The 137,967-nt window shown below is 51.8% G+C and overlaps 6 protein-coding genes, 2 long non-coding RNA genes and 1 pseudogene across 16 annotated transcripts; 5 read left to right on the plus strand and 4 right to left on the minus strand.

Moving 5' to 3' along the window:
- Positions 1-6,738: 6,738 nt before the first annotated feature.
- On the minus strand, positions 6,739-7,729 carry LOC147376673 (protein lin-28 homolog A pseudogene; annotated as a pseudogene).
- A 6,680-nt stretch (positions 7,730-14,409) lies between these two features.
- UBQLN4 (ubiquilin 4) lies at positions 14,410-30,017 on the minus strand. 3 transcript variants are annotated; one of them, XM_086393283.1, is made up of 12 exons: positions 29,873-30,017; positions 28,638-28,748; positions 28,195-28,346; positions 27,576-27,793; positions 26,741-27,003; positions 24,428-24,586; positions 20,375-20,600; positions 19,158-19,297; positions 18,580-18,663; positions 18,304-18,419; positions 17,920-18,106; positions 14,410-16,416 (listed from the first exon to the last, which is right to left on the minus strand). In XM_086393283.1, the coding sequence occupies exons 5-12, from the start codon at positions 26,945-26,947 to the stop codon at positions 16,264-16,266; spliced, it is 1,272 nt and encodes a 423-aa protein (XP_086249409.1). In that variant the 5' UTR covers positions 26,948-27,003; positions 27,576-27,793; positions 28,195-28,346; positions 28,638-28,748; positions 29,873-30,017; the 3' UTR covers positions 14,410-16,263. The 3 variants fall into 3 exon arrangements, 2 of the variants coding, with proteins under 2 accessions (XP_086249409.1, XP_086249408.1); XM_086393282.1 differs by lacking the exon at positions 28,638-28,748; XR_015161131.1 differs by lacking the exons at positions 20,375-20,600; positions 28,638-28,748.
- Positions 30,018-31,020: 1,003 nt separating this feature from the next.
- On the plus strand, positions 31,021-34,147 carry LAMTOR2 (late endosomal/lysosomal adaptor, MAPK and MTOR activator 2). 2 transcript variants are annotated; one of them, XM_086393286.1, is made up of 4 exons: positions 31,021-31,189; positions 31,471-31,633; positions 33,619-33,708; positions 33,944-34,147. In XM_086393286.1, exons 1-4 carry the CDS (start codon positions 31,122-31,124, stop codon positions 33,998-34,000), a joined length of 378 nt encoding a protein of 125 aa, XP_086249412.1. In that variant the 5' UTR covers positions 31,021-31,121; the 3' UTR covers positions 34,001-34,147. The 2 variants fall into 2 exon arrangements, with proteins under 2 accessions (XP_086249412.1, XP_086249413.1); XM_086393287.1 differs by lacking the exon at positions 33,619-33,708.
- Positions 34,148-35,268: 1,121 nt separating this feature from the next.
- Positions 35,269-41,784, plus strand: RAB25 (RAB25, member RAS oncogene family). The gene is made up of 5 exons (XM_086393285.1): positions 35,269-35,563; positions 38,784-38,979; positions 40,154-40,347; positions 40,982-41,062; positions 41,440-41,784. Exons 1-5 carry the CDS (start codon positions 35,521-35,523, stop codon positions 41,565-41,567), a joined length of 642 nt encoding a protein of 213 aa, XP_086249411.1. The 5' UTR covers positions 35,269-35,520; the 3' UTR covers positions 41,568-41,784.
- Positions 41,785-44,904: 3,120 nt separating this feature from the next.
- On the minus strand, positions 44,905-65,851 carry MEX3A (mex-3 RNA binding family member A). Of its 2 annotated transcripts, none has more exons than XM_086393280.1 (2): positions 65,718-65,851; positions 44,905-48,146 (listed from the first exon to the last, which is right to left on the minus strand). In XM_086393280.1, exon 2 carries the CDS (start codon positions 48,067-48,069, stop codon positions 47,038-47,040), a length of 1,032 nt encoding a protein of 343 aa, XP_086249406.1. In that variant the 5' UTR covers positions 48,070-48,146; positions 65,718-65,851; the 3' UTR covers positions 44,905-47,037. The 2 variants fall into 2 exon arrangements, with proteins under 2 accessions (XP_086249406.1, XP_086249405.1); XM_086393279.1 differs by lacking the exon at positions 65,718-65,851 and adding an exon at positions 51,733-53,151.
- Positions 53,017-75,405, plus strand: LOC147376678 (uncharacterized). Of its 3 annotated transcripts, XR_015161133.1 has the most exons (6): positions 53,032-53,367; positions 53,836-53,964; positions 72,114-72,327; positions 72,853-72,978; positions 74,358-74,519; positions 75,063-75,405. It is a non-coding gene; the product is annotated as an uncharacterized LOC147376678 (long non-coding RNA). The 3 variants fall into 3 exon arrangements; XR_015161132.1 differs by lacking the exon at positions 53,836-53,964 and having other exon boundaries at positions 53,017-53,367; XR_015161134.1 differs by lacking the exon at positions 72,853-72,978 and having other exon boundaries at positions 53,049-53,367.
- Positions 75,406-81,488: 6,083 nt separating this feature from the next.
- LMNA (lamin A/C) lies at positions 81,489-100,719 on the plus strand. The gene is made up of 12 exons (XM_086393281.1): positions 81,489-82,053; positions 93,532-93,688; positions 95,005-95,130; positions 95,414-95,584; positions 95,787-95,912; positions 96,706-96,926; positions 97,020-97,242; positions 97,635-97,742; positions 97,849-97,968; positions 98,358-98,447; positions 99,228-99,500; positions 99,786-100,719. Exons 1-12 carry the CDS (start codon positions 81,698-81,700, stop codon positions 99,810-99,812), a joined length of 1,998 nt encoding a protein of 665 aa, XP_086249407.1. The 5' UTR covers positions 81,489-81,697; the 3' UTR covers positions 99,813-100,719.
- LOC147376680 (uncharacterized) lies at positions 91,144-91,925 on the minus strand. Its single transcript, XR_015161135.1, has 2 exons — positions 91,628-91,925; positions 91,144-91,517 (listed from the first exon to the last, which is right to left on the minus strand). It is a non-coding gene; the product is annotated as an uncharacterized LOC147376680 (long non-coding RNA).
- Positions 100,720-115,788: 15,069 nt separating the features above from the next.
- SEMA4A (semaphorin 4A) lies at positions 115,789-135,619 on the plus strand. Of its 3 annotated transcripts, none has more exons than XM_086393288.1 (15): positions 115,789-115,959; positions 116,735-116,905; positions 118,649-118,809; positions 120,068-120,130; positions 120,410-120,508; positions 120,732-120,837; positions 121,666-121,782; positions 122,498-122,622; positions 122,788-122,960; positions 124,023-124,173; positions 130,205-130,385; positions 131,845-131,963; positions 132,073-132,230; positions 133,841-133,941; positions 134,316-135,619. In XM_086393288.1, the coding sequence occupies exons 2-15, from the start codon at positions 116,764-116,766 to the stop codon at positions 134,906-134,908; spliced, it is 2,289 nt and encodes a 762-aa protein (XP_086249414.1). In that variant the 5' UTR covers positions 115,789-115,959; positions 116,735-116,763; the 3' UTR covers positions 134,909-135,619. The 3 variants fall into 3 exon arrangements, with proteins under 3 accessions (XP_086249414.1, XP_086249415.1, XP_086249417.1); XM_086393289.1 differs by having other exon boundaries at positions 116,824-116,905; XM_086393291.1 differs by lacking the exons at positions 115,789-115,959; positions 116,735-116,905; positions 118,649-118,809; ... (5 more) ...; positions 122,788-122,960; positions 124,023-124,173 and adding an exon at positions 129,389-129,581.
- The last annotated feature ends 2,348 nt before the right edge of the window (positions 135,620-137,967 follow it).

Genomic DNA, 137,967 nt, shown 5'->3' on the forward strand with positions numbered 1-137,967 from the left:
CACACACGGAAATCACAGAGTCAGACACGACTGAAGTGACTTAGCATGCACACACGCATGCAAGATACTAACAATAAGAGAAGCTGGGTGAAGAATATTTGTACTATTTTTGTAATTTTTCTGTAAGTCTTTCTCCTTACAGAAGAACTGTAAAGAGAAATAGTTCAGTTCAGTTCAGTCACCCAGTCGTGTCTGACTCTTTGCAACCCCATGAACCACAGCACGCCAGGCCTCCCTGTCCATCACCAACTCCCAGAGTCCACCCAAATCCATGTCCATTGAGTCAGTGATGCCATCCAACCATCTCATTCTCTGTCGTCCCCTTCCCCTCCTGCCCTCAATCCTTCCCAGCATCATGGTCTTTTCAAATGAGTCAGCTCTTTGCATCAGTATTGGAGTTTCAGCCTCAACATCAGTCCTTCCAATGAACACCAGAACTGATCTCCTTTAGGATGGACTGGTTGGACCTCCTTGCAGTCCAAGGGACTTTCAAGAGTCTTCTCCAACACCACAGTTCAAAAACATCAATTCTTCGGCACTCAGCTTTCTTTATAGTCCAACTCTCACATCTATACATGACCACTGGAAAAGCAAGGAGAAATAAGGACAAAATTATTTCAAAACAAAACATAAATAAATGCTCATTCTAAGAAATCATAGCAATCAATCCTCAGTTCAAGGAATAGGACATTATCAGTACCCTAGAGTCGGACACGACTGAAGCAACTTAGCAGCCTCCTTCTTAATCACAGATTCTTATTTCCCATGGAGGTCACCACTGTGGTGAATTTTATGGTAATTACTTCAAGGTCCAATGCTGTAAAGAACAGTGTTGCATAGGAACCTGGAATGTTAAGTCCATGAATCAAGGCAAACTGGAAGTGGTCAAACAGGAGATGGCAAGAGTGAACATTGACATTTTAGGAATCAGCGAACTAAAATGGACTGGAATGGGAGAATTTAACTCAGATGACCATTATATCTACTACTGTGGGCAGGAATCCCTTAGAAGAAATGGAGTAGCCATCATAGTCAACAAGAGTCCGAAATGCAATCTCAAAAAAGACAGAATGATCTCTGTTCATTTCCAAAGCAAACCATTCAGTCTCACAGTAATCCGAATCTCTGCCCCAACCAGTAATGCTGAAGAAGCTGAAGTTGAACAGTTCTATGAAGACCTACAAGACCTTTTAGAACTAACACCCAAAAAAGATGTCCTTTTCATTATCAGGGGACTGGAATGCAAAAATAGGAAGTCAAGAAACACCTGGAGTAACAGGCAAATTCGGCCTTGGAGTACAGCATGAAGCAGGGCAAAGGCTAACAGAGTTTTGCCAAGAGAACGCACTAGTCATAGCAAACATTCTCTTCCAACAACACAAGAGAAGACTCTACACATGGATATCACCAGATGGCCAACACCGAAATCAGGTTGATTATATTCTTTGCAGCCAAAGATGGAGAAGCTCTATACAGTCAGCAAATACAAGACTGGGAGTGGACTGTGGCTCAAATCATGAACTACTTATTGCAAAATTCAGACTTAAATTGAAGAAAGTGGGGAAAATCACTAAACCATTCAGGTATGACCTAAATCAAATCCCTTATGATTATACAGTGGAAGTGAGAAATAGATTTAAGGGACTAGATCTGATAGACAGAGTGCCTGATGAACTATGGATGGAGGTTCATGACATTGTTCAGGAGACAGGGATCAAGACCATCCCCAAGAAAAAGAAATGAAAAAAAGCAAAATGGCTATCTGAGGAGGCTTTACAAATAGCTGTGAAAAGAAGAAAAGCGAAAAGCAAAGGAGAAAAGGAAAGATATAAGCATCTGAATGCAGAGTTCCAAAGAACAGCAAAGAGAGATAAGAAAGCCTTCCTCAGTGATCAGTGCAAAGAATTAGAGGAAAACAATAGAATAGGAAAGACTAGAGATCTCTTCAAGAAAATTAGAGATACCAAGGGAACATTGCATGCAAAGATGAGCTCGATAATGGACAGAAATGGTATGGACCTAACAGAAGCAGAAGATATTAAGAAGAGGTGGCAAGAATACTCAGAAGAACTATACAAAAAAGATCTTCATGACCCAGTTAATCACAATGGTGTGATCACTTACCTAGAGCCAGACATCCTGGAATGTGAAATCAAGTGGGCCTTAGGAAGCATCACTATGAACAAAGCTGGTGGAGGTGATGGAATTCCAGTTGAGCTATTTCAAATCCTGAAAGATGATGCTATGAAAGTGCTGCACTCAGTATGTCAGCAAATTTGGAAAACTCATCAGTGGCCACGGGACTGGAAAAGGTCAGTTTTCATTCCAATCCCAAAGAAAGGAAATGCCAAAGAATGCTCAAACTACCACACAATTGCACTCATCTCACATGCTAGTAAAGTAATGCCAAAATTCTCCAAGCCAGGCTTCAGCAATACCTGAACTGTGAACTTCCAGATATTCAAGCTGGTTTTAGAAAAGGCAGAGGAACCAGAAATCAAATTGCCAACATCCGCTGAATCATCGAAAAAGCAAGAGAGTTCCAGAAAAACATCTATTTTCTGCTTTATTGACTATGCCAAAGTCTTTGACTATGTGGATCACAATAAACTGTGGAAAATTCTGAAAGAGATGGGAATACCAGACCACCTTACCTGCCTCTTGAGAAACCTGTATGCAGGTCAGGAAGCAACAGTTAGAACTGGGCATGGAACAACAGACTGGTTCCAAATAGGAAAAGGAGTACGTCAAGGCTGTATATTGTCACCCTGCTTATTTAACTTCTATGCAGAGTACATCATGAGAAACGCTGGGCTGGAGGAAGCACAAGCTGGTATCAAGATTTCAGGGAGAAATATCAATAACCTCAGATATGCAGATGACACCACCCTTATGGGAGAAAGCAAAGAGTAACCGAAGAGCTTCTTGATGAAAGTGAAGAGGAGAGTGGAAAAGTTGGCTTAAAGCTCAACATTCAGAAAACGAAGATCATGGTATCCGTCCCATCACTTCATGACAAATCGATGGGGAAACAGGGGAAACAGTGATTGACTTTATTTTGGGGGGCTCCAAAATCACTGCAGATGATGATTGCAGCCATGAAATTAAAAGACTTTTACTCCTTGGAAGGAAAGTTATGACTAACATAGACAGCATATTCAAAAGCAGAGACATTAGTTTGTCAATAAAGGCTATGTCAAGGCTATGGTTTTTCCAGTAGTCATGTATGGATGTAAGAGTTGGACAATAAAGAAAGCTGAGCGCCGAAGAATTGATGCTTTTGAACTGTGGTATTGGAGAAGACTCTTGAGAGTCCCTTGGACTGCAAGGAGATCCAACCAGTCCATCCTAAGGGAGATCAGTCTTGGTGTTTATTGGAAGGACTGATATTGAGGCTGAAACTCCAGTACTTTGGCCACCTGATGTGAAGAGCTGACTCATTTGCAAAGACCCTGATGCTGGTAAAGATTGAGGGCAGGAGGAGAAGGGGACAACAGAGGATGAGATGTTTGGATGGCATCACCGACTCAATGGACATGAGTTTGGGTAAGCTCTGGGAATTGGTGATGCACAGGGAGGCCTGGCGTGCTGTGGTTCATGGGGTTGCAAAGAGTCGGACACGACTGAGCGACTGAACTGAGCTGAATGAGTCTTTATTCATTGTATATTCCCAAGGAAAAAAAGGGGAAGGGAAAACAGAATGTGTGTTACAAAATGATAGCAAGTGGGAAAGGAAGTACCCGGCACAACAAAATCAACCATCAAATAAACACTGCCCAGATGGGGTTGCCAAAGCCCAAGAGGGCTATGTTTCCTGTAGTTCGGGAATGAGAGGAAAGGATGAAGGAAAGAACAGATGGGTACATGGTTTTCTACCCCCTTTCCTCATCATAAATTTAAGATTTCACACCTATGGCTTCTAGCAGTAAACATGGAGTTATATTCATCCATCTTCTATTAAACAATCTTGTCGCCTATTGGATATCAATTTCTCACACCTGCATAAAAGTTCCTACGTGACTTGGATATACATTCATCTTTCCTTTTGTGGTCTTCTAACCCCACTTTCTACATGGAAGACCCCCCCATTGCTCCTGTCTACCCTCAGACTTGAGATTAAAATAGGTTTTAATCCATCCAAAGACAGCAGTCTGCTTAGCGTGAATCACATCAAGGAATGGTCATGACTCAGGAGACTGGGAACAAGGGATGAAGAGTTCCTAGCTTCTTCAGGATTTTTGCACAGATCATTTAAACGCAGGCACCCCACAAATTAAATATACAGGTGTATGGGCTATTTTAGGGGACACAAAGGTGGACATAAGAGGGGGTAGGAATCTAGTTTTTAGGACAGACAATCTTGTTCAAAATAGGAAATAGGGGAAGGGGAAGACAAAAGAAAGTGTGGGTCAAGACACCCTACTTCAAGAAGAGGGGCCCCCAGGCTTATGTTTCAGATATTTTTGCCTGGTGCAAAACCTTTTGTCAAAGATGCTCTGGCTATTTTTCTCAAAATGGAAAGAAGTTTGTAAACAATAAAACCCTAAAAGAACATGGAGAAGACCAACACATTATATTTACACAAACTATACCACCCAGCAATCACCAAATCAGCTACTTGTGAGGTCCTACAAAGCCCAGATAAATGTTATAACTAGAGGGGGAGTAGCAGTTGGGGGAGACAAGAACCCAGGCTCAGACCCACATCACCCAATGCGTGCTATTGCATTTGCCCCTTTACAACACTATGAGGTAGGTTTGCAGGGATCTCACAGCATGTAAATGAAACTCCCTTTTTCCCTTTAGCCACCATGATACTAGTCACTTCTGCAGCAGGGCAGGACCGTGGCTCTGGGAACCACGAAGAAGCCATAGCTGATGGTCTCCCTCGAAGACAAGCAGGAAATGCCCAGAATTGTTTAAAGTTAAGGATCTTGTCCTTGCTTCATGTATCCAACCCTGGGCAGCTCAAAATGGGTACAGAGACATTGCTCTTAAAACCTATCTTTACCAACTCACGTTTTTTATTAAAAAAAAAAAAAACACACATACAATATACCCTGCTGTGCCTGGTAAAGTGAAGTGAAGTTGCTCAGTCATATCTGACTCTTTGCAACCCCATGGACTGCAGCCTCCCAGGCTCCTCTGCCCATGGGATTCTCCAGGCAATAGTCCTGGAGTGGATTGCCATTTCCTTCTCCAGGGGATCTTCCCAACCCAGGGCTTGAACCCGGGTCTCCCACACTGTAGACAGACACTTTACTGTCTGAGCCACCAGAGAAGCCCGCTGTGCCTGGTAGGTTTAACCCAATCCAGTGAAGGATGGATCTGATATGTAAAGTGAGTCCTGTGCCCTGGGATTAGAGGTCTAGAATGGGATCCTTTATCACACCTACAGAGGACCTTTGCCTAATCTTAGCTTCCCCTCTCTGCTTTTACCTGGCCCAGCCTTTCCTAACCTCTCTGCACCACCTCTCCCTATTCAAACCAATTTCCAATCTTTCAGTAGAAGACTAAGTCATGCAGCAACCCAGTAAAAACCTAGTCTCTTATGAAACATTGAAGATGGAGGGGTTTCAAGAGGACACCACAGCAGAAAGTGAAAATGAAAGTCACTCAGTTGTGTCTGACTCTTTTCGACCCCATGGACCATACAGTCCATGGAATTATCTAGGCCAGAATACTGGAGTGGGTAGCCATTCCCTTTTCCAGGGGATCTTGCCCACCCAGGAATCGAACCCAGGTCTCCCTCACTGCAGGCGAATTCTTTACCAGCTGAGCTACCAGGGAATCTGGCATAAAAGCCAGCTCTAACTGGCAAAAATGAGGTAGTTCAATAGGCTATACACTTCAAATAGTTGTTCTCTCTGGTGATAGAGCAACAAAAAGCATTCCTATCGTGCAGACCCAGAGCTCCTGCCAACTCACCCCTGAGATTGCTCACATACCTGAGAACACAGTGCAGGTATGGGGTCTTAGATTAAAATATACAAGAATACAAAACCAGAATATTTATATATCATGAAAAAATAGTTAAAATACACAAGATACGTCATTCCCCAAGAACTAGTGTGGTTGGAATCCTGGAGAAAGAAGGACCCAAGGCATAGTCACCAAGGGCAGCAAATAAATAAAATTGTATTGGTCCTGAATGGGGTGGGAGTGAGCTTAGAAGCACCAGGACTGCAGCTGTTTCTTCAGACCATCCCTTTCGCCTGTCATCACAACCCACTGCTTAGGACAGTTCTCAGCACTCCATTCCAAGAGGGGGTTATGAGAAGACAAGATGTGGAAAACCCTGCCTCCCTGCTGACAAATTTCCTCCCACAGAATGCAGTGACTTGTGGGTTGGGTTCATCAATCTGGTCTCATGCTTAATCTTTTCACTCTGGCATGGGAAATATTATTCCATCTCCTTTAAGAGTAAAACAAATTCTCTACCCAGGCCACTTTCAAAAGCTGGAGATTCTGGGGGTGCAGACTCAGATAAAGCATGCAGGGAGGGTTAACCCCCAAAGCCCTCACATGCATTTGGAGAGAGCGTGACTGGAGTTCCTTCGTTTCATGACTTCCTCCCACCAAGAGAGAAGAGGGGGTGATGCTCTGCACCCCGGCCTGAGATACATGGCAGTGCAGCTGCCCCCTATCCACCCTGTCCCCACTTACTCCACTCTGCTGATTGATGCCTGCTTCTCAAAACTTTCTGATCACGAAAGGATAGCTGCTACCTACTGTGGCTCAATTCTGGGCCTCTGGGAACGTGGCAGGGCTACGGTTCTCTTCCTCCTCCCGAAAGTAGGCTTTCTTTCCCTGGGAGCTGGGAGCTTGCTGGGCCTTCAACAGACATGAGGCTACCATATGATTGGTGCTGTAGCAGAAGTGGCATTTGTTGGACTGGGGTGACAGGTTGCATTTCTTGGCATGATGGTCTGCTGCTGCTGCTGCTGCTAAGTTGATTCAGTCGTTTCAGACTCTGTGTGACCCCATAGATGGCAGCCAACCAGGCTCCCCCGTCCCTGGGATTCTCCAGGCAAGAACACTGGAGTGGGTTGCCATTTCCTTCTCCAACGCATGAAAGTGAAAAGTGAAAGGGAAGTCGCTCAGCCGTGTCCAACTCCTAGTGACCCCATGGACTGCAGCCTACCAGGCTCCTCTGTTCATGGGATTCTCCAGGCAAGAGTACTGGAGTGGGGTGCCATTGCCTTCTCCGGCATGATGGTCTAGACCTCCACAGTTGTAGCACATCTCTCCCTTTGACCTGTGTTTCTGCATATTCTTTCCTTTGGGTCGCCTTTCGCTCCCAACACAGAACAGCACACCAGGGCCCATGACTCGGATAGAGGCCAGGCCCTCGGCTGACTTCTTAAAGGTGAACTCCACAGCCTCGCCCTCCTTCAAGCGCCAGAAGCCCTCCAGGTGCAGCTTGCTCTGGTGCACAGAGACATCCACTGCAGGGCTGATCGTGACCCCTACCCGGGTGGGTCATGGACAGGACGCCAAATGCCAAGCACACGCTGAAGCATTCATAGAAGCCAGCACTGTGGAGTACCTGTGGCTCCTTGGGCGCCTCCTCTGGCGCCTTGGTGCAGCCACCTGCAAACCGGTGGCGTGACACAGAGCCCAAGGTCTATGAGCCCGCAGCCCCAGGCCCCTGCTCCCCATTGTATGCATTTATATGCATTTTGTATATCCATTCCTCTACCAGTGGACACTTGGGTTGCTTCCACATCTTAGCTATTGTGAATAATGCTGCTACCAACATAGGTGTTCAAATACCTCTTTAAGACCCTGCTTTCAGTTCTTTGGGGTATATACACAGAAGTGGAATTGCTGGACCATAATGTAATTCTATTTTTAATTTTAAAAAATGACATATGCACACTGCAATACTTGTTTATTTTTGTTTGCACCGAGTCTTCCTTGCTGCACACACGCTACTCTCTGGTTACGATGCTCAGTCTCGCTGCGATAACTTCTCTTTCTGTGGAGCAGGGGCTCTAGGCATGTGGGCTGCGGTGGTTACTGCATGGGGGCTCATTAGTTGCGGCTTGAAGGTCCTAGAGTGTGCAGGCTTTAGTACTTTTGGGGTGTGGGCTCAGTAGCTGCAACTTGCAAGCTCTAAAACGCAGGCTCAATATTTGCAGCTCATGGGTTTAATTGCTCTGAGGCATGTGGGATTTTCCCAGATCAGGGATCAAACTGATGTCTCCTGCATTGGCAGGCAGAATTTTTATTACCACAGAGCCACCAGGAAAGCCCATCCCATCAGTTTTTACAGGTAATTTTTTGTCATTATTTAAATATCGTATAATAATTCACATTGTTATGTCTTTTTGACCGATGGTTTAATTAGTAGTATATTTCATTATTTCCAAAAATCTTGAGTTCTAGAAAACTGTATTAAGATTAGAGATTGTACTTTGTATTATCATTTTATAATTTTTCGGCAGAGCAGCAGTTGGGATCTTAGTTCTCAGACCAGGGATCGAACCCACACACCAGTCACTTCCCTGGACCACCAGGGAAGTCTTGATATTTTGTATTATTTCTATCCTTTAAAATTCATTGAAAATTGCTATATTCCCAGCATATGTTCAGTGTTTGCAGATGTTCCATGTATGCTTGAAAATATGTATATACATGTATATTCTAGTTTATTGGATGTAGTATTATATGGATTGCTTTTCATTGAAAGTAAGATGCACCCAGTATTTTTTTTTGCTAGGGTTGCCTTAAAAAAAGTACCACAAAACAGAGAGCTCTAACAATAGAAATTTATTGTCTCACAGTTCTGGAGGATAGAAGTATGAGACTAAGATGCTGGCAGTATTTGTTCTTTGGAAGGCTGGAGGAAGAACATGTTCCATACCTCTCCCCTAGCATCTGATGGTTTGCTGGTAATTTTTAGTATCAGTATGTGCTGTGCTTAGTCACTCAGTTGTGTCCGACTCTGGCTCCTCCTCCAGGGGATCTTCCTGACCCAGGGACTGAACCCGAGTCTCCTGCATCTCCTGCATTGCAGACTATTCTTTACTGCTGAGCCACTGGGGAAGCCCTACTCCTGGTATGACCTCATCTTAATCAATTTCACCTGCAATGACCCAACCCCCCCTTTCCAAGTACGGTCACATTCTGAGGTACTGAGGGTTACGACTTTAACATATGACTTTTTGAGAGACACAGTCCAACATATAACACACTGTTACTTTACTTACTATCAAAAAGCTTTAAAATGTTATCAGTTTAAAAAAATGCTACCAATTAAACTATAACTCAATACCGGGATACCGACGGATTAAAACAAACAAACAATAAACCAAAAAACCCTATCAGTGGCTCAGAGGTTAAAGCGTCTGCCTCCAATGCAAGAGACCCGGGTTCGATCCCTGGGTCGGGAAGATACCCTGGAGAAAAAAATGGTAACCCACTCCAGTATTCTTGCCTGGAGAATCCTATGGACGGAGAAGCCTGATTGGCTACAGTCCACGGGGTCACAAAGAGTCGGACACGACTGAGCGACTTCACTTTCACTTTCACTTTTAGAGTTAATTAACACTGATACTTTTTCCCTGCCTGTTGTATCAATTATAGAGATAGGTATATTGAAATCTATGATTGGGAGTTTTTCTAATTCTCTTTGTAGTGCTCTCAATTTTTTTCTTTTTATATATTAAGGCCATGTTATTGGATGCATAAATATTAATATTTAAGATGGTTATATATTTTTCCGGTGAATGTTACCTTTCATCTTTATGAGTTAACTCTTAAGTGTTACTTTCTGCCTGAAATTCTAGCTAGTTTATTATCAATATAGCTATCCTAATTTTCTACTGGTTTGTGTTGATACAGTTTATCTTTTTCCAAACTGTTATTTTGAATTTTTCTATTTTCTTATGTTCAATAAATGTCTTATGGTCAGGATACACTTAGATTGTTTCCCTTACCCCCAGCTCCACCCACTGAGGAATTCAGAATGTTTCATTTAAAGGTGAGTGATTGGGCTTCCCTGGTGGCTCAGTGGTAAAGAACCTGCCTACCAATGCAGGAGACACTTGTTCGATTCCTGGTCCTGGAGGATTCCACATACCGCAGAGCAACTAAGCCCAAGCGTGAACCCACATGCTGCAATACTGAAGCCTGTGTTCCACAGGAGAAGTCACCGCACTGAGAAGCCTGCACCTCACAACAAAGAGTAGCCCCCACTCACCAGAACCAGAAAAATGCCTGCACAGCAGCGAAGACCCAGCACAGCCAATAAATAAATAAAATTATTTTAAAAAGAAAGAAAAATAAAGGTGAGTGATTAAAACCAGACCTTTACGAGTCTTCTCTTGGACACCAGCCTCTCTTTGAGGCTGGGCCTTGTCTCTCCTCCCCCATCACTCTGCAAAGAAGGCTATGACTCAGGTGGTGGCAAGGCCTCTGGGATGAAAGGTTGCTCCTCCCCACAAAGCAGCTGGTTTGGGAGCTACCCACCATGGGCTCTGTGAGTGCCCTTGGGGTGTCTTGACCCCTGCTCAGCGTCAGGGCAGGCTCAGTGCCTCCCCTCCCTGCAGAGGAGACCACCAGTGAGCCTGGGGCCTTCTGGACTTGGCCTCCGTGTCCCCAGTAGATGTAGGATAGGATGTAGCTTGGGCTGTCCTGCAGGCTCACATCAGAGCATCCATTCACAAGATCTTCAGGGCCTTGTAGTTAGATTTTTATTTTATTGATCCAACCTGACAGTCTTTGAGTTCTTTTTTTTTTCAGCTGTGCAGACTTAGTTGCTACATAGCATTCAGGATGGTCTTCCCTGTTGGCTGGGTGGTAAAAAATTTGCCTGCTAAGCAGGAGACATGGGTTTGATCTCTGGGTTGGGAAGATCCCCTGGAGAAGGAAATGGCAACCTACTCCAGTATTCTTGCCAGGAAAATCCCATGGACAGAGGAGCCTGGCAGTCTACAGTCCATGGGGTGGCACAACAGTTGGACACAACTTAATGACTAGACAGCAACTAGCATTCAGGATATTAGTTCCTGAACCAGGGATAAACCTGAGTCCCGTGCATTGCAAGGTAGATTCCCAACCACTGAACCACCAGTCCCAAACTTTGACTTTTAATTGAAGCATTTAATACATCTACATTTAATAAAATTACTTATATATTAAAGTTTAAATCTGCCATATTGTGTGGAAGTTCTATTTTGTATATTCTGTCTGGCTTTGTCTTATTTAAACTTTTCAATTTGACTAATTTTAGATTTACAGAATGATTGTAAAGACAGTAAAAGAGTTCCTGTATACCCACACCTGGTTTTCCCTATTATTATCATCTTACATTACTATGGTACATTTTTATAATTAATGAACCACTACTGATACATTATCATTAACTTAAAGTCTATACTTTATTCAGATTTATTTGTTTTACTTAATATCCTTTTACTGTTCCAGGGTCCTGTCCTGGAACATTAGGGCATTACATTTACTCCTTTCTCCTAAGGCTCCTCTTGGTTGTAACAATTTTCCAGCCTTTCCTTGTTTTTGATGACCTTGACAGTTTCCAGGAGTACTGGATAGATATTTCGTAGAATGTCCCCAGTTGGAACATGTTTGTTTTTCTCATGATTGGACTGAGGTTATAAGTTTGGAGGAGGAAGAGAACAGAGGTAAAATGTAGCTTTCCTCACATCATCTCACGAGTACATACTCTCAACATGCTTTATCACTGACCCTGGTCACCTGACTGAGGTAGTGTCCCCCCACTCTAATGCCCCCCACCCCAGCCCTTTCCACACTATACTCTGTTAGGTAGGCGTGTGCAGTGAGGAATGGGTATTCTGTTCCTCTCCTTGAGGGCAGAATATTTACATACGTTGTTTGTAATTTTTCTACACAGGTTTGTGTCTTCTCACTCATTTATTTATTCAATTATTTATTTGTATCAGTACAGATGCAAGAGCATTTATTTTATACTTACTTGTTTTGCTGCTTAAATTGTTCTAGCTTTGGCCATCGGGAGCTCTTTCAGTTGGCTCTTGTATCCCTTTGGCATGCACCCATCATTATATGATTTTTTTTCCTTTTTTTTTTCCTTTTTATTATGACTAAAGATTATTACCCTTTGGAATTTCCCTTAGTGTGAGACTGCTGGTTGTGGGCTGTTTTCGTTTGTCTGAAAATATCTTTGTTTTGTTTTCATTTTTTGAATGATGTTTTCTCTGGGCTCCCACCTTCTTTAAACATAGGGAAGATGGCATTTCACTCTTCTGCCTTCCAGTTTTGCAGTTGAGATATAAGCGGTTGTCTGTTGTTCCTCTGAGGATAAACCATCTTTATTCCCTAGTTTCTTTAGGATGTTTTCTTTTTGCTTTCCCCTTTTTGCAGAGTTTAAGTCACTGGATTTCCTGAATCTGTGAATTGATGGCTTTCATCAGTTGTACATAATTCTGACATTACTTCTTCAGGTTGCTTTTTTCCGTTTCTCTCCTCTCCTTGGACTCCAGGTAAACATAATTTAGCCCAACTTCGTGTCTCTTCTGTATTTTCCATCCTTACTTTTCAAGTTTCATTCTGTTTCTATAATCTACCAATTCTCTCCTCAGCTATGTCTAGTCTGCTATTAAACCCATCTCTTGAGATCTTAATTTCATTTATTTTTCTAGCTAAAATTTTTTTTTTCTTTTTTTTCTAGCTAAAATTTCTATTTGGTCCTTTTCCGATTGTGCTATGTCTGTTTGTGTAAGCGTCAGGTCTCTGCTGAAATTTGCAAGCCTTGCTTTTATCTTGTCATACACTTATTTCTGCATAACTCCGCTACATGGAGTTGTCTATTTGTTGCCTCTCATTTCCTTTTAAGGGTGTCATTTCAGATTTGCTTTCTTCAGTCTCTTGACTAATTCTCATTGTGGTTGATGTCATATTTGAAAAATTATTAATTATAATAATTTTGAGGTCTAGATTGGTGTTAAGTTCCTTGAGATTTCTGCTTGCTTCTCCCAAGCCTCTGGAGATGCTACACATATGGATCAGCTTACTCCAAGTTCAAGACTTGAGAGTTTCTGGACCACCCAGAATGGTGGCACACCAGGAGGCAGAATACAACTGGTTTCCTTCTGATTCATCCTTAGGGGTTCCTAGTCTAGGTGGATCTTTACCAGCATCCCTATATTTAGCTATCCCAGATTCTGATTTTTTTCTTCCTCTAGCTCTCATCCTTCAAGGCCCTCAAAAGCATAGCACAGCCTCTCAGAAGCCTTTTCCCAATTGGAAAAGCCCCCTGAGCAAAGGCAGCCCTGGAGTCTTCTTTTCTCTCTGGATTCCCAGTCAATCTTCGTTAGTCCTTTGATTTTTGATACTTTTCGTATTTAAAATTTCTGAGGGTTGGTCTGAAACATCCAGCCTACCATTATTAGAAGTGGAACTTCCCACTCGCTTTATTGCAGATATCACAGAACTCTAGCCTATAACCTCACTATACAAAAGATAAAACTGTAGACATATGAAGACTTCCTTAGACTCACACTGATTAGTTGTAGGGCAGGGATTTCCAGCTGGTACTAGCAGTAAAGAATCCACCTCCCAAGGCAGGAGACATGGAGATGTGGGTTTGATCCCTGGGTCGAGAAGATCCCCTGGAGGAGGGCATGGCAACTTATTCCGGTATCCTTGCCTGGAGAATGCCCATGGACAGCGGAGCCTGGTGGGCTACCATCCACAGGGTCACAGAGTAAGACACAACTGAAGAGACTTAGCAGCAGCAGCAGTTGTAGAGCTAGATTTTAGCCTCAGAGCTTAAGGCTAATAACTGCTAAACTCCACTTACATAAAATCTGGATGTAAGGGTTTGTTTTGACCTTTTTACCCGGGGTAAGGAGAGGATAGTCTTGCCAAGAGATCAGGGGATGGAAGCAAGGACTTAGCCATATTCCTAGCACTTTTCATACATTCCTCTCCCAGCCCTGACTTATGGGAGTGGTGGGTGGGGTGGGACCTGATAACTTATGGTCTGGCAATGAGGAATGGAAGAGAACAATCCTTTCCATTCCTAAACCACAGATTACAGATAGCTGCATGATCAGTTATCCCTTTACCTTCAATGATTCTGAACACTTTCTTTTAAATATTTTATTTGGTTGTGTTAGGTCTTGGTTGCAGCATACGGGACTTTCCTTGCGTCATGCAGGGATCTTTCACTGTGGCGCTTTGGCTCTAGAACGAGCAGGCTTCAGTAGTTGTGGAGCATGTGGGCTTAGTTGCCTGCAACATGTGGGATCTTAGTTCCCCAACCAGGAATGGAACCCACTTCCTCTGCATTGTAAGGCAGATTCTTAACCACTGGTCTGGATACGGCTTTACAAAAGCCCTCTAAAACCAAGAAGTGTCTTCAGCCAGCCTCCTCTACCCCAGGAAACAAACACCAAGACACCCTCACAACAAAGACCATATCATTTATTTACAAAGGCCAGTGTAGGAGTTGGGGGAGGTGGGGAGGGAAAGCCACACAGACATCCTCTCTGGATTGCTTGGGACCCTTTCCCACTTGGGAGAAAATTCAGTTCCTCTTGCCTCCGTAACGGGTCCTCCAAGCAGCTGGGCTAAGTAGCAGAGAGAGGAGGTGATCTGAGCCTCCCCTATGCTCCACTAGAGTAAAGTCCAATTCCAGATCAAAGGCATCATTGCTGCCCTCTCCTTCCCTTCCTCAAATAGAACTTTCTGGCCTGGAGGGAAACAGTGAAAACTCAAGGGCAGGAGCGGCCAGGGGTTCTAGAAAGACTCCTCCCCCACTATTCCCCAAAAGCAATAAGAGAAGGGGTAATCAAGGGTGCCAGTCACAGCCCTGACAGCTTCAGAAGGGGTCCCCACACTACCCAGGCATCCAGAGGCCTAGGGGACCTAGCTCTCCAGGGTGTATATATTCCTGACCTAGACAGGCCCTTCCGCCTACTTCTGTCTGGTGGGATAAAACTCTAAACCAGAAATCAATAAGGTATCCACCCTCCCACTCAACTCACATGCACATGTGCGCGTGCGTGCATGCACCCACCCACCCACACACACCCTCACTGCTGAGACAGACCCCAGTCCTCTTCATGTCTTCTGAGCGGGGCTTAAATCACTGGTACCTGGAGATGCGGGCAGGTCCTGGGTTCATGGAAATGTGTGTGAATGTACAGAAGCATGTGTGTTTGAGGAAATGGAGCCAATATAATCCCTTGTGAGCCATACTGTTTAGCTTCTCTGAACCCTTTTCTTCAACTCAAATTTCATTACCATCTCTAAATCTCCTTTGCCAGGCCAAAGCCTAGACTCTGTGGACTAAAAGAACTATTAGTGTTTCCATTCCCTGTCAATTCCAACTTCCAAGTCCTCTGCTCACGCTGTTTCTCCCATTCCCTTCCTCCAGAAAGTCTCATTCCCTCATCCCCTTATTGGGCTGGTCCAGGGCTTAGGTTAAAGTGTCTGCCTGCAATGCGGGAGACCCGGGTTTGATCCCTGGGTCGGGAAGATCCCCTGGAAAAGGAAATGGTAACCCGCTCCAGTATTCTTGCCTGGAGAATCCCATGGACAGAGGAGCCTGGCAGGCTACAGTCCATGGGGTCGCAAAGAGTCGGACACGACTGAGCAACTTCACTTCAGGGCTTGTTAACTCCTGCTCCAGGGGGGCCGCGTCTCATGTCTCCCTTCAGACAGGGGGAACAAGCATCTTCCTTCCACTGGGAATCCCAACAGACCCCCTGAAAGTGATCAGAACATGGGGTGAGGAGGAAAATCACAGCCTGCTTCACCTGCCCCTCCTTCAGAGGATGGAAGTCTAGCGCTGGGTAGGCTGGAGGTGGGAGGGGATGAGGGGAAAGAGAGGAGGAAGAGTTACCAAAAGTAATCATAAGACAAGAAAAATCCTAGTGGTAGAGACAGAAGACCCTGTTCTAATAAAGCAGACAGTGGGTTCCTCCTTCAACTCTGCACTGCCACTGAGAAGTGTGAAGGCTGCAAAAGATGGTTGTGGAGTAAGGAGGTGGGGCCGATCAGCAAAAACTGAAAACTGTTTAAATAGCTCTGCTCAAGCAGGCAGGACCAGTAGAGAAGGTTCTACAAGAGGTGAAGTAAAAGTGGAATTCTCAGAGCCGCAGGGCTGGGCCCACCCCTCTAAAGTCACCCTGCTGTCTGGAGAGAACAAAGGAGAAGAGCAGAAGGGATGACAAGCTGCAGAGGGCCAGGCTGACAGAGGAGCCAAACATGGGCATCAAGGGAGGGGAGACACAAGAGGCCCGGGCTGAGGGGTTAGGAGAGCTGAGAGCCCAGGAGCCTCTCGATAGCTGCGTTGATGTCCCCTCCCGTGGCGATGAGAGCCTGCAGGTTGGCCTCATGATTGATGAAGCCCATGGAGTTGAGCTGCTCCAGCTGCTGCTGAAATCTCACTTCTGGCGTCTGCACCTGGAGGGGACAAGCCTTGTGAAGTGGGCTCAGGACCAACCCCAGAGGGCCTAGCTGATTCCGAGGGTTTATGATGGAGAGACGAAGTCCTCCTCAGAATCAACCAATGGGGCAGGGGTCGATGACCAGCAAACAGAGGCCAGGGGAGCCGGCGTCCCAGATCACTAAACAGCTGTACCATCATAAGGAGGGGGGGTGCATCTTTCTTGAAATTTCAAAGTAACAAATAGGTCTAGATCAGCCGATATTCCTAACTGCTTTCCATCAGCACTCTGGAGATGTTAACAGGCAGTCCAAAAGCCAAATGTTCTGTGGTCAGTAAATACCGTCTCCAAACCTGCTCCTGGCAACTGTCACACACACGATCACATTAAAGGTCAGAGAAGGGCCCCCGGAAAACACGAACCTGTTTAATTGTGTTTAACCCATCAACAAACACAGTTATTTACAAAAGAGGAGGCTTTTCATTTTTGACACTCCAAAACACATCTCCTGGAAACGTTTTCCCCCAGGGATGTTCAGGAAGCCATAGCCTAGATCACGAACAGAAGACTCAGGGTTGGAAGGAGCCCAGCAATGAGAGCGCCCAACCCGCAGTACAGGAGCCCTTTGCCACTCTGTGATGTTTTCAGCATGATCCACCCACACTGGGCTCCAGACGCAGCTAGACTGGGCCTTGGATAACCCTTCACCCAGCCCTCTCAGTGCCTCGCACAGAGCTGGGCACACTTCCATTTCTGTTGAAAGGCTTTCCCCAGAGGTCACAGAGGTCGGAAAAAGGTTAAGGGGCTTCCCTGAGGTAATCCCCTGCTCTGCCCCCAAGCCCCAGGCCTAAGACTTTGTAGCCCAGGGCTCTGGTCACCTCTCCTCCCAGAATCCTCCTCTCCAGTCTCACAGACAGAGGCTGCTTTATTCATTTTTATTTTTGTTTTGGCCGCACCACATAGCATGTGGGATCTTAGTTCCCTGACCAGGGATAGAACCCGTGCCCCCTGCAGTGGAAATGTGGAGTCTTAAACCACTGGACTGCCAGGGACGTCCCAGAGGCTGCTTTAATTATCAAGAGTCCTCTGATACAGTAGAAGTAGTAAAACAGTGGTTAAAGTGTAAATTCCGGAGCCAGTATGCCTCGGTTTGAATTTCAGCTTCATTACTTACTCACTCTGTGACTCTGAGAAAGCCACCTAACCTCTCTGGGATTTAGCTTCCCCCCTTTGTAACACAGAAAGAGTAAGAAGAAGGCTGCTGTGAAGAGTAAAGGAAGTGAGCTCAAATATACAAGGCACATAGACCAGTACTCAGCTGACCCAGTAAGTGCTATTACTATCTCCATGTCACAGCTGTGGAAACTAAACTTACGGAAGATCAGTTACTTACCTAAGGCTAGAAAGTAGCAGACCAGGAACTAAAGCCAGGTCTGGCTGACTCCAAAGCCTGCTGTTTCCATTTGACTGCCACCCTTAGCACCGCAGGGTCCTAGCACCAGTCCGCTGCCCTGCGTACCTGTGAACTTCCGCTTCCAGCCAGAAGCTGGATCATCTGTTGCATGAGCTGCTGCTGAGCGCTGGAGGCCCCTGCTGGAGATGACGTGACTGGGAGGGCTGGCGAGGAGGTGGGCGCCTCGGGCGCAGACCCGGCGTTGCTGCCTGCAGAGGATGCTGGGGGCCGGGCCATCCCAAAAGAGCCAAGGCTGCAGGTAGGAGAGACCGAGAAGGGGGAGACGGCCTCTGAGAAAAGGGTGGGAATGTGAGATCCAGCAGGAAAAGCAGTTGGAAGGAACAGGAAAACAGATCCTCAGGGACACAAGGGCTGCTGAGAGCAGCAGGAAAAGGGCTTGAGGGGGAGGAGGAGCCAGATCCCTGTTGCCCACTTGCCCCCGCCCCTCACCTGGGTACCAGCCCTGGGGCTTCGGTCTGCAAGGTCTGCAGTCCCTGCTGGATCTGCAGCAGCGCCTGCATGGCTCGGGGATTGGTGAGAATGGAGAGTGACTCTGGGTTCTGCATCTGGTGGGAAACAACACGGAAAGGAGGTGGCAGGAGACGGGAGGCGGCCTAGACCCTGAGTCCAGAGCTAGGCACGGCCCCTCCCTTAAGCTTCACCCACTGGGCCTCTGGGTCTACCCAGGTGGCCCTCAACCTCCACCCATCTAGGCTCCTCACTTACCTGCTGCAGGAAGACTGGGAGCTGCAGGCGGAGCTGCTCCTGCAGCTGGGGGTTCCCCGCAAAGAGCGGCACGTTCACCATCATCTGCCAGGGTGAAGGTAGCAGCGGGAGGCCTGGGCCTACCCACCCTCACAATGCCCCCACCGCCTCATCTCCCTCAGCACCCCACCACTGTAGGAAACCGGGCCAGCTTTTCCAAGGATCTCAGAGTATCCTGAAGTCCTAGGTGGGACAGTGAGAGGAACTGGAACTATACTCTGGACAAGGACAAGAGTCAGAAGCCAGTCTGATGAGGATGATAATAGCGAACATTTCTGAGTACACAGGGCTTACTCTGTGCCAGGCCATGTGCTAAGCACTTTATGTTATTAACTCACTTAACCCTCACAACTCCAAGGCAGGTACTATTGTTATTACCATTTTACCAATGAGGAAACTGGGAATAAATAACTTGCCTGGCTCATGCAGCTAGGAAGTGGCAGAGCTCAATACAGAAACCCAGGCAGTCTGGCTCTTGAGCATTTGGATCATCACAAGTCACAGCCCCCAGCACACTCCCCCTCATGCCAGTCCCATACCTGAGCAGCAAAGTCGGGGTTCTGGGCAAGCGTTTGCATCATGCTGCGCATGTAGGGGGCTGAGATCACGTTCTGCATCAGCTGGGGGTTCTCAGAGATCTGCTGGAGGAGGGCCTGCATTTCTGGGCTGTTGAACATCCCTAGGATAGGAAGGGAAAAAAAACAAAACAAGAGAAAAGGGGTCCAAATGGAAAACAGATGCCTGATTTCAATCTACCTTACTTCAGGCACTGAGGGGTTGCCAAACTCAGAAAGGCAACAGTAAAGTGGGCACCCACATCCCGGGGAGTGGGTCCAAGTCTCTCTTGACCCTGAGGTCATCTTGCCCTGCTTTGGCCTGGCTCCCTCACCATCTGCTCTGCTATGATCAAGCCGGTTACAAACTGGGTCTGATTCCTATCCCTCTCTTCCTGCCACAGGTCAGATAATGTTAGAGTTGGAAAGGATTTGACTAAAGATGACCCAGATCAATGGTTTTCAAACTTGTCCTAGCAGCAGAGACCCTTTCCTCAAACCAAATCTCACTAGGAAACCAAGTATGTCAACGGTCTGGTTGGAGCTGGGGCAGAAGGCCTGGAGCCTTTCCCATGCGGTCTTCCCCCGTCCTGGCAATGGTCCAGATCCCTCAAGACTCAGAAGTATAATTCTGAAACCATGGGTCAGGTTCAAGTCCCTTATTTATGAAATAAGCATATAGAGGGGAAGGGACTATCCCGACCAAGATATTCCACAGAGTACAGAGAAATCATGGCATCTACCAGACATCCCTAGGGCCATTACAGTCATAGTCTTGATAAATGGGGCATCTCCCAGGGTTGCACAGCGTATAACCTACACTCTGTACAAGGCAGCTCTGTATATCCCTCTCGCCCAGCCTCACATCTACCCGTCCCTCATTCCTCTCACACACCCTCATCCCCAGTCTAACCCATTGACACTGGATAATACCAGCAGAGTTGAAAGAGCTTAGAAAGTGGGGCCTGGTTTATTCACGAGCCTTTACTTAGGTTGCTCTTGGGGACACTGGGAAAGGGCTAGAACCAAGCCTCACCCTCTGAGGGCTGAAGCCACTACTCCAGCCCACAGAGCTCTGTTTGCGGCTCTGATACAGTCTCACCTCTGTCTTCAGTACTCTGGAGCAGTGTGAACCCCCTTCAGGCCTGGGGCAGGGGACTGCCCTGGTGACCCCACTCAGCTCCGCCCACCCCAGGACATACCTGACCCCAGGCTAGCCGCATTGATCCCAAAGGGATTGGAGACCGTTGGGTGCACCCGGCTGGCCCCTGATCCTCCGGCGCCCTCCCCACCGGACCCGGGGGCCTGGGAGGCGGGGGGCGAGGGGCTCCAGGGGTTAGGGAGGGGCTCTCGATTCTCAGTCCGCAGAGGCTGGGAGGATGAGCTGTCGGAGTTCCCGGCCAGGGAAGAGAAGGGGTTGTTGCCAAACTGGGAGGAGGGAAAGGTTTTGGGTTAAGGACTGAAACAGATCAGGGAGAAGGGCTAGGCCCTTTCTTTCTTCTCACCTAATAGCCTCCCGGTCCCCAGGAAAGGGAGAGAGATCTAAAACTGTGGAGGTCCTCATGTCAATTTCTGGCCTCACAACGGCCGACTTCACCCTTACCCTGCAAGGTGGGAGTTGGCTGATGCTAATGACTGGATAAATGAACCCCTCAGGTCACCGGAAACATCCCCATCTCCCCTGGTGGCTCTAAATATTTGGTTTCTAGTCTTCTCTGTGCTCTATAGTACTTGACACACACCTTTCCTACTGTGCCGCGAGATACTGGTTTTCCTTAGCTCTTAAGGGGCAGAGACAATGTCAGATTGACCTTTGCACACCTGGCCCCTGACACTAGTAGGTGCTCAATACGTAACTATTGGCTTGATGGGAGCTGACTACTCCAACCCCTATTTGCCTTCAGCTCTCCCTTTTCCAGCCACCTCAGTCCAAGTCTAACTCCGCTGAACCTTCTTCCTCACCTCCAGATCCCCCATGTGGCATTCTGCCCATCCAGGAACATCACGTGGAGCCCCTCAGAGGGGCACGCCTCTGGCTGAGCACCCTTCCCTAGGTCTTGTCCTCTGTTGCTTCCTCCATGTAATCTCTTCTTTCTCCTCCCCACCCCCATCTTCTTAGACTGGCTGCTTCAGCTAAACAGTACCCCCTAGCATCAGGCCCCCTAGGATGTTACCCAGGATTGTCTCAGGGTCTGCACCCCACTACATGATGGGCTGCCCAAGGGGACACCCGAGCCTGCATCTGAATCTCCTCCCTCTGGACCCGCTGATAGCCAGGAAAGAGCTCTGTCTGAGGCATGTGATGGCTGAGGGAGCCCAGGCCTCTTCCCCTTGCTCAGCCTCCCTCTCCTGTCCCCAGGCAGGCCTTACCCATGCAGGAGGTACCTGAGCAGCCTCAGCCCCACCGCACCAGGGAGTTTCATATCCAGTTACTTTTCCTGTTTATTCAAACAGGGGGCCAGCTCCTGCTCTGAGCTGTGGTTCCTTTGCCCTACCAGATGCCTGTTCAGATAATAGCGTTTGCAGGCCAGGGAACGTGTACCACAGTTTCAGTCTTTGTCATCATTGCAGATTTCCTGTTCTGCTAACTTGCCTAGCACCCAACCCCAGCTAGTTCTGGGTCCTGCTTTGCTCTTCCCAGTACACCCTAAGGCCTGAATCTCTTTGCCAGAACTCCCAAAAGTGATAACAACGGCCATTTATTGAGCACCTACTATGTGCCTGACCCATTCATTCTAATGCTTATAATATCCCTCTAATACACCAGTTCTCAAAGTGTGGTCCTAGGACCTCTGCAAGGTTTAAAAACAATTTTTATAACCCTAAGACATTATTTGCCTTTTTCACTCTCATTCTCTCATAAGTATTCAGGGGTGTTTTCCAAAGGCTACATAACATGTGACAATGCAATGGACTGAATACAGAAGCAGATCTGATCTGAGATCTGCAAAAATGTCAAACAAGGCCATTCTTTCCTCTAAAGTTTTGTTTTGGGAGATAAAGTTATTTTTTAAAAGAGCATGCTGGTTATATTAATGTGCAATGGGTTTATTGTTATTTTTAAATGAGTTCATAAATATTTATTTAAATTCTCAGTTTTAATTTCAGATTCAGTGAATATCAATAGACCTAACCCACAAAAACAAAACCTCCTTGGGGTCCTAACTATATAAAGGGGTCCAGAGTGGAATTCCCTAGTAATCTAGTTTGGTCTCCAGGCTTCCACTGCAAGGGGTGCGGGTTTGATCCTTGGTGAGGGAACTAGATCCCTCCCACATGCTGTGCAGTAAGGCAAAAAAAAAAATTTTTTTTAATAAATAAATAAAGGGATCCAGAGACCAAAATGATTGAGGACAATGCTATAATACATTGTCTCCATTTTGAAAATGAGGCAGCAGAAAACTCAGGGAGGCTGAAGCAACTCGCTTAAAACCACACCACTGAAGAATGGTGGGGCAGGTGTTTGGACGCAGGCTTGCTGTTGCCAAACGCTGTTCTTTTAGCTGAGCCAGTGGTTCCCACACCTTAAAGTGTATCAGAATTAGCTGAGGGCTTGGTCTAAGCCTTGCTCAACTACTTGATTTTTTTTTTTAACCAGGTACATGCATTACTTTGATATACATTTTAAATTAAATACTTTAGTAAAATAAAACTAAAATAAACTAAAAACCCACAGGTAATCTTCAGAAGCACTTTCTTTCAATTTCTATAAGCACTTTCTAAAGTTTGAAAGAGCAATGGCAATAATCATCAAGATGACGGTGAAGAATAAGGTACAGTGGGGAGGGGAGAGTCACCCTACCTGATGCCTAGGCTTAATTAAGACAACGTGGTATCATTATAGGAACCGAGCCAGCAAGGTGCACACTAATCTGCCTGCAGCACAGGAGACCTGGGTTTGATCCCTGGGTCTGGAAGATCCTCTGGAGAAGGGAATGGCAACCCACTCCAGTATTCTTGCCTGGAGAATCCCATGGACAGAGGACCCTGGCAAGTTACAGTCCATGGGGTCACAAAGAGTCAGACACAACTGAGCGAATAACACTACCACTAGCAATGCCATGAACAAGAAATCTGCTGGGATGGCATGGACTGCTCAGGACATGGTGCTTTTTCCTTTCCACAAGGAGAAAGTATTGTGAGGTCCCACTCTCCTACCTGGGTGCTGGTTGTGGGGACAGACTGTTCAGTTTGTGAAAATCCATCAAGCCAAACACTTAGGATATGTGCACCTTTCTGCAACTATATTATTCTTCAAATGAAACATTTCTAGATGTTTTTAAAAAGCAAGTCTAAAATTATACAAACAGCATATCACTTCCATAAGGTTGAAAAAATATGCAAAATGATGCCACAGATTATTTATGGATACATACATAGGTAATAAAAGAATCAAAACGACAAACACCGACTTCAGGGTGGTAGTGACTCCGAGAGGGAAAGAGAGGCATAGGATGGGGGAGGGGCATGTGACGGCTGCAATTCCATGTGTAATATCTTATTTGCCAATGTTAAAGATATCTAGGAAAACACACAAAATACTAAAAATATTCATTAACTCCGGGATAGAAAAGAGAGGGCTGGGAGATGGAAATAGAAGGATCTCTTTTGTATACTTTTATTAAGCTTGGATACCTTTCCACTCTTTTTAAATATCCTTCTGTTTACTTTGTGTAACTTCTGAGTTTTGAAACAGGTAAATGCATAATGTATTTAGTGTAAATTAAACTTTAATATGAGAGAATGCTGTACTTTTTGTATATTTGAAAAAAATTCACAAAGCATTTTTGAAAGCACATATTCCCAACGCTTAATTCCAGAGATTGATTCAATAAGTATCTCAAAGATGGGAACCAGGAATCTCATGATTAACAAGCACCCCAGGTGCTTCTGATGCAGGTGATCTGTGGACCACACTTGAGACACACTGTGGAAGGGTGGGCTCTTTGACCTCAGGCCTGCCCCACAACCTTTGAGCCCGCGCAAGAAGTCTGCCAGAACAATGTCAAAGCCCTTGGATACTGCACTGCCCCCACTTCCTAGGGACCCCTGCTGTCTTCTGCCCCAGGGCTTCAGTCCCATGCCGAGATGGACCATCCCCGGCTGTGCCCTGTGAAAACCACCTTCAAGCCAAGGCCTACCCTCAGGGCACTAGGGAAGGAAAGAGGAGCAGATAGCACCTCAGGCTTGCCTGGGTCTGGGCTGGGTGCTCCTGCGTTCAGACTGCCCTCCCACAGCCCAGCCCCTGGCCCCACCTGCTCCCTGGCAGCACTGAACATGGGCTCCTGGATGTCTGTGTACATGCGGCGGAGGGCATTGTACCCTCCAGGGATGCTCTCCAGGTTGCTTAGAGCTCGGTCCTGGTTCCGCATCATCTCCTGCATCATGGCTGGATTTCGAGCAAGCTCCATTGTCTGGTGGAAAAGGAAAAGAGAGAGAATGACTCTGGAACCAGGGCGTCACCAAGCTTGAAAAAGACTGGGCCTTGAAAAGGGGGACCAGGACTAGGGTCCCGGGCCCAGGAACTGACCCAGAGTGGCTGGGAGGAGGGTGAACTGGATTTCCTTTCTCTATTGTCATCTTGGCTCCAACCCTGCCTCTCTGTGGGTATTCTGGTTGACTTTTGGGGGTATAATGATCCCAGATGGGGTGAGGGCAGCAGCTTTCCTCTCTCAGGTTCAGGGGATCTGCAGAAGTATCAGGGAACACAAGGGAGTTCAATAAGAAAGGACATGAGAGGGGCTTCCCTTGTGGTCCCGTGGCTAAGACTCTGAGCTCCCAGTTCCAGGGGCCCTGGGTTTGATTTCTAGTCAGGGAACTAGATCCCACATGCCACAACTAAAGATCCTGCATGAAGACTCAGCACAGCCAAGTAAGTAAACTAAATAAATATTAAAAAAAGAAAGAAAGTACATGAGAAAAGGGAGAAAGCAAGAGAGAAAATTAACATCTATTGAACAGTTACTACATACAGGCACTGAGCTAAGTAATTTACAGAATTCAAGTCATTTAATCCCCATGATAACTATCCCAAGTATGTTTTTCTGTCCCTATTTAGCAGATAAGAAAATAGGCTCAGAGACTCACTGCCTAGTACCCACAGTCAGTTAGCGGTGGAGACAGGGTTCAAGGCCAGGTTGGTCTGTCTGACCAAGACTAGATTACGGCTTCTGATAAATGACCACAAATTGGTGGGGGGAAAGGATTCAAGCTGGGACGATGCTTCCAACACCTTTTGGATCTCACTACAGGTCTTTGGCCTCACTGAATCTTGAGAAATAGGATGAGGGCTTTCTCTTGGGAGCCAATGTCTCACTCTCAATAACGAGGGGACAGTGAGTACAGCAGCTTCTTGTTCTCATCCATTGGAAAGCTTTCCCTGTCCTTCTTCCTAAATCTGCTCCATACATGCTTCTTCTAAGACACTTTTATGTCTATGATAAGCCTCTGATCTCTTATTCCACAAGTCATTCATTTACTAAGTACTTATTGAGTGGTAACTATACACCAGTGGTAGCTATACACTATGCACTGTTCTAGGCAGTGAACAAAACATTTGCAAAGTCTTGCCCTTCTGGGACTTACCTTCTGGTGAGTCCAGCACTAGCGTCCACAGTTCTGCTAAGATCATCTACCCTCATCCCCTAGTGGGTGGCCACAAGACGGAGCTCCCGAAGACCAACACCAGACCCCCTTGCCTGGGTCTTCCTCACTCACCTAACCCTCCCTTATCCACCTGGCCCTGCCCAGCCACAAAGGTCTCCAATCCTACTTTTCATTCCCAGGCCTTTGTGCTTGCTCTCCCTTAGCCCTGAATACTCTTCTTTTTCCCTCTGGTTCATTCTTCCTCTTTTGGGTCTCTGTTTGGGCAACACTTCCTTTATGGCCCCCTCTGAGCCCCAGGGTAGGGTCAGGAGCCCTTCTGTGTGCTCCTAAGGGATCCTGTGACCATCTCTATGATAGTACTATCCACGCTGTACTATAAATGCCTTCTTACTTGTCCCACTTCCCTTTGAGACCAGAAGTTCCTGGGGGGCTTCCCTGGTGGTCCAGTGGTTAAGAATCCACCTGCCAACGGAGAGGACACAGGTTTGATCCCTGGTCTGGGAATGTCCCACATGCCATGGAGCAACTAAGCCTGTGCACCACTATTACTGAGCCTGAGCTCTAGAGCCCAAGAGCAGCAACTACCAAGCCCACAAGCTACAACTACTGAAGCCCGTGTGCCCTAGAGCCTGTGCTCTGCAACAAGAGAAGCCACCGCAATGAGAAGACCACAACAAAGAGCAGCCCCCACTGGCAGCAACTAGAGAAAGCCCACGCGGCAACAAAGACCCAGCACGGCCAAAAACAAATAAATAAATAAAACAAATCTAAAAATAAAAGAAAAAAGAAGTAGTTCCTAGAGAGCTAGGCCTATGTCTTTTCATCACTGTACCCCCAGTGCCCAAAACGTGGCTGTTGAATGAATGAACATATCAAGGTAGGACAAGGTAGGAAAAGGTAAGACAGGGTACAGCTGGGTGCCCGGGGTCCTCCACGCCCCCCCAACCTTCTCTCAGACCCACCTGCCTCATAAGCTCAGGGTTGTTGAGCATGTGACTGATCTCAGGGTTCCGCTCCATCAGCTGCTGCATCTGGGGGTTGGCCATGATCATGTGGCGCATCAGGTCGGGGTTAGACATCATGTCCTGGACCAGGGGGTTCTCCATGATCTGCGACAGCATCTCAGGATTGGACATCAGCTGCCTCTGCATCTGCTGCTGCAGCTCCATGAAGTTGGCAGAGCCCAAGCCCAGGCTGCCCAAGCCCAGGATGCCCCCAAAGCCAGCTGTGCGGGAGGGGAGCAGGGTCAGTTTGTCCCAAGACTCTTCTACCTGGCCAGAGCCACTGAAATCACCTGAAGGAACCAGGATGGGCCCCCTCTGCTTCTCACATCTCCCTTTCTCAATCATTTCCACAGACCCAGCCCTGATCTGTTGCTGGCAAAGAGATGGGAGCCTACTAGACTGAGACCTCTTTGATGGCCAAGGCTGACAGGCAGGCACGGTACTGAACCCAGAGAGGGCAATCAGTGACGGCATCCTGAATGAGCAAATAAATATTCTCCAACTGGATACTGTTGGGCCCACCTTTTTCCCAAACTCCAATACCCTCGGTTTTCCACATCCCCAGCCCCATTTCTCCCTTCACCCTTAATATTTCACCATGCTCCCCTCTTCTGGGAAGCCCTTGCAGATTGGTTTCCTCCCAACTTGGCTCAAGCACCAGTGTCTGGAACCCTATGTTCAGGGGCCCCAATCCCCATCAGATCAGGAGCAGGGATCAACATTCCCCTCTTCTTGGCCTCTCTCCCACTCTATAGACTATAACAGTGTGGTGCCTTCCTCCCTAAAGGCTTACAGAGTATGGATGCAGTGGCACTGGGAGGTCCCTCCCCAGTCCCTGGGGAGGTACCCCCTCCACTGCCCCTTCGGCTTCCACTGCCTGTATCTGAAGTGGCACTTCCAGAAGTGGAGGGCTGGGCAGACGTGGCAGGTGAAGCAGGGGTGGTGGAGGGGGCTGAGGCTGGGTCTGGGGTGGAAGGGGAAGAAGCAGTGGCAGTAGCTGGATCTTGAACCCTGAGAAAGAAAGAAAAATCCTCATTGAAGTGGACACAAAAGGGAAGACCATGATTTCTACCTGTGCTGCGCAGCTACAGCCCTAGACCAAGCCACCTCTGAGGTAACCCTGAGGCTGGGGCAGGGTGATGCCGGGGGCAGTCAGGAAATTGGGCAGAGGGAGAAAGGAGCCAGTATCCTCTATCTCCAGGTCATTTAAGGCGAGGTAAGTCAAGTTCCCTAGCCCTGCAGGTCCGATCACAAGGCCTTCTGGCAGCCCATCGAAGAGCCACCTTCCTGGGTCTTGGCATTCCACAGACCTTCCACAGACATATGCTTGAACAATGGGTGAGAAAGTGTCAGATGGGGAGAAACAAAGAAAGCCCAATCTGAAGCTGGACCTGCTCCTCTCCTGAACTTACTTCTGAGGGGTCTTGATGACCAGATGAACAGTGAGCCCATCCTTGATCCCATGCTGGTTCAGTGTGTCCCCATCCTTGAGGATCTTGCCTGCGAAGATCAGGACCAGCTGATCCTGCTGTGCCTTAAATCTCCGGGAGATTTCCTCTTTAAACTGTGATCAAGAGGCAAAGGTCACTGTGGAGGCTGCCTGGGCTCCACCAACCAGGGACCCTGCCTCTCCTTCAAAGCTTCTGCATTCCCTTGCTCCCACCTCTAGTCGTGGGAAGTCCTTTCAGCAGTCTTGACTCCATCCCTCCAGCTGAAATTAAGCTGCTCCTTTCTTAACCAAGGGAGCTGGACCAGTGAGAGGCTCCTCTCAGCAATACTCCAGGGTCTCTCACCCTCCCAAGCCCTGCTTCTGTCCACTCCCTCTTCAGTCCCAAGTTCCCCCTGAGGGTACTACCTGGGCAGTTCTCTCATGGAAACTCCTTGGCCCAACCCTGTTTCCCCTCAGCCTTCTCTCTTCAGACTTCAAGTCTCTTTCCTCTCTTTATTCCCAGTTTTCTTGTAACAACTACAACAAATAAGTCCCAGTTATTTATAACAGCACTAACTACACATGTTAATTATTATCTCCATTTCAGAGACCAGAAAATTGAGGATTAGAGCAGTTAGATAACTTGCCCTGGGCAAACTGGAACTCAGGTCTTGACATCAAAGCCCAGGCTCCTCTTAACCAAATGTATGCTGCGGGGTGGCGGGAGCTCTCAATTAGAGCTGATTTCAAATTCAGCTTTGCAGGCAAAAATTATTTAAATTACGGAATGTGGTCATTTTATAAGGTCAGGGGGAGGGGCAATGATGGCAACAAAGGCTGGCTGGGGAGAGTTAGACTCCCCAAACCTATCACACACACCGTCCCCGCCCCCCATCAACCCAAGCAAATCAAACACACACTCTTAAGTAGAGGGTGCACTTGCTAAGCAAAGGCAGCTTCCAGACCCCTCCCTTCCAATCAGACGCCTATCTTAAGCCCCGCCTCTGTGAAATTCTGGAGCAGCCACAGGGAGGTGGTGAACACAGGCAATATTCCCTCATTCACTCATTCAACATATTTTACTAAGCACCTACTGCACACTGTGTAAATCCCAGAGGGGATGAGAATCAAATGTATTCACTCTAATTTGAAAGAGTAGGAAAGATCCAGGCAGAGGGAAATCCTCCCCCCACCAACCAGGCGTCAGAATTCTGGGCGTTCTCTGAGTCGCACAGTAGGCGCCCAGAGTTCCCCCCAACCTGCGCCCCGCCGCCCACTCTCCGGGCTCAGCACCTGGCCCGGCCCCCACTCTGCCTCTGCGCCTCGAATCCCGACCAGTAACCGGGGCGAACACTCCCCTCAAACCTAGGGTCCTCCCCCCTGCCCAGTGCAAGGTGTCCTCTTCCCACTCTCCACCACGCCCCCAGCCCAGGCCACAAGGCAAACCCCGGCCTCCCTTCCCCAGCACGCGCCACGCTCCCCTAAATCGCCCTCGCAGGATGCCCCCTACCCGCCTGCCCTACCCTCCTGCTCCTCCGAGTGCCTGCTGGGCTCCCGCCCTCCACTCCCCGGCCCTCCCGCACGCCCGACAGTCTCAGAGCCACCCGCCTCTTCGCAGACCCCTCCTCCGCGCTCACCCCCACCCCCGCCACCCTTACTACCTCTTTGACCGAGGCTCGGTCGCAGATCACAATTTCCTCCTTGTCCTTGGGGGTCTTGACGGTGACCCGAATGGGGGGCCTCGTCTCGGCCCCGCTCGGCTCCGCCATGCCACCGCCGCCACCCGGCCGCCTGCCAGCCCGCCCCGGCTCCTCCTCCTACTCCCCGCCCGCCCGGCCGGCCGGGCTTGGCTCCGGCGCCTCCAACACTCCCCTGTCCCCTCCCCTCCCCAAGGCTTCACCGGCCCCCTCCGGACCCGCCACGGCCACAGCGCCCCGGGCGGACTGGGGGGGCCACTGCAGTGGGGTCCGCCCAGGGCTGAGCCCGGGGTCCGTCGGCTTGGACCGGGCCTTGCAGGGCTGCAGCCCCCGAGGGGTTCGGGGCGGGGGCGGGGCGTGTCGGTCACTGCGGGGCGGGGGCCGAATTCCCCGCGAGAGACCACAGCCCGACGCAGCCCGCCGGAGCCGAGCCGAGGTGCCCCCTGGGCCCAAAGCTGCCCCCGCCCCTCCGCGGGTAACTCCAGCTTCGGGACAAAGGACTTTCTGTGTCGCCGCTTTATCTCCGTTCCCTGTGATAACTGGCCTTTCTCCGGAAGCCCAAATCCTTTCCAGGCCTGAGACCTATCCCGACTTTGAGGTTGACTTTTCTTACTCCTGGATGTCCACCCAAAACCTCGTTTCTAGGACTGACTTTATTCCCCTGCGAGTAGTGGCTTGCACGAAGTCTACAAAGTACAGTTCCAGAGACCTGAATTTTGCCTGCGCGGCCTTTCTGAACCTTGCTTTCCTCAACAGTATCTCTTGCCTCATCTCACCAAACTGTATAATGTAGAAAACTGCTTTGAAAAGTAACCAAAGGTGTGCCTGACAAATATAGGGATTTTACTTTCTTTTAATTACTGAATCGTTACTTGTCATGCGGATATGACTTTCCTCTGCCCGAGGGGATTAAATGTCCTTCCAATACTGCCACTGTCCTTTCACTCCCGCTCTTTCCCCGCATAACCGCGTGGTCGCACTGGAAAGGCGAACTATAGTTCCCAGGGTGCCTCGCGAAGCCGCGGAGAACTACAATTCCCAGCGTTCACCGCTGTGGGGCAGGGTTGAGTCGGAACCACGAAATCAGGCCCGGAAACTACAACTCCCAGGGCGTTCCGGAGCAGGGCAGCTGGACTACGGAAAGCGACTGGCGGAGGCCAGCAATTAGAAACTCTGGGTTCTGGGTGCAAAAACCGAGTTAGGAGCCTCAGGCATGCTGCGTCCCAAGGCTTTGACCCAGGTGCTAAGCCAGGCCAACACTGGAGGTGTTCAGAGCACCCTGTGAGTGCGGACCGAGAAGCCGGGTGGCGAGCACTGGCGTGGGGCAGCGCGCGACTCTCCGAGGGAGGGCTGGGGAAGGCTCTCTGGGAAGGGAGGAGGTGGCAGAGGGGGCAGCAACTAGGTGAATCTGACGGAGAGCCCCTCTTGAAAAGGAAACCGACGTGCTGGGTGCTCTGGGCACGTCCCAGGACACACTCAGTCCTAGTGGCGGAATTGGAATGGGTACCGAGGAGTTTGACTCCCTCTTGAGCACGTTGATATCCCTCCTGATTCTTCACCAGGCTGCTGAATAACGAAGGATCTCTGTTGGCCTACTCCGGCTATGGGGATACAGACGCCCGGGTCACCGCGGCCATCGCCAGTAACATCTGGGCGGCCTACGACCGGAACGGAAACCAAGCGTTTAATGAAGACAATCTCAAATTCATCCTCATGGACTGCATGGTATGAAGAAGGGATCCATTCCTCTGACCCTAAGGGGATCCCAAAGGGCAACCTGGACCCCATCCTGGATGGTTGGAGGGCCAGGGACAGGATGTCTGGAAGATAGTACTAAGAGTTGGTCTGCAGCAGCATTTATGATAGGCAGGACCCTATGTATTGATGAGAAAGAAGTCCTGGAACCGAGGTCTGGCTGGGGTTCTGGTTTTAGCATTGGTGAAACTTTGGGTAAGTGATTTAACCTCTTTGAGTTTTCTGACCACACCTCCAAGGTGAAAACAATAATCTCCTCCACCACACCATGCACACAGGGTTCTTGTGATCAAAGGAGAGGGTGAATATAAACTGTAGAGCGATATGCAGACACAAAGTGTTGTCATCTGAGATTAACAGACCCAGAAGCGTGGCAGAGTCTCTAGACCCTGCCGTCCATTCACTTTACAGAGAAAGGTCATGAAGTCCAGAAAGGGGAAGTGGCCATTAGACTGTGAACTTCTTGGAAACAGAAACTGGCTCATACATCTTTGTATCTGTCCAGTCAACATATTTTTATGTCCCTGCAGTGTTCTCAGGGCTAGGGGAAAAGTAGGAAACAGGGCAGACAAAAACTGCCACCCTAATGAAGCTTACAGTCTTACGTGTGAACTTATTGTAAAATAAGTTCATGAATATGTTTTGTAACACATCTATGTAAGTTTAAAAAGTAGTGTATAGGTATTGAAAATGCTAGGGGAGGACTTCCCTGGTGATCCCATGGTTGGGACTCGGTGCTTTCACTGCAGGGGCCCCCGGGTTTGACCCCTGGTCAGGGAACAAAGATCCTGCAAGCCATGTGGCGTTACCAAAAAAATAAAATAATGTAAAAATTAGAAGAAAATGCTATCGAGAAAAAGCAAGGAAGTAAGATAGAGAGGATGTGTGTATCTGGGACAACGTCGCTGAAAACGTGATACCTCATCAAAGATCCATCTAAAGGAAGCTGGTAAGCCGTGTGGCTGTCTGGGTTAAGAACATTTCTGATAGAATAGTAAATGCAAATGCCCTGCGGCAGAATAATGCCTGGTCAGGGATAACAAGGTTGAAGTGGCTAGCGTAGCATGAGAATGGGAGAGGTTAGTAGGATGATGCCAGAGAGGCAGAGGGCACAACTCCTGGTTCCAAGCACATGGTGGATACTTAGTGAAAATTTGCTGAACCAAACTGGAAAGGCCCCCCAAGAGTGAATTCTCCTGGAAGGATTTCCACTGCAACTCAGCCACCTACCTCTTCCTCACTCCCTCCTTAATCAGTTCAGTTAAGGAGGGAGTTCAGAACCAGATGCCAGTTCAAATGATGAGTCGTAGGGTCCCTGGCCTAGAGCTGGTGCCATAAGGGCAATAGTTTTCAAATGTCTTGACCACAACCCAGCCATAAGAAATATATTTTCAGTCAGAGTCTAGTAAAACAAAAGTTTCATGAAATAGTACTTCCTTTGCGGTATGCAATACACTTTATTTCTCTTTTAATGCTGATCAACCTTCTTAATTGATCTGGGGCTAGTTAGCCCTGGGGCAAACCTACAGTTTGAAAAATATTATGTTGGGAAACGAGGAGAACTCGTTTGGGTTGGGTTGTGTTCTCCCCTTACAGTGTCATTGGGGGTGAAACCATAATAACATCAACCATCTAGACAGCCCTTTTAGACACCGGACTCCTTCCTGTGTATTAGCAGCCTCACCAACTGGAGTGAGGTAGGGATTATAGAAAGAGAAACAAAGCTTCTAGGAGATGGAGTTTTCTCGGGTAACTTGGTTAGTAGGTGACTGTGCTGAGGCTAGAATGGGCTCAGGACTTCAGGTTCAGGGCTGTGGCTAAAGTCCCCCAGCGGAAGCTCCTGCCCTGCCTGAGGCATGAAAAGAAGATACAGGCCTTCTCAAGAGGAGCCCTTGGGGAAAGAAGGGGCAAAGGGTGCAAGCAGATATCACATCCCCTGATACCACCCCCACCAGGAGGGCCGTGTAGCCATCACGAGAGTGGCCAACCTGCTACTGTGCATGTATGCCAAGGAGACCGTTGGCTTCGGAATGCTCAAGGCCAAGGTGTGTATGTGCCCATTCCTGTATACCCCTGGGCTCAGCCTTCATGCTCCATCACTGTATCCACTCCCATCCCCACCATCTTCCCAGAGTCTTTCTCATGTCACCCAGTCAACATCTGGGGTGGGCTCACAGGCAGCAGCTAGGGGCTGGGGGCTCAGCGGTAGGAGTAGACCTGAATTTAAGATCCCTCAGGTGGCAGGCCTTGTGGGACTGGATTCTCCTCCCTTTCCCACAGGCCCAGGCCTTGGTGCAGTATTTGGAGGAGCCTCTCACCCAAGTAGCAGCATCATAATGGGCGTTGGTGGAACCTGGGATTCAGAAGAGTGAGATGACCATGTGGTGGGGCACGGCTCCCCGGGGAAACCTTCCTGGACTGTTGCAGGAGATTGGAGTGGGGGGACTTTGTTCTTCCCAAGAATAAACTTCAACTGCTGTCTCATGTCTTGGCTGTTTGCTTGGATGGGGGGAATCAGAGGAGAGAGGAAGGAGCAGGGATTGTGCATCATGCTCTTCGCATTCAGCTAGGATGCTTCCCACACCACTGAGACCCCCAACCACCACACGGTTTTTGGCAGAGGTGCCTAGGCTCCCTTGGCTGGTTCGGTGCTGTGACTTCACCAGGCCCCTGCCACTCAGAGAAGAATCTTACCCACCTGCTTGTCAAAACCTTGGGAGTGAGCCAAGAGGAACAAGGGGCTGGTGGGGGTCGTGTTGGATGAAGAGAGAACAGGCTGTGGGAGTTCAGTGTCCTTCAGTTCCAACTTTGGGGGGCCCCTTTTTTACTCTTGGGATTGGGAGTGTGCCCCCTAGTGGCCTACGAGGGCCACCCCTTCCCTCTTCTCTGGGCATTCACAAGCTTACGCAGACCCCTCTCCAGATCAGGAAGTCCTTTGCACACAGGAAGTATCTGCCCTGAAGCTTCAGGTCCTGGGGAAAGAGTAGAAACAATTAAGAAGTCCTGGCCCAACAGTGAGACCCGTCTCTGCACCTGGCTGTTTCTGCCCCAGCTCCCCCTAGTCCAGAGTCCTTAGAGCAAGGCTGGACCTTTCCCAGTGCTGTAGGAAGGGACTCATCCCAGGGAAGCTGGTAGGTTGCAAGTCCCAGCTCCACCCAGGTTGAGAAACTGCCCATCCCAGGTCCTAGGCTGTCAGGGAAGGGTAGAAGTTGCTGCATCCAAGATGCCCCTCCCCGAGCTCTGCCCTGCAGTGGGGTGACCCCAGCCCCTCCCCCCACAGCCCTTCCTCTGGTGCCCCCAGTTACCACCCCTACTCGGTTCCAAGGAATAGCAGAAGGCTGTGTAGTTTCTTGCTCCCTGAAGGACTATTTCTCACTAGTGGGTGGGACTCCCCAGCCACAGGTCCCAGGAGCCTAGCAACGCACATTTAGTCCTCAGCTGGCTCTCCGAAGGTCCTGTCCCTGTCCTAGCTGCCCCCATTGTCATTCCCTTGAGCCTGCTCACCTGCTTGCAAGAGCCCAGGCTGAGAGCAGAAACCCAACCTGTCTAACCTGTCTGACGTCATCATCTCTCCACCCACCTGGGCTCTAGGTCTCCAGCCGCTCACTCTTCCTGTTCTCAGCTTCCTTCCTCTCAGATTCCTTACAGCTCTGCACCTGCCAGAACTGAGCCTCCCTAGGCCCTGGCTAGCCTAAAGTCAGCCCTCGATCCCTCTCACTGCAGAAGTCTCTTTACTCTCAATGAGAGGAAGGACTGATCCAGGTGTCTTGAGAGCTGAGAGTTGAGGGCATTGAGCCAACGCATAGACCCATCACCTCTGCCCTCGAAGATACTTGTGCCCTCCATGCGGAGCCAAGATGGGAAACAGAGCCGAGGAAGATTATAACTTTGTCTTCAAGGGTGAGTCGGGGGTCCATAAAGAAAGAAGAATACCTGAGAGAGACCCAGGAAGAGAACAGCAGAGCCAGAGGGCCCCTTCCTGTTTCTGAATCAATTAGCAGGGCCCCCCTCCCAGGGCTCATCATTCCTTCAGATCAGAAAGAAAGCTTAAGGAGTAGGGGTGGGGGGGGGGGGCGTGGGGGTCTGTTTACAGGAGCAAAAGTCCTGGAGCTGCCAGAATGCTCTGCGGAAGTAAATAATGTTGATCACTCCTTAACGGTGCAAGTCAGGCTCTTCTGCCCCACTCCTAAGGGAAGCCCCAGTCCCTCGGAAGAGTTAGCCACTGCAGCACAAGAGATGGAGGTGAGACTTCAGAGAGGATTCCCTCCTGAGAAGGAGGGACAAGCAGACTTAAGAGGAAGAAAGTCACCTTTCCGGGCAGCTGTACAGCAAAGGAGAGATAGGAAGATCTCTACCATACAGGGCTGGAGGAAGACACAGGGAAGATATGAATCGGGACCAGGGTCTAATAGAATCTGGAGAACTCCCAGCACCATAGGCTCGTTGGTCTGTCCCTTGGCAGACCCCCTGGGCTCAAATACCAGGAACTGGGTTTAACTAGGCTATCCCTGGAAGTTTGCATGTATCTTTCCTGCTCCTTTATCTCGCCCCTGTGTTTAGCCAGTCGTGTGTTCCCTACCCCCACCTCCGCACCTCCTTCAGGGCAGGGTGGACTGGCAGCGCTACGATTCCCTGTCCAGCCACTCCACCCTCCCAGCCTCAGCTCCACCCTCCCTTGAGCTGGGACTCTCAGGAGACCAGGGCTTGGGAAACCTGTACTCCCAGCATTTTTCCCAGGAAGGGAGACAAGGTAAGGGGTCACAGTAGACTGGGGCAATACCGAGTTCAGATCTCAGCCCCGCCACTTAGGAGTTATTGCAATTTAGGGTCACTAGAGGCAGACCCGGAGAAGTTTGGGGTGTGAGATGTTTATTGTGGCTCAACAGCAGTGAAAGGAAGAGGAAGGACACAGGATTGGGCAGAGGGAGAAGTCACACTGCAAGGCAGGAACACAAAGCCTCGACCATGGGCGAGCAGCTCTGGGTTTCCCCTCTCTTTGCGCACTGGGTGTGGCAGCCCAGGGAGAGGCATGAGCCCAGGTGAGGCTGCCTCAATTTCAGAAGCAGATGCTGAAGGAGCAACAGCTGAAGGCTGGGTGCTGCCTGCACTTCCTGTGGCTGAGGGCAAGGCCTCCCTGGAAGGCTCATGTGGGCAGCACAGCTCACGTTTACCACACTGGCTGTGTTATCTTGTGTAAGTCATTGAACACCCACCCCGTGTAAACATGGGGTGATCCTAATAGAGGTACTTGCCTTGTAGCATTGTTGTGAGGATTAAATGAGTTCAGACGTTCAGGAGGGTACCGGGCATACTGGAGGGGGCTCAAAAAACGTTAACTATTAGTATCTCCATTTTTCAGAGGATAAGACACAGAACAAATAGTTTTCAAAAGGTTGCACAGTCAGTACTCAAAGCCCTGGCTCAGAGTCCACCTCGTGGGAGGGATGAGATGGGGATGAGGTTCCCAATAGCAGAGACACACACACACACACACTCATGTTCATAAATCCTCTTACCTACAAACATCCATACAGCTCCCAGCTCTTCCCTATCCTACACAAATAAGGAATTTTTGAAGTTGGAGTGAGCCTTTGTAGATTTAATAAACAGGGAAACTGGGACCCAGAAAAGATGAGCCACTTGTTCAGGGTCATATAGCTAGTCAGAGGGTGAGTGGGGACCAGCGCCCAGATTATGCAGTGCCCAGTCCTGGGGCACCAGCTGGCCTTTCCAGAACCACCCTGGGTAGCTCCGGGCCAGTGGATTATGGGTTATATTTAACATCAGCCCCCACATTTTAATGCCAGCCCCTAGCTCACTCACAGTGGGTAAGGCAGGGCCCTGGATCCTGCCCTTCAACCCAAAGGCTCTTCATGGCCCCTCTGGTGTATCCTTGTCCATGAAAACCTAAAGGTAAAAGCACCAGCCTACCAACAACGAGTTTCCCAGGCGGCTCAGTGGGTAAAGAATCCACCTGCAATGTAGGAGACGCAGGAGACCCAGGTTCGGTTCGATCCCTGGGTCAGGAAGACCCCCTGGAGGAGGGCATGGCTACCCACTCTAGTATTCTTGCCTGGAGAATCCCATGGACAGAGGAGCCTGGCAAGGTACAGTCTCTGGGGTCACAAAGAGTCGAACACGACTGAGTGACTAACACTTTCACTTTTCACCACCAACAATAATGACAGTAACAGTTTTGCACACTCACTATATCCTGGGCAATATCTTGTTTACTTCTTGCAACAACTCACAGATAAAATTGTTATTCCCATTTTTTTCATCAGAAAGAGAATAATAAGTTGCTGAAGCCATGCATAACTGGCCCCACATCCAGTTCCATGGTCTGAAGCATGCAAGACTGCCCCTTCTTGGGGATAACGGGATCCTAATTTCTGCACACATACCCCCATACCTTTCCCCCGCCCACAGAAGTGTCAGCTGCCAACTTTGTCCTCACCCATATTGCTATTCTCCCCTCGCAAACACACACAAACTGCCCACTTCTCCTTCCAGCTTGTATACATAGAAACACGCCCATGTTCTCAGATCCTCTCGCCCAGAAATGTGCACCCCCACACACACAGACCCCCTACCCTCCCTGTTACCTCATAACCCTTGGACGCCACTATCCACAAACAGCCCATAGACATCACCCCCTCACCAAATTCTTGGGCTGATGTGTGCCGCTATGTTGCAACAGGCCAGGCCTAGAACCCTTGAAGCCCCTCAGCCTGTTTCAGACTCTCATCCCTTCTGCCCCAGGGTGGGTACATCATGTAGAGTTGGAGACCCTTGTCTCTGCCAGGCTTCCTGTGGCGCTAGTGGTAAAGAACCCGCCTGCCAATGCAGGAGACTTAAGAGACGCAGGTTAGATCCCTGGATCGGGAAGATCCCCTGGAGGAGGACGCAGCAACCCACTCCAATATTCTTGCCTGGAGAATCCCATGGACAGAGGAGCCTGGCAGTCTACAGCCCATAGGGTGGCAAAGAGTGGGACGCAACTGAGCGTGCGTGCATGGCTCTGCCAGGAGACCTGGCTCCCTCCTCAGTTTTCTGAGCTACTCGTCTTTTCTGATGGGCAGACCCTCTAAGTTCAGTCCTTATCTCTCCACTCCTTCAGTGGTGCTGATCGGCGAGTCAGGAGTGGGGAAGACCAACCTGCTGTCCCGATTCACTCGCAATGAGTTCAGCCACGACAGCCGCACCACCATCGGGGTTGAGTTCTCCACCCGCACTGTCATGCTGGGCACCGCCGCTATCAAGGCTCAGATCTGGGACACGGCTGGCCTGGAGCGGTACCGAGCCATCACGTCGGCGTGAGCCCCGGGCTGGGGGTGTACTGGGGTGCTGGGGTGCTGGGGAAGTCAGGGAGTTGGGGGTTTTGTGGCTTTGTTTATGCATATTCATCACTCTTGGACTGGTTACTTGACTCTTACAAACCTCAGTACAAAGGGAATAATTATATACGAAGGCAATAGCACCCCACTCCAGTACTCTTGCCTGGAAAATCCCATGGACGGAGGAGCCTGGTAGGCTGCAGTCCATGGGGTCGCTAATAGTCAGATACGACTGAGCAACTTCACTTTCACTTTTCACTTTCCTGCATTGGAGAAGGAAATGGCAATCCACTCCAGTGTTCTTGCCTGGAGAATCCCAGGGACGGGGGAGCCTGGTGGGCTCTGTCTATGGGGTCGCACAGAGTCGGACACAACTGAAGTGACTTAGCAGCAGCAGCAACTGTCTGGCTTCCCTTGGTGGCTTAGAGGGTAAAGCGTCTGCCTGTAATGCGGGAGACCCGGGTTCAACCCCTGAGTCGGGAAGATCCCCTGGAGAAGGAAATGGCAACCCACTCTTGCCTGGAAAATCCCATGGATGGAGGAGCCTTGGGAGGCTGCAGGAGGTGCTGATCGGCGAGTCAGGAGTGGGGAAGACCAACCTGCTGGGGTCACTAAGAGTTGAACACAACTGAGTGACTTCACTTTCACTTTCTTTCAGTCTGAAGAAGTGCTATCAAACTTCCAAGAGTGAGACTGGATACTTAGTAAGGGTGCCTCAGATGGTCAGGAAGATTCAGCTAGTTCTAGAAAGATGGCCATGAGAGAAAAGCACTGGGGGTCAAGGAGCTATGTGAGGGAGATTTGGGGTGTTGGGCATCCAAGAAGCTAGTTTGACCAGAGCCCTGGATACATCCGTGGATAGCTGTGGCTAACATCAGAACAAAGACCAGAGGCAGCAGAGGGGTTAGGAGGGAGGAGGGAGCCTGTGGTTTTGGAGAAGGGAGGTGAGTCTTCAGAGACTCCAAGACCAGTATCCTTGGAGGGCGTTCAGCATCAGACACGGGAGCTCTGGACTGCCCTGTGCACTTTGGGTCTCTGGACTGTAATCTTCATATTTTCCTGTCTCTGGTGCTCATCTCTGGCTTTTGGCCTAAGAGGTTAGACTTGATGGCCCTGACCTTGCCTCTGTCCACCCCACTAACCCCCTACCCAGGTACTATCGTGGTGCTGTGGGGGCCCTCCTGGTGTTTGACCTAACTAAGCATCAGACTTATGCCGTGGTGGAGCGCTGGCTCAAGGAGCTCTACGACCACGCCGAGGCCACAATCGTCGTCATGCTCGTCGGTAACAAAAGTGACCTCAGCCAGTCCCGGGAGGTGCCCACTGAGGAAGCCCGCATGTTTGCTGGTGAGAGCCCACCACAACCCAGCCGGACCCCTCCGGCTGCTCTGCCAATGTAATCCCAGCCCTTGGTCCCCCTGTAGGGCTCTGGCCTGGACTTCCTCCCCAGGCTCCCCACTTCCATTCTGCCTGCCTCAGAATCTCCTAGACCTTCCCCTCAGTGACCCTGTGTCCCTCGTTATGTCCCACCCATTTGCCCTGTCTTTATGGGCAATTATTCATAGCTGGTTTTAAGGCAGCCCACATTGCCGTGCTCAGAGATCCTAAGTGTGGCAGATGGGCTTCCCTTGACTGCCTCCTGTCACACTTTCCCCAGGAGCTTTCTGGGGTTTAGAGGCAGCAGGATACAGGGATTAAGGGTGTAGGCTGTGGGGTCCCGTGGCCTAGCCCATGTCTCTTGGTGAGTGACTAGATGTGGGACACAAAGCAAGTTCTTTGTTCGTTCTCTCTGTTTCTGGGCTACAGTTTCCTCTTCTAAAAGAGAGGAATAGTATTTAGACCTACCTTCCAGTTTGTCTGTAGGTTTAAATGAGCCACACATGCCAAGGGTTTAGCGCGTAACGAACGTACATGGTAAAACGTGAAGTGAATATGATTGTCTTGACCCTTCACAACTAACGGTGTGCTTCCTCTCTGTCAGAAAACAATGGGCTGCTCTTCTTGGAGACCTCGGCCCTGGATTCCACCAATGTCGAGCTGGCCTTTGAGACTGTCCTCAAAGGTAGAGCCCCTGCCTCCATTCGACAGGCACCGCCATCCCACCCCTGAGGCTTCTGCGGGCAGGGGGAGGAACGCAGACACCCAGCCCTCGCCCGCCCCAGCCGATTCCTCATCCCCTCTGTGGGCCCCCCAGCCTCCTCAGAGCCTCCCTCATACACCCCCACCCCTGGAGCTTAGGGAAAGAACCAGAAGGCCACACTCCCAGGGAGCTGATTCTTAGTCCCGCTCCACCCACGTAAGTCGACGGGACCCAGGTGCCCAAACTCCTCTTCCTTCCAGCAAAACCCCCAGTGTTCAGAAAGGGGCACGCAGAGTGTGTATGGGGAGGGTGGGCTCCTAATCTTCATCTGCCCTGATCACTGCCCTCTGCCCTCACAGAGATCTTCGCCAAGGTGTCCAAGCAGAGGCAGAACAACGCCCGGACCAATGCCGTCACCCTGGGCAGTGGCCCGGCTGGGCAGGAGCTGGGTCCTGGGGAGAAGAGGGCCTGTTGCATCAGCCTCTGACCTGCCCCCACTGTGTTCCGGTGCCCCCCAGCCCTGCCCAGCTCCAGGAGCTTTCTCTGCCCTGTTGGTCCAGATGTCAGAGGGGCCAGTCCCTGTCCACAACCCTGCAGAGCTCTAAGGTCTTCATGTGCCCCTCCCTGCCCCCAGATCTCTATTATCGGTCCCCCTCTTACAGACTACGGCCCTCCAATAAAGCTGTGTTTTATATCAAGCCTGACCATCCTGCTGCCTCCTCTTCATCTCTGGGCCCTCCTCTGAGTCCTTGTTCCCCTTTCCCTCCCCTCATCCCCACCACCGTATCCACTGCCCCCCAGGGCCAGCTGTCTCTGGAGTCTTGTGGTCTGGGGACAGTGCCAAGGGGGTGGGAGGTGCCCGCCCTTCCCTCTGCCAACCCCCAGGGCAGGTGGAAGAGGGAGCACAGCATGGCAGAGAGGGGGTATCTGGAAGGAGAGACAAAGGAAACCATCAGCGGGTACCATCTGGTGCCCTGGGCCCTGGTGCCAAGAGCTGAGGTCACTCCAATGCCAGGGGTGAGGGGAGGAGGCAGGGGGGATGTTTAAGAAAAGGGGAGTCAGGGCCAGCCCAGGCTGTGTGTGCTGGGGAAGGGATTTTAAGCCTGGGAGGTGGAAGGCCTGTCTTCCATCCAGGTTTCTGCTTGACCCTGAAGAGAAGATGTGGGGTGTAGGGATGGATTGAATCTGGTGCAAATTGATGGGAGGGTCGAGCTCTCAGCTCAGCCCTTTCTCCATCAAGTCCGGAAGCTGGCTTTCCAGGCAAGGTCTAGGTGGCCCTGCCTCGCCTTCCCCTGTTCTGCAAGGCAAGGTCGAATGAGGTCTCATGGTGCCCCAAGGAATAGAAGGAGGTAAATGGAGAGAAAAGAGGGGTTGAGTACTTAGAGACCCAAGTAGGGAGCTGTGGAGAGCAAACAGATAGGAGCCACCCACTTCATGCAAGGTAAGCAAGGTCACCCAGAATGACACCAGAGAAAACCCCACTCACCCTAAGGTGGTTCTGACCAACAAGCCAAGAAAGAAGCCTGAGCCTTAAGTAATAATACTTTTAATAAAATTAAGTTCTTAATAGCACATTTAATACATTAACCCTCCCCCTTCTTGGTTTCTCTGCATTTTGTGCAACATCACTTTGACTTGATTATTCATGGGTCCGTTTTGTTTCCCGCCTTTATTTTGCTTTTGAAATGGTTTTCCTGGTGGATTTGTAACGTGTCTTCACTAGATGCCTCAGATTAAGTCTGACCACAATCCTACTCTACTTTCTACAGTGGAGAGACCATTCCCCTGCCCCAGGGCTGTCTCCCCCCACCCACCCTACCCCACCCGCACCCTCGAGCAGGGAAGAGGAAGCCCTCCCCACCCCAGACGCTACCTTCCCAAACTAGCGGGGTTCCTAGGACAAAAAGAGCAGGGGAAAAGTCTGTCCCTGGGTGGGGTGAGAAGAGTAAATTGGGGAGGAGATATGTTTGGGGTCTAGGGCCAGGGAGGGGCATGACAGAGTCATTAGTGTCATGGAACTTCTTGCCAAGAGTCAAGAGGCCTCTACACCCCCTTGGACAGGAGTGAGGGTGGGGGGACCAACTGATTACAAGCTGGGGTTGGTAGAAGGCAAGTGCACAAGCAAAAGCCAAGCTCCCCAACTTTCTATGGGGAGGGTCAGGGTACAGCAGATGACCTCTACCTGAACTCTTACAGATGGCAGTGAACTAGAACAGATGGTTAGGGTTGAGGGTCACCTAAAGTCCCTGCTGCACCCCCTGACTTTGTACCCTTGGGGGCCAGTTCTCCCAGGCCTTCAAGGACAGCGTCTCCATTCCACCCCAGTGGGTGGCAAGTCCTTGGTATCTAAGAGATAATAAAGCACTTCTGCAAATTTGTAAAGCACAGTGCAGCTTTAAAGGAGACTGATTGTTGAGATCATTCTTTCACCTGCTGCCATGGAGGTCAGAAGCTAAGCAGTAGGGAAAAGAATGGGGGACAGATACCCTCCAGTCCCCTTGAAGCTCTGGGAGAGAAAGAAGCGTGTGCATGTGTGTCTGTTGGTGGAATGACCTACCAGGCTCTTGAATTAATCAGAGGTAGAATGGATTGCAGTTATACTTCAGGAAGGACTTCCTCAGTTAGGCCTGGGAGAAGTTGTCTCTGGAGGGTTGAAGCTGGGCAATCTTCCCCCTCTCAGAGAGCCCCAAGAGGACATGTTTGGAGTAAGGGCTGCCCAAAGACAGGGAGCCAACCATGTTCTCCCACCTCAGCTGTCCCTAACCCAGCCCAGCTCTGGTTGAAATGATCAGTGTTCATGCTTTCAAAGACCCTGGGAACTGAGCCCCTCATCTATTTGTCCTATAATTTAAAAATCCAAGGATTCTTAGAATCAACCCCAGCAGACTGGAAGGAAGCTCCCAACCATAACTAGCAACCTGCTCCACCCTGATATCTGAAGATGGGGGGGGGGGGCTCAGGGTGGACTCAGCCACTTCCCTCCTCTATTTTCCTTTTCATTATGACTTTTATACATTCTACTGGACCCAGGGGCCCTCAATGCTACTAAACTTTAAGCTATCTGAATATCGTCTACTAAGTAACTAGTAATTCTTTCTCTTTGTCTCTAGGATTATATGAAATAAATTTGAATTATTATTATTATTAATTATTATTATTTTGTAGTATTCTTTTCTTTTAAACCCCTCGGTTTTTCTTCTCTCTCTCATTTTTGGTTAAAAAAAAAAAAACAAAAAAAAAACTATTTCTCTTAAATCTCACACCTCTCTGAGGGTTCCCATAGGCCTGCTAGGCCTCAGTTCTGGACTTCCCCACCTTACTTGCCCCTGGGACCGGACAGGGGAAGGGGCAGGGGGGACACCCCAGGATCCTCAGTCCTACTGCTTCTTCCTTTCTCCTTAATCCCTTTCTTTGTTTGGCTCTGCCGGCTCCCCCAAAGGGGAGGGGGAGAGGGAGGGGGAGCCTTGGGGGTGAAATCCAATCTACCTGCAGGGCCCCAGAGGGACCAGGTTCCCCTAGCCCGTCTCCACAAGCCATCCCAGGATGCTCCCCCGGAAAAGCAAACGACATTCCTCCCCAAAAAAATGTGGGGGAAAAAAGGAACGTAAACCAGAACATATATTAAAAACACTTTTTTAAGATTTAACTCTGAATACAAATGTATTTTTTTTTCTTCTTCTCTCCCTACATATATTCTAAACCTTCTAAAGTTTTTTTATTTTTTTAAGGATCACTTTATCATAAAATAAAATATCCTTTTCATATAATAAATTACCTAATAAAAAGTCTTTTTTTTTTCATATTAGCCCAGGTTCTTTGCTACATTTATACGGTAATAAATGCCTTTATTAAAATAGAATATTAAATTATAAAGAACTGCTTTTTTTTTTTCTATTTTTGTTTTCTCTCCTCTGTGTTGGTTGCCTATCTCGCTCCCTCTCATGCTCTCTTTCTCTCCTCTATTTTGTCTCTCACTATGTGTTTTGTGTTGGTTTCTAGGTTTGGCTCAATTAGTAAGAGTGGGATTGAATTTTCTGAGCCCCCTAGTGTAACAGTCTTCCGCCTTTGTGGGTAGAGTGGAGAGGGGGAGGGGATCGACAGACAGACATCCCATCTTCCCACCCCCCTCCCCACCCCCCCTCGGCGCCCGAGGGGTGCCCATTGGTTTGGTTTGGTTTCTATTGTACAGACATCTCAGGATGGCTCACATTGGCGGGAAGGAGGGAAGTTGTCACAGGCCAGTTTTCCTGGCTGTGACCTCCTTCCGCTCCCCTCCCTGGCTGGTGGTCTGGAGGGGAAGGCTGAGGAGAGGTGAGTTAATTCACAACAGGAGGAAGGAGAGGAGGAAATCCCCTCTGTGCCCCCATCCCTGCACCCCCTCTCCATCCAGGAAGAATGGGACTCCCGAGCCTCAAGGCTCAGAGATCACTTAGAACAGTCCCACCCTACTATATACAAGAATCTCCTAGGACCCCCGGGGACTCCCATCCCCCATCCCCTCCTAGCCCGGCCAGCGGAACCAGGAGGGTGGGAGGCTGGTGATTGCCCCAGGTGAGCAGTAGGGAAGCAGCAAAGGGGGTGCAAGGCCTGTAATAATACATGATTCTTAGAACAGGCCCGGCTGCACCCCAATCCTGCTTGGCTCTGGAGTGACCCCTCTCTGAAGACAAGGTCTCTCCTCAACGAGACAGAGACTTCATGATTAATTTGTTAACAGGGGTTCAGGTGAGGTCCAGAGAGGGGCGCAGGGAATGGGGCACTGCAAGGGAGGAGGAACCCTGCCTCCCTCCAGCAGCGTCTCCTACTGCCTCTTTCCTGCTCCCCAAGAGCAGACACACTACCCTGGCTCTCCCCATCCCACCACCAGAAAACCCAGCCCCCAAACTGCTCCCTACATGTAATGCCCAAAGATGATAAGGGTGGAGGTTTGACCCTTTATGTACCCCAGTATTAGTCCTCTCTTCAAATATTCACTGAGAACAGGAATACATTCTATCAAGAATTTGAGGTGTTTCTTTGGAGGAGGAGAAAAGTGGGCCTCCGAATGACAAAGAGGAATTGAGGGGACCATCAAAATGTTTTTTCCCTCTGCCTCTCCCCAGGGGATAGTGTCCCCCAAAGCTGAGCTGGATGGAGCAGAAGGAGAGGCGAGAAGGAAAGAAAAAAAAGACAGGCAGGGCTGGTTGTGACAGCCGGCAAGGGGAAGCAGAGAGAAGAGCTGGAGGACAGAGCTAAGGAGAGAGGAAAACCCAAAGGGAAGGATGACGGGGAGGAGAGTGTGTAGGGAAAGCAGAGGAGCACCCCTCTCCAGATTCCTCTAGCCCAGCTTTGTGGGGAGGGACGAGTTCTGAGCCCTTTTATTGATTGACATACTTCCTCCCCTTCCCCCTCAGAAAATCCATTCAGACTTCTGAAAGGGCCCCAACCCCCTCATACTGCTGGAAGCCCAGAACAAATCCTCAAACAGAATACAAGGTGGTGGAGGGTCTAAAGGGTCGTGGTTGGAGGTCAGAGGTCAGGACCAGAGGCTTGGGGATTGTTGGAGCACCTCTAGATACAGATGGTAACTCTCCCTCTCCCGTTCCCCATCCCCTCCCTAGAGGAAGGGGTAGTGTGAGTTGGGCGGGCAGGGAGTCAGGATGCCTTAGCGGCCACCTCTGGCAAAACAAAAGTTTCTTAGCTGCTTCCGGATTGAAGGGTGTGTTGAGGTATCAGAGTTGTAACTCTAGTAAAATTTCCGGCCTGGCCCCCCTCCCAACCTTTCCAGGATAGGGGGACCAGAGGCTCTGAAAGTGGCCCCGCCCTCCAGCCACCATCGCCTCCCCTCCCCGCCCCCCCAGCAAGCGAGTATCTAAGCACCTTGCCCCTCAAACCACTGATTTGCAAAAGGCCCCAGTGGAAAACAGCTCCAGGAAGGGCCCCTGGGGAGCGGCCCCAGGAGGCCAGGGGCCAGGAGCTTAGGAAAATATTCGGATGGCTTGCGTGGCTGTGATGTGGCAGACGGGACACTCCGGGTCCGTCCTCTCACAGATGCGTACTGCACACTCCATGCAGAACAGGTTGTGTCCGCAGGGCACCAGTGCGGCAGTCACCTCACTCTCGAAGCACACCATGCAATCCCGCCCGCCGCCGGGGCTCCGCAGGCCGCCCCCCCCAAGTTTAGAGAAGCCCTGGAGCGGCTCTCCCGGCGGGCGTCTCGGGAGTCCAGCCAGCTCGGGACCCGCGGAGGCAGCAGGAGAGCGATGCGCTCCCGGGGGCCCAGCGCGGGCCTTGGCGGAAGAGGAGGAGGAGGAAGAGGCGGAAGAGAAGAGCACCGAGGTGGGCGTGGCGTTCTCCTGGCCCGCCCAGAGCGGGGGGCTAGTCTCCGCCACTCCGTAGTACACGTCCTGCTTGCCCACGCCATAGCCAGGAAACAGGTACCCGCCATAGCCAAAGTCCCCTCCCTGCTCGCCGAGGCGCGGGGCCTCAAAGCCAGAGTCCACTCCGCACTCGCCGATGCAGCCCAGGCTGTTCTGCCGGAAGGTGGAGAGGGGCTTGCAGCCGGAAGGGTGCACCCGCCAGGCCTCCGAGTAGCGGCTATCCAGCGCGGCGTCGGGGCTCCCCGCCAGGAAGTCGTTTTCATTGTTGTACTCGAGGATCTTGCCTGTGCGGACCGCGATGTGCGTTTCGATCTCCTCGCGCGCACGCTCCACGTTCCCCGGGGCACCGGTGATCTCGAACACCGGGTCGCGGTCCCGGCTTGGCGTGATAATGTACGTGTTGGTCTGCTGCTGGATGCGTTTGATGGTTGCCCCCTTGGGGCCCACCACCAGTCCCACCACGCGATAGGGCACCCGCACACGAATGGTCACTTGGCCGGGCAGAGCAGGCGCCACTCCAAAGGCGGCGCCCGACTTGTTGCGCGAGGCGCGGATCATGGAGAAGTGCTCGGCCGCTGAGATGATTTCCCGGCGGGCTGTGGCCACGTCCTCCCGCCGCCCAGTCACCATGAACACTGGCTCCTCGCCTCGCACGGGCGTCTTGATGTAGGTGTTGGTCTTGGCCCTCAGAGCCTTAATCTTGCAGCCTGGGATAGGGAAGGGAAGAGAGAAATAAACTCACAAGGCAAGAAGGTTTGTGCTGGAACCAACAAGCTCCTGCTCCTACTCCGATACCCAGCCCACCAGGAACCTCTATCTACCCTTAGGAAACCCTCCCCCCTACTCTAACCAGAACAATTCACTTACTGTATCTTAAATCTATCCAGTGTATCTATCAGCCACAGATTGCAAAATGTTGCAACTTTCCCTTGAATTCCATGTAGGACCTCCAAATTTATGCACCCTTTGAAATCCTGAAATAATCACTGACCTTCCCAGACAAGCTGCTAATCTACTCACTAACTCCTCGACAACCATTAGCTGTTTTCCCCAACTTCTCTACTGATTTCTGGCTACTCACAAACTTCCAAATCGCTCAATCACCCACCCTGCCCTGCAACTGAGATCTCCAGTCTGTCACTGACCCTGATCTTGCCTCAGAAGCCTACAGTCTACTCCTCACTTGATCTCCATGCATTAAAAGTGTCTTCCAGTCTACACTGGGATGACTGACCCGCATCTGCTCCCATGCCTTCCACCCATTAGTGTCTCTCAGCCGGTCCCAAATTCACAGCAAGTTTTCAGCAACTCATGGAGTGTGGGAGGTCGGGAAGGGTCTGAGAATCAGTTTTAGGAAGGAAAGGAGGATAATGACGTGTGAGGGACGCAGTGCCTGACCTCATGGACACTCCTGCCACCCTGTCCCCTGGGGCAGGAGAGCCAAGATGGGCTGCGGGCTGAGTAGGGTGGGGGGAGAAGGTGTTCTCGACCCATACTCCTGCTTTGAAGAAGGAGTGGGTAAAAGCTGAGAGGCTGGGGAGAGAGGCAGGAAGAGAAAGGAGAATGGCCCAGACAAAGAGAGACAAAGAGGGAGAAGGGGAAAGAGAAAAGTGAGGGAAGCTGGGATGGCCAGACTGCAGTCTAAAGGTGGCAGACCTTGACGGCTGACTGGACAAACCTCTCTCCTCCTTTTCCAATTCCCTATCCCTGCCCCTGTCTTCACACAGAACCTCTGAGACTCACATGTTTTCTCAAAGCACACATGCTACATGTGTGTGTGTACATGCATAGACACAGATGTGGACCTAGAAGCCGCTATGCAGCTTGCCTTTATCTAAATGTTATTTCTGGTGCAAGTCTAAAGCACACTTTCACATACCCCTCTCCCCCATACACATGGATTCCCAGTGTTTCATCCTTTCATCCAGCCCACTCTTCTATCCCCATCATTCCCAGGACACATGCAGCACATTCCTATACACCCCTGCCCACAACTTTTGCCCCCATTCACATGTAAACATTCATACCTGTCTCCATATACACACTTACAGTTCCCTTTCTCACTCCCCAACCAATGTCAGTGGTCCTAGTTTTCTGACTCTGCCTAACCCTCCAACCACAGGCCTGAGGTGAGCTCATCTTTTTTTCCCTCTCCTTCCTCCACTCCAGATGGCTTCTTCTCCAAACCTACCAGATTGGCATGTGGGAGGAGAGAGTGGGTTGGGGGCAGCTCTCCTCACCTTCAAGAGACCTTAGGAAGGAGAATTTGCTCCTCCCTTTTTGTCTTCAGACCTCTTGGCAGTTGAGAAGTCCTACCTGTTGTCAAGCCCACATCTTTGCTGCTTTAATGTCAGTAAATGATTGTTCTGTTTGGGAGGCATGGGGGGCGGGGGAAGGAACAGTGAAGAGCCTTCTACAACTTCTAAATGTATGGCATCTGATAGGCACCTGGGTTCTGGCTCTAAGTTTTGGGCCCCTAAACTTACATGAGAGCTGTTATAGGTGTCTTTGGGGACGGGAATTGGGGTGAGGAGAACAGGCCAGGTATAAAAGTAAGGAGAAAAGCTAGAGGCCTATAGATGCAGAACTGGTAGCGGATCTCGTCCTGCGTTTCCCAACCCCGAAGAAACATCTCTTGGAGGGAAGACCCACTTGGCTTCACCTTCCTAGAGGTCAAATAGAGCACCACTGACGCCACAGCAGGAGAAGGGAGGTTAGACAAGAGAAAGGACTTCCATTCCCTTAAGGAGTGAGGGGGAGGCTTGTCTTCTCTGAATAGGAGAAATCCCCCTACTTTTATGAGAGACAGGCCCATCTGATGCGGAGGCAGAAGAGGAAAGAATGACTCCATGAAATTCCGGGGCCTCCCAAGACCACCCCCGCACCCAAGAAAAGATAACAGTGTCCCCACCCAATTCCAGGGCTCTGGGTCCCTAGTTTCTGACAACAAGAGGAAATCCAACTTTTAAAACCAGAAATCTCAAGAGATGGGGTGCCCCAGGGGGATGAGGGCTATGCCGGGGAGTGGCATCTTTCCCTCCTCCATTCTGGATCTCCCAGCAAAATCCCCCAACCCCCCACACTTCGGGTAGACGAGGTGTGATGTGGAGTAGGGGCTCCCCGACTTGCCTCCCCTCTTCCCCAGCCAGCAGCCGGCCTCCTCCTTCACTCCCAGCCGGAATGCAGCTCCTCTATTGTTCCCCACTGTGGGACAGCTCCTCCCCTGCTCCTCCCCCACCCCACACCTCCCCAGTCCAGCCCCCTTGCAATTTCCAAATCCCGCCCCCCCCCACTCCCCTTTGGGAAACTGGGAGAGGGAAGGGTCCCCAGGATCCCGTCTGCTCAATCTGGACCCTTACCAACATTCCCACCCCCACCCGCCCAGGGATGCTGGAGCAGAGGAGGGTGTGGTATCAGACACTCTACATTGGATTAATTCTGTACCCACCCCCCACCCCAACAACACACCCAGACCCATGCCCTCCAGCAAATCTCCAGGTGATGGTTCCTCACCCCTCAGCACGCCCCTTCCCACCCTGTCCTACTCTCTCACTACCAGAGACCCTTCTCCAGGCCTCTGGCCCCTTGCCGTGGCCAGCCCAGAACAAAAGCCTGAGAGGGAGGAGAAGAGGTCCACACCGGGACGTGGCACTTCGTTGGAGGCACCCCTTCCAAAATCCCATAGACCATCCAACTTTAGTGTGCGGGTGACCACAGGACTCCCTCCTCCCAGCAGCCCCCCTTTCCCACCTCACCCCCAGGCTGGGACCCTCCCATGAGCCACACCCCCTTCCATTCCTACACTCAGCCCAACAAAGAGACAGATACTCAGTCTGCCTTCCTGGGCCAGGTCTCCCCCAAAGTCTGTAACTCCAGGTGGCTGGGGGTCCCAGGGGTACCCCCTCCCCAAACCACTAGTAGATGCCGTAGTTGGGGCTCCTGAGTAACTCTTTTGCACATTCGGCCAGTTTTTCTGGCTACGAGTGGACACCCCCTCCGGACAGCCTCCCCGGATTGGAAAACCGATCCCCCTCCCTTTTCCCTCTCTCCGAGAGAGGATATTTCTTTGTCTAAGGGCAGAGCCCTAGGGAAGGAAGGATCTGGAGGACAGTTCCAACTAGGGGGGTAGCAGGGAACTTTGAGGCACTTCGAAATCAGGGTAGGGGGCGGGTCCCCCTTTGTGGGGAAGGGACTGAGCCAGAAGCAGGCAAGGAGGGAGGAAGTGAACTTTCCGTGCTAGGGATGGGGTGCCCCCCAACTCCAGTCCCTCTCCGCGGTCCGGCGCCCGCTTACCTTGCCTGCCCACGATCTCTGCCACGTGCTCGGAGGTGGGCACTGGTACACACTCGGTGGTGTTGCTGCTGCCCTTCAGGCGCAGCTCGGCCTCTTTGTAGAGAGCGCAGAGCTTGGCGTCGCTGGCCCCTTTGGGGGCGGTGGGGGGCTGGGGCGTCTGCGCCGCGGGGGCCGCCGTCGGGGCGGCCGGGGGCGCCGCGGGCGGCGGCGGCGGGGCCGGCTGCGGGGGGGCGGCCGGCTGCGCGGGGGCGCCGCCCCCCCCACCTCCCCCCTCCTCGCCCGCCGTGGGGGCGGGGGGCTCCCCCAAACCCAGGAGGCAGAGTTGATCGAGAGCCAGCTGAAGGGCGCGCTCGTCTTCCAGCAGCCCTCTGTCCTTAGCGCTTCCCCCGAAACATCCTAGTTCTCCAAAGCCCCCATTTCTTTCCATTATTCCAGATACCACTAGACTAGGCATGGCGAAACAAAAGCTGGGGGAGAGAGAGAGAGGGAGAGAGAGAGGTGGTGGAAGGGAAAAGGGGAGAGAGGAGGGGAGGGGAGAGGAGAGGAGGGGGGTGTGTGGGGAGGGGGGAACAAAGAACTGGGGAGGGGGGAAGAAAGCGAGATAGAAAGATAGACCCTCCCTCTAAGCCCCCCTCCCCAAACACCCTGTAACCCGACTCCCCTCGCCCCAGCCCCCGGGGTGGGGGTGGGGGGATAGAGAAGCAAAACCGAGAAAGCAGATCTCCTCTCCTCTCCGGGGGTGACGGGGGGGCGGGGGGCTGCGGGATCTCTGCCCCCACCCCTCCCGCCTCGGTCCCGGGAGTCTCTAGACCCCACCGTCCAGACGCCCCCCTTAGGCTCCCGCACCGAGCCCCAGTCCAGGAGCGGCGCTCAGTGGCCCCCAATAGAGCCCAGCCCCTTCCAGCGCTCAAACTCTTTTGTTTTAAATGAACTGGATGGAGCAGCATGGAACTGACGGGAGGGGGGCGCGTCGGGGGCGCCCGGGGCATGCCGGGAGTTGTAGTTTCCCGCCCTCGGGGGCGCGGGGACGAATTCCTTGACCCGAGGAAGATAGGGATGCGCCTTCGGTCTTTACCCGCTGCTGGGAGGCGAAGCTGGGGGTGGGAAGGCAGTCGAGGTCCCTCATTTTTAAAGAGGAAAGGAGTCAGTGTACAGAAACGGAACGGGTTGAAAACAGGCTAATGGAGTGTGCCCCCCTCCCAAAACGGGCTCCTTCGCGATCCCGGCCAGTCTTAGGTCCCTCTTTCTTATGGTAATGAGGCGGGGGGGAGAGGGCGGGGAGCTGTCCCGGCTGGGTCACTGCGGCTTTCTCTCGCTTTCTCTCCCCTCTTCCCCCTCCCTGCCGCGCTCCCTCTCCGCTCTCCGCTCCCCCCTCCCGTTCTCCCAGAGTCGATCCCGGCTCCGGGCCGCGGGCAGAGGTTCTCCGCAGAGCAGACAAAGCCCGCAGCGGCGATGCGTGGAGAACACGGCTCTGCGCGCTGGGGGGTGGGGGTGGGGGGCCGGGATGGGGTGCCGGGTTGGAGGGTGGGACCCCCTGGCAAAAGACGGGGTCCCCTCTTCCCCAAGCGGCAAGCCATCCCCCTTCCTCCCTTCCCTCCCCCCAGTCTCGGAGATCAGAGAAGCACCGACTGGGAGGTGAGTTAGTTAACATCCTTCTGATCAGTGGAGGGGAGCTGGGAGGGCTGTGGAGAAATGAGGTGAGGAGGATGAAGGGGTGGAGAGAAGTAGGGGACCGAGAGCGGGGAGGCAAGGCAAGTCTTAAAGGCATGATAGGAGTTAACAGTTTCGGGTGAGAGCCACACGAGCTTTGGGTGCGACGGAAGGAGGAAAGAAGGCACCGGGTGGAATGGAGACCCAGACTTCCTCCGCCCGGGCCATCCGTTTAGCTTGGGGGTGTACTGTTCTTTAGCCGTCACCATCATTCCACTTTGCCTCACCCACCTCTCCCCCGTTGAAAACCCACTAATTCAGCTCCTTTGACTCTGGAAATTTGGTGAAAGTGAAAAATCAGTTTTTAAGCCATGAATTGGAGAGCTGAGTATTTTTAGGGGAGTTTGTGGAAGTTGGAGTGTAATGCAATCTTTTCTTCTCCCCTTATCCCAGAGCTTCGGCATTTTTGTCATCCTTTTTATGCCTGGGTCTTTCCCAGTAGGAGAAAGGATGGCACCGCAACCTGAGGGCTTGAGGACGGACTTTTAAGAAGAACTTCCCAAAAGAGTTTGATAAGAATGGGTGGGTGTTCTTTTTTTGGAGTGCCTTGGAAACCAAAAATCTGAGCTAGTTTGTGAGGTAACGTCCTGCTTGGAGGCAGGGGGATGGGGGGACGAAGGAGATGACCTCATAGATGAGGCACTGTGAGGCCGTGAGGGCTGAGCTGCGAAGCCCAGTTCCCTAAATTGATTCTTGGGAAGACCAAATTTGCACACCAAGGGGAGGGTGGGAGACAAGGTGGAGGATCTCAGGAGGGCGTGGGAGTTGGCTTATTGTAGGTCTCTTGCTTTGCCCAGTGGAAGATCCAGGGAAGGGAAGCCATGACAGAGAGAGACCCTGGAAGGCCCCAGAATTGGGAATGAGATGCCCTCTGGATCAAGGAGTTAACAAAGTTAGCAACAAACCTTTTTGTGGGATTGAGTCCTCCCACCTCTAAGCAAGAGTGAGAGAGGAAGAATTGGAGAGATGAGACCTTTTGAGAGTGGCTGTTCCCTGCTCTTGTCTTCTCTCCTACCCCAGGAACCCAGGTTGGGGGACCTGGGAGCCATGGGGGAAGCCTCCTGCTCTGTGGACCAGGCGACTGTTTTTCACATTATCAGAAATCACAGACAGTTGTGTAGGTCTGACCGTGTGCCAGGCATTTTTGTCACCAGCTGGTCCAAGCCTTCCTGTCCCCACCAAAATGAGATTCCCCCTAGACACCCACTCCTGAATTTTCCCTGCTTCCACTTTCCTCCCCACTAAGCTAATTAAAGCAGGAGGTTAATGACCAAAGAAGCCTTGGGGATTTGGCCAGGGAGGAAAACAAAGAACAGAAACAAGTGTGAGTGAGTGGGGAGGGGACAGCTGCTGAATGCAAAGAGGTAGACTAAAGAGGGGGGTAGAGGAAGGGGCAGTCCCTGCTGGACCCCCCTCACTGATCCGGCAAGGACTAATCAGCCCCCCGGGGTGTATTCATGTGCCATGGGTCCATCCTCAGGGTCCCGTTGACTCCAAATATCCAAGGCAAGAGAGGCATTTGGCACCTGGAGGGCAGGCTGTGTGTGAACACACTTAGGTCTGGGGCATGGGTGTACACACAGAGGTGTGTGCCTCCAAATTGTGTGGGGGTACATTCACCTACAGGGGACCTGCCAGAGTGCCCAGCAGCAGAGGGGGTGGAGCATGCACCTTGAGCGGGGAGGGCTTTGTCATTGTTATTGTTTGGCTGAGGGGCTTGTGAGATCTTAGTTCCCTGACCAGGGATCCAACCTGTGCCCTTGACAGTGAAAGCTCAAGTCCTAACCACTGGACTGCCAGGAGGTTCCCTATTCTGAAGTCTTTAAATAACTTATTTGATGAGTCCTTTGAAATGGCAACCCACTCCAGTATTCTTGCCTGGAGAAGTCCATGGACAGAGAAGCCTGGCGCTACAGTCCATGGGGTTGCAAAGAGTTGGACGCAACTGAGCGACTAACACATCCACTTTATTTCCTCACTTCCAGAAGTGGGTGGCCTCCTTTATTCAGGGGACTCCCCTCATCCACTGACATGTTGGCCAAGCTAAGTTTCTGTCCAGCAGCTCCCATTTTCCTCTCCTTCTGCCTACCCAGTCTATTTATCATATTATCATTATTATTTTTAGGTCGGGTGGGGGCTGCACTGGATCTTCATTGCTGCTCATGGGCTCTCTCTGGTTGCGATAAGCGGGGGCTCCTCTTCGTTGCAGTTCCCAAGCTTCTCACTGCCGTGACTTCTCATGTTGGGGAGTGCCAGCGGATTTCGGTAGTTGCAGCACGCAGGCTCGGTATTTATAGTCCTAGAGCAGGAGCTCAGAAGTTGTGGCACACAGCCATAGGTGCTCGGTGGATGTGGAATCTTCCCAGACCAGGGGTCAAACCCGTTTCCCCTGCATTGGCAGGTGGATTCTTACCCACTGTGCCACCAGGGAAGTCCCTGCCTACTCAATCTAGAATTATGACCATGAGGACCGAAGGCCTTACTTAAACAATTTTGCTTGGAAATAGATAGCTGTGCCCACCCCTCCCCACGCTTCACTCTGCCTATGACCAGAAAGGTGGGTAGGTGGCATATCTCCCCTTCAGGACCTTGGAGGACAGGACTGTGTGTCTCACTTTGTCATTGTGTCCCACCCTGGTCCCCCAGTGTCCAGCACACAACCCTCCTCGGAGCAGAAACTCTGTAAGGGTGCGGTGAGTGAAACTGCACATTCCAAGCATCGTGGTGTAAGAGGAAGGAGGTGACCTCTGGAGCCAAGAGCGCTGCTTATTAGTTCTGCTTCTTATTTATTTGTTGGTTTTTGGCTGCACTGGGTGTTCGTTGCTGCACACGGGCTTTCTCTAGTTGCAGTCAGCGGGGGCTACTCTACTTACTTCTCACTGCAGTGGCTTCTCTTGTGGAGCACAGGCTCTAGGTGCACAGGCTTCAGGAACCACAGCACTCAGGCTCCGTAGTTGTGGCTCGAGGGCTTTAGAGCGCGGGCTCAGTAGTCGCAGCACACAGGCTTGTTGCTCCATGGCATGTGGAATCTTTACAGACCAGAGGTCGAACCCATGTCCCCTGCATTGGCAGGTGAATTCTTATGCACTGCATCACCAGGGAAGTCCCTTTTACGCTTCTTGAACAGGCAATTACTGCTGCGCTTCGATTTCCTCATCTTTCAAATGGAAATAATAAGCCAAGTTCCTAGCACAGTGTCTGGCTCATTTTAGATGTTCAATCAATGCTAGTTTTGGGCCCCTGGTTGTTCTCTGCTGGCAATTGACTTTAGCTAGACTGTGGTCTTCATTAATTAATTTTAATGTATTCATTCAGCTAACTACTTCCTATTGAGTTCTTAGGACGTGCCAGGCACTGGAGGAGATCCTGACCCACTGTGAGTCAACTGAAGTCAGTTCTGGATCTAGACTTGCAGAAATAAGATCATCCCAAACAAACAAACAGAGAGATCCAAACATAATTCCTGTTGAGCCCTGGAATGCAGGCGAACTCTATATGTCTCTCACACACACAGCCTCAGGCCTGAGGAACAGAGGCCCCTGTGGAGTTGTTGAGTTGGCCATACGAGCATGTGTGTCTGTGTGCAAGTTGTGTATGTGTGGGTGGGGATGTGTACCCACAGGTCTGGCTGCAAGGCAGGAAAGGTGACCTAGTTGAGAGTGGGGTGGCTCAGAACTCCAGTGGAGGCTGGAGGACAGGACTGAGATGGGTGATCGGGACTATGCTATCTCTGTGCATCTATGTCCCTTTTCTAGCAAAACTGGGCACCTGTTACTGCTGTCCAGGCATCAGGTATCAAGGGATGGGGCACAGACCTGATGCCCGCCCCTCCCTTGTCCTATTCTCAGAGCCCCTGGGGAGGGAGGCAGACACAGGAGGCTACCACCAAGGCTGCCCTTCTAAGCTGGCTGGTCCTTACAGAGGCTGTCTCACCTGTGTGTCCCTGCTGCTCTTGAGAAGCCATCTCCATCAGTCCTACTGAACCTCCTCTACTAAACTTTATGGGGTTTTTGTTTTCTTTTCTTAATACTCTTCCCTTATGGGAAGTCTGCCTTGTGATCTAACATCATCCTTGCTGCTGAGAGTGCAGCCAGTATTCCCTCTTGGGTGTATTGCTCAAATGCACCCAACTCATTAATTTCCATTAGCGAGAATGTATTGGGTAAAATTCTGTTGTAGGACACACAAAGGAAACGACAGACTTGCTCTCTGCCCACAGAAAGACACAGAAACTAGCCTATCTGACCCACGGAACAGGGCCAAACGGGAACAAACGTGAGGGCAAAGCAGTCTTTGGGACTTGGCAGCCTGCAGAGTTTGGGGGAGAGAGGAGGCCTCTCTGGGCCCTCCGCTGTGCATCCAGCCTCCAAGGACTTTGCTGCCCAGCCTGAGCTTTGGACTTGGACACACAAACTCCTCTCTGTTCCTCCTCCAGTACCACTCCGGAACTCCCCCCAGCAGGTCACCCGCCCTCTCTGATTTCCCCAGGGAGAGCAGCTCAGAGGGGCTGGGGCAGAGCTAGGGTCCCCCAGGACAGCTGGCTGATAGAGCCCCACTGGGATTCAGGGCCGGACCCAGGCGTCCCAGGGGCGGGTGATACCGGAGCTGTGACAGTTGGTCCCCAGATTCCTCACCCAGTGGCGCCAGCTCTGGCTTCTCAGGCTGAGGAGGGGGAGGGGCACCTGGTGCCAGGCAGGGCTGGGTGTTCTCTTGGGGCAGGGAAGGGGAGGCAGGAAACATGCTCTTGGTAGATTGTTGGGGAAGGATTTTTTCCAGTGCCCTCTCTGTGTCAGGCACTGGGCTGGAAACTAACAGGTTGATACTGAAGCATAAGACACCATCTGGCACAGGTGAATGAATGGATATAAAAGACATACTCACTGTTTAGAATGTCGTAGGTGGACTAGAAACTGAATGAATGAGTGAGTGAGGGAGCAAATGAACAAATAGATTTAGCAGTTGTCTCATGGCCTTATTTTACAGACAGCAAGAACACCAAGGCCCAGAGAACCCAGGTCCTGTGACTCTTGCGCCTTCTATTTCATCATGCTTCCTTTTTCAGGAAAGGGAAGAGGAAGTTAGAGATGGGTAGGAAGGGACTTTCTATTTCCCGAGCCTATTGCTAGGCTCTCTTCTTTACATTTACAAACTTGATCTCACTTAATCCTCTTCACAACCCTGTGAGACTGGAATTGCCATCTCTGCTTAGCATCAGGGACCTAAGGCTCGGAGAGATTAAGTAACTTGCTCAGGTCACACAGCTGGTAAATGGACACCCCAGTGTTTAAAGCCAGATTTGTCTGACCCCAGAGGCTAAGAACCCAGAGGTAAACAGTGATACCCAGTGAGTAGTCTGGAGGCCGAGGAGAGTGATCACTGACCAGAAGAGGCTTCCTGCATGAAGTGGATCTGGAGTCCCTGAGGATGAGAGAGGTTCATTCAAAGCGAAAGGACTGGAGAGATGGATGAAGACTGATCCCAGAGGTACTCAGGAAGCTTACAAGTTGGACTAGTGGCCCGCTTGCCTGCATTCTGAGCAGCAGGGGACAGGGGGAGGAAAAGCGTCTTTGAACTTTGGCCACGAGGTGGCGCTGCAGACCAGCTACCGGGAGCGGCTCCAGGGTGGGCTTGGACACCAGGGCCCAGAGGTTTCTTCCTGCCCAAGCTAGGGGTCCGCACCCATCCTGCCTCCTCAGGTGTCATCTCCAGCTTCCACTTTGCCCTTTTCTGGCAGGCCATCTAACATACGGGAGATAAGGTTACCAGTCTGATGAAAAAGCCAGGTGGCCACGACCTGGGCATCCACATGGTCTGACCAGCTCCCCAGGTCATCCTGAGCCCTCTCCAGCTGCTTAAGACTGGTTCATGTCCAGTTGACCTTCTGAGTCCCTGGAAGACACTGTTCGGGGCCAGGCTAACCAGACATTTGAGTACCACCGACTTGGATCCGAAGGGGAATAATAATAAAACTGATAAGGAGTTGTAAGTTTTCATCCAGTAAATACATATTGAACGTTTGTCATGTCAGGCACTGTTCCAGGTGCCTGGAGATATCACTGAACCAGACAGACAAGGTCCTTACTCTCATGGAGCGGACATTCTGTGGGAGAGGGGAGATAGAGAATAAACAAGTAAATCATGTAATTTCTGGTAGTGGTAATCACTGTGAAGAAGAACAAAGCAGGATATGGGGGTAGAAAGGTGAGGTGGCTAATTTAGAAAGGATGGGCATGTTGTGAGAATTTAACTGGGCATGTATACCAGCACAGTGCCCGGTACTGACTTAGCAGTGGTTACTGTTACCTTGTTCCCTTTGCTTCCTCTCCTCTCCATGTCCATGTTCCTCTTCCTCTGTCCCACATTCTCCCGGCCTTCTCCCAGCAGTCCCCCCAGGGAAAACAGGTGCTGGCTTGGAATCAGGAGTCCTGAGTTTTTAGTCCTGGCTCTGTGACAACAGTCCAAAGCTGCTCCCCCATCCCCTGCTTCTGGTAAATGACATTACCCTCCACCTGGTGGCTCAAGCCATCTATGATTCCAGTCTTTTCCCTAATTCCTCCCATCTAACCCATCAACAAGTTCTGTCAACTGTGCCTCAAAACATTTCCCAAATCCATCCACTGCTGCTGCTACCCTCCTGATCCAAGCCATCATCCTTTCCTGTCTGCAGTAATCTCTCACTGGTCTCTCTTCTCCACTCTTGTCTCCCCTGCCCCTTCAATCCATTCTCCACAAGGTGGCCAGAGAGATCATTTAAAAAAAAAAAAAAAATCTGATCATGAAACTCTTCTTCTTAAAAGCTTTTATTAGCTCCCTATTGTCATTAGATCCAAGACCAAACTCCTTGGCATGGTTTGTTGCTGTGCTGTGCTCAGTCGTGTCCAACTGTTTGCATCCCCATCAACTGTAGCCCACTAGGTCCCTCTCTGTCCTTGGGATTCTCCAGGCAGGAATACTGGAGTGGGCTGCCATTTCTTTCTACAGGGGATCTTCCCAACCCAGGGATCAAACCAGTATCTCTTGTTCCACAGCATGTGGAATCTTACCGAATTGGGGGTTGGACTCGTGTCTCCTGGATTGGTAGGCAGACTTACCTTAGAACTAAGCCACCAGGGAAGCCCTCAGGTAGTTTACTTAAAAACCTTTTTTTTTTTTTTTGGCTATGCAGCACGTGGGATCGTAGTTTTCTTACCAGGGATTGGAAACACTTGAGATTTAACCTCTGGACCACTAGTTTAGCCACTAGCTCCCTCCTTAGTGTGTTTTAGAGTGTCCTTCACGCTCCTCCCTCTGCCCAGCAGTCCAGCTGCTCCTGCCCTTCCGCCCTCCACCTCAGCCACATGGGCCCTCTTTCAGGGCTTTCAGTACATCTTGTTCTGCCTGTCATTCAGCTTTGGCCTGGGCTGTCCCATCTACTGTTCCCTCACACTTCACCTGGCTCATGCTGGTTCATCTTGTGGGACTCAAGTTACATGTTATTTTCCCCGGGAATCTCCCCTGGTCATTTTTGGGGATGTCTTACCATTCATCACACTATATTGTAACTGTCCATTTACAGTTCTGTCTCCCCAGTACCTGGGAGCCACTTGAAGACAGTGATGGGCTCTAGTCTACTCTTGTATTCCCCACACCTGTGCCTGGCACACAGCAAGTGCTTAACGTTTGTTGCTTAGAAGCTGTGCGTACTCATCCATCCTTTCCTCTTGAACAGCCTCTGGCCCCCACACCCCACCAAATATTCATCTTCTCCCTCTGCTTTTCCATCATACCTCCCACCCTCCACACCCAATGGCATCTCTCCCCTGCTCTCCCCAGCCCCCACCCCGGCCGTCACAGACATTCCTTTTCTGATCCTCTAGGGGGTCATGCTTCAGATACACCCTCACTGGATTCCTCCTCTCCCTAGTGCCTAGTCTGGAACTCACATCCAGCAGGAACTCAGTACTGGTGCTAATTCACTGGTGTGACTTCTGACTGATGGCTCTGAAGGGGTCTAAGCAGTGTACCCTTCTTCTCGGTTGCTGCTGGTAAAAGAAGTCTTGGACCTAGGGTCCTTGAGAGTACGAAGAGGTGCCCACAGGTCATGTGCCCCTGCCAGGCCCTCTCCCTGGCTATACCTTTGCAGATGTTGTTCTCTCTGCCTCCAGCCCTCTTGCCCCCATCGTCTTGTCCGTCTCCCACTCATCCTTCAGAGCTTCACTCAGGAGTCCTGTCCTGTGAGAGGCCTTCCTGGCCGTGCTGATGGACGCTGGCGCTCCTCCCAAGTCTGCCGTGGCTCTGCCACCCATCCCTTTTGTGGTTATCAGCCCTCAGTGCCATCACAGCCGGTGTACATGTTCTGTACGCCAGTCCAGACTTCAGGTGCCCCCAGGACAAGGGACATGTCTCCCCAAAGTCTAGCAGAGGGGAGACTCCATAAAAATTTGTGCTAGCAAATGATAAATGAACAAGCAGAAGAAAATTACTGTATGATACTGAAAAAGTCATACCATCCTTGGGCCTCAGTTTTCTCTTCTGTAAAGTAGGGGCAGGAGAGGTACAACAGAGATGTAGTTGCACATGTTTAATAATAGGTGGGGTGAGGGGAAGCTCTGGTTTGTGGTGGTTGTCAATTTCCAGGGTGTCAATCACCATGGCTGATTTCAATGTGAGCAAGGTCTGTTACCAACAGGTACAAGCCACCTCCCACTCAGGACTACAGGTGGGGTGGCTTGGGCTAAAAGGCCTTCCAGGCATTTTCTTGTTTTAACATCCTTGCATAAGCGCCCCCCCGCCCCCCGCCCCGCACCAGAGCCTGAGGGAGGCCAGGCTGCTCCCCAGTTGTATCCAGTTTGGGACTTGGCTAGTTGTACCTAGGTTGCCAGTTATATCTTTGGCTAAGTCACTTCAGTTGGGTCTCTTTTGCAACCCCATGGACTGAAGCCCACCAGGCTCCTCTGTCCATGCAAGAATACAGGAGTGGGCTGCCATTTCCTCCTCCAGGGGATCTTCCCGACCCAGGGATCGAACCCGTGTGTCTCATATCTCCTGCACTGGCAGGTAGGTTCTTTACTAGTAGCGCAGTGTGGGAAGCCAGTTATACCCTTATTATCACCCTTATTGCCAGTTTTCTTGAGGTACTTCCTTGACCTGCCCGGTGGTAACTCTGCATGCCCCTCCCAGACAGCCTTCCCAGGCTGCTCCAGGCCTGTTGGTTGGCCCAAGCCCTGACGTCAGACCTGTGCAGAGGGATTGCCTGCCCTGCTCTCCAGGCGTTCCCGGCCCCACCTTCCCACACTAACTGGCTCCCTCAGAGCAGGGGCTGAGTCCAGTCCCGTTTTCAATCTTGCTCGAACACTGACCTCTGACCCTGCCGGTCCCGGCTTCCTTCTCCAAATGCGTTATTTTCTCCCTGACTTTTCTCCTACTTGCCTGGTGCTCTTTTTCAGTCTCCTTTGCTCATCTCTCCTCTTCTGTCCCCAGGGCCAGTGGCTCCCAGGCCTGTAGTTTCCTCCACCTGACATGCACTTTGTCCGGCCTTTCTGCCCAGCTATTCAAGCAGGAGCCCATGGAGTGGCTGTCCTCCACACCTGGGCTACAAGCAGGCAGGTGGTACTGCTGCCTACTACCCATGCGCCCTATGCAAATTACTTAATGTCTCTGAACTTGTTTTCCTCATCAATAAAGCGAAGATAATGATAGCAGTTACCTCATGGGTTTGTCGTGTGATTAGTGGGAAGAGGCATGTAAAGTACTGACGTAGTGTCTAGTAGACAGAAAGTGCTTCATGAATGTTGGTGATTGTTACTCAGGACTTAGCTTAGTCACCCCTGCTTAGGGGCCTGGTTCTCTGTCCCTGCCTTCCAGAGCTGCATCTTTGGGGGCACTCGTGCCATTTTAATTGCTTGTTCCATGAGGAAAAGAGCTCTTTGGGGCACACAAATCTGTGAATATCTGTGAATGAAGGAACGAATGATGATGGGGATGACTGCCCTGACAGGACACAGAGCCAGGGCCTTCTGCCACTCAGGACTAGCCTGGGCACGCCCACCTATAGGGAGAAGATGAGGCTGGTCCCCTCGGGGCCAGCAGGTGGCGCCAGTGCCCGTCAGTCTCTGCCCGTGGCCACCTCCCTTGCCCTTGCTGGTTTCACAATCCCGCGCTAAAGGAGTTTGAACTGGGCCCCCGACGTGGAAGGTGGGGGTGCAGCCAGAGCCCGGGCTGACGCTCACTCATCTATTCTGGGCAGACATTTTTCTAGGGGGTGCCCAGCCCAACCTGGCAGAGAAGGGAGGGGAAGCCACTGGGGAAAGGGGCCCTGCTTGAGGGGCTGTGGGCGCAAACCATGAAGCGGGGATGAGGTTGATAGTATCTTGGGGACAGGAATGAGAAGCGATTCAATCAGTGAGTCAAAAGCCGAGATCTAGGAACCAGAGACAGAGTGGGGGACAATGTGGTGAAATCAGTCAGTCAGAGAGGAAGGGGAGGCCTGGTTTCTATGACAATGGTAGTGTTTGTGGTAAGCTGGGGACTCCTGAGTCCCCAGGGTTGGTGAGGAGTGATTCACCACAGGAAAGGGAAAGCTGCTAGAGGGACTGGGTGCCAGGCACCGGATGCCGTGTGGCTCCTTCTTGGTATTCAGCACACGCTCCCCCAACCACAGCTCCTGGACCTGTGCTCTTTCAGATGCTTCGCGGGGAATCGAGCCCTGACAAGGGGCAGGGCCCTTGCTCCTCACTGGACATGCACATCTTGCTTGTTGCTCACAACGGCCCCTGGAATTAGTGTTACCCCATTTTACAGAAGAGGAAAAACTAGAGGAAACTTTCAGGCTGGCCAAGGGTGACTCTAGTAACTCAAGGGTGACTGAAGTAGGGCATGAGTGACTGAGTGAAGAGTGGAATCCAGTCTAGTCTGACTCTAACCACCCTTGTGAAGATCCAGAAAGCGGATCGGGGGCATGGAAGTTACAGTGTGGCTAAGACCCAGGAGGAGACAGGAGGGGACTCCCTCCACCTCCCCCAGCCTCCCTGCCTGCCCTGCCCTCTGTGAATCCGACCCTGATTGAGAGGGAGTTTGGCAAAATGTACAGCCTAATGTGAGCCAGAAACTGCATCTAGCCTGCCTCTCACCATCTTCCAAGTCCAAAGAAGCAGGCCCTAATTCTGGCCATCCAATATCCCCCACAACATTCCGTGTATCCTGGTCCTTGGGGTAGTTGTGTGTGTGTGTGAGAGAGAGAGAGAGAGACAGTGACAGTGAGAAAGGTCATCATGTTTGCCCCTTACTCCCCACTCCCAGCCCCTGCTAGAGCGGGGCAATTCCCAGCATTCTCTGGTGGCTATTAGGACAGTTCATTCTTTTTTATGTTTCCAATGTATACTTTATTATATTTATTTTTTGTTTTTCAATCTTTTGGCCGTGCTGCATGGCATGTGGGGTCTTAGTTCCTCAACCAGGGATGGAACCCATGCCCCCGTATTGGCAGCATGGAATCTTAACCACTGGGCCACCAGGGAAGTCCCAGCACAGTTTCATTCTTGTCTAGCTGTGGGGCCCCCAGAATTTCAGTATGAAAAGGAGTATTCCTGTCCCATCCCGTGGCCCTGATGACATGCAAGAAGGAGCTCTAGCTCTTCATTATCTCTTCCCTTGAAGCAGAAGGGATGGAGGTGAAACTGCCTTGGAAATCTTCCGGCCCAGTCCACCTGTTTTGCAGATGAGAAAACCGAGGCCCATAGGAGGGAAGCAATTTCTCCAAGGTCACAGAATGAATTAGTAGAAGAGAGAACTATATCCCCTGTTCTGTGATCTCAGAAAGAACCTCTTTGAATTTGACGCTGGTTCTTGGAACTGGAGTCAGGCCGAGGAACAGTGGGAGGACAGCAGATTAAGTGGAGAAACCTAATGTAGTATAAATTTGCTGTTGTTAAGTCGCTAAGTTGTGTCCAATTCTTCTGAGACCCCATGGACTGTAGCCTGCCAGGCTCCTCTTGTCTATGGGATTTCCCAGGCAAGAATACTGGAATGGGTTGCCATTCTCTTCTTCAGGGGATCTTCCTGACCCAGGGATCGAACCTGTGTCTCCTGCATTGGTAGGTGGATTCTTTACCACTGAGCCACAAGGGAAGCCCATAGTATAGCACGTGAAAAGAAGGAACACAACTCATGCCCCACCTGTCTGCCATGTTACAGCCGGAATGATAGAGGGGAGATCATCAGAAAGATTTATCACATATGTCAGGGGGTATAGGATCTTTGGTCAAAGTGGATTGTGTGATCTTAGGCAAATCACTTACCCTCTCTGAGCCTCAGTGATGATATGGAGTGCCCTACCTCCAGGCTTCAGGATGATGAATGGGATGATCCTTATGAATTATGGGGTGACATGAATGTTGTCAGATGTCAAGGAAGGCAAATCTTTCGTGGTGGGACTGGAGACAGAGCTGCCCTGGAGTGCAGAGATGGTGGATAAGCCGAGGTGCTTGACCCTGGATCCTTAGGAGAGCAAGGAAGCCAAATGAACTTTTGACACGCTCACTACAAGCAGCAATTCTCTTCCCTGGGGGTGGGGAGAGGTGGGCAGCAGGTTCCTGCAGACCCCAGGGGTGTCCAGAGGCTGTAGGAAGCTGAGCACTAATTAGCTCTCGCTCCCTAATTGGACTTAATTGACTGCTTGTGATCAGCAATTAGGAGGCTCCATCAATGAGCACAGGGTAGGTGCCGGCTCAGCTGGGGCTGGTCAGGGCTCCTCTCCAGGAGGCCAGGGAGGCAGACAGGTGGAAGGGTGGTCCCATGGGGAAGTTGTCTCACTGCCCAGCCGCGCATCACCCATCCCCTTCCCCCTCTGTGAGGGAGGGGCTCCCATTTGTACTGTGGCTTCTCTGCTCTCAGTTTACCCACCCTCACCAGCTTTCTGACTTTTCTGTCTAGAAGAGGTGGCACCTGGCTGGGCCTGGCTCTGCCACTGGCTCCACCACTGGCTCCTTTGCAACTCTGGGGTTGAGAGTGTGCGCTTCCAAGCCAGGTCTCTGGGATCTGAATCCCAGCTCCACCGCTGATTGGTTGTGTGACTCTGGACCCACTGGACTTTGTTTTCTCACTCGTAAAATGGAGCTGATAATAACAGTCCTTCCCATGCAGGGTTACAGTGAGGATCAGGTGAAAAATCCACCCGCTGTATTTAGAGCAGAGCCGGGCATCATCAGCACTCGGTATCAGCTGTCATTGTGATTCCTACTCCAGCCTCAGCTTCTCCATCTGTTAAACGAAAGACTAAAGTAGTGTTTGCCGAAAAATGCCAGAGTTCCACCCTAGACGGGAGAAGGCGATAGCACCCCACTCCAGCACTCTTGCCTGGAAAACCCCATGGACACTGGAGCCTGGTGGGCTGCCGCCTATGGGGCTGCAGAGTCGGACACGACTGAAGCGACTTAGCAGCAGCAGCAGCAGCAGCCACCCTAGACGAATTATTGAATCAAAATATCTAAGACTTTGGGGGCTGGCAGTTTTGAAAGCTCCCTCTCCCAAGCTATTTATTATTATCATTTTTTGGCTATGCTGGGTCTTTGTTGTGGCACGTGGGCTTTCTCTAGTTGTGGCGAGAAGGGGCTTCTTTTGTTTCGGAGCATGGGCTCTAGAACGCTTGGGCTCAGTGGTTGTGGCACTCAGGCTTAGTTGTAGGATCTTAGTTCCCTGACCAGGGATTGAAACTATGTACCCTGGGTTGGAAGGTGGGTTCTTAACCACTGAACCACAGAGGAAGTGTCCCCACCCCGGCCAAGTGATTTTGTTGCCCAGTGAGGGTTGAGACCACTGGGTTTCCTCCAGCCATGACTCCTGAAAACTCTCAAGTAAATTCTTCCCCACCCTCACCCCCGTTCTGGACAGCAGCTCCCTGTCTGTGCCACATGGGACCCTCTGCAAGGCCCGGAGGTGCTGCCACTGAACGGGAGCCCACTACCACCTGTGTGGCCAGAAGCAGGTCTCTCCTCACTCACTTGGACCAAGTCCTCTTCTATAAAGTGAGAATAATGCCCTTGCCCTGCTCACCTTTCAGGGCTGCTCAGAGATAATGTTTCAGTAGTGATGGGACCTGCTTCACAGGTAGGCAATTACATTGTTCATTCCTTCAATAAACATTTATTGAGGGCCTCGCATATAACCCATCTCCTTTACACACAGTGACGACAGAATTATGAACTCCTGGAGAGACTGGTACTGAACCATCGGACAGGTCAGGTTCTTGGGCCAATCTCTTTTTTTAGCTTCTGCCTGGTATTGAATGAGCCAATGAATGGAAAGAACCTAGATCAGGCCCCGACACATAGCAAGCACTCCGTAAACAGTAGCTGTTGTTACTACTGGTATTGAGACTCGGCTCTGGGCATGGAAAAGAAATGCAAAAAAGCAAAATGGCTGTCTGGGGAGGCCTTACAAACAGCTGTGAAAAGAAGAGAAGCAAAAAGCAAAGGAGAAAAGGAAAGATATAAGCATCTGAATGCAGAGTTCCAAAGAATAGCAAGAAGAGATAAGAAAGCCTTCCTCAGCAATCAATGCAAAGAAATAGAGGAAAACCACAGAATGGGAAAGACTAGAGATCTCTTCAAGAAAATTAGAGATACCAAGGGAACATTTCTTGCAAAGATGGGCTCGATAAAGGACAGAAATGGTATGGACCTAACAGAAGCATTAAGAAAATATTAAGAAGAGGTGGCAAGAATACACAGAAGAACTGTACAAAAAAGATCTTCACGACCCAGATAATCACGATGGTGTGATCACTGACCTAGAGCCACACATCCTGGAATGTGAAGTCAAGTGGGCCTTAGAAAGCATCACTACGAACAAAGCTAGTGGAGGTGATGGAATTCCAGCTGAGCTATTTCAAATCCTGAAAGATGATGCTGTGAAAGTGCTGCACTCAATATGCCAGCAAATTTGGAAAACTCATCAGTGGCCACAGGACTGGAAAAGGTCAGTTTTCATTCCAATCCCAAAGAAAGGCAATGAATGCCAAAGAATGCTCAAACTACCGCACAATTGCACTCATCTCACATGCTAGTAAAGTAATGCTCAAAATTCTCCAAGCCAGGCTTCAGCAATACGTGAACCGTGAACTGCCTGATGTTCAAGCTGGTTTTAGAAAAGGCAGAGGAACCAGAGATCAAATTGCCAACATCCGCTGGATCATGGAAAAAGCAAGAGAGTTCCAGAAAAACATCTATTTCTGCTTTATTGACTATGCCAAAGCCTTTGACTGTGTGGATCACAATAAACTGTGGAAAATTCTGAAAGAGATGGGAATACCAGACCACCTGACCTGCCTCTTGAGAAATCTGTATGCAGGTCAGGAAGCAACAGTTAGAACTGGATACGGAACAACAGACTGGTTCCAAATAGGAGAAGGAGTATGTCAAGGCTGTATATTATCACCCTGCTTATTTAACTTATATGCAGAGTACATCATGAGAAATGCTGGACTGGAAGAAACACAAGCTGGAATCAAGATTGCCGGGAGAAATAGCAATAACCTCAGATATGCAGATGATACCACCCTTATGGCAGAAAGTGAAGAGGAACTCAAAAGCCTCTTGATGAAAGTGAAAGTGGAGAGTGAAAAAGTTGGCTTAAAGCTCAACATTCAGAAAACGAAGATCATGGCATCCGGTCCCATCATTTCATGGGAAATAGATGGGGAAACAGTGGAAACAGTGTCAGGCTTTATTTTTTTGGGCTCCAAAATCACTGCAGATGGTGACTGCAGCCATGAAATTAAAAGACGCTTACTCCTTGGAAGGAAAGTTATGACCAACCTAGATAGTATATTGAAAAGCAGAAACATTACTTTGCCAACAAAGGTTCATCTAGTCAAGGCTATGGTTTTTCCTGTGGTCATGTATGGATGTGAGAGTTGGACTGTGAAGAAGGCTGAGCGCCAAAGAATTGACGGTTTTGAACTGTGGTGTTGGAGAAGACTCTTGAGAGTCCCTTGGACTGCAAGGAGATCCAACCAGTCCATTCTGAAGGAGATCAGCCCTGGGATTTCTTTGGAGGGAATGATGCTGAAGCTGAAACTCCAGTACTTTGGCCACCTCATGCAAAGAGTTGACTCATTGGAAAAGACTCTGATGCTGGGAGGGATTGGGGGCAAGAGGAGATAGGGGACGACAGAGGATGAGATGGCTGGATGGCATCACTGACTCGATGGACGTGAGTCTGGGTGAACTCTGGGAGTTGGTGATGGACAGGGAGGCCTGGCGTGCTGCGATTCATGGGGTCACAAAGAGTCAGACTCGACTGAGCGACTGACTGAACTGTGGGCTGGGTGTGGAGAGAGGCCTGGCTGCAGGGCACAGGAAGAGCTCCAATGCAGGGAGGCAGCAAGAGGCACGTGGGAAGCAGGCGGGGCTAGAATTAGGTGGTGAAGAGTGGGATGAGTGGAAAAAGTAGAGGGAGAAATAGAGCTTTGGGAGTACCCATTCAGGAGGGAGATATGTTGAGATGTTTGGCTCACATGTGAAGAGAAACTTCTCTGTCCCTATGTACCATGCTGGGTGTCTCAGAATAAAGGGAAGAGACAAACCCACCAGCTCAGTTGGTAAAGAATCTGCCTGCAATGCAGGAGACCTGGGTTCAATTCCTGGGTTGGGAAGATCCCCCGGAGAAGGGAATAGCAACCCACTCCAGTATTCTTGCCTGGAGAATCCCATGGACAGAGGAGCCTGGCAGGCTACTGTCTGTGGGGTCTCTAGAGTTGGAAACGACTTAGCGACTAAACCACCAGCACCAGATCCACCCACCCTCTACCCTCAAGCAGTTCCCCTGATGTGGGAAGACAGAGGTGAACACTGTGTCAATTTCCCATGACAAGAGATGTTGGGGCTTAGTGGGACACCTAACCCTGACTTAAGGACACTCTTGGCTGAGCCTGGAGAATGAGGAGGAGTTGGTCAGAGGGCAAAGCGTGTGCCACGTCCCAGAAGGTTAGCTCAGAACAAACGAGAGAGACCGGGATTGCTGGAAGAGAGGTCTGGCGTGCTGCGATTCATAGGGTCGCTGGGGTCGCAAAGAGTCCGACACGACTGAGCGACTGAACTGAACTGAACTGAGAGTGAGGCAAGCGGCAAGGCTGAAGATAACAAGCAGAGCCTGGGTCAAGGAGGGCTTTACAGTGCAGCTCAAGGAATTTGGACTTTATCCCGAATACAGTCAGGGAGTCTGAAGTCTTGTGGAAACACGCTGAGGTTTATATTTTGGAAAGATGGCTGTGGTTTAGGGAGGAGAAAGGATCAGAACAGAGGCAAAGGTGGAAGCAGGAAGACTGGCCGGAGGCTCCTGCAGTTCCTCAGGCGAGGGCTGAAGGTGTGATATCAGAACGTCGGAGCTGGGGAACTCCCTGGCGGTCCAGTGGTGAGGACTCCCCGCTCTCACTGTTGAGGGCCCAGCTTGGGGGAACGAAAATCCCACAAGCCACGTGTCATGGCCAAAAAAACAAAACAGAAAGAACCACAGGGGCTGGATGCAGTGGGCAGAACGGAGAGAGATTCTGGATCCAGAGGACTTTGGTGGTGGTAGGGGGGGAGGCGTTGCTCCCCGAGGGAAACAGAAAGGGTGAGGCTGAGGAGGAGGCACAGGGTGGGGCTGGGCTGGTGGTGGGGAGGCCTGAGGAGCTCCATGTGGGACATCCAAGGAGGGATGGCAAGTGTGGGAGCTCAGCAGTCACCCCTGCCCTGGGAATCTTGGACGGCCTCTCCTGAGAGCTGTCTAGAGTGGAAGGGCCCCTCACCTTTGGCCCAGGGCCGGGCTTCCCTTTCCCTGGCCTCTTCTGGATAGGTTGAGACTTCCTGGCCCAGGGATACCCTACGGGGGGGGGGGGGGGGGCGGCCCTCAGGATCCTCCCCAGCCCAGAGGGTGAGAGCCCAGCTCCAGGACACGTTTTGGGGAGGGAGCCGCGGAGGCGATGAGTGCAGGGAGCTCCGCCACCACTCCCACCTCCTTGGGCCTCTGGCCTCAGCTGTGGCCTCCGGAATGGATTCTGAGGAGGAGGCCAGAAGGCCGCTCTCTGGGCCTGAGCTACACGGGGCCACAGGGCGCAGCAGTCACTCTGCAGCAGCTTTGGCTGTGTGTGAATGGATTCTGCTTCCCTCCCTTGAGCATTTCAGTGTTTGGAAGCTTGTCTGAGGTGTTCCCCTGCAGCTAGATTGCCGCTCACTGGTCTGGCCCAGCCCTGGACGCCTCTCCTTCTCTAGACAGCTCCTGCCGTGCCTCTCTGCCTCCTTCAGCCTGCCCTTTGCCCTCCCTCATTAAGTATGGTTTCTATGAGAATGTGACTTGAATTAACTCTTGGGAGAAAAAAAAAATCACAGAAATCAGGAAAGAGGGGCCATGGGGAGGGGGCAGTGAGTCATGTTTCCATGTGTATTTTTCAAACTTTCCGACGGGAGTTTGGAAAGCAACCCTCTTTCCATTGCCAGCTTGGACCTGGCCAGCCAAGGGTCCCTCTGTTTCTACAGGGCTGTGCCCTGGCCCACCCCTCAAGTCTGCCTTGGTTCCTGGGATCTCAAGCCCTTCTCCCTCTTGCTGGCTCACGCTGTGTGAGCTCTGGGCTCCTGGAAGTACCCCCTGGGGAGGTGCCTTGGTCTCTTTTCTGGTGCCATTCCACAGTGAAGGCCCTCCATCTACCTCCATTTCAGGGTGGACCCATGGGGCCTGCAGTCACTCTGGCCGACCCTTCGACCCTCAAGAACCTCCATCAGCGCCAGGGAGCCTGGGCTCGGAACCGCCTCTGCCCCAGCAGCGCCCTCTTTGTGCCCTTCCCTCCCCTTCCTGCGCCCCAATTTCCAGAGGGTCTAAACACACTGACCCCCAAAGAGAAGCCCTGCAGAGCAGAGACCTCACCCTGAGAAGGTGGGTAAAAAGAAGAGAGCCCCTGTCACGTGTCAGGCCGAGAGCTGGGCCCTCGGCACGTCTTCTGTCCTGGGAAGGGATGTCAGGATGTCTCTTCTGCATAAGGAAATCGGGGCTCAGCCAGGGCAATGGTTGGGAGGTCATCTCAACCCCTTCTTGCAGGCTGTGAGCCCTCCCACCCTTCCCCAGAGCTTCCATCTGCTCCCCCGAGGGTCCTGGGCTAGCGGTCCTTCTCCCCTGTCTCCTCCCAGCTTCTGACTAATTCTTTCTGGCGGCAGTTGTATGCCCTGCCCCCTACTGTGCCCATGCCAACGACAGCCCACATCACATGGGCCACATCTGGCTCCATTTGAGCACACCCTCCCCTCCTCTGCCCTCCCCCTCCTCTGCCCAGGGGCCAGGGCAGGAGGGACTCCTGAGAATCCCTCTTCTCTGGGTCCAGCAGCCCCCAGTTGCCTGCCCTTGAACAGCCTCTAATGGAGTCACTCCTTCCCCGCCTTTCCGCCTCCGCATCCTCTCTTGCAGCCTGCACCCCCTGGACATCTTGACTCCATCCTTCAGCATCCTCTCCCTCACTGTATCCTGACTGCTTGGACCACCCTCCTCTCCAGCCCCCACTGAACAACAGATTGGGAAGGGGAATTTCACAAGGTTTGAGCCCGCAGAGCTGTTAGGGTAGGCGGAAGGCCTGGCAGCCCTGGGATGAAGTTGCCCCTAGCCCAGCCCTCTGTCCTCTTACCAGCTTGGGGTTTGGTGGGGGTGGGGGGGGCATTGGTAGGGGTGATTCCAGGATATGTGTGCATGAAGGGATGTGGCCACGCCTGTGTGGTGGGGGTGGAGGGCTGAGGAGAACAGAATGGCTCACCCTCTTCTTTTGTGAGGATGGGAGGAGCCTGGAAAGCCCTCTAGCTACTGGCTTTCCTCCTCCTTCCTCCTTACTTAGCAACTGTTGCCTGGTAAATATTTGCCCCACCAGGATCTGGGGCTGGAGTGCTGGCGTCAGCTTGGGCAGCTAGCTGCCCCTCTCCTCAATTCCTGGGCTCCCCCTCTGCCCAGCTTGCCACTCCTCCTGGTCCCCCCTGGCCTGGGCTCCAGATCTGACCCCCTGCCCCTTGCCTCAAAGCTCAGTTCTTCGTCTCTCACGGTAGACTTCTTCCCTAACCTCCTTCCTTTACTCACTCGTATGTCTCCCTCATCCCCACTTACCCTCTGTGCTCACCTCTCTCTGGTCCATCCTCCACCCATGATCCACTAAGGTGAGGCCCCCACCTCCACCCCACACCCCGAGCCAGACAAGTCCCCTTCCCTTACCCCACTACATCCACTGAGAGTCCAGCCTGGCTAAAGCTTCAGGTACATCATTGGTGCTCACTGAGCCCCAGGACCTCAACTCTCTGCTGCAACAGGAAGTGTGCCCCCACCCCTAAACCCTAGCTGAGCTCCTTGAAGCTCCAGGCAGAGGGAAGAGAGGGGATATGGGATGTTTTGATAGACACCTCAACCATCCTCCATTCCCAGGCCGGGAAGCTCTGCTTTGGGAAGCCAGGACCATTTTCACCTCCTCTGGGGATGAGATTGAGGGAATCCTGGCCAAGAGGAAACAGATGCCCCCTCAGCCCCTCCCTGGGCAGCCTGGGAGCACAGCCTCAGCCCATGCATCCTGTCTCTCCCGACCAGCCCCTGCTGCCTCACCCTGCTCCAGTGGTTTCCCCATTATCTGTTACTCTGATGAAGACCCCCTCAAGGGTCGAGGGCCAAAGTGAGGTGGGCTCTCAGGGTGCCCTGTAAGCTTTGGATTTACTGGACAAAGAGGGCAAACGGGGTGCTACTCTGGGGCAGGCCTGTGGGCAGCATAGGGATGGTGGGACGGGGCAATCTAGGGAGTTTGACCAAGGCGGGTCTAGAAATGAGGGGGCTGGTCTGTGTGGTGCCCTAACTCCTCCCAGCTCCGAAGTTCTGGCTTCTAGGCAATGAATGATGAAGCACTGGCCCAACACAGTCCCTCCCTGACCCATGACTCCTCTCTCCAGGAGCTCTTGATCTTGGCAGAGACGCTGCCGAGCCACCTGCCCCACCTGGCAGCCCAACCACTTCTCCAGAAAGAACCCTTTGCTCGGTCCACCCACCAGGAAATCTGCAGATTAACACCATCCTCCTTGCAAGAGTTCACCTTCCCAGTGGATCCCCCTAGTGTGAGTGCCTGGTGGGAGAGGTGGGTAGCCTTCAAAGCAACCCACGGAGCTCAAGGGCAATGGGGACTGGGGCCTCAGGTGGGTTTCTAGTGAAGGTGATGAAGGGGAAGCTCAGGGACCCTCAGCTGCACAGGCCTTTCCAAGACCCTCAGAGGAGTCTGCCCGTGTTTCCACATCGTCATATATCTGTGTAAAATCTGTAAAAGATATTCTTATATTTTAAAAAGAGACTCCCCGCAAAACTTGGATGAACATGTAGGGAGACCAGCTGTCGGGTTTGCCAGGACCTGTCCTGGTTTGAGCACCACTACTCCCTTGTCTTAGGAAACTCCCCAGTGCTCTGCAAACAGGATAGGCGGCTACTCCAGTTTCAGGGCCCCACTGTTTGGTCACGTTTGGTCAGTACCCTGAGAGCGGAGGGGGACAGGGAATCCTTTTCTGCCTCACCTTCTGGAAATGTATGGGTGTGTAGGGCTCGGGGACCCTGCCCTTCCAGCCCCAGCCCTGGAGTTGTGGAGCTTCTGTTTGTTTCCTTGACAACAGGGAGAGGAAACCCCCATTTAGGAGACCTCGGAGGCCCCAGCAACCACACACACATACAGAGACACACAGACTTACAGGCAGCCGCCCACACGCAGGGGCCTGCGTCAGTACGAGCCGTCAGCACTGCCCGCCTCCGGGAGGGAAGGAGGGAGGAACCACCCAGCCGCAGCCCGAGCCAACCTACCAGCCCCAGCCGATCAGCCCGGGGCCAGCCGGTCCACATGGCTCCACCCACATCTTCGATGCCCCGCCCCTTCCCACGCCCACCCTCCCCCACCCTCACCTGGTGGGAGGGGCCAAATCTGGGGGATGGAGAGCAAGAGAGGGAGCTGTCACTGCGGAATTCCTCTCTGGCCCTAGTCTGGTGTGTATTCTGGTGTGTCCTGTGACAGGTCTGGAAACTAGAGGCTCTCAGGTGGGCGGCTCTCTCGGCCCAGTTGGATGGGGAAGGGGGTTTGAAATGTTGGGCTGGAGCTCCCAGGCAGATCCTCAGATTTTGCAGTTGGATTTCCTGCAGGGTTTGAGCTGACGGGGTGGGATGTTAGGCTGGAGGCGGACACCTGGACTTTGAGGCCTTCTTTTGTCACTGTCTGCTGCGTGGCCTTGAGCAAATCAGTTAACCCGCCCAAGCCTCAATCTCCTCATCTGTGTGATGAGGGTAATGGTGTTTGTGCGTCTCTAAGAGATTTGAGACTGTTATGGTAGTAATCTTAATTGTCCAAGGGTCACGCCTGGGAGACCTGCCCAGCCAGGTGTGAGATGTTAAAGGCTGGTTCTCTGCCCATTATCCAGCGGCCCTTTCTGACCAGGCTGGTTCCCTGAAGGAATAGACATGGTCTCTGGCTCAGCAGGCAGCACCCCCACATCAAGGTGATGTTAATGCCCTCCCTTGAGGGGCCCTGTGCAGGGTGTTATGTCTCCTGTGGTAGCATATGATGGGGTCAGAGCACTATTTCAGGAGTTCTGGGCAGGCCCACCTGTGTGACCTTGGGCAAAATTTTTCTTCTCTGGCCTTAGAAGCCTATTTGTAAAGAAAGGGGCTTATTCCCCAGAGGCCTGAGGGCCCTCTGGGCAAGGGATCACCAAGAAGGGGTCCCAAAATTTCCCTGCTAGAGAGGCTCTGGGGGTGAGATTTCATTCAAATGAAGAGTTCTTTGTCTTTCCAAAGGGCTGTCAAATACACATTCCTTCTAAGGGCCTTCCTGGCTAAACTAAGCTAAGTGAATTGCCCACAGCCTGCATCATTCCATCTAGCTGAGTCTGAGCGGGAAGAAGGCAGTCTAATCAGCTGGGCGGCCTGAGGTCAGTTAGCCAACCTTTCAGAGTCTGGGGGTTTTGGTGCATAAAATGCCAATAATAATACCTCCTTCCTAGGGCTTAGGTGGAGATTAAGTGGGATCAGCCCCACACAGCCCCTCGCCGGGTGCCTTGTACGTGACAACCACTTACAGAACAGGAGAGTCCTTCCACTCTCAAGGTTATAATATTCACCTGTGCACGAGTGACTCAGCAGTTCAACAGGTGTTTTGTGCCAGACCCTGTGATCAAAGAATGAATAAGAAAGGGACCTTCCCTCTGGAACCTACTATAAAGGGATCCTCAAACCATGGCTGTGAGCCAGCTCCCACTTTCCAAATCAGCTTCCACTCCCTAGACCCTCCTCCAGGAGTTCCCCTCTTCCCATCCCTATGGGGGAGTTGTCTCCCCAGTGGCCTAGGATCCATTTGAATGCGTCTCTCCCACTCCTACCTGTCTAGAACTACAGCCTGATAGTAAGTGCTTGGGAGAAGGCAATGGCACCCCACTCCAGTACTTTTGCCTGGAAAATCCCATGGATGGAAGAGGCTGATAGGCTGCAGTCCATGGGGTCGCTAAGAGTCAGACACGACTAAGTGACTTCACTTTCACTTTTCACTTTCATGCATTGGAGAAGGAAATGGCAACCCACTCCAGTGTTCTTGCTTGGAGAATCCTAGGGATGGGGGAGCCTGGTGGGCTGCCATCTATGGGGTCGCACAGAGTCGGATACCACTGAAGTGACTTAGTAGTAGTAGTAGTAAGTGCTTGGTGTTCAAAGTCAAGTCCACCTGTATTAAAATCTCAGTCCTGCTACTCACCATATGACCTTAGGTAAGTGGTTCACAACTGGACATGATTTTGCCCCACAGGGGACACTGGCACTGTCTGAAGATATTTTTGATTGTCATAACTGGGGGCAGAGGTAGATAGAGGGCCAGAGAGGCAGCAAAATATCCCACAGTGCCCAGACCCTTCCCCACCCAATAAAGAATTATCAGGCCCAAAATGTCAGTAGTGCAAACTTTGAGAATCCCTGCCTTAAAGGAATAATTTAATCTCCCTGGGCTTCAGTTTGCTCATCTATAAAACAGGGCTAATAACAGTACTCACCATGTAAAGCTATTGTATAGGTTCAACATAGTAATGCGGATACCTAGTGCCTAATAATAGTAGGTACTCCACAGTCCTCCCCACATGAATCGTTATTACTATGCCCCTCAAAGCCCTCCTCATTTCACCCTTCTGCTGAGCCCACTGTTTAACTTGCTGCCTCTGACTCCTTCCTTGCAGGTCTCAAGGCCTCCCTTCTCTCCTTGAGCCCAGCCTTTTCAAGCAGTCAGATTCCCTCCCGCAGGTCTCCATCCCTGAGCCAGGTGGCTGCCTCCATCTCCCTCTTCTCCAGTCCTGCCTTTGCTCCCACACTTTCCCACCTCACCTCTAGTGTCTCCCTGCTCAGCTGAGCTGTGTACCCTCCTCAGCTCTTTCCCACTTCAGCACCTCTGTACAGAATTCCTCCCAGCACCAGTCCACCCCAACTCCTCCCACACGTCCCATCAAAGTGGCATGAGATAGTGAAGGAATCATGGTCCAGGCCACCTCTTCCATGTTCTGGCCTCGGCCTAGTAATGTCTAGTTTGGGGAAAGTCAGCCTCAGCAGTAAAACAGGGAAATGATCCCCAGCCCATAAGGTGGTTTTGTGGACCAGATTGAGAATGTTTGTGAAAATATACTAAAGAGTGTCAAAGTGTCAGTTACCCAGTTTGTTGAGCAGTATCCTACGTGCGTGCATGCGTGCACGCTAGGTCGCTTCAGTCGTGTCCGACTCTTTGTGACCCTCCAGACTATAGCCCGAAAGGCTCCTCTGTCCATAGGATTCTCCAGGCAAGAATACTGGAGTGGGTTGCCATGCCCTCCTCTAGGGGATCTTCACCAGGATTGAACCTGTATCTCTTGTGACTCTCGCATTGGCAGGCAGATTCTTTAACACTAAGCCACTGGGGAAGCCCCAACAAACTATAATTTTGTCTTTTATTTATGGGCCATCTCCTTCCACTTGGATGTCAGCTACATGAGGGTTGGGATTTTGATCTGTTTTATTCACCGCTGTCTCCCTAGTGTCTAGAGCAGTGCCTGGCACACAGTGGATATTCAATAAATCTTTGTTGGATGAGGGAATTCACTGTGGGCATAAGGCACTTCTGTAAAGCCTGAAATCTACCTCCTCCAAGAAGCCTCCCTTTAAATGCATGTTACTTAAACATGGCAGCATCCCCATGTTATAGACAAGGAAACAGGCTGAAAGAAAAGATACAACTTGCCCAAAGTCAGTCAACTGGGAAGTGGCAGGGCCAGATGCATTTGTTCATTTAAGGAACACTGAGCACCTCCTGAATGCAGGCACTGGGCCAAGTGTTAGGGACACAGATGTCCAGGATGCCATGGGAAAGAGGAGGGTCCCCTCCCCAAGGTCATTGGTCTTCAAGACAAGTGTCTCTTCCACTGCCCAACAATTGTATTCTGATAGTTGGACCTTTGCACTCAACAACTATATTCTAATATCACTTACAGATGTTCCAACTTCCAGGCTTCTGGAACCCATTTGGAATTCATTATCCAGTTCAGGGTTCTATGCTGCTCTTTAACTGCTCATGCTTGGTATCGCCTCTTCCTGTTTTCCCTACTGGTGGACAACTCCCTAGACAGCAAACATGTTAGCTCAACCCTCATTTCTTTGATAGTCACTCTGCCCCTGTTATAGATGAGGAAGCTGAGGCCCGGAGAATTCAGCAGCAGACCTGTCATCACCTGGCCAAGTGAGAGACAGGCTTGGAAACTGGTCTCCACCCAGACACAACTCTTGCCAACCCTTACCTCCAGTAGGCTCCGCTCCTCTGGACCTGGCCTTCCCTGCCTTCTGCTTTTGCTGGGACTGACCATCTACACCCTGGCAGGGGGAGAGCAGATGATGACATCTGGGATTCAGAGTTAGGCTTGAATATTTAGGGTAAAGGCCCACTTTGAAGTTCAGGTTTAGGATTGAGGCCATTGTGGTGGTGGTGAACCCTTTGGAAAGAGAGAAACTTAGGGTGAGAATCCCCTCTCCTTTATCCTGTGTCTTTTCTCAAAGATGGGGAGGTGTGAGAGAGGAAGGGTTAAGTGTGATTTTGCCTCCCCAGCCAGGAGGGGAAGTCAGGCCAGGCCAGGCAGGGACTGGGTGGGGCAGAGGCCGGGGAGCCCTGTGGAGGGGGGCTGAGGCAGTGGGAACAGCCACTGTCCCTCACGTTTCACTGGCTCATTCACCCCCACCTCTGGTTCTGACTTGGGGAACACGAGAGGGAGAAACAAGGAAAGACTTTGTTTTGTCTGGGAAGCTGAAGGTGGGTGCCCCACCCTGAGGGAGGGGGCTGCAGGGAGGGGAACCATATCCCGGGTCCCCCAACTCTGAGTATCCTGGATGCTCACCACCCTGCCCAGTCAACCCCTGGAGATGGGAACCTGCCATCCCTCAGGGAGTGTTTCTCTCCCTGAACACTCAGAGTCCCTGCCTTAATCCTGCCCCAGCTCCAGAACAGAAGACCTGTCCAGCCCTGTTTCTCTTGTGTATCCTGATATCCTGGAGCTGTAGGAGTTAGCAACATAATTTAATTTCCCCAGTTCCTCACCAGAGAATAAGCTATGGGAGGCCCAGGGTCAGGGCAGGAAAGCACGTGGGTTCTGGAGCCTCAGCCTCTGCCACCTCTTAGGATGAGATGGTTGGTGGGGCCAGGACCTGGATGGGAGAGGGGAGTAGGAGGCTGATTAAAGGGGTCTCCCGTGAGTCCTGAGGATGAAGCTCCAGAGCCTGGGGTGGGGAAGCTCAGGGACTTGGATGATCCTGTTTTGTGAGAAGGCCTGGCCCCTCCCCAGAGCCAGTGGCAAAGCAGACCTGGCCAGAGAGGAATGTGGAGATAAGTGCAGTGCTGGCCCAGCAGTCAGCAAGGTTGTGGGTGTCTTTGCTGTCTCGACCCCCATCACCCCCCTTTTCTGGCTGAAACCAGGATAGAGACCCAACATTGGCTGTCCAGCCCCCAGCCCTGCTCCCCCTTTCAGGCCCCTTTGGGAACCACAAAAATTTGGGACCTGGTGTCCTGGCAATGTGATGAATGCATGCACAGTTCTGGTATCTGTTTTAAATTATCCATTAAAATAAGTACAGTCCTGGAAAAAAAAATAAGTACGGTCCTGGGGTTGGTGGGGTGGGCTGGGCTGGGCTGAGGACTAGAAAGGGACCAAAGCTGGGAGGAACCTCAGGCAGGCTCTTTTTCCGACTGCTTGGGTCCAAAGGAAGGGGACGGGGTGGGCAGTACTTGGGTCCTATTCTTGACCTCCTCTGGGGCCTGGGGGTTGTTCTTTGGGTCTAAGATCCAATGGTTGATTTCAAAAGGAGATTAACCTGGGGCAGAAGATAGGAAAAGAATGACCCCAAACTCTGGTCCCCACCCTGAATTTGAGGGTGTATAAGGAACTCAGGATCCAGAACTTTGTGGCAGCCCTCCCTCCAACCACCCCAGGGAACCCAGGCATATTTCCCCACCCCACTCTGGCATACTGAGATGCGGCTTTGAATGGACTGCCCACTCATGGAGGGGGGGCGGTAGGGGTGACTCACTATTACTATGGGGAGGAAAAGGGGGGCCAGTGGTGGAAGAGTGAGTCACCCTCATGGGCACCAGCCTCAGCCTCCCCCCACTTTCCTGGATCTGCCTGCCTGGTGCCCTCCCTTGCTTCGTGCCTACTGCGCCTCTTCCCCCTGCCCTTTGCCCATCCAGCACCACGCCTTGGCTCTGCCCTATACCCACCCAGCCTGACCCCTTGGCTCTGCACTTTACCCCTTCTAAGGCCAGAGGCAGTGGGAGCAAGCTTTCAGCTTGGATCTCTGAGCAGGTAGAGACCTAGAGACGAGCTTCAGGGAAGCCCCAGGCACGTGGGGGTGCCTGAGGGAGGGTGGGGCCCTACCCGGGGCAGTCGTCTCCCCTGCTCACCCCTCCCTCTCCCACCCCTGTGGTTAAGCGACGGCCCCTTTAAGAGAGTGGCCCCTCCTCCCATTCCCTAGACCTATTAGAGCCTTTGCCCAGGAGCCGGTGACTCAGAGTGTTCGCGGGAGCTCCGCATCCACACCGGCCAGCCCAGATCCCGAGGTCTGACAGCGCCCGGCCCAGATCCACAAGCCTGCCAGGAGCCAGCCGAGAGCCAGCCGGCCGGCGCGCTCCTACCCCAGCAGTCTCTGTCCTTCGGCCTGAGCCCCGCGTCCTTCCCGGGACCTCTGCCCCTCGGGCAGTGCTGCCACCCTGCCGGCCATGGAGACCCCGTCCCAGCGGCGCGCCACCCGCAGCGGGGCGCAGGCCAGCTCCTCCCCGCTGTCACCCACCCGCATCACCCGGCTGCAGGAGAAGGAAGACCTACAGGAGCTCAATGACCGCTTGGCTGTCTACATCGACCGTGTGCGCTCGCTGGAAACGGAGAATGCAGGTCTGCGCCTTCGCATCACTGAGTCTGAGGAGGTGGTCAGCCGCGAGGTGTCTGGCATAAAGGCCGCCTACGAGGCCGAGCTGGGGGATGCCCGCAAGACCCTTGACTCGGTGGCCAAGGAGCGCGCCCGCCTGCAGCTGGAGCTGAGCAAAGTGCGAGAGGAGTTCAAGGAGCTCAAGGCACGGTGAGTGCCCCAGGTGGCGGGGTGGGGCCGGGAGGAGCAGCGAGGGCAGACAGACTGCCGCCCCTGCCCGGGCTCCAGGCGTTTGATAACTTTGCCCGTATAGTTTCCTCCCTACCGGAACTGCCCCCAGCGAGTGCCTGGCAGTGCCAAGGGAAATTGTCAAGACAGGACTGAGAAGGGAGAGGTCTCTGGGAGAGGGTGGGGTATATAAGGAATGGTGGGGTTCATCAGGGCCAAGTAGGAGCTGGTGGCAGGCCCACATTCTGTCAGGGTGGGATTTGCCAGTTATTTGGGGCCTGGGAGAGGGCCTTGAGCAAAGCCGAACTGGCCTTGCCAGGTCTAAGACATCTAGGCACCCAAGACACTTAGGAGTGGGTGAAGGGGTCCTGTTGGAACTTTCTTGGCAGCCTTGGCACTGTGCCAACTTTGCCCAGCCTGGCTCTGAGGACATGGCTCCCACTAAAACAGAGCTCCTAGGCTGTTTAGGGAGGTATCCAGTGGTGCCAGAGAGAGGTCACCAAAGCCGGGTGCCCGCCTTTTCCCCCTGCAGGGGCACGGCGATGGTCCCCACTGCCCAACCCTTTCCCGGGTTCCTGTTAAGAGTTTTGAAGTGCTTCTTTACTCCATGCATGTCTGGGACTTCCCCTGGCCTCTGACAGGCCCACCGATCAGCTCCAGGAGAGCCGCTCCCCCGCAGCTCCCACAGCCCTTGGCCTGCTTGGCCCAGGAATGCAAGGGAGGGAGGGAGACCGAGGGCAGAGGCTCCCGGCTCAGGAAGTTGTGTTATGTATGCCCAGGTCTGTGCCTCCCCTTCCCCACCTCCACACCCTCACCCTCTGCCTGGAGTCTTCGGAGGAGGATATGGACTCTGTCCCTCCCTGCCTCCCTTCTTGGGGTGAGCCACTTTCATTTTCCCAGCCAAGCCTAGCAGCTTTTGCCCTGGTCGTCCTCTCAGCCACTGGGACTTTTTTTTTTTGGTTATTGTTCTTTGCCTTATTAAACTACTGGAATACTGTGACATTTTTGAAATCCAGCCGTTGGAAGGCTCAGGCCCCTCCTACCTTACCCATCCCTGCCCCACCCTACCGCACCCTACTAGTCTCCTCCCTCTTTTCTAAAAAGGCCTTTGGAGCTGGGAAGTTTAGGCCCTCTTCAGCTCCCCACGGATTTGTTTTCTGTGAAGACCTCAGCCAGAGAGCACTGAAGGTGCTTGGAGATCCCTGGTTGAGGCTGTAATGGTTTGTCCTCTTCTTCCCCTTTGCGTTGACTTCTCCAGGCTCATGCTCTTCTCAGAAGCGCTGTGTATTGGCCAGTCTTTATACCCCTTCGCTAGCCCCCAGCCCTGGCATGGTGGGTGTGGCAGATATATCATCCCCTAGTGAAGAGTAGGTGGAAATGGTGTGGGCAGGCAGGTGACTCTCCCCCGCACCCACCACCCCCAAGCCCAGGCTTGGTGGGTGTCAGTTCCCCGATCAGACCAGGGATCCAAAGCCAGGAATCCTAACCATTAGGCCACCAGGGAACTCAGAGTGACTATTTCTGTTGAAAGGGATCATTCCTGTCATTGTCCACCGGTGATATGAATAACTTAGTTAACAGGGCAGATAAGAGGCAAGCTAGGGGAGTCCCAGAGAATTAGTGTTCTAAACTAGTTTACCCAGCTACCAAACTACTACCTTGCACGTCCCTGCCAAGGGCATTCTTAGCAGGTCTTTTTCTGGGGAAGGTGTTGATCAGGGAACAGAAAGAGTGGAGTCTACGGTCTCTTGCTAACCCAGCCACGCCAGTCAGTCTCTGCCATTCTGGCGCAGCTGTCCCGGTCTGGGACACCAGGCGGGTGTGTGCACACGTGGGACAGGGCCGGGGGTGGTGTGTGTACTTGTTATATTTAGCTGCCTGCCTCTCCTCTCCCCCACTGATCCTGGCTGGGGGTGCTGGGCTTCCGGAAGAGGTGGGGTGGTTTTGCACACCTGGATCCTAGGCTGATAGGAGGCTGGGTGGAGACCAAGAGGACTCAGATTGGGGTTTCTGTCCCCTTCTATGTCCCCAGTGGGAGGAACAAGGATTTCTTGCTCCCTTTTGTGTCTGCTTTGCTCAGGGTGAGGTGAAGAATGGCACGAAGAATTTGGGAGAGGAAGAAAGGCATTGTCCTAACTCCTCCCACTAAAGCCTAGAGAGAAGGTGTTGTCTGGTTTAATGTTTAATTAGAGCTCAGAGTTCAGGGCCAGGCTTTGGGTTGGGATGCAGAGCTATCTGTAAGATCTTGTGATGACTCCTGGCCCAGCCTGGGTACCTTGACCACACCCAGGGCTTTGGGGCCCCCTCTCATCAGGCTGGGTTACAGGCTCCAAGCAGAAACACTGCTCCTGCCCACAAACACAGACTCACATCCTTTATTTTGGAGCCCAGGGGTTTTGAACACCTACTCGCGGGAAGAAAGAGGAGGTTAAAAGCATCAGGGAAGGCCGGCCTGGGGTCGAGGCTTGGAGCTAGGCCCCATCCCAGTCAGGACAGCTGGGTGGATGACTCAGATACTGCCCCCCTCCCTCCCACCCCAGTGGCTTTGCAAGAGACAGGGTGGAGACAGCAGATGTCTTACAGGGAGGGGTGGGGGCCTGAGTGTCTGCATCCCTGCTCCCCGCTCCCCACTGCATCCTGGGAGCCTTTTCTGCCTCCTTCCTTAGTTGGTGGTCTGGAACCAGGGCTCCTGACAGACCGTGCACACAGGTAGTTCTAGAGCAGAGTCCAGAGTTACAGGCTTGGGCTGCGGGTTGGTGGCAGGGTCTGTGTCTTCCCAAACGGAACTGGTAGAGGAAGGCTGAGTCAGAAGTGGGGAGATCCCAGACCCACAAAGCAGAAGTATCCCTTCCCCCCGAACAAGGCCTTGGGTGCCCGACAACTTCCTGAATTGCCCGCCTTACATGATGGCCTCAGTCAGGACACGCGGGGACCTGCAGCCCCAGGTTCTTCCAAGCTCTCATCAGGATAAGAACAGGGAAAACCAGAGAGGTGCGAAGGCTTGTCCCGTGTCACACAGCCAATGAGTGACAGGCCTGGACTTGAGCACGCGTCTTCTGACTCTCATTTTGAGTGCTCCTACCGTTAAACCTTGGGCTTCCCAAGTGGCGCTAGTGGTAAAGGATTCGCCTGCCAATGTGGGAGACCTAAGAGATGGGAGTTCGATTCCTGGGTTGGGAAGATCCCCTGGAGGAGGGCATGGCAACCCACTCCAGTATTCTTGCTTGGAGAATCCCCATGGACAGAGGAGCCTGGGGGCTACAGTCCATAAGGCTGCACGACAGAAGTGACTTAGCATGCACACACACACACCATTACACCTCACTTCTCTAGCTTCGGGGAGAGGTTGGAGGATGTGGAAGGAGGGTTGGGGTGACTGAAGTGCACCCCTGCACTCTGGAGATTCTGCTCTGAGGCCAGGGTTGCCTTAATGTTCTGCCGTCCTGCAGGGCCTGTTATCACTTGATCAACAGCCTTTGCCACAGCCCATACCTGGAAAGACCCAGGACCCTTCCAGGCCCTGAATCATGAGCTGTGAGAGGCTGGTAACTCCTGTCTTGAGACTGTCTTGGGACTTGTCATGGGAATTGCCTCCCTGGATGTGTAAGAAAGTGTGCCCTTTGGCAGATATATAAGGATAGCGGGGATGCTGGCCTTTGAGGATGCTGCGTGTGCTGCTGTTGTCATTTCTCCACGCTACCCCTCACCCTGAAGTCCACATTCTTATTCAAATGGAAAGAAGAAAGTACAATTAACCCCAGGGGCTGAGCTGTAAGTGCTTGAGGAGACCAAGAGAAACAAGAAAGACTGTAATTCCTGCTAAGGTGCTGACGGCCTTCCCAAGATTGATGCCCCGTCCCTGGCACATCCCCTGGCCTCCAGGGATCTGAGGCTTACTCTTGCATGGAATGTGCCCATTGTCTGCACTCCCAGGCCCATCCCCAGTGATTCAGTAGCTCAGTGTCAGGGCTGAAGGCAGGGACAGCTGGGGGGACAACTGGGAGGAGATGGCTTTACCTACCCACTGTGCCCCCTGCTCCCCTGTGCCCTCCTCCCCCCACCCCCCAGTCTCCCTCCTCCCCAGCCCCTGACCACCTTTAGCAGCTCCAACAGCCAGGACCAGGTCTGGCCCAGAGGTCCAGGGCAGTTCATTCCATTCTTACCTCCCTGGCCTCTCGAACACCGGCTCCTGAACTGAAGATGACATAGGCTAAGCTCTAATATTCTTGGAGATGCCGGGGAAAGAGGTTCTGTGGGGGATGGTGCAGGGTCTCCTGTCATTTAACAAAAGGCAAGGTGATCTACCAACAAACTGACAGGTAGTGTGAGGCAGTGAAAATAGCCCTGGCCTTCGGTGTCCTTAGTTCCAGGCTTAGCCCTGCCTCTGAACTGCTGTGTGACCTTCAAGAATTCACCCTCCACCTCTGGATTTCCCTAGCTGTAAAAGAAAGGGGTTAGGGCGGAAGATCTCCAGAGATGCCTCCAGTTCCGAAGTAGTACCATGACCCACAAAGTGCGAAAACAGTTCTCTAAAATACCAAGCTATGCATATAAAAATCAGGTATAATTAATGTGAAAATAGTTAATAGCCAATGCTATTCTCAATAGAAATATTTCCCACAAGCTGTGGAATTAAAAGTACTAACACCCTCCTCTCTTTTTCCAAGAAAGTTTGTGAAAAACAGGTTATTATTATGACATTACACTCTTGGCTTAGACTTTGTTTTTATTACTAGTAGGAAAGGACACTATATTTTGAGCATACCTCCCTTGAGGCTGTACCATGCAGGAGAGTCCCATGGACCTGTGCTGGAGAAGAAGTGGAGGCTCTGGGGCAGGCAGGACTCTTACCTTAGTGCTGGCCGGGATTAGACAGCATGGCCCGGAATCAGAGGGAGGTGCAGGGTGACCTTGAACTGCCCACTTTCTACTCTTCCTGCCCCATTCTGGCTCCCCCAGCCTGAGGCTGGGCTGTGAGGAGGTCTTGTCCCTTAACACTCAAGGAAGGGGATAGTTTGGGAAGGAGGTGGGGCAGAGTAGGGGGCCACGCTCCCCTGTCCTTTTGTGAGGAAGTCTGAATCCTGCCTGTTGAAACCAGGAATAATTCTGGCCGAAATCCCAGGCCCAGCAGAGGAGCTGAGTCACGGTAGAGGGCAGAGTAGAGAGTGGACGGGAGACCCTGAATTGTCCAGTCAGAGAAAGAAAGACTGAGGGACGGCCTTTTTTGAAAACTACTTTTCTGAGTGGCAGGAAGGAGGAGGAGGATCTGAATCAGATGGGGGACAGATGGAGGGGAACAATACAGGAATCCCTTTCGGGACTGGCTCAGGGAAGTAAGAGACCCTTGATTTCCAGGAGCACAGTCCCTGGCAGTTCAAAGGGGGATGTTTGGGATTGCCAAGGCACCCCCCCTTCCTCCTCCCGAAGCTCTGATGACACTGCCACCCTCTGCTGGCTGGGAGACAGCGTTGCATCTTCCAAGGCTGGAGCTGGAATGCAGTGCGACCAGAACTGCTAGGTCCTCCCCAACTTCCTTTCTCCATCTTGGGGTGCGGCTCCCACTTTCTCCCTGCTGTTGTCAGGGTTAATAACCGTGAGCCACCAGATGGAAGGTTAATACATCCTAAGAAGGGACAACTGAATCGCTTTCTTGTAGGGATCCCCTGCATGTCCCGCCTGTTGGCCAGTGGCCTCCCTCCCTCCCACACCCAGGACCTCCTACCTCTTCCTAGGCCATCCTTCTCCCCTCCAGGCCCCGACTTCTTTTGGTCTGTTCCAGGCCTTGGCCTGCATTTTTATGACAACACAGGAATGATTTCTGGAGAGACAGGCCAGGAAGAAGGAAAGTGGAGTTTGGCAGGAGGGAGCGGTTAGTCAGGAAGCCTGCCGCCTGTTGTCCAGGACCCCAGCGCACCGACCTCGGACTGCAGGCCTCTCCCGCTGCTGCACAATGCCACGTTGATACACCCAGCAGCTGTGACTCAGGGCTGGCCCTGTGCCAGGCCCAGCAACTCTGCTGGAGTTGCGTCTGAACATGTCAACAGGCCTCCTGTCCCCCTTCTCAGCGCCAGCCAGTTCCCCCATCCCAACCCTCCCTTTGCTTGGAATTAAGAGCTGGCTTTGTCTGGGGTGAGGACAGCTGGGAGCCTAGCGGCTCTGGAAGGGGATCCAAGGGCCCTCGGACCCTGAGCATATGTGGTGGGTGTCACGCCCAAGGGAGGCGTGGGGAAGCAGAGCCATGCCTGCTGTGAGTGATGTGCCTGGGCGGGAGGGTCAGGGGTCGGGGGGTCCGTACTGGGATCCTCCCGTGTACTTTCCAGGTGTAAGACATTCAGACCTTGCACAGGGTGGCATCTGGGGAAGGTTCAAGGGGCTTGTCAGTCCCTAGAACACCAGCCCCTCTCAGTTTCTCTCCTTAAGGTCTCCTTTCCAGAGAGGGCTGGTGCCTTGAAAGCCAGAGTGCGGAACCGAATGTCCCAGCCCTTCCACATCCTGCCCATACCTGAGAGCAATGGCAGGCCCACAGACCAGCTGAGAAACCCAACAGTGGTTCCTTTTGGGAGAGGGAACTGCGGAACCTCGTGGCCCCACACACAGCTGTGGTGTAGCTGATGTTTGAGGGCTCTTTCGCTAGGTCTCTGTGTCATCACTTGGGTCCTAGGGCGACTCCTGGCCATTGAGCAGAAGCCCAAGTGTCTCGCGGGCTCTCTTCCTGGGTGTTTCTGCCTACTTTCTGCGCGCCCTGCATGCGTCATGCAATTTTCTGAGCCGGTCTCCATCTGCTCCGAGTGTCCTCAGGTGACCGGGTGGGCAGGGTTTTAGGGTCTGAGCCTACTCTTCTGCAGGCCTCAGTTTCCCCACCTGTAAAAGGGCAGGAATTGTTCTAGAAGGAGGTTCCCCCTTAGAAACCTTGAGCATATGAATCTTCTGGCCTTAGGGCATTTGGGGACAAACAGAAAAAGCCCGGAGACACACTTATAACTGGAAAGAGAATAAACCAGCAGGTAAAACAACAGCTGAGCGGACTTGGAAGAGGAGAGAGAGGTGTGGCTGGGTCTGGAGGCACAGGGCTGAGGCAGGGCTCAAACGAAGGAGGCAGGTGTGGATTTGGACAGGTGGAGGGAGGGAAGAATACGTTGCAGTGGGAGGAGTTGCTGGAACAAAATGAAGAGTGGTAGGAACGAGGGGGCCCGGCGTGGGGTGGCCACAGGAGAGACCCCATCACCTGGCAGGGGGTCAGCCTGGGAAGAGGTCTAGACGTCTGGGAGGAGAGGGGAGGGCTGGGACTCAATGCTGCACACCCAGCCCTGCTTTGCCCTGCCCAGCCACAGGGGGCTCCGTTTTTAGTGAGGCAGGAAATGCCAGGGGCTCGGGATCTCCGTGCTCCTGCCTCCCCTCCCCCCTCTTCTCCGCCCGTCGATGGGGAACTCCGAGGGCTGGTGAGCCTGGGGCGTGGTCAGCGAGGGGACTGGGGCGGGTCTGAGGGAGCCCGGGCGGACTGGCCCGGCTCTTCCACTGCCCCTGTGGCCATCTGCCCCGCCCACTGGTTATTTTTAGCCCCAGCCTGCTGTCTCTGCTCGCCTCGTGTTCCTCAGCCCAGCGGAGGAAATGGGGGCCTTTCCCTCCGGGCCTAGCAAGTTGCTCCCAGCAACCGGGCCCAAACAGGCCTGTGGCCGCCCTGGCTTCCATATCTGGCATCCGAGCTGGGCTGAGGAGGCTGACACAGCCGGCAGGTCAGCGCCTGGCACAGTGCCCACGCAGCCCCTTTACTGCGCCAGGCGCCTTGCTTCCCCCCCACCCCCACCCCCGTCCAAGAAGCCCCTAGAGTCCTGCCCTGCAGTGGCCCTGAAGCCCGGCTCCCCTATCACTCCAGCCTAATAGCGCCCCAGCCTGGGAGCACGCAAGCCCGCGCGTGCGTAGGCCTTAGCCTTTTCCTCTCTGCTCTCCTGCCCAGCCCCACCCAACTTTTCCCGCCTTGTGCGATCGGATTTGCCAACCTGGGAAGAGTTTAGAAACAGGATGCCCAGCCCTTCTTGTCTCAGGAGCCCACTGGGATGAACCCACTCCAGTGCTGGAGGAGCCTGGCGGATGGGAGGGAAAGAGTGGGCTCCCTGTGGCGTGGCACGGAGGCCTGGGCAGGACGTGGGTACAGCCAGGGTCTCCCCTGTGAGTGCTAGAGGATTTCCTGACACCTGCCCGGGTATTGTCTGCTGGAGGATGAGTCACCTGTGGAGCCCCTGGGTCCCACCCTTCCCAGCTCCCCTTGCCTGCCCTACCCTGTTCTTCCTGCCAGCCCACTGTGGGGCAGCATGTGCCCCACTTTCCCATTGCTGGCCCCCAGTGGACTGGGGCACAGGCAGCACAGCCCCTTGGGTTGGACGCCTGGCCGGTGTCTGCTTGGGGTCCCTGTTAGGGCCGGGGACCCCGACTAAGGAAGCAATGTCATTTGGAGCTAGTGGACAGGCAAGACTGAGGAGGAGGCTGGGGAGGCGCTGGCTTCTGTGCCTTCCCCCCGCTGCAGCCGTCTCTTGCGGGGTGCGTGTGGCTCCCTGGCCACAGGGCTCCTGAGGTCTGAGTCATAAGCCCATGGGTGATAGCGGCTGCTTCCCCACAAAGGGGAGCTCCCGGAGCCTGACTGAAAAAACCACAAAGGCTCTTCCTTGCTTCCCTCTCTGCTCAAGTGGCTTCCCTCATCTGCGGGGTGTGTCTGGGTCCTTTCATTGCAACTCTTTTAAGTGCTAATCAGAGTCTCCAGGAGGGGAAGGAAAATCGCCCCCTTAATTTCTTTGCAGGGCGGGCGGGGGTGGTGGGGGGAAAGCCATCCAGCACCCATTCACACCTCTGCTCCCCACTTGCTGCAGGATCCCGGAGGCACCCTGGGCAGAGTTCTCTGAGCCTGTTTCCTCCATCACCTAGGACTAGCACCTGTCTCAGTGGGGAAGCTGTGGCGATTCAGTTAACACAGTCTTTAAGAGCAAAGAATCGGACACCGCTTGGTGGCTGAACAACAACCATAACGGGTACACAGTCAGTTCTGTTTGCTGTCCTTAGATGATTACTAGTATTAGTCTATTAGTATTAATATTAGTTTAATAGTATTAGTATTAGTACCACCCCACCTCTGGGAGCAGCCCTAACTGAAGAGGCTAGATTGAAGGACAAAATCCTGCAGTTGTCAGGCTGTGAGCCCCCGAGGCCAGGGACCACGCAGCTACATTTTCCTGTGTCAGCGTCTGCCTGGCACTCTCACAGCAAAGGTATTTCCAAGGAGAACTTCTGAAGTTTCTCCTCTGGGTCTGAGGAGGCCGTGGAGGCGGGACTAGGGAAGAGACACCCTTGAGATGTCTTCTGAAAGCGTCATGGTGCTCCGTCCTGCTGCTCCCAGCTCGGGCTGGCTGGATCAGGAGTCCTGTCTCCTGCTGGCTCGGTTCTCTCTAGACCTGTGGCTAAGTAGGAGGAAGAGCAGGGGGAGGAGTCCTGATCAGCAGCCAGAATCAACTGTGACTCTGCCTGGGTCCCCGGAGCTGCATGCTTTGTTTGACATGGGGTCACTCACCTTCCTCCTCCGTGCCTCAGTTTCCTCATCTGTAAAAGGAGGGGGTTAAGGCAAACCTATGCGAAGCTCCTCCCAGTTCTCTAAGTTCTGAGAGCCTCCCAGCCGTTAGCCTGCCGGGCAGGGAGGCCTGTTCTGGGAAGTCCCTGCCAGCCTTGGAGTCGGCCCAAGGAGCTCGGAATCTTTGTCTGCCGTGTCGCTTCACTTTACCAGCGGTTTTTCTTCTTCTTTCCTCCCCCTGCAGCTGCCTCTGCTTCGGAAAAGTTCTGAAGTCATGGAAAGTTGGGGCTGTGTTCCCAGCCAGGGGCTGGGCCGGATGGCAGCCAAAACCTGAGCTGGGTTTTGACTTTATTTTTAGCTTTTCTGGCTAAGACGGAGGAGGGGAGAGCTCCTTCAGGTCTGGAAGGGCCTCTTTTCACGGGAGACAGACACACTTGCTCTAAACAGCTTGTTCTGAAATGTGGCCAGAGGCCTGGACAGAGCAAGGCTGGGGGTGCTCCCCCGAGATCTTCACGTCCTTCCCCTGCCTGTCTGGGTGGCATTCTCCTTCTCACAGTGGAGCCCAGTTGGAGGGGAGGTGACTCCTGATTGAAGACTTATGAGCTAGTGGCAGGAACACACTGCCCCAGTCTTGGGCCCTCCGTCCAGGTCCAGAGCTTCTCCTGCTGGGCCTTCTTCATCCTTCTTCACACTGAATTGCTGGGGCTCCTGGAGCCGAGGGCTTGGTGGCAGGAGAAAAATGTTGGCAGGGCCACTTCTCTCCTTGCCAGGATAGATTTCTTTCTCCCCCTGCCCACATTTGCTTTTCTTTTTTTCCATCTGCCCAAGTGGGTTCATGCTTGAAGTCTGATGAGTCGCAGATGGCAGCTGGGACTAGGCCCCTGGGCTCTTTCCTTCCACTCCCTGGGTCTAGTGCTTTCTCTCCCCACACATCGGTGAAGGGATCCTTACAACTGGGAAGTTCTTGCGTTCCCCAGAGGTCTTTAAGAAAATAGGATCCCTCTATCTCTCCAGGTCACTATCCAGCAGAAATAATCAGGGGCCCAGAAAGGGAAGGAAGGTGGCAGAGGCCACCTCCTGTTTGAACTGGTTCTAGTTAAAGCTTTACCCAGTTTGAGGAGTGTGGAGGTTCAAGGCTGGAGCCCAAATGGACCTGGAGGCCTGGGGTCACATCTGGGGCCAGATGCTGGGCTTGTGGTTGATAGGTTCTGATGAGGCCCAGAGAGAGGGAAGGCTGGAACCCTTGTGCTCTGCCCCATCAGGGGACCCAGACTGGGTCTGAGAAAGGGAATGGTCAATACAATGCCTGCTAGTCTTCATTCCAGGTCTCCCTGAGCTTTAACCAAACTTTTCCTCCCAGCAGTCCCTGGTGTGTAAAGGGACTAGGGGAAGTGACTGACACTTCTAGCACTCAACTGATAAGCGTCAGGGACACTCAGACCCCAGGGCTAGGAGTCTGGCTGTCTGGATCCCTGCAGAGGAGGAGGCTGGGCTGAATGGAAGGTGGGTGGAGTCAGGGGGAGAAGGTTAAGGCCCTATGTGGGAAGGGGCAGGAGACAAAGGTGGTTCTGTCTCTTTGGGAAGGAATGGGAGGGGAGAGAGGGAAAAGCATTCATCTCACGGGATCGAGCTTTGCCCTTGGCCCCAGGCACGTTCCTGAGCACTGAGTCATGGGAAGGGTGGAGAAGCAGGAAAGGGGTTTTGGGGGCCTTGGGAGAAGTGGGAATCCAGCCCCAGAGGCGGGCAGCCGCAAACCAGACCCAAGGCTGCCCTCTCCTGGCAGCTTGGGGGATAGCAGAACCAGGTACTGTGGCTGACCTCCCAGGACTTCTCACTCTCCCTGGGGGACCTGACTCTGTCTAGGGATACAGACTTCTCTTAAAGCCACTCTTCTCTGGCTTCTTTAGCAATTCCAAGAAGGAGGGAGACCTGATGGCCGCCCAGGCCCGGCTCAAGGACCTGGAGGCTCTGCTCAACTCCAAGGAGGCCGCGCTGAGCACTGCTCTCAGCGAGAAGCGCACGCTGGAGGGCGAGCTGCATGACCTGCGGGGGCAAGTGGCCAAGGTGAGGCCCACCCGAGACCCAGCTGACACTCGTCCCTGCTCCCCGCCCAAACGCACACTCACTGCTCCCTCCAGGCATTCTCAGGAGTCGCCTGGTCTGTCCTGTCCCACAGCATCAGAGCCATTCCTGTACCCTAGCGTTGCTGCATCCATCCAGAGTACAGTGCTTCCTCCTTTGCTGCCCACGGTGTCTAGCACCATGAATTTAAAAGAATCCACAAGCCATTTCCATCTCACTTTGAGATGAATTGTGCCTGGCCCTGGATCCCTCCCGTGTGGCCTTGCTATAGACAGCCGTGACCTCTCTGGAAGATCAGAGAAGAGTGTAGACTGTCCACAGAGCCCTAGTTGGGAGCTGATGGTTGATCATATATGGACATATGTTTTTAATGTATACGATGGTCTTTACTTTCAAACACTTTGCTCTCCATTCCAGCTTCTAGTCTCATGTTAAAAGCTAGAGAGCAGAATCAAAGAAGCAGGCTTGTTCCCAGTCTCACCGCCACATCTACTCAGAGCAAGGTCAGGACTAGAGTCAGCCACCAAGCCTCTGTCCAGGGCTCTCTTCCCTGCTAGGCCTTGCCACCATAGTACACCCTGGAGAGACCAGAAGCCAGCAGTTTGGCCAGAAAATCAAGGCTGGGCCATTCTTCTCCCAGGCCCTGCCCCCAGCCCTTCCCAGCTGCACTGCCCAGCTTGTGCTTTCTAAGATGAAGATCTAAGAAAGGTGCACCCCTACTCAAGCTTCAGAGGATCTTTTCGTGGCAGTGAGGGTGCGATCCATGGATCCATGGCCCAGCCCCTGCCTTCCAGCCCAGCCACCTCTGCCATCACTCTGCCCCCAGGGCTCCATCCTTCGGCTTCAGCAGTACTGAGCCTTCCGAAGAGCCTGAAGTGCATGTGTGTGCTTTCGTACCTCTGCGCCCTTGCACTTGCTCCTGTCTGCCCACTCACCTGTCCTTCAGATCTCAGACTCCTGAGGGCTTCCTAAAGCCCCCCGCTACCACCCCAGGCACACTTTGGTCCCTTCCCTCGTGTTCCTTCTGTACTCTGGGCATATTTCCGTGGCTATAGCAAAATAACAGCTATAGAGAGAGGAGGCACTATCTATATTTTCATTAGCACAGCAACGATACAAGGTCATTACTGCAAAGGAGTAGATGCGTTATCACCTCTGTGGGCATCCAAGGCTCTTGCTCCCTTAGGCCTATTTCTCCACATATAAAGGGAGGTGCTGGACATGACCCCCTTCTCAGCTTCCTTCCAGCTCTGGTGTCCTATGACCCCTCTCCCTGACCTCTGTCCCCTTCCTCTCAGCTCGAGGCAGCCCTGGGCGAGGCCAAGAAGCAACTTCAGGATGAGATGCTGCGACGAGTGGATGCTGAGAACCGGCTGCAGACCCTGAAGGAGGAGCTGGACTTCCAGAAGAACATCTACAGCGAGGTGGGAACTGTGTCCTGCAGACCGGAGGACTGGGGCTGGGTGCTGAAAGATGTCAGAGCTGGGCTGGGGTATCAGCTGTGTGCAGAGCTCCCCTGCCAGGCTGGCTTGTACTAGTGATGGGGAGTCGGGGTGAGGGCTGGGGGGAGTGGTGGCCAGCCCCCAGGTTAAAGTGGAGCTCACAGTGACTTTGTTCCACGTTGGGATTGGGTTGGGAGCTCAGCCTCTTGGGCCTCATCCTCAAAGGACTAGTTCTGACTTTGGTCTCTGGGTCCACCCCTTCCAGGAGCTCCGTGAGACCAAACGCCGCCACGAGACGCGCCTGGTGGAGATTGACAATGGGAAGCAGCGAGAGTTTGAGAGCCGGCTGGCGGATGCCCTGCAGGAGCTGCGGGCCCAGCATGAGGACCAGGTGGAGCAGTACAAGAAGGATCTGGAGAAGACCTATTCGGCCAAGGTGCTCCTTCTCCCGGGTTCCTGTGCTGCCTCTGTCGCCAGCAGCCCTCCCCGCTGCCCTCCCCGAGATGTCCTGTGGGAGATCAGGCGGATGGGGGCCCAGATTGCCCCGGACCTCGGGCTGCAGCAGCGATGTCCTTCTTGGGTCCCTGCCTCCTTCCTGGTCGGTCCCTGCAGCTCTAACCCTGTGTCCTCTCTGCCAGCTGGATAACGCCAGGCAGTCCGCGGAGAGGAACAGCAACCTGGCGGGGGCCGCCCACGAGGAGCTGCAGCAGTCCCGCATCCGCATCGACAGCCTCTCGGCCCAGCTCAGCCAGCTCCAGAAGCAGGTGCTGCCTCCCCGCCCCCCCCCCGGCCACCGCCACTGCCCACTGCCTCCCCCTTGCCCCCTCCCCCACTGCCCCTCCCCTCCCCACAGGGGAGGGCGCAGAATATGCCCCCGGAGCGTAGACTGAGTAAGAAGCCCGGGATTTGGAGTCACATGACCTGTTTGCTGGTCCAGGACTACCTCTTATCTCTTGATATCTACCTGCTTGACCTTCACTTCTCAGAGCCTAGGTTTTTCCCGTTTGAATATAGAGACCATTCCCGTCCTCCCTAACTCTTAGATCTGCCACAAGACTCAGCGTGAGGTGTTAAAAGTGGAAAGGAAAAGAGTGAAAGTGTTAGTCACTCAGTCATGTTTGACTCTCTGCGACCCCACAGATTGTAGCCTGCCAGGCTCCTCTGTCCATGGGGTTTCCCAGGCAAGAATACTGGAGAATGGGTAGCCATTCCCTTCTCCAGGGGATCTTCCCGACCCAAGGACTGAACCGGGGTCTCCTGCATTGCAGGCATAGTGAGGTGTTAACAGCATCAATATTGTAGCTGGCTGTGCCATTTGTGGCAGAGGAGATAGGTTCTAGCCTCAGATTAAGAGATTTCAGTCGAATGTTGAGAAGGACTCCCCAGTTGCCAGCCAGCCACAGCCACATTAGAGCCCATGAAAGGCTCTGATGGGAACCTGAAGACAGGGGTGGTGGGGGTGGTGTGTGCCCGGGGGGGTGCCCCTACCCCTATCCCTTACCTCTCCATACTCGGGGACCTTCAGAGCTCACCAGACCCCCATTCCCCCTCACCCAGCTGGCAGCTAAGGAAGCGAAGCTGCGGGACCTGGAGGACTCGCTGGCCCGTGAACGCGACACCAGCCGGCGGCTGCTGGCAGACAAGGAGCGGGAGATGGCGGAAATGCGGGCAAGGATGCAACAGCAGCTGGACGAGTACCAGGAGCTTCTGGACATCAAGCTGGCCCTGGACATGGAGATCCACGCCTACCGCAAGCTCCTGGAGGGCGAGGAGGAGAGGTGGGCTCCGGGGGAGGCAGGGAGCGGCTGCTGCCTCCTGCCTGCCTGCCACCCGCCTTGACGAGGCCCCCTCACCCTGCTCCCCCTCCACAGGCTCCGCCTGTCCCCTAGTCCCACCTCGCAGCGCGGCCGAGGCCGGGCCTCCTCCCACTCGTCCCAGACACAGAGTGGGAGCAGCGTCACCAAAAAGCGCAAGCTGGAGACCACCGAGAGCCGGAGCAGCTTCTCCCAGCATGCTCGCACCAGCGGGCGCGTGGCCGTGGAGGAGGTGGACGAGGAAGGCAAGTTCGTGCGCCTGCGCAACAAGTCCAACGAGGTAGGCCTCCCAGGTCGGGTTAGGGAGAAGACCTGGAAGGTGAAGGGATGGAGTTTGCGGGGAGGGCCGTTCCTCACATCAGACCAGGGCAAGTGTGGGTATCTCCTCCAGTCCTGGCCCCAGGACTCATCAGTGCAGTGAGACCTTCTTGGGCAATGTATTTAACCTCTTCTAGCATCGTCATCTGCAGAACAGGCATGAACAATAGTCCCTAACTTTTGAGTTCTTGGGAAGGTGAAAGGACTGAGTGGGTCTGGTACAGCCTAAGTGCCTGTAGACGTAGCTGTTATTGATCCTTGAGCGGGGAGAGCCGTGAGGGGAGGAATAGAAGGTGATAAACCCTCTAAGAGCCTGAAGGAGCCTCTCTCACCTGCCCCTTACCTCCTGGGCAGGACCAGTCCATGGGCAACTGGCAGATCAAGCGCCAGAATGGAGATGACCCCCTGCTGACCTACCGCTTCCCACCAAAGTTCACTCTGAAGGCCGGGCAGGTGGTGACGGTGAGTGGCCAGGTGTTTGGGGTGGCCTCGGGTGGGGATGGGCTGGCCTGAGGCTAGGGGTGCCGGCGCGTGAGCGCCCTTCTCTACTGAATTCTCCCTCCCCCAGATCTGGGCTGCAGGAGCTGGGGCCACCCACAGCCCCCCTACTGACTTGGTGTGGAAGGCCCAGAACACCTGGGGCTGCGGAAACAGCCTGCGTACAGCTCTCATCAACTCCACTGGGGAAGTGAGTATGCTGCGGGCTGGCCTCTCACTGGACGAGGCCTCCCCCGTGGCCAGAGTTGGAGGCAGCTGCCCCCACCTCAGTTCAGGGCCGCTTTCTCCCAGGCCCCAAACTCTCCACCCAGAGATAGCTCCCCTAGCAGCAGGAGGGGTGGGGGTTAGACAGTGAGCATGGTTAAGGGCAGATCACGCTCCTATCCAGAGACCTTGCGCATGCCCCTGGAGTAGAAACAAGTTTCTTACCTCCAGCGCCTTGGAGGACAGAGCTAGTGGCAGCCGGGACAGGGGGCAGAACGCGAGCAGGCTCCTGGAGGCTGCTGGGGTGGGCATGCTGCACACCCCTTCTCCGACCCGCAGCCCCTAACCCTCGGCCTTGTCGTGTGTCTGCGGCAGGAGGTGGCCATGCGCAAGCTGGTGCGCTCAGTGACCGTGGTCGAGGACGACGACGATGAGGATGGAGACGATCTGCTCCATCACCACCACGTGAGTGGCAGCCGCCGCTGAGGCCCAGCCCACGCCAGGGCACGCAGCCAGGCCTGGGGACACCCTCGCCCTGGCCTCCCCCTGCCAGAAAGTCTTTTCATTAAAGAACATTTTGGAACTTCACTCGCTGCCCTGGCTTTTCTTCTCTCTCCTCCCTATACCTTGAACAGGGAACCCAGGTGTCTGGGTGCCCTACTCTGGTAAGGAAGGGAGTGGGAACTTCTGATGCCAGTGAGTCTTCCCATGGGAGCGGTGGACAAGAGTCTGGATTTATCCCCCAGGGCAGAGAAGGGAGGACAGACGTTGGGCCCACAGCCCTGCCTCTCTCCCCCCCACTTCTGTTGCATGCATCTCCTTTCTTGTCTCCTCCCCCTCCTAGTCACATGCATGGCCTCTCATTTTCCCCACTTTTCCTGGGAGAAGGGTCTCTCTCACCTACCCTCCTCCCCAGTTAATTTTGCATGCCTGCCGCTCTACAGGCTTGCTCACTCTCCTTTCCCTCTGAAGCTTAGAGTAGCTAAGACAAGAGTCAAAGACCCGGCTCCTGTTTCCTGACTGTCCCCAAGTCTTCTTGACCCTTCCCCCTGTCATGTCCTTCCCTTCCCCTCTTCCCAGCCCAGCCCCGACCCAACAAGCCCTATACTACCCACCAGTTAGGTTACTTAAGCGCAGAAGCCCACCTTTCTGCCTGGACCCTGCCGGAGTGTGGAGCCTGGGTGTTGGGCCTGAGCGGTCAGTCCCAGACTCGCCGTCTGGCCTGAGCCTTGTCTCCCTCCTCAGGGCTCCCACGCAGGCAGCAGCTCGGGGGACCCCGCCGAGTACAACCTGCGCTCGCGCACCGTGCTGTGCGGGACTTGCGGGCAGCCCGCAGACAAGGCATCTGCCAGCGGCTCGGGAGCCCAGGTGGGCGGATCCATCTCCTCTGGCTCCTCCGCCTCCAGTGTCACAGTCACTCGCAGCTACCGAAGTGTGGGGGGCAGTGGGGGTGGCAGCTTCGGGGACAGCCTGGTCACCCGCTCCTACCTCCTGGGCAACTCCAGACCCCGAACCCAGGTGAGTCAGCCCTCTGTCTCCAACCCCCGGCGGGCAGAGGACCCTAGTCCTCCAGGGTTAGGGCCAGGCTGCCCTGTGGGAGGGAGAGCCTTCTCTTCCGCAGCCCGGGGGAGTGGGAGCCTCCTCCCCGCAGCCCAAGATCCTAGAGGGTTGCCGCTCCTGCGTCCTGCCCCTCCTGTCTGAGCCCCAGATTGGAGGGCAGGGGCGGGGCTGGGTTAAGAGGGGAAGGGAGGGTTCGGCCCAGCACTGCCACTCACACCTCTCCCCGTCTCTCTTCTCTCTTAGAGCCCCCAGAACTGCAGCATCATGTAACCTGGGACCTGCCAGGCAGGGGTGGGGGCGGAGGCCCATGCTTCTTCCTCACCTCATGCCCACCCCTGCCCTGCACCTCACGGGAAGGGGTTCGAAGCCAAAGAAAAATACCCCTTTGTTTTTTCTTCTATGTTTTGTTTTTTGTTTTTCTAAGAGAAGTTATTTTCTACAGTGGTTTTATACCGAAGGAAAAACATAAGCCAAAAAAAAACACGCGCATCTATCTCAATTCCCCCCCTTTTCTCCCTGCTTCCGAGAAACTCCGTATCTGCCTTAAAACCAAAGAGGGAGCCGAGGAGAGGGGCTGCTTTTACAAAGCCTCGTTTCTGCTTTTCTGCCCTGCCCGCCACCCCCATCCCGGGGACCCCGTGACATGGTGCCTGAGAGGCAGGTGTGGAGTCTGCTCTGCCAGCCTCCAAGGGAGGAGGGCTGAGCCTCATCCCTGGGCCGGCCCCCATCGTTCCACGACCCCTGGCAGAGGCTCCTCCGCCTGCCCGCCCCGTCCCCTCCTCTCCCCAACCCCGGGGTGACTCGATTCTCCCAGGTCCCAGCTGCGTTTGCTTCTTCTGTATGTTATTTAGACAAGAGATGGGAATGAGGCGGGAGGTAGAGGAGGGGGAAGAAAGGTTAGTCTGAGCCTGCCTTCACCTAGCTTTAGAGCCAGGGGTGGGTTCTGCCCAGTCACTACTGGAGGTCGGTCAAGGTCACGTGGGTGTAGGGGATGAGGGAGAGGGAGACCTACTAGGAAAGGGGAGAGCCTGCTGGGGCCCCACCGAAGGGGAGGAAGGCGAGGAAGTGTGGAGGGCTTGCGGCAGCGGGTTTCAGCAAACACTAAGGAGCCCCTTGCCTCCCGTTTCCCATCTGCACCCCTTCTCTCCTCCCTGAATCAATACACTAGTTGTTTCTATCCCTGGCTGCCGTGGTGTCTTTGTTGGTGGGTGTCCTTGTGTGTTTTCTGAGGGTCTGACACATGTCACTCGGTCACCTGCATCCTCACGCTGCCCAGCCTCCCCTGGGGAGACAAAGACTGGAGAGCTTCAGGTGCACAGCTGGGCACCCAGCGGTGGCTGCTGGGGAGACGCTCTGACATGAGCATTGCCCACCCAGGGTGGGGCTCTCTCCACGAGTCGCAGAGAGGCAGAGCCTGAGGGCAAGCATTTCCTTCCTGACTTCCTTCAACCAGCCAGCACTTAGCGAGAACCTTCTTCGTGCTGGACCCTGAGCTCAGCATGAATACTGAGACACATGATGATATAGACCCAGTCTGAGGGGGGTGACGTCTCAGGACCCGGGGCAAGGACAGATGGGGAGGAGGGAGTTGGCCAGAAAGAGGCTGGTCTGACTTTGCAAGCAGGCAGTTAATGTCCGTCTGCGCCAGACTGTGCTCAGCTCGGAGACAGGGAAACGGACAAGACTGTGTACTCAGGGTTCTCAGGGATCTTACACTCCAGTGGACTGCTGGGGACAAAGGGACAGGTCAGGTGGAGTAGGAGCCTCAGGGGGAGGCCTCTAATGTAGGAGAATGAGGAAACCAGATGGAGGGGAAAGACCCCAAGCAGGGAAAATGAGCTATAGGGACCAACCCTCCTCTGGCCTTTTATAGGTTCCAAAGCATCTCTGCGCTATTTCATTTGACCCTCATGCTGTCTTGTCCCCGGAAATACGGGCTCAGAGTTAACTCGACATGACCACACAGCTACTAGATGGCAGAGAGAACCCAGGGTCCCGGCTGCAGACCCCTGCTTCTGTGACATTATGCTCCCCTTCTGAAAAAAAAAAAAAGTGATGATAAAATGTAAGTTTACATTTCCTGGGGCAGATGAGTTGAGCCCGCAGTCAAAAGTTAGTGAGAAAAAGAGCATGCCTGGGACTGTGGGAAAAAGAATTGGAGAAAGCAAAATGAATGAGATGAGAAAAACCTCCAAAGTCCTGCTGGAAAGTCCTGCTTCCCTAGGGGCTCAAGCCAGGTGCCTCCGGGAAAGGGATGCAGAGAGGATAGTGCATGGACTTGAGGAAGCGGTCCTTTTCTGGGGAGGGTGGTTCTGAAGAAGGAAATCCTTTCTCTCTCAGTCCCAGGCAAGGACTTGGGGGTCCCAGGGAATATGGGACTTGGGCATCAATGGAGTTCCCGTCTTTTCTAAATGGGACCGTCCAAATGGGCTTCCCAGACGTGACACATGGGGGCGCCAGAGCCCCGCTCACGGCGTGGGCTCCCCGGCAGTTGAACACTGAGGGGCTCCGCAGGAAGCACTGAGAGCCGGGCTAGCAGGCAGCGTCCCTGCTCTTGAGCGAGGCAGAGGGTAAGGCAGGTCCACGAAACCTGGGGCAAGCTGACCGCGCAGGCGAATCGGTAGCTCCAACTCCGCCCAGCGGGTGCGTCACACGTGGTTACCTCATGTGACTCTCAGCGGACCGCACATGACTATTAACGATTTGGTTCTTGTTGTTAACATGTACGGAGAAGGCAATGGCACCCCACTCCAGTACTCTCGCCTGGAAAATCCCATGGACGGAGGAACCTGGTGGGCTGCAGTCCATGGGGTCGCTAAGAGTCGGACACGACTGAGCGACTTCACTTTCATTTTTCACTTTCATGCATTGGAGAAGGAAATGGCAAGCCACTCCAGTGTTCTTGCCTGGAGAATCCCAGGGAAGGGGGAGCCTGGTGGGCTGCCGTCCATGGGGTCGCACAGAGTCAACTGAAGCGACTTAGCAGCAGCAGCAGTTAACATGTAACACATACTCTGTAGTAAAACGGAAAACACAAGTAATTATGAAAAGAAGAAAAAAGAAATCATCCCTTTTCAGTCACCCAGAGGCAACCCCCTGATGGATTTTCCTTCAGATTATTTTTTCCTCCTGAACATACACTTTACATAGTTAAGACCTCACCGTGGTTTAAACTTTAATTCTCCTTTACTCAGTTGACATGCGTCAGCACTTTCCAATGTTATTTCAAAGTTTATAAGGATTATTTTCATTTTCTAAGTTAATTTATACATTATTTTAATTAACTTATTTAGCTGTGCCAGGTCTTAGCTGCTGCGTGTGGGATCTAGTTCCCTGACCAGGGATTGAACCTGGGCCCCCTGTCACTGAGAGCACAGAGTCTTAGCCACTAGACCACCAGCAAAGTCCCCCATATGGGTTATTTTTAAACAGCATTGACTCTTTTCCTATCGTGTAAGCAATACTTGGGGCTTCCCTGGTGGCTCAGATGGTAAAGAAGCTGCCTGCAATATGGGAGACCTGGCTCGATCCTTGGGTTGGGAAGATCCCCTGGAGAAGGGAGTGGCTACCCACTCCAGTATTCTTGCCTGGAGAATTCCATGGACAGAGGAGCCTAGTGGCTACAGTCCATGGGGTCACAAAGAGTCGGACACGACTGAGCAACTTTCATTAACAGACATTAACTAAAGTAATACTTGATCATTACAGAGAAGGTAGAACAAGAAAAAAAATAATAACCATCTATACTGCCACTGCTCAGAGATAACCTCTATGAATACCATGGAGGAGGCCTTCAAGCATTTTTTTTTCAACTTATATACATATATTTACAGTTTTCTCCTGGTTCTAATAAATAATGTGTCCTGGAACAGGTATCTTTGCACACATCTCTGGGCATTTCGATGAAATAAATTCCAAGAAGGGAACTAGCTGAATCAAAGGTATATATGTTATAAAGGCTATGTGTTACCCAGAGAAATGGTTCTTTACCATTCTCACCTGCAGCAGAGCCCACTTTGCCCCCAAACTCTTCCCAACACCAGGATTTTTGTCGGTTTTAATCTTTGCCATCCTGTTAGGAAAACAATTGCAGTTCATTAATGTTTCAGATTGCATTTCTTTGAAGAGAAGTTGAAAATTTTTTTCTATCCACATACATTGGTTACTTTTCTTCTGGTGTGAATAACATATTTCTATCCCTTTTGCTCATCCTTCTATTGGCAGGATTATCTTTCTCATATCAGTTCTTAAGATAAGGGAGAAAGATTTTTCTCTCAATTTTATCTATCTACAGCTATCAAGTCATATGCTTTGCAGATATTTTGCAGCCATTTTTAGTGGCTGAATGAATATACAACACTTCATTTAACCACCCCCTCTGGACATTTATATTAATTCTCAATTTTATGATTGTAAATAATGCAGCTGTGAATCCCTTTTCTGTAAATATTTCAGGTAGTTTCTTAGCACGGAATCTTACTTTAAATTCATGACCACAACCCTGGGACTTCCTCCCCTGCTATTGCTGTTTTGAACCCAGTCATCCCTTTCTCCAGATGACTATTTCACACCTCTTCTCTCTCTTCAAACTTCCTCTCCTAACTCTCAGCTGCTGACCTGCTTCCTCCTTCATTCCAAAAAGACTGCTTTGTCAAGGTCCCTGTGACCTGCGTGCTGCTAACCCAGCCGCCACTTCTCGGTCTTCAGTTTCTTTGACCCTGTTTGTCACTGCTCAGCCAGTGTTGCTGAATCATCCTCTTCTCCCTGATCCCTGACTCAGGGACTGACCGAGCATTCAATCCTTTTCTCCTCTGTCTGCGCTTAGGCCCTGGGAGTCTTCCTCCAGGTTCACAACTTTAAACGCCCTCCGTATATTGGTGACTCTCTTTCTTAAATCTTGAGCTCATTCCTGTGCTCTGACCCAAGGCCTGAATACTCACTTGAAGTCAAATGGCATCTGAAAGTTAGTAGGTCCCAAACTGATATGCTGGTTTCTACCCCTCTGCTCCACTCTTACCTGCTCTGCCTATAATTTCCTCCATCTCAGCCAATGACCACCCTTCTTTCCAGGAGCTCAGGTCAAATACCCTGGAGCTCCTCCTTAACTCCTCTTGTCCTCTCATACCTCAAGTTCAATCCATTAGTGAATGTTGCCAACTCCATTTTTAAGATGGAATCCCGTTCATTCTCACCACCACCACCACCACCACCATCTCCCGTCTGGGTTATGGGATTAGTTTCCTAATCGCTCTCCTGCCTGTGCTCCATACACTTTATTCTCTACACACAGTAGTAGAGTGGTCCTTTAATAGTTGGGTCACCCCTCTGCTCAAAACCCTCCAGAGCCTTTCCAAAGCACTGAGTGTAGAAGCCAAAGTTCCCAAAATGGCATGCAAAGCCAGGCGTGATAGCTCCTGCAGCTCATCTCTCCCTGCTCTCCCTCATGGTTACCCCACTCAACTTCAGTGACTACCCAGACACTCCCTAGGACACACCAAGCGCACGCCTGCCTCAGGATATTTGCACAAGTGGTTCCCTCTGCCTGGACCACTTTCCCGATCAAATATCTGCTTGCTTGTTCCCTCACTTTCTTCAGGTCTCTATTCAAATGTCACCCCCCCCCCCAGTAAAACCTCCCTTGACCAAATTTAATGAAATAGCATCCTCCTGCTCGTGGATATCCCCGGTGGCTCAGAGGAAAAGAGTCTGCTTGCAGCTCAGGAGATTCAGGAGACATGGGTTCAATCCCTGGGTTGGGAAGATTCCCTGGAGGAGGAAACGGTAACCCACTCCAGTGTTCTTGCCAGGAAAATCCCTTGGACAAGGGAGGCTGGCGGGGCCCGTGGGGTCACAAAGAGTTGGACGTGACTGAAGCAACTGAGCACGCACACACTCCTTCTCATTCTCAGCCTGACAATTTCTGAGCCACCCTCCCTGGTTTACTTTTTCTCTAGTGCATTTAACATCACTGCACATATTTCAGGGCCTCCCTGCTGGCTCAGAGGGTAAAGTGTCTGCCTACAGTGCGGGAGACCTGGGTTCGATCCCTGGGACGGGAAGATCCCCTGGAGAAGGAAATGGCAACCCACTCCAGTACACTTGCCTGGAAAATCCCATGGACGGAGAAGCCTGGTAGGCTATAGTCCATGGGGTCGCAAAGAGTCAGACATGACTGAGCAACTTCACTTTCACTGCACAGATTTCATGTATGTATTTGTTCATCATCTGTCTTCCGTACCGGAATACATACATCTGAGGGCAGGTGTTTTTGTCTGTCTGAATCTCCAGTACCTAGTGAAGTGTCTGACAACATAGTAGGTGCTTTATAAGTATTTGTAAATTCATAGACTCAGAAATAGACTCAGTGTGAGCACTTTTGGAGAACCTGAGACCTCTGGCCAAATTGCTTCCAAAACGATAGAACCAATTTGCACATTCACCACTAGGGGGCAGGCTATTAGTCCCGTTTTAAGCGAGGCAGCAGAGACCCAGAGAAACGAGAGGTTTCCCTGAAGTCACCCAGTTCACTGCTGGAGGAGCCCAGGACTCCTGATTCCCAGAAAACAGTGCGGCAACTCAGAATACTGTGGGAGGACCAAGGAGGACTTCACAGAGGAAGGGATCTTTTGGGAGAAGGGCATGGAAAGGTGGGAAGTTTTCTACCAGGTAGAAAGGAGAAGAAACACCATCCCACGTAGGGGATGCAGTTTAAACTAAAACTTGACAAAGACTGAAAATGAATTTTTGTTCATTTTTAAAAATATTTTTTATTTTTTTTTCTTCTTTAAAAAAAGAAGAAAAACAAAAGACTAAGAAAAAAGGATACAGAAAAAATAATAAACTGATATTTGAGGAAAGGCAGAGTCCGGGTGGACTGGGCAGAGCCTTCCCAGGCTGAAGGGATGAGAGGCGGCCGAGAACACCATCAGGGAGCCGGAAATTAATGCTGAGGACACTGGGGAGCCAGGGGGTATTTTTGAGCAGAGCAGGGATATAAGAGCTGAGGTTTCCTGCTGGCTCACTGCTGTCTTTCAGTTTCCACTTCTTTTTCCCTCTCCTTATGTGTGTGTGTCTCTCAGCTGCCCCCTGCCCCTCCAGGCCCAGAAGTAACTGGCTAAGCCATTTTCCTTTTCTGTGTCAGCACCCTGACAGCCAATCAGGGAGCAGGAGAGGGAGGGGCTGGGACAGGACCCTTTGTCTCTTAGTCTCTCCAGGGCCTCGGTGCCCCCTGCCCAGCCAGAGGGGTGGAGGAAACAAGACTTAGAAGGCAGCTGAGAGGGGAGGGTGCCTCTTGCTCCCCACCCACCCCCGCCAACCTGGATGGACTCTGAGGCGCTGGCCTCCCCACCCCCTCTGGGCCAGGCCTCGGGCCCTTACAATCCTTGGGCTGAGTCTCCATGCTTAGTACCAGTCAGTGCCAGCTGGCAGCTCCCACCGGAGACTGGGGTGGCATGAATATGGGGAAGGGGGGAGGAAGTGGGCAAGGACCCAAGGGAAAATAGGGCCAGGATTTGAGGAAGTGTTAGTCATAAGCTGGGTGGCCAAAATGGGGGTCACATGGGATGAGAAAAAGGCTCGACTGAGGAGTCTGGGGGTTTCTGGAGGAAGAGGGGATGCGTCAGGCCCCCTACTTTGGTCCTCCTGTCCCTGGCAGACCTAATCCTCTCCCCACTACCCACTTTCCTCTACACCTATCCCCTTAAGCTGCCCCTAGTTAATTCTCCTTGGTCCCTTTAAGAGCTGCCTGGGAACTGGGACATCGGAGGGGGCTGGCAGGGTCCCCACCCCCTCCCCCTCCCTGCCTGCCTCTGCTCCGCCCCCTGCCCGGTACAGACTCTGCTGGAAGTCTTGGACGCCTGGGTTAGGGTCTCCACTGCTGGGCTGGGGGTAAGGCTTGAAGGTGGTGGGGAAGGAGGACCTCGGCCCCTGGGGTGGGATGGGGGGTGCGGGATGTCAGTTTCCTAGCCCTGTGGACATGGAATATCGGTGTGCCAACTTCAGTAGATAACTTAAGGGGCCCTCTGGGTGGTCCTCCGGCCTCAAAGTGGGGGAAGGGTAACCCCAGGGATCTTGAGGGACAGAGCCTAAAGGGACAGGATGCCTGGGTTTCCTCACGCTTTACTCCTCATCTCATTTTCCTGGGACTGTCATTTGCTAACCTCTGTCCAATCACTTCCTGCTCCTCCTTCAATTAAGGACATAGGGCCCTGACACCCTGTCTTCCCGTAGATGGGGAAACTGAGACCAAGCAAACCAGAGTAAGTGGAATCTTGTGCCCCGGCTGGAGAAGTGGAAGTGAGGCTGCAGAAAGCGTCTCCTTCCTTCTCGAATCCCAGGAGCTAGACATAGGAGACTCGGGTGTCCCGCTCACCCTGGTAAATTTCTAACTGCAGCCACAGCTACCTCCAGAGACTACGTCTCTGTTCCCTCATGGGACAACTTAGCTCCTTCCTGGAAGTTTTGAGTTCCATGTCACAACCAGGAGAGGGTTCCCTGAAGCCCAGCTGGGTAACCTGGAATGAAGCGGAGGGGGACTGTAGACTTTCCTCCCTCTTCAGAAATGGAAATGTAGTCTCTTCCAATTCTGCTACAGGGACTGGGAACAATCCCCCTAAAAGGGAAAGCACTGGGGGCAGGGGCCCAAGAACACCCCCAGGTGTAAAGTCTTTCTGCAGTCCAGTTTTTGTCTTACAGCCCTAGCTCAATTTCAGTTTCTTTTAGCCCTGGCCACCTTGATTCCAAATCATTTTTTCCTCTCCTGCTGTGTGTCCCAATCCTGGGGGAGAATGATTTTGAGTGGCCTTGGCCTGCAGTGGCTTGAATTTGGGCTTCAGTTCCCCGGCCAAAGATTGAGGTCAGATCACAGAGGTGAGAGCACCAAATCCTAGCCACTAGACCAGTGGTCAGTGACAAGGGCCTTGGCCCTTCAGCTTTGCAGAAAAGAATTCCCACAAGTCTGGAAAGCAGTGAAGCTAGTAAAGTGTTTATTTGGAGGAAAAGAGTACAGTATGTGTGGATAGACACATGGGCAGACTCAGAGGGAGAGTCCCTGAGTCGCGCCCTCATGGTAGTTTGAATTATTTTTATGGGGTGTTTCTTCTGGTTTTCCTTTGGCCAATCATTTTGATTTGCCTGGTTTACAGTCCATATTTCATATATCTCAGGATCCTTCCATGTTTGCGCATGCATCTCTTGGTCAAGACGGACTCTACCGCAAAGGCCTATGGGTAGGCCATCCCTTAGCATTACTCCCCATGATCCTCAAGGAGCCTTTCTGTGCATGTGTGGTCAGACAGGTCCCCTAAAGATGAGTGATATGTGGTCTGGGCAGGGCCCAGCCTCCTCTCTTAATTGTCCTGTTACTTTCTTCTTGGAATTTCAGTCCACATGGAGTGGATTTCCTATCACTTAACCCTGAGGGGCCCATCTGCCTCCTGCCTCAGGAAGAATCTTCTGGCTTTCTTCGAATCCCCAGGGCCTCAGGGCTGAGGGTACAGTGGATGGCGTGTCAGGAAGTGGTGGGGGATGTGACAGCATCTCTGCCTAGTCCACTTCTGCTTTCAACACATGCCCTTCTTGCCCTGCCCCAGACGGAAATGCTCACCCGCTACCCCAAACCAGACCTTAAGGGGAACCACATCTGGCCTGTGAAACTCTCTGCCCTGGACCAGCACCAGAACACTCACTTCCTTCTTTGTAAAAAATACTAAGTCTAGAGATGAGCCAAGCTGCTCCCAGGTAAGCTGAAAAGCCATCATTTACTTATGTGAATCAGAGAGGGCAGGTGCCCTGCCTAAGATCACACAGCAAGTTATAGGGATCCAGGCCTAGGATCCCTGGGGCTTCTGCTTTCCAGCCCCATGGTGCCTTTTTTCACAATCTTCCCACAGACCAGGAGAAACCAATCTAGAAGGGGCTTTTTGTTTTTCTTTTTTTGGCTGTATGACATCTAGGATCTGAGTTCCCCAGCCAGGAGTCACACCCATGTCCCCTGCAGTGGAAGTGCAGAGTCTTAACCACTGGGCCGCCAGGGAAGTCCCCTAGAAGGGGCTTTTTCAACTCCTCATTTTACCAATGAAGAAGGTAAGCCCCAGCGGGGACAGGAGGGAGCTCTGGTACATAGTGGCTCAGGATCAGGGCTAGCAGAGGACCCCAGGCTCAGCCAGCTTCCAAAGCTTCTGCCCAGACCCCTGCTTGCCTCTCAATAGGAAAGAATCCAGCTTAGGCTTGTCTCTTTTTATTCCTATCTGGTCTGATCCTCTGGAAAGTCCTTTCTGAAGTCTACCCTCTGTCCCTCCTCTTATAGCACAAACTTTCTCCTTCTAATAGGTCTCAGGGGGATAGCCAAAGGCTTCTGGCATCTTGGTAAAGTGGCTTAGGAATAAACAGCAGAACTTGAACCTGGCAGTGGTGCCCTTGCCATGCAAGCCAGGATAATAGTAATAGGAGACAGCTTCTTAGGCTTCTTGACAGAGACCTTGCCTCTTGGCTTATTTGCATGGGTATTTGTGTGTTCATTTGCATCCTCGCTGGCAAACTCAGTTTGCCTGGGGTCAGGCTGGCCAGCATCCAGGTGTGACCCCCTTACATATACACAGTTCCTGAGAGAAGGGGGAAAACCCAGAGGAACTGACCATAAAGGAGAATTGGCCTCAACTAATCCCCTGAACCAAGCTGGGGGACATCTGCATCGTGATGTCTGCCTGACAGTGGGCAAGGGAGATGAGCAAGGACCCCCAGAGGCTAGTGTGCTCCCCCTCCTACCTCCCCCCACATCCAGAGCCCTGCGTCCTCCAAACATGTGGATTCAGGAGCCGCAGAAGGTGGGGCGCAGGGGGACACGAGTAGGAGGAGGAAGAATATGGGGAGATTCTAGTCCCTCCCACTTAGAGATGCAGTTGCCATGGTGACTGAGGACCAGTGAGGCGGGATGGGGTTGGGGGTGGGGGGCGGGGGTGTGGCAGGGACGAAGGCACTGGGAGACAGGAAGCCTGGCATTCCAGAGGGAGGGAGACGCAGCAGCACATCCAAGCTCCAGGTAAGGGAGCCGAAGCGCTGACAGTTCAGAATGGAGGGGGCGGTCCATTGTCTGGCGCTTGCTCTGCCCCGAGGAGGGGCGGACAGAGGGGGTCAGGCCTTTGTGTTCAATACTCAGCTCAGTCTTCCAGCACTAGTCGGACAGGAGGAGGAAACCCAGGAGGCACTGGGTAAGGGGTTAAAGGGGATTGGGCTGGGTGGACAGAAAGAAGACTGGAGACTGTAGGGGTGAGAAGAGGTGGGGGGGTGCTGGGGGAGCAGAGGCTTGGGGATATATCCTTAGTGCCTTATACACATTAGGCACTTTAATTATAAGTTGATTTGACTTCTTGTGATTGTAAAAAAGAGGATAATGAGGGACTGGGTAGATAGGGCTAAGAAGGGGACCCGGGAAGCTGATGTTCCCTAGGACTGTTCTCTTCTGGGGCTTCCCTGAAGCTGAGGGGAGAGGTGGTGGGAAGAATTAGACCAGCTGGGTCGTTGGCACAGCCAGGAGGGGCTTCTCTCCTGGCTCCAGGATCCCTCCCTTGGTGAGGTATCCAGGCTCCATCAGAGTGCAGAAGAGACAGAGACCCTGGCGTGAGCATGGGGTGGGTATGGGAAGCAACTTCTCCCACCTCTATCCCCACATCTAGATTTCCATCCTGGGGTGAAAGCTGGCCAGAAAGGGGTTATTATTTGATGTGGTCTAGGGGCAGTGGCAGCCCACTCCAGTACTCTTGCCTGGAAAATCCCACGGGCAGAGGAGCCTGGTAGGCTGCGGTCCATGGGGTTGCTAAGAGTTGGACACAACTGAGCGACTTCACTTTCACTTTTCACTTTCATGCATTGGAGAAGGAAATGGCAACCCACTCCAGTACTCTTGCCTGGAGAATCCCAGGGACGGGGGAGCCTGGTGGGCTGCCGTCTATGGGGTCGCACAGAGTTGGACACGATTGAAGCAACTTAGCAGCAGCAGCAGCAGGGGCCACGGGGAAGGAGTCCCCACTGGGAGGTCAGGGTTGAACTCAGCAGTGCTGTCATGGGGGTCCCCAGGTTGGGCCCCAGGGCTTGGAGAGAAAAGAGTTGGGGAGCCCCCACAGTGCAGCTGTGAAATGGCATAGCCCCTACAACCTGGTCCTGAACCACTGACCCCTTCCTACCGCCACCCTACCTGAACTGCTGCCCTGCTTCAACCTCAGCCAAGACACTTCCTCTCCCTGGCCTTGGTTTCCTCATTTGTACAGAGAGAGGGTGGGACCCTGTCAGCTCTGAGCATCCCCAATGTTGTGAGAGGTCCTGTTACATTATTTGCCGGGCCCCGTGCAAAATGAAAGTGTGGGGCCCCTCATTCAAAATCTAGACTTTCAAACATTCTATTTACCAAAATATCTTTCCAAGGTGGAATGCCAGAAAAGTTTTCAGGAGATTCCACAGAAAACTCTGTTTCCAAAGACCTTATCTCCTTTCTCCTTTTCTTCCCTCCTCCCAAACTCCTTCCTTGCATTTCTGAAATCACCTATCTCATATATAGCCTCTGCAGTTTACAACCTGAAAATCTTATGGATTACCAGATCAACGTCACTATGATTTCATGAACACATATGTGAAATTATTAAAAAATTGCAAATGCTTAAAGTTTTTTTTATGACAGTGCTATGTTTAAGTGGGAATAGACATTAGTAAACATTTTTTTAGTAAAAAAAAAAAAAAAAAAACCAACCAAGACTTACAAGATGGCAGGACTTGGGCGTTAGACTGAGCGTGGGCCCCTGTGTGGGCAGCAAGAGAGAGGGCAGTGTGGCCTGAAGTCTGACTTCTGAGACTCTGGTACAGATGGGCAGTGATGGGGGCAAGGTGATCCTCCTCCCCACCAGGCTCCTCAGGGAACTAGCCTGGGAGGCCCTTGCGGAGGCAGTGGAGGCAGGAATTGTAGGCTTCTGTTTCCTCTTGAGTCAAGATTCACCCCAGAGATACTGTTTCTTAGCCCAGGGGAACTAGAACTTGCTTTCTCCATCCAAGTTGCTCAGAGTTGAGTTTGCTGGACCCGGGCAGGAGGAGGATGCCTAAGAGACACTGTAGCTAAGGGATTCACTCTGGAACGAGGCAGACCTGAGTTTACCTTTCCTTCTGGCTACTCTGCCTCACTTCCCTTATCTTTAAAATGTGGGGACTTCCCTGGGTGATTCGGTGGTTAAGACTCCATGCTTCCAATGCAGGTGGTGAGGGTTCTATCCTTGGTCAGAGAACTAAGATCCCACATGCCACATGGCAAGACCAAAAAAAAAAAAAAGATTACTGTAGTACCTAGAAGCTAAAATTGTTGGGTAGATCAAAGCCTTTATTGATAAGGCAAACTTCATACTTGTGGTTGAGGTAAAGAAGACTCGTCAGAAGGAAGAACTAGGCTCAGGGCATTGAATCTAAGACTTCCGGAGAGAGAGGAACAAGGCAGAGGCCGGAGCCTGGGGCTGGAATCTCCTCCCTCCTCCCGGCTCCCCACCATCAGAACTCTTCCCAGACAAGCCAGTCCATTCAAGCAGAGAGGCCTGCAGCGGGGTAGGTTCCCACTCTAAACTGAGGGTTAGGGGGCATGAAATGTGGGGTCCAGGTGGGAGTTATCCTTGATTCTGAGAGTCTAGAAAATTTTCTCCGGGTGACTGGGCCCATGGCTTCTCCCAGGGACCTGGCAATGAGACTCCATGAGAGTCTGGGGGAGTCTAAACTAAGTGTTGTTGTTGTTTTTTAATTTATTTGGCTGTGCTGGGTCTTAGTTGCAGCATGTGGGATCTAGTTCCCTAACTAGGCATCAAATCTGGGTCCCCAAGTTGAGACTGCAGAGTGAGCTTGCCACTAGATCAGCAGGATCTAGTCTTGCCAGAAACAGCTGTCAGGAGCGGCTTGGCTGAGACCAGCCCTCAGAGAAATTGAGGGAAAATGAGGGCAGCGGGAAAGGGAAGAAGGCTGAGCCGACTCTGACAAGGAATTCTTCTAAGAAGGAGCCTAGGCTGTCCGCTTTGCTGTGGCAGGGACGTGGGGTGGGTGGATGTTACACAGCAGGAAAGGCTTCCTGACCGTGAGGAATATGCATTTAAGGAGGTGGTCTATTTATTAGAGTCGATTAGCCCTGGGACGTCTGTGCTCTGTTACCAGCAGTCAGCTGGGGCTGAGTGAGCAGGAAACTACCCACTTTCTAGGTCATGAAGCCTTTGGTGCTAGATGCCTCATTAACTCTGCATTATGAGATCCCTGGAGCCCTAAGGGAGGGGTGAGCAGCCACCATCTGGCCTTTGGGTGCCTCAGAAGTATGAGCGCAGATGGGAAATTTTCTGGGTCTCCCACTGGCCTGATGCTGCCCTAAGAGTGCTGGAGATAAGACTACAGAAGGAATTTTCTCAGCAAAGCCATGGATGAGCTGCTAAGTCACTTCAGTCGTGTCCGTGTCCGACTCTGTGCGACCCTATAGACGGCAGTCCACCAGGCTCCCCCGTCCCTGGGATTCTCCAGGCAAGAACACTGGAGTGGGTTGCCATTTCCTTCTCCAATGCATGAAAGTGAAAGCGAAGTCGCTCAGTCGTGTCCGACTCTATCGACCCCATGGACTGCAGCCTACCAGGCTCCTCCGTCCATGGGATTTTCCAGGCAAGAGTACTGGAGTGAGGTGCCATTGCCTTCTCCGCCATGGATGAGAGCCTAATGCAATTGTTTTATTTATTACAAAAAATTTTTTAAACCATTTAAAAAATATTTATTTATTTGGGTCTTAGCTGTCATGCAGGCTCAGTTACCCCAAGGCATGTGAGACCTAAATTCCCTGACCAGGGGGTCGAAACTGTGTCCCTTGCATTGCGAGGTGGATTCTTAGATACTAGACCAAGGGGCAAGCCCCTAAATCATTTTTTAAAATGGAAGTATATTTAATTGACAATGTTGTGTTAGTTTCAAAAGTACAGCAAAATGTGGACTTCCCTGGTGGTCTAGTGGTTAAGACTCCATGCTTCCAATGCAGGATGTGGGGGTTTGATTCCTGGCTGGGGAAGGTCCCACATTGCTGGGTAGTGTGGCCAAAAAAAAAAAGAGAGAGAAAGAAGAGAAGATTGTGCAACAAAGTAATTCAGTTTTACATACACATATGTATATATAGATAAGAAAAGTCAAAGTGTTAGTCGCTCAGTGGTGTCTGACTCTTTGTGACTCCATGGACTGCAGCCCACCATGCTCTTCTGTCCATGGAATTCTCCAGGCAAGAATACTGGAGTGGGTTGCTGTTGTTTAATTGCTAAGTTGTGTCCGACTCTTTGCGACCCCATGGACTTGTAGCCCACCAGACTCCTCTATCCATGGTATTTCCCAGGCAAGAATATTGGAGTGGGTTGCTATTTCCTTCTCCAAGGGATCTTTCCGACCCAGAGATTGAGCCCAGGTCAATCTGCATTGCAGGCAGATTATATATAAACATATTCTTTTTCAGATTGTTTTCCATTATAGGTTATTACAAATATTAAATATAGGTCCCTGTACCATACTGGAGAAGGCAGTGGCAGCCCACTCCAGTACTCTTGCCTGGAAAATCCCAGGGACGGAGGAGCCTCGTGGGCTGCAGTCCATGAGGTCGCTAAGAGTTGGACACAACTGAGCGACTTCACTTTCACTTTCCACTTTCACGCATTGGAGAAGGAAATGGCAACCCATTCCAGTGTTCTTGCCTGGAGAGTCCCAGGGACGGGGGAGCCTGGTGGGCTGCCGTCTATGGGGTCGCACAGAGTCGGACACGACTGAAGCGACTTAGCAGCAGCAGCACGTACTGTGCTCTAGGTCCTTGTTGTTCAGGATCGTATTGTTTTTTAAAGACTATGGCTCGGTTGGCCGTGGGAGGTCTGAAAGGTTATTCCACTTCAGGGACTTCCCTGTTGGTAGGAGTGGAGAGGTAAGTGAAAAGAGGAATATGAAAGACGGTGTCATGTCTCCTATCTGGGAAATCTTGAGCAAGAGGTAAAATCCCGACTAGGCTTGTTAGACTGGCTGTGACGATAGAGGGACAGGGGGATGGCTGAAATGACCTAGAAACTTTCTGGCCTTTTAAACTTTCTTGATAGACAGGTGAGAGGAGGGCCAAAGAGAGAGGTGTGTCTCCTTTTATTCCCCTCCCAGTCAACCAACTTCCGCCCAAGCCAGGGATCTGTCACAACTCGAGAGGTGGAAATTCTGGTTTCCCTTGCCCAGAGCTCCCAGTGCGGGCTTTGCCACTATGGGTACCTGGAGGGCCGCACTCCTAGCCCAGCCGGGCTGAGTCTCCTGTCCCCCACCTCTGGGGCCTGGGAGCCCTCCCTTCTTTCTCTTGGATGGCACCCCCCGCCCAAGAGTCTGGATACCTGGGTTCTATGCTGTGACTGGCTCAACGGTACGTGAGATGTGATGGCTGACTGGAGGGGTGGCAGACCAAAGGGAGGATTATGCAGAGATCAGGAGTACAGATAGCAGCAGCACTAAGACCAGAGAGAGAGGGGGCAGCTGCAGAGGCTGGGAGACGACCAGCCTCTCCCTGCCCTGGGCCGCTTTCCGTGTGATGCTACTAGCCAGCCTGGAGGGCTGGTCTCCCATCTCCTCTCTGCAAGAAGAGGCCTGTAGGCCTCAGAGTCAGAGAACAGAGCAGGCCGGTTCAGACCTGGTCTTCTTGTTTGGGTCATCAGAGGGTAGGGCTGAGTACAAGGCCCTGGGTATCAAGAGATCTGAAAGAGCCAGGAGAATCAAGTCTGAAGAATCTATACTGCGAGTGCAGGAATCTGCTCCCCAGAAAGTCCTGGAGCCAGGACCAGGCAGTGGTTTGGGATCTGGGCTATGGGAGGAGGAAAGGCAGAGTAGATAACAAGAAGGACTTCCTTGAGCGTAAGGTGAGGGAAGGCAGAGCCGGGCTATTGGTGCAAAGAGATCATAAGGAATGGGGAACAACTGGACTTCAATTCGGAGGGGAGAGTGGGGCAGAGTGAGGCCTGTGAGAATGATGGAAGTGAGACTCTCTGAGGGCACACTGGAGAGGAAACTGGCCTGTCCCCCTGCATCCCCCCCCCCGCCCCCCGCCATACATACTTCTGCTGCCTGGGGCTCTCTGATTGGTTCCCAGGGGGGATGTGGTAAGGACTGCTCACCCAGAGAGTACCCGGTGCCTGTTTCCCCAGAGACGTCCAGTGACAGCCCCTGGCTGAGCATGGCCCTTCCAGCCCTGGGCCTGGACTCCTGGAGCTTCCTGGGCCTTTTCCTCTTCCAGCTGCTCCTGCTGTTCCTGCCACCGGCGACAACTGCGGGGCGTGAAGGGCAGGGACCCACACCCAGGGTCAAATACCATGCAGGTAAGGATCTGACAATCAGGAAGTAGGGGATGGCAGCCCCGGGCTGGAGGGGGTGGAGGAAGGAAAGAGAGAATGGAAGGAAAGGGGTAGGAAATTGGACTTGGAGAAACCACACTAGATAAGTCATGGAGAGGCAGAGGGCGTCAGGGAGAGAGAGACAGCCAGAAATAGAAATTCAGGCTGAGAAAGGAGTGAATGATGAAACTCACTTGGGGGAGGGACTGAGGAAAGGGAGGTGAGGAGAGCAGGGGGCCAGGGGCGTTGTGCCTTCTGGTTCTCCAGAGCTGGTGATTTCTCTTTCCCTCCTTCAGTGTCACTGTTATCAAACTGGGCACTTCAAACCCATAACTGCTTTCATGCCCCTAGGACATTTGAGGCTTAAGGGAATCCGTGGACCTGGTGACCCAGGACACGCAAGTGCACAGATGATGCTGGACCACGCTGTGTCCAATACTGTGGACACCAGGAATACAAGAACCCAGAGTAGCCTGGCTGGTGTCTGGGCCCTGGGACCCTGTAGGCACAGCTTGACTGGTTTCTTACTGAGGCTGTGGGGGCTGCTGGCCCTCCACCTGCAGAGAAAAGACTCAGGAAAGGACATGGGCCCTGTCGGAGTTGCAGGGGCAGGGTCTCCTGGGCATGGCTGAGTCTTTTGCATCTTTCTGGGGCAACATGGTAAAGGAAATGCATGTTGCCCATTGATGGAAGGGCCTCCCTTGTGTTAGGTGCTGGGATTACAAGCATAAACCCTGCCCCCAAGGTGCTGATGGTCCCCAGGGGCAGGCAGGTGGGCTGTCACACAACCATACTTGAGGGTGATCAGTTCAGTGACAGAGGGGTTTATACAGCTCTGGGGAGCCCAGCCTCTCTGGCACCTTGCCACATGTTTCCCCAACTCCTCTTCGTGGTTGGTACTAAGATTCTCTGAGCCTCCAGAGCTAACAGTTAGCTCATCAGTCCTCTAATGCGAAAGTGCAAACGTGCTCATGAGAGAGAGAGTTTGAGAAGCTCATCTCTCCGCGCTGATGTGCCAGGGGCCCTATGTGCCAGGGGAACGGGCACACACACCCACCTCCGCCACATCACAGTGATGGGGAGACCTCAGGGAATCTCCCACAGCCAGCCGAAATCCCCAGTCTGGGTGATATACAGGCGCCTGCAGGAAACTCAGGAGAAAAACATTTTCTTTCTGTTCCACCTATGGCAGTGGTTCTCGTGGTAGAAATTTCCTGTAGAGGAGGGAAGGAAAGTGGGGTTGGTGAGTGGGACCCCTGAAACCCACAGTTACTCTGACACATAGTCCTATCTACCTCTAGCCTTCTTGTCTGTGGGTGCCAACACCTTCCTGTCTGTCTATCTGCTCTCTGCCCTCCCTGCCTGTGAGGACTGATGTGTCCTGCCCAGCCGCAGCCCCCTAGGCCTGAAAGAACATCCCTTATGCCTCACTTTATTTCCTGTCCCTTTGTCTGTCTCTTGAGTGTGGGGCACCCTCTGTCTGTCCCAGTCTGTTATTACCCTGAATCTGGTTGTCTTTCCTCTCCACTATGAGCTCAGCACCCAATGCTCCTAGGCTGTCAGCAGGATGGGGCAAAGCAGGGATCTGCTGCTGAAGAGTGGGTCCGGCTGCGAAGGCTGGGGGGAGCACACTCTGCCAACCCTTTCCTTCCCCTGCTTTTCTCTCAGAAATCAGCTGCTTACCCACTGCCTTCTCATCACTCACCCCTTCTCACCACCTCTCAACAGGGGATGGACGCAGAGCTCTTAGCTTCTTCCACCAAAAGGGCCTCCAGGACTTTGACACTCTACTCCTGAGTGATGACGGAGGCACTCTCTATGTGGGGGCTCGAGAGGCCATTCTGGCCTTGAATATCGAGGATCCTGGGGTGCCAAGGCTGAAGAATATGGTGAGAGGCCAGGGAAAGGGTGCGGGCTGGAAGTGAGGAGGGGGCTGGCAGCTGCCCTGTGCCTGGACTGCCTATGCATGAATAACTACCCAATTTGCTGTTGTCTATAATCAGCAACGATTGGCAGTTCTTGGTATGGACATATACACGTATGATTTTTATGACAGACAAGAAACACAGCAGTGGCCTCACACTTCATGGGCACGATGAATACTGGTTGAATAATACTAATTGATAAAATGGCTGATATGGAAATTGACAAAGTGAAAGTGAAAGTTGCTCAGTCGTGTCCGACTCTTTGCAACCCCGTGGATAGTCCCTGGAATTCTCCAGGCAAGAATACTGGAGTGGGTAGCCATTCCCTTCTCCAGGGGATCTTCCCAACCCAGGGATTGAACCCAGGTCTCTTGCATTGCAGGCAGATTCTTTACCAGCTGAGCCACCAGGGAAGCCCAAGAATACTGGAGTGGGTAGCCTATCCCTTCTCAAGGGCCTCCTTCCTGACCTAGGAATTGAACCAGGATCTCCTGCATTAGCAGGCAGATTCTTTACCAGCTGAGCTACCAGGGAAGCCCCAATACTAGTTGCTAAAATGACTGATATGGAAATTGACCTATGAGAGAAACATTGACTCAAATTATATCAATAATGTGATATCCACCCACTGGAAGACATCACTGAGGCTTCTGTGTTATAGTCACCCTACTCACAGGAATAATGTAAGGGAGAAATGGAGAGGGAAGGAAAAAAGGGAGGGAGGGAGCAATTACTGAGCATCTCAACACAGTCTGTGTTGCTCAGCGTGTGGTCTGTGGGCCACCTGCACATATGGGATGCGGATTAAAAATACAGTTTCTCTGAGGTGTGAGGAACCGAAAATTTTTAACAATTTCCCCAAGAAATGTGTTTTGTTTTGTTTCCAGCTGCTGCTTTGTATACCATGCATGGCATTAGGTGCTTTACATACAGAAATCTGTGCCATTGACCAAGATCACTCAACCAGTAAGTGGTTGAGTCTAGGTTCAAGCTCAGGTCTGATTCCATTGACCATGTTCTCACATGGAGCTGTGTCCTCATGAATATCAGTATCATTAGAGTAATAGCCAGGGTCACAAAGCGAGGTTCTTACAGCCTACCAGCATGTAACTAACCATTATGCCTGCTGGTGATTTCACACCAGAGCCAAGGAGGGGGTAGTAGGTCAGAGAGCTCAAGATCTCATTCCCTTCATCTCCCCTTTCCCAATGCCCTACTTCAGATACCCTGGCCAGCCAGTGACAGAAAAAAGAGTGAATGTGCCTTTAAGAGGAAGAGCAATGAGGTAAGTAGGGGTGGCGATACTGGGGCTCTGCAAGAGAGCCCTGGTGTCCCCAGGCCATCACTGGATGACCTTAGGTGAGGCAGGCAGCAGAGGACGCTTGTTTGAGTGATCGTGTTCTAGAGGATCATGATCACGTGGCCTGCTGTTCTATAAAGACCTATGGGGACTGCCTCAGCACTGTCCAGCCCTTCTCCCTCCTGGCAAGTGAGGGAGCAGTCCTCCAGGGGCCGGGAGTCTGGGGCAAGTGTTCTGGAGGCCTGAACTGTCTCTCTCCCCCAGACACAGTGTTTCAACTTTATTCGTGTCCTGGTATCCTTCAACTCCACCCACCTCTACGCCTGCGGCACGTTTGCCTTCAGCCCTGCTTGTACCTTCATTGTGAGTTATCTGGCGCCGGCTCTCAGGCCCCGCCTCACCTCCACCCCAGCTCATCCTCTGCAGCTCTGAAAAACTCTGATGTTGCGGCCCAGGGTCCTTGTGAGCTTCCGAGCTCCAGGTCAATTTTCCTCTGCAGCCCCTACCCCTTCCTCCCTCGTGTCCCTCCTTTCCCAGACGTGAGACTCTGGCGTTCTGGCCCCCCCAGCCACTTCCCCCCCTCTAGGAACTCCAAGATTCCAGACTATTGCCCATCTCGGAGGACAGGGTTGTGGAGGGGAAAGGCCAAAGCCCCTTCGACCCCACCCATAAGCACACGGCTGTCATGGCAGGTGAGTATCGGCTTCCCTGGTCCATCCCAATAACTGCTTTCCCTGGTCACTCTGTGACACAGGGAATCTGACAATTTCCTGAAAGGCAAGAGGACAAAGGGAGGGGAAGCCAGGAGCCTCAGAGCATAAAATCAGAGGGAGTATCAGGCACCCCAACCAGATGAAGCTGCCACAAAGGAGGTGGGGCAAGATGGATGTGGAGTGATGCACAGAGATGGGAGGGTCCTGGAAGGGTCTCAGACAGGAAAGAGGCCTGAGAGTCACCTTCTGTTCAACAAGCAGACTCTGTATGAACAGCCACTCCGGTGTGCCAGGCATTGGGCTAGGAAACGTAGGGACTGCAAAGAGGAAATCATGGTGCTGTGCCCTCCTGGACACAAACCATCACTCCCCCCAGCCCCTGGCTTCCTGAAGCCGGTGGCCTTTGACTGAGTGGGACCTTGAAAGACAGGTAGGTGGGCAGGGAAAGTGTTCCTGGAAGAAAAGGGTATGCCCTCATGTGTAGAAACAGAACAGCCATCCTGGAGAAACAATGAGTGATTCTAACTGGCGAGTGGTTCAGCTGGGTGTGGGAGGGAGGAGCCAGAGAAAGGCGGGGAAAGTGCCAAACACTGAAGGCCATAAAGTTGGCCAGTCCCTGTGGGAGGAGGACCTGAGAACAGTGCTCAGGGCGGGCTGTGAGCTGGGCTTTGGGACTTCACGGGAAGGTGTAGAACAAATGAAGAAGGCCAGAGAGTGATGTGAAGGCTGACCCCAGTCAGAGGCAGATCTGAGAAGGGCAGGGGCACCCTCCAACTGACAAGGTCCCCCCTCCTCTCCTCACATTAGATGGGATGCTCTATTCCGGCACCATGAACAACTTCCTGGGCAGTGAGCCCATCTTGTTGCGCACCCTGGGATCCCAGCCTGTCCTCAAGACTGACAATTTCCTCCGCTGGCTACAACGTAAGGACCTCAGCCCCACCCAGCACAGGTCTGGCCCCCTTCCCCAAGTCCCGGAGACCTGGCACTCTAAACTGCTGTTAATTCACTCAACTCTCATTGGTTGAGACGTACTATATGCAAGGTGGTACTGCAGGGAAGAAGACAGACCTCCTGTCCTGGGGAGGTTTCATCTTTTAAAAAAAACTGTTTAATTTTTAAAAAATTTTGGTTGTGCTGGGTCTTTGTAGTTGCGCAGGCTTTTTCCCTCTGATTGTGGCGAGCGAGGGGCTACTCTCCAGTTGCGTGCAGTGCATGGGCTTTTCTCATTGTGGTGGCTTCTCTTGTTGGGAAGCACAGGCTCTAGAGCAGGCAGGCTTCAGTAGTTGCAGCACATGGGCTCGCAGTGGTTGTGGGTCTCTCTGGCTCTGGGGCACAGGTTCAATAGCTGAAGCCCACAGGCTTAGCTGCTGCATGTGGGATCTTCCCTGACAAAGGATCAAATGCTTGTCTTCTGCACTGGCAGGCAGATCTTTACCACTGAGCCACCAGGGAAACCCGGGAAGCTTTCATCTTATGTAAATAATTAAAGTACCTCCCCCCACCCATGGCCACACCTCGATCAGCTGTAGATCTGGGCCATAGTACCTTCTAGTCTTCAGAGTCAAGGGTTTTCCCAAAGGGGAAACCAGGACACCTAGGTGCTCCATCTCTTAGCTTATCTGCCCTTCCCGTGCAGCGGACGCCTCCTTCGTGGCAGCCATTCCTTCCACCCAGGTCGTCTACTTCTTCTTCGAGGAGACAGCCAGCGAGTTTGAGTTCTTCGAGAAGCTTCGCATTTCCCGGGTGGCCCAAGTCTGCAAGGTCCACAGCCTGGTGGGAGGCGGGGCTGGCCGTGGAGAAGCCAATGGGGGAGATGGCAGAGGAGGGGCTGGGCGCTTAGGGTCCAATGGGGTGAGGGGCGGGTTAGAGGGCGTGGTCACGCGTGGGCAGTGGGGGCACCCTCTGACTCTTAGATTGTGCCCCTAGAATGACGTGGGTGGCGAAAAGTTGCTGCAGAAGAAGTGGACCACCTTCCTAAAGGCCCAGCTGCTTTGCACCCAGCCGAAACAACTTCCCTTCAACGTTATCCGTCACGCTGTCCTGCTGGCAGACAATTCCTCCACCGATCCCCAGGTCTACGCAGTCTTTACCTCTCAGTGGTGAGCAACTAGGCGAGAGCGTGGGGGTTGGAAGTGGGATTTGGGGTCAGCTCCCTGGCCCGCCAGGGAGGGTAGGAACTGATGTGAGCGAAGCACAAACTCCACACTTCACATATGAAGACATTTGATCATCACCATCTCCCAGGAATTTGACTCACGCCCTTAATGTAGGGCTCAATGTAGATAGGGAAAATAAAGCTCAGAAAGGTTCTTATTAGTTTATGTCCTGCCTGGTTCCAAAAAGGATAGGAGGCAGCTTACAAAAGGCAAACATTAAAATAAAATAAACCTATGAGGAAATGGAAATAAAAGGAGAATGAGAGAACCCAGGGATGGAGTCTGCACATTACAGATGATTATCACTTATACAGTTGGGGATGCTGGGACACCTGTAGCTGTGAACTTCCTAGTGGTCATAGCATAGAGCGAAACACCATCAACAACATAAGATAAAAATAAAGTCATTGCTTGGAGATTGAGACTTATTTGTTGTGGTCTGGCTCCCACAGTGTTCAGGTGTCTGCTGACAATGTGTCAGGTACCAAAGATATCTTTTGTAAGCATGGTCTGGTATCTGTGGCTTCCAGGACTGAGAATATGGTTTATGCCACAGTCAGGTTAAAACAAAACAATAAAGACAGAGCTTTTGTCTCCACAGACCAGGGCGGAAGGAATAAAAATAGTCTTGTAGTTGGGTTCTGTTTGGTTTTCTGAGGACCAAGAATACACTGGACCCCCAGGGAGGAGAGCTTCACCTGGAGCCTGTCTGGGAGCTGGCTACTTTGCTTCTCCCATAGAGGCTCAGTCTGGGCAGGCCACACAGGAGACGCCCCAGGGCCTGAGCCCAAATTAGTTCTCATTAAGGATAACCACACCTCAGATCCTAAAATGGGATAAAGTCTGGGACTCTCCTAGCTCTTATCGCCTCTCGGCTGGGGACTGACCCAGCCCTTCATACTTCTCCCCTTCTGGGGTTTTTCACCAAAAGTGGGCCAAGGTGGGAGGGGGAGGTGTAGCAGAGGAGGTTACAGACAACTTAACTTCCCCTCTGGCTGTCTCCAGGCACGTTGGTGGGACCAGGAGCTCTGCTGTCTGTGCTTTCTCACTCAAGGACATCAAGAGTGTCTTTGAGGGGAAGTATAAGGAATTGGACAAAGAGACTTCACGCTGGACTACTTATGAATATCCTGATATCAGTCCACGGCCAGGCAGTGTGAGTATTATCCATGCAATGAGTAAAGCCCGCCTCCCCCAGACACATATGTGTCAAAGCACCTCTCACAGCGTGATAGTGCCCCATAAATGCTAGTGCTCCCCACACCCCCAAGTCCTGTCTGCTCAGATATTCACCATTCCAGCTGCCCACGTTCCACATCCATGGTGTCCAGCCCCATCCTAAATACAGAACAGCACCCCTGCACCCCAGCTAAGTGCACACCATATGCTTGGGTATATCACTGAAAAAACAAGGGAGCACAGGCTGTGCCAGGGACTTTCCTGGGCCTCTTCATCTGCATTTCTTATTTAACTTTTGTTTTTGGATTGGAGTTGTATATGTACACCATTCGAAGGAGATTTACATGGTTGGTTACAAACAGCAGCCCAGTTTCCTCTCTCCAGCACTTTTCCAAGGAGATTTACATGGTTGGTTACAAACAGCAGCCCAGTTTCCTCTCTCCAGCACTTTTCCCTCTCTAGAGACAATCTCCTTCAACTCTTTTAGCTGATTCTTTTGATTTTATCTCCAAATCTCAAAATACGTTTATTCCTATTCCTTGCTGCTTCCATTTCAGGCAGCAGCTATTGAATTCCCATTGTGGATGGTGAAGATTTAACTGTGTCTCCCCATCCCCACCCCCCACTCAGCGATGAGCTGGAGCTGACTTGCAGCAACTAGCAAGAACCCTTTGTGCATCTCTTTCCAAATCCGAGTTCAGTGACATTACGTTGATAGCTTGAAATTAACCATGGTGGGAATAATACATTATGGAAATCAGCAAACACTTTAAATCATCACCCCAGAGCAGCCTTACCAGCACACTGCTGTACCCACCTCTTATCTCCCAGCATTGGTTTATAGTCAGTTTGGTCAGGCCAGTATTTATATTATGATTCATTACTCACAACTGAGCCATATAGTAGGCCATGATTATTTTTCCTTTTTGCATAATTAAAAAAATTTTCCCTGGGGTTAGTAATTATCTTGATTTTTTTTTTCTTGCTTTGTTTTCTAAGCTCTTATCTTTATTTCAACCCCAAACTCTACCTCAATTAACTGAATCTCTTTTGAAAACAGACCCATTTGGTAGTCTAAGAATTTCATTTTCCTGGAAATCCTTTCTATCTGCTGCAGTCTTGACTACATCTTCATCTCATGTACATCCGGAGCACAGCTGCCATCCTGGAAGCTCCCTTCCTCATCATTCTGGGCATTCCCTTTGCCTCTTTCTTGTGATAATCTGGTGTTTCTTGCATCCCACAACTTCCTATTTTTTCTTTCTTTCACTGTCTTATTTTAGTGGAGGATGGGTGGGTGGGTGCTAAGTTGCTTCAGTTGTGTCCGACTCTGTGCGACCCTATGGACTATAGCCTGCCAGGCTCCTCTGTCCATGGGATTCTCCAGGCAAGAATACTGAGTGGGTTGCCACGTCTTCCTCCAGGGAATCTTCCCAACCCAGAGATCAAAACCGTGTCTGTTATGTCTCAATACATTGGCAGGTGGGTTCTTTACCACTAGAGCCACCAGGATGGCCTCTGTAAATTCCTGGAAAAGAATACACAGCAGGTAAATTTTTTTGAGACCCTGAATGTCTGAAAATGTCTTCATTCTACATTCACCTTTGATAGTTTGCCTGGTTGTATCTATTTTAATTCTAGGAAAAAATAATCTTCCTTTCAGACTTGGAAGGCATCCTCTATTATATTCTAGCTTACAGTGCTACTGTTTGAGAAGTCTGAAGCTATTCTGATCCCCAAAGCTTTGAATATCTGTTTTTCCCTCTGGAATCTTGTCGTACCTTTTTTGTGTTGCTGGTTATTTTGTTGTTGTTGTTGCTGGTTATTTTGAAATTTCATGATATTGTGCCTTGATGGGATCTTGTTCATTCATGGTCCGAGTGTTCACTTTGCCCCTTAGGCCTGGAAATTTAGTTCTTTCAGTTCTAAGAACTGAAAAGAACTGTTAACCTGTTGCTTGAACTGTTACCTTTTCATTTAATACATTTTTTTTAAGGTCACCTGTCACTATTTTAGGCAATGAAGACATAGTAGTGAAGAAAACAAAAATCTCTTTTTTCATGGAGAGGATATTCTACTGTTGGGATGTTTTCTCATTTCTTTCTGAATCCCCTGGATTGGTTGGTCCTATAACTTTTAAAATCCTTTTTAGGAATTTTCCCAAGTCTTTGGTTTTGTTTTACTTGCTGAGAGTATCTCAATTTTTTTATCTTCTGATCCTTCTGTCAGATTTTAAATTTCTGCTAACATATTTAATTTCCTAGATTTTTTGAGCTTTGTATATGTCTTATAAATACGTTCTATTATAGAGAATTTTAAACATATAAAAAGTGGACAGAATAGTATACTGCTGCTGCTACTAAGTCGCTTCAGTTGTGTCTGACTCTTAGCGACCCCATGGACTGCAGCCTACCAGGCTCCTCCGTCCCCGGGATTCTCCAGGCAAGAACACTGGAGTGGGTTGCCATTTCCTTCTCCAGTGCATGAAAGTGAAAAGTGAAAATGAAGTCGCTCAGTCGTGTCCGACCCTCAGCGACCCAATGGACTGCAGCCTACCAGGCTCCTCCGTCCATGGGATTTTCCAGGCAAGAGTACTGGAGTGGGGTGCCATTGCCTTCTCCGACAGAATAGTATTATGGACCTCTAAACAGTGGCACCCCACTCCAGTACTTTTGCCTGGAAAATTCATGGATGGAGGAGCCTGGTAGGCTGCAGTCCATGGGGTCGTGAAGAGCACGACTGAGCGACTCCACTTTCACTTTTCACTTTCATGCATTGGAGAAGGAAATGGCAACCCACTCCAGTGTTCTTGCCTGGAGAATCCCAGGGACTAGGGAGCCTGGTGGGCTGCCATCTATGGGGTTGCACAGAGTCGGACATGACTGAAGTTACTTAGCAGCATACACCCATCAGCCAGCTGCAACTCCTCGCCAATCAGACCACTTCATCTCTATCCCACTCACTTCCCCTCTTATTTTCTGAAGCAAATTCTGGGCATCATTTCATCTGTGTTAGTTTCCTATGGCTGCCATAACAAATTACCACAAACTTGGTGGTGTAAAACACCAAGAACACCAAGAAATTTATTCCTTCACAATTCTGGAGGCCAGGTGTTTGAAATCAAAGTTGCAGTCAAGGTTGGCTCCTCCTGGAGGCCCTGAGAGAGAATCCGTTCTGGGCCTCACTCCTGCCTTGGCTGCTGGCAGGCTTTGGTGTTCTCTGGCTTGTAGGCACCTCACTCCAGTCTCTGCCTCTGCTGTCATGTAGCCTTATCTCTGTGTGTCTCCTCCTCTTCTCTTATGAGCACACTTGTCGTTGGATTTAGAGCCCATTGTGATCCAGAATGAGTCATCTTGAGATTTTTTAATTATATCTACAAATAGCCTTTCTCCAAATAAAGTCACACTCCCAGGTTTTCAATGGGCATACCTTTGGGTGGCTACCATTCATCCCATTACTTCATCCATAATGGTTTTAGTATGTATCACCAAAGATAAGGGCTTTGAAAAAAATAATGTATAGTTCCATTATTACACCAAAAAAATAATGCATGCATGCATGTTTAGTTACTCAGACGTGTCTGACTTTTTGTGATCCCATGGACTGTAACCCGCTAGGCTCCTTGGGATTTTCCAGGCAAGAATACTGGAGTGGGTTTCCACTCCCTTCTCCAGGGATTGAACCCAGGTTTCCTGCATTGCAGGTGGATTCTTTACCATCTGAGCCACCAGGGAAGCCCCCCACCCCACCGAAATTAATAATAGTTTCTTAACCTAATATGCAAAAGTATTCAAATTTCTAATAGTCTCATAGATATCATGTTTTTTTTTTTTTTTAAATATAGTTTGTTTTTGAAATCAAAATCAAAATAAGATCTGTAAGTTTGGATTGGTTGTTCTTTTCAGTCTCTCTTAGTCTGTATGTTCCCTTTCCAACTTCTTTCTTTCTCTTACAATTTATTTGTTATATAGGATTTCCCACAGTCTGGATCTTGATGATTTTGCATTGCTGTGGTGGAGTTTTAAGTATTTTCTATAAATTGGTGTTTGGATCTAGAAACGTGATCATGAAAACTTGCTCTTAGAGTTTGACTTTGGGGAGCAAAACAAAAACTTGTATTAGTTTGGTCTTCTTTCAGGACATTTATAATCTCTGGCTGCATTCGTTGGAATAAGAACTCCTCTTTTGAAGCATTATGTATGTTCTTGTTTCATGGGTATGCTATCTTCATACTTCTCTCTCTTAAGGTAATAATGATACTTCGCTGTGAAGTTTTCTTTTCTCTGAATCATTTGTTTCCTCTTAAAGTTTATTAATTTTTTTCCGTGTCTCTGTTTTTTATATCTTTCATGTCTGTGGTTTCACTCACATATTTGGTCATCCTTGGCTATCTACTCATAGTTATGAGGGAGGGGGCCTTGAAGCTGTGGAAACTCTGCACCCTGGGTATGACTTGGCAACTTGAACTCCATGGTAACTCCACTGTGAATGGGCTGGCTAGGCTGCTTTACTGGAGACCTTCAATATCAGTATCTTTAAGTCTTTTCTTTAGGGCCTTTAGTCAGCTTTCCTGGAGCAGATTCTTCTAGTCTTCTCTTGGAGTGAGGCGGTCTGGCTCCTGGGATCTGGGAGTCATGGGGAAGAAAGGCTGGGGGTGGGGGAAGAGTCTCAGCAGGTGCTGTGTCTACCTGCATTTAATCCCCTGCCTTCATCATGGTGTGTCACCTCTCTGCTGTCCTCCAACCAGAGTCCCTCTGCCTTATCCTCTCTAGAGAATAAACCTCCAGTCCTGGGCCAGGGTATGGAAGGGACAGTTACTCAGCTGCATGGAGCTGGGAAGAAGTCTGCCTGCTTCTTAAATAGATTTTCAAATATAGCCTTTCTTTTGCCCCGTTTCCAGAGGGGACTGAGGCCACTAATTTATGAACTTCAGAAATTCTGCCTTATAAATAAAAATTTAAGCCTGGGCTGGCTTAGAAAGATTCTTTTTTCCTGCTAAGTCTTTTCCCTTTTGTTCATTTGCTTTCCAGCTTCCCAAATGTGGCTGCTTTTACCTCCTCTCATGTTCTCATATGTCTTTAAAAAAAAAAAATCCCTTTGGGAGGAAGCAAGAGTAGGTACATGTGCTCATTCTGGCATCTAAATGAGATACAGATGTTATCGCGTCACTTTACAGATAGGAATTTGCAACTCATAGAGGTAGGGTAACTTGTCTGAGGACACAGCATGAGGTGATGCAGTTGTGGCTGGCTTTAAGACAGTGCTGTTGGAAACGGAGGACAAGAATCGTGACCATTGATCAGGACACAGGTGTCCCAGAGCTGCAGTATGCTGTTGTTGGCAGGGCCTTTGGAGAACAGCCGGTCCAACCCCCTCATTTTATGGGTAAGAAAAAGAAGGCCCAGAATGGAGAAGGGACTCTCCCCGAGTCGTGCATCCAATTCATGCCAAACCATGATGCAAAATACTCCCTGCTATACCACCCCTTTTTGTGACAGACTGCATTCCATTATTGACTCTGTGAACATTTATTGGGCCCCAACTGAGTACTAGGTCCTATGCTAAGCCTGGGCCTACAGACATGAGTTCAGGGTGTCCTTGCCTGCAGGGGATCCTCACCCTACATTCTGCTGGTGGCCGGGCATCCTTGGTGACGGGGATGATGGGTAGAAATAATGACAGCTAAAGCTTATCAAGTACTTACTTCATGCCAAGTACTGTTCTAATTACTTTTCATGTAAGTCGCTTGCATCCTCATAGCAAGTCTGTGCTGTGTTGGTAATAGGCCCATTTCACTGTTAAGGAACCTCAGACATGCTGAATTCAGACGCTGCATTTTAAAGCCAGGCAGTTCCAGAGTCCAGCTTTAATCCCAGTCCTGAAATGAGGACTGCCAAGAGGGAGGGAGGCAAAGGAGATTAGCCAAAGGGGAGGGAGGGAGAGAAGAGGCCACGGGTGGGTTGAAGGAAAGGAGAAAGCTGACCTGATCTGCCTCCTTCCCCCTTCAGTGCTCCAAGGGCCCCTCCTCTGATAAAGCCTTGACCTTCATGAAGGACCATTTCCTGATGGATGAGCCAGTGGTGGGGACACCCCTGCTGGTGAAGTCTGGTGTAGAGTACACATGGCTTGCGGTGGAGACAGCCCAGGGCATCGACGGGCAGAGCCATCTGGTCATGTACCTGGGCACCAGTGAGTAGAGGGCTCCAGGGCACCCCTCAAGGGGCTGGAGCCAGGGTTGCAACTCAGGTTGAGGAGGGAGACCTTTGAGTCCATTCACTCATGCATTCACTCAACAAATTCTTTTTTTAATTGGATGATAATTGCTTTATAATATTGTGTTAGTTTCTTCTGTACCACAGTGTGAATCAGCTATACGTATACATATAACCCCTCCCTCTTGGACCTCCCACCATCCCACCCCTCTAGGTTATCACGAAGTAGCAAATGTTTATCAGAGCACCTGCGCTGTGCCTGGCACCCAGCTAGGCTCTGAAAATATAGCAGGGGAACCAAAGAGCCCCATCCCTAACTTTTCTGAACTTTCAGTCTGGTGGGGTAGAGAAGCATGAAGGGTTTTGGTGACCTTAGCAAGAGCTGTTTATCTTATTTATCTATCTTATGGGGGAAACCATGCTAGAAAGGTGATGTAAGGGAGGATAGAGGAGGGGTGTATAGACTTGGGGAGGGAAAAGATGGGCAGGAAGTAGAGGGAGCTCTTAGGCGAAGGCTTTTGTGTTTTCTATGAAGTAGGAGAACACAAGGTCATGAGTGGCGGGGACTGAGGGATGGAAAAGGCAGGTTTGAGAAGAGAGAAGTAGATTCAAATATTCTTTGTGGAAAGAAGGAGAGACGGTCTGTGGGGGGATGGGGAAGATTGCGAAGCATATGTATTGAGGGCCTGGCTAAGGTGGATGACCTTGAGCTTTAGTAGAAGAAGCCCGTCAGGTTCCTTCTTTCTTTTAGGACATCAGCTGTGCCTATATTGAGTACACAGACAAGAACAAAACAGACAAAAAGCTAGCTCCTTTTGGAGTGCATGGAGACAGACAATAAACATACTGAAGGAGTCAGTTACTTGGTACATTGCGAGATCAGAAAATAAGTAGAACAGTGTGATGGGGTGGTCAGGAACGCTTGTTGGAAAGGTGGTAATTTGAAAAGGTGGTCGGGGTAGACCTTACTGAACTTTGAGTAGAGACCCTTGACGGAAGTGAGGGAGGCTGGTGATGTGATTTTCTCCAGAACTGATTAAAAGTCCACATATCCATGAAGAAAGGGGATAGTTTGGTTCCTCTAGGGCTGGAGTTTGATCAGGCAGTTTCCAAGGAAGGACTGAGAGGCAAGGGATTTCCAGCCATTTACGAGAGCTCCGTCTCCATGGCAACAGAAGGAAATGGTCTGACAGATCTGTGTCCAGTGCAGACTTCAGAAGGAACTTTCTTTCTTTCTTTTTTTTGGCTTCAAGGCATGTGGGATCTTAGGTCCTCAAGCAGGGATCAAATCAGCACGCCTTGCATGGAAGCCCAAAGACCTAACCACTGGGCCACCAGAGAAGTCCCAGAAGGAACTTTCTGACAGCTGGGGAGGCCATCTGGAGTCAGAGAGCAAGCATGAGAGGCTAGGTGATTTCAACTCTCTCTCTCCACAGGCACAGGCTCCCTCCACAAGGCTGTGGTGAGTGGGGACCACAGTGCTTATCTGGTGGAGGAGATTCAGCTGTTCCCTGACCCTGAACCTGTTCGCAACCTGCAGCTGGCCCCTACCCAGGTGGGAAAGGGCCTGATCCTCAGATGAGGTCTCCAGGGGGGCAGGCCTTGGGTGTTAGGTCCTTACTAGATGTGGCAGGGTGACTTGACAGGCTTCATCTCTTTTCCAGGGAGCAGTGTTTGTAGGCTTCTCAGGAGGCATCTGGAAGGTTCCTCGAGCCAACTGTAGTGTCTACGAGAGCTGTATGGACTGTGTCCTTGCCCGGGACCCTCACTGTGCCTGGGACCCTGAGTCTCAAACCTGCCGCCTCCTGCCCACCCCTATCCTGTGAGTGCCAGTTACCCTGTATGTGCTTCTGGGCTCCTTCTTTCCAGGTGCTGTGAGGTTGGTGCAAAAGTAATTGCGGTTTGGGGCTGTGAATTTTATATCATTTTAACTAGGCTCAAACACATCTTTATTAATCAAAATAGGAACTGTTACAATTAATACATTTTTTGCCAACAAGAAATAAGTTGCTTTATTCCCGTAGCATAAAAATCTGTGCTTCAGGATTCGATGAACTCTTGGAAACCATTTTCTGCTGTTTGTGGAAGCGTTTTCCCTTCAAAAAGTTGCTTGAAGAAGTGGTAGTTGGTTGGCAAGAAGTCAGGCGAACATGGTGGATTTGGCAAAACTTTGCAGCCCAGTCCGTTCAGCTTTTGAAGTGTTGGTTGCGTGGCATGTGTTTGAGTGTTGTTGTGGAGAAGGGGCCCTTTTTTTTGAACTGGCTGCAGGCATTGCACTTTTCAGTTCATCCCATTGACTTGCTGAGCATACTTCTCAGATGTCATGGTTTCGCCAGGGTTCAGAAGTTGTAGTGGATCAGACATTTAGTGGTTGGACCAAAAAGAAGCTCCAAAGCACTTCCCAAAGCCACACTTGCACCAAAAAAGGTCCTCACCAAACGATGACCATGACCTCTTCTTGGTGCAGGTTCGGCTCTGGGAAGTGCTTTGGAGCTTCTTCTTGGTCCAACCACTGAGCTGGTAGTCACTGGTTATAGTATACAATCCACTTTTCTTTTCTCATCACACATCACAATCTGATCGAGAAACGGTTTCTTGTTGTGGCTTAAAATAAGAGAAGACAACACTTCAAAATGACGATTTTTTTGCTTTGTGGCCAGCGCATGAGGCATTCACTTATTGAGCTTTTTCATCTTTCCAATTTGCTTCAGATGCTCAATGACCACAGAATGGTCGACATTGAGTTCTTTGGCAGCTTTTTGTGTAATAGTAAGAGGATCATCTTCAATGACCTCTCCACTGGTCGTTGTCAGCTTTCAGTGGCCGGCCATCGCACTCCTCATCTGCAAGGCTCTTGTCTCCTTTACAAAACTTCTTGAACCACCGCTGCACTGTACGTTTGCTAGCAATTCCTGAGCCAAATGCATTGCTGATGTTTCGAGTTGTCTCTGCCGTTTTACGACCCATTTTGAACTCGAGTAAGAAAATTGCTCATATTTGCTTTTTGTCTAATATTATTTCCATAGTCCAAAATAAATATAAAATAAACATCAAGTAGTAGGTCATTAGCAAAAAACATAAAGCAAAAAATATACATTAAAATGATGTATAACATAACCACATTTATTAAGAATGTATTCCAATATCAAATGGCAAATTTCAACAATGCAAAAATCGTAATTACGTTTTCATCAACCTAATACTAACACATCGCCTCCAAGACAACCCCCAGCCTCTGGGGGCTCCTCCAGGGATGGAGTTATACCCGGCATTGTTGAGCTGTTTCAGCCCACCCTGGGCTTCTCTTCCCCTGATCTCTGTTCTACCTTGTCACCCCGACCCATCTTTCTCCCCACTGCACTTCCCTCTCTTGCTCCCTCCTCTTCCCACTCTTGCCTGTTTCAAGGGATAATTTTTGCTTTCTCTCCTCAGGAAGTCCTGGAAACAGGACATGCAGCAAGGGAACCCAGAGTGGGCATGTGCCAGTGGCCCCATGGGCAGGAGTCTGGGGCCCAGGAGCCGCCCCCGAATCAGTGAGTGTGGCCCAGAGGAGGTGCAAAGGCGAGAGAGGGCTTCCAGTGGTGGGGACGCTCCTGCATCAATTTCTCCCTTCGCATCTGCCTGGCTTGAGAACTGAATACCCAGAGCTGGGATGGATTTGAATGTCAGCTGTAGGGTGGAGGGATAGAAATTCTAAGCTGGGATTCAGGATTGGGGTTGAAATTGGTTCTGGTGTCAGAGCTGGAGTCAGATGAACTGGGGGTTAGTTTGGGGCCCAGACTGGAGACAGGAAAGGGGTCAAAGTTGAGTTTAGGACTTGAAATAGAAGTCGGAGACGGGAATGGGGCCCCAAATGTTGGGGCCTGCATTCTCCCCTTAACCTTTGGCCCCTTTCCTTCCCCTACAGTTAAAGAAGTCCTGGCTGTCCCCAACTCCATCCTGGAGCTCCCCTGTCCCCAGAGCTCGGCTCTGGCCTCTTACCACTGGAGTCACGGGGTAGAAGCCATCCCAGAGGCCCCTTCCACAGTCTACAATGGCTCCCTCTTGCTGCTTCTGCGAGATGGGGCGGGGGGTCTCTATCAGTGCTGGGCCACTGAGAATGACTTCTCGTACCCTGTGGTCTCCTACTGGGTGCACAGTCAGGACCAGCCCCTGGCCCTGGACCCCAAACTGGCGGGCATTCCCCGGGAGCGCATGGAGGCCCCGCTGACCAGGGTTGGCGGCGGGGCTGCCCTGGCTGCCCCGAAGTCCTACTGGCCCCACTTCCTCACCGTCACTGTGCTCCTTGCCCTGGTGCTCTCAGGAGCCCTCGTCACCTTCCTTGTATCCCCACTGGGGGCACTCCGAGCCCGGGGCAAAGTCCAAGGCTGTGGGACCCTGCCCTCCAGGGAGAAAGCCCCACTGAGCAGCGAGCAGTGCCTCCAACCCTCCAAGGAAGGCAGGACCTCTGCCAGTGACATGGACGCCGACAACAACCTCCAGGGCACAGAGGTGGCTTAAACTCTGGGTACAGGCTGGGGCTGTTGGATAGGGCAGGGCGTGTGGCCATTGGCTGGGGGAGCTGGGAGCTGTTCCTTTCTGACTAGGCTGGGAGTGGCACCGAAGACCGCTTTCCCCAACCAGAGGACCTTCTCTGCCATTCTGTGCCACTGATAGCACTCAGTGAGGCTGGGCACAGCAGAGCTGGCTCCCCTGTGGAACCTGCTTCTACCAAGCACGTGGCCTCTCTAAGCGGGGCTGCCCCAGACCTGGTCTAGGCCGTGAAAGGAGGACCCAGAGAGGATCCTTCAGTTCTGGGCATCCTGGGACCGTCCAGAACATACCGCTGCAGGAGACCTAAAACAACAAGCGCGTGAGCACACCACATCTGGGGACTCCACTCTGAAAGCAGCTGCCACCTTGGACACCAACACTCCCCTCTCCAAGGACTCTCCAGGACTCTGCAGGGAGCCGCTCCCTCCAGCTCACCTTATCAGCTCCGCTGGGAGGTCTTTCCTGAAGTCTCACCTCCTTCCATCTTGCTTCAGTTGGGGCACATTTAATCTGTGCCCCTTCTGGCCTGGCTCGAACGGCAGGGGTAATCTGAGCCTTGATCACTCCTTTTCCCTGGCTGACCCCTGGACTCTCTTCTCTCCCCTCTCCTCTGTTTTGGAATTCAAAACCTGCTTGTCACAGACAGTTTATTTTTTATTAAAAAGACAAAGCTTGTGACTGGTGCTGTTTTTTTGTCAGAGCAGAGCACTCCAGCTGGGGACCGTGGGAGGGGAGGGGAGCAGGAGGTCTGAGGACATTAGTAGGTTTGTGGGGTGATTGTTCTCTTCAGCTCCAAACCACCCCTTTCTCCCTGCCAGCTCCCTCCCAGCCCCCAAGCAGCCCCACAGCCCTTCCTTCTACTCCAGACACTGCTGGAGAGCACCTCCAACTCTGTCTTTGGGGCCAACTCACATCTGTGTCTGCTGACCAGGCAACACCTCATCCGTCCTGGACTCCGTGCCGCAGCCCCACAGTTGCTGATCTCAGCTGTCCCACACTTCTCGAGACTCCTACTCAGTCCCCCTACCCCTCGGCAGCAGTTGGTTTCAACCCTTGGAGGACTGAATTTATAGAAAGACCGTGCAGCCACCCCCATCCTGGCCACATCCTTCCTAATATCTGACAAATGCTCTGTGCACACCCCCTTATCACCCGCCCACTCTCCATCCTGTCACGACGTTTGTCCCTTTTCCATCCAAGGCTAACAGGTGCACTGGCCCTTCCACGGGCCACGCCAAGACGCCCTCCCCCGCCCTCCCCACTTTACTGCTCCCTCACTGTTAACCTCCCTTCTTCCACCCACAAGTGTGCTGGGTGTTCTCTGTACCAAAGGGGAAAAAAGCAACGATCCTTCCTACAACCCCACACTTTTAGTCAACCCCTGCCACGCTCACTCACTCTTTCCTGTCAACTACTGAACAGCAGGTCGGGTTCATTCTGGCTGTCCCTCCAACACCCCCAGCGTCACCCTCACCCTCTTTAATCCCTGTAGGCTGGCTTTTTCCCCCACCTCTCTGCTTAGATGACTCTTCATGATTTTCCATAAGCCTCTTGCTGGCCTTGATCTCTGTGTAGTCTTCACACCTTGGCCACGCTATTCTTCTCACAACTCACTCTTTTTAAATTTTTATTGGTGTATAGTTGATTTGCAATGTTGTGTTAGCTTATGCTGTACAGCAAAGTGAATCAGTTATACCTAAACATATATCCGCTCTTTTTTAGATTCCTCATAACTCTCTTCTACGGCTTTTTCTTTAGAAGATGTTTTAAAAATTTTCAGTTGTGGTTAAAAAAAAGAACATGGTAATATAAAATTTACCCCCTTAACCATTCAGTTTTGGCTTCCCTGGTGGCTCAGTGGTAAAGAATTTGCCTACAATGCAGGGATGCAGGTTCCATCCCCTGAAGGAGGAAATGGCAACCCACTCCAGTATTCTTGCCTGGAGAATCCCATGGACAGAGGAGCCTGGCGGGCTACAATCCATGAGGTCACAGAATCAGACATGACTTAGCAACTAAACAGCAACAAACCATACAGTTTAAGCATACAGTTCAGTGTGTGAACTACGTTCCCATCGTTGTGTAACAGATCTCTAGAACTTTTTCATCTCGTGAACCTAAAAGCTGATGCTCATTGAACATTTCCTCCTCCTCTCAACCCCTAGCAACCACCATTCTGTTTTCTATGAGTCTAACTACTTTAGGTGTCTCATATTTGATCTTGTGTGACTGGCTTATCTCACTCACCATACTGGCCTCCGGGTTCATCCATTTTCTTGCATATGACAGGATTTTCCTCCTTTTTTGAGGCTGATTAATATTCCAATCCCAAAGAAAGGCAATGCCAAAGAATGCTCAAACTACCACACAATTGCACTCATCTCACACACTAGTAAAGTAATGCTCAAGATTCTCCAAGCCAGGCTTCAGCAATACGTGAACTTCCAGATGTTCAAGCTGGTTTTAGAAAAGGCAGAGGAACCAGAGATCAAATTGCCAACATCCACTGGATCATGGAAAAAGCAAGAGAGTTCCAGAAAAACATCTATTTCTGCTTTATTGACTATGCCAAAGCCTTTGACTGTAGGGATCACAATAAACTGTGGAAAATTCTGAAAGAGATGGGAATACCAGACCACCTGACCTGCCTCTTCAGAAACCTATATGCAGGTCACAAAGCAACAGTTAGAACTGGACATAGAACAACAGACTGGTTCCAAATAGGAAAAGGAGTATGTCAAGGCTGTATATTGTCACCCTGCTTATTTAACTTCTATGCAGAGTACATCATGAGAAACACTGGGCTGGAAGAAGCACAAGCTGGAATCAAGATTTCCAGGAGAAATATCAATAACCTCAGATATGCAGATGACACCACCCTTATGGCAGAAAGTGAAGAGGAACTAAAAAGCCTCTTGATGAAAGTGAAAGAGGAGAGTGAAAAAGTTGGCTTAAAGCTCAACATTCAGAAAACGAAGATTATGGCATCTGGTCCCATGGAAATAGATGGGGAAACAGTGTCAGAC

Source organism: Bos grunniens, chromosome 3 (assembly GCF_055505025.1).
Source record: "Bos grunniens cultivar Pamir isolate PY7600 chromosome 3, Bosgru_T2T1.0, whole genome shotgun sequence".
NCBI classification, from domain to species: domain Eukaryota; kingdom Metazoa; phylum Chordata; class Mammalia; order Artiodactyla; family Bovidae; genus Bos; species Bos grunniens.

Bases quoted from the DNA above. Each gene is read 5' to 3' on its own strand.
- UBQLN4 (XM_086393282.1), bottom strand. From the start codon at position 29,980: ATGGCGGAGCCGAGCGGGGCCGAGACGAGGCCCCCCATTCGGGTCACC. The intron at 24,587-26,740 runs GTGGGTCTGAGA...CTTTTCCACCAG, and splicing joins ACCCTGAGCTTATGAGGCAG to ACAATGGAGCTTGCTCGAAA. The intron at 18,420-18,579 runs GTAAGTGAGGAG...GTTTCCCACCAG, and splicing joins TCCCAGTCTTCCTGCAGCAG to ATGCAGAACCCAGAGTCACT.
- LAMTOR2 (XM_086393286.1), top strand. From the start codon at position 31,122: ATGCTGCGTCCCAAGGCTTTGACCCAGGTGCTAAGCCAGGCCAACACT. The intron at 31,190-31,470 runs GTGAGTGCGGAC...ATTCTTCACCAG, and splicing joins GGAGGTGTTCAGAGCACCCT to GCTGCTGAATAACGAAGGAT. The intron at 31,634-33,618 runs GTATGAAGAAGG...CACCCCCACCAG, and splicing joins TCATCCTCATGGACTGCATG to GAGGGCCGTGTAGCCATCAC.
- RAB25 (XM_086393285.1), top strand. From the start codon at position 35,521: ATGGGAAACAGAGCCGAGGAAGATTATAACTTTGTCTTCAAGG. The intron at 38,980-40,153 runs GTGAGCCCCGGG...CCCCCTACCCAG, and splicing joins TACCGAGCCATCACGTCGGC to GTACTATCGTGGTGCTGTGG. The intron at 40,348-40,981 runs GTGAGAGCCCAC...CCTCTCTGTCAG, and splicing joins GGAAGCCCGCATGTTTGCTG to AAAACAATGGGCTGCTCTTC.
- MEX3A (XM_086393279.1), bottom strand. From the start codon at position 52,186: ATGCCTAGTCTAGTGGTATCTGGAATAATGGAAAGAAATGGGGGCTTT. The intron at 48,147-51,732 runs GTAAGCGGGCGC...TCCCTATCCCAG, and splicing joins AGAGATCGTGGGCAGGCAAG to GCTGCAAGATTAAGGCTCTG.
- LMNA (XM_086393281.1), top strand. From the start codon at position 81,698: ATGGAGACCCCGTCCCAGCGGCGCGCCACCCGCAGCGGGGCGCAGGCC. The intron at 95,585-95,786 runs GTGCTCCTTCTC...CCTCTCTGCCAG, and splicing joins AGAAGACCTATTCGGCCAAG to CTGGATAACGCCAGGCAGTC. The intron at 97,243-97,634 runs GTAGGCCTCCCA...CCTCCTGGGCAG, and splicing joins TGCGCAACAAGTCCAACGAG to GACCAGTCCATGGGCAACTG.
- SEMA4A (XM_086393288.1), top strand. From the start codon at position 116,764: ATGGCCCTTCCAGCCCTGGGCCTGGACTCCTGGAGCTTCCTGGGCCTT. The intron at 120,838-121,665 runs GTGAGTATCGGC...TCCTCACATTAG, and splicing joins GCACACGGCTGTCATGGCAG to ATGGGATGCTCTATTCCGGC. The intron at 131,964-132,072 runs GTGGGAAAGGGC...TCTCTTTTCCAG, and splicing joins TGCAGCTGGCCCCTACCCAG to GGAGCAGTGTTTGTAGGCTT.